Consider the following 144,179-nt stretch of genomic DNA (forward strand, 5'->3'; position numbering starts at 1 on the left):
TTACGTTCCTCCTTCGGTGTTGAGGGGGGCCTCTTTCTCTTGCGATCTGAAGATCTCGTACTAACTTTTGGCTGAACGGAACTCGGTCCGGGGACCGCGTAATCGTGCTGGTTCGCATTGATATCCTGTATGGAAGGTTCTGGAGTTAACAGAGAATTCATATTCGGAGTGTCCATAAAACAATGATCTGAAATACAAGTAATCTAATGCACTGAATTAGTAGGGAGGCTCCTGCTATACTTGCTATTACAGCAAAATCTAAACTGTAGACATAACTAAAGCTCCCCCAGTAAAAGGAACTGATCCATTTGCAAGGAGATCTAAAATAGCCCTGAATTTCATTCTCTAACGTCAAGAAATGGCCGAACAGCCCGATTACAAAAAAAAAATTATTTTTACGGTATGAACCCGTTCTCACTAAAACTCCAAACGACTTGATGTTCCCGTTATTTTGACGGCAAACCCGACAAGGGTTGTACTCCTGAGATACTGACGTTTATCGTGGTACTTTTACCTTATTTACGATTCCGCAGTAGTGTTAAGTTATTTTGAATTTGAAATAAACTATCTGAGGGCTCTGTATCTTAACAAGAGGACTATGATAAGGCTCCCTAGTAGTAATCCTAGCTTAGGTATCTTGTGTCTAAGTAGTAGTAGTAGTAGTAGTAGTAGTAGTAGTAGTAGTAGTAGTAGTAGTAGTAGTAGTAGTAGTAGTAGTAGTAGTAGTAGTAGTAGTAGTAGTAGTAGTAGTAGTAGTAGTAGTAGTAGTAGTAGTAGTAGTAGTAGTAGTAGTAGTAGTAGTAGAAGTAGTAGTAGTAGTAGTAGTAGTAGTAGTAGTAGTAGTAGTAGTAGTAGTAGTAGCAGTAGTAGTAGTAGTAGTAGTAGTAGTAGTAGTAGTAGTAGTAGTAGTAGTAGTAGTAGTAGTAGTAGTAGTAGTAGTAGTAGTAGTAGTAGTAGTAGTAGTAGTAGTAGTAGTAGTAGTAGCAGTAGTAGTAGTAGTAGTAGTAGTAGTAGTAGTAGTAGTAGTAGTAGTAGTAGTAGTAGTAGTAGTAGTAATAGTAGTAGTAGTAGTGGTAGTAGTACGGGCAGCTGCTGCACCACTTACCCGCGGTGTTCCCTGGGGTATGTGGTGCAGCAGCTGCCAATGCAATGAGTGGCTTATGTGAAGTTTGCAGCTCGGAGACGAGCTAACCTTGTTGTGATCAGTTGAGCAGCTTGGTATCCAGTTTCAAACAAAGGAAGAGAGTCTGCCTCGTTGGAGACTTCAATGTGGAACCTGGTCAACAATCTGATGTCAACGTGCCTTGCCGAGGCCCCTTTGGAATGGGCGAAGAGAATGATAACTCAGAAAAATTGTTGTCCTTTTGTGTCTTTCATGACCTGTTGATTGGTGGAACCTGGTTTCGACACCGGTTAGTGCACCGGTATACGTTTAACCACCTGACCAACAGATGCGAAAGAACATGTTAGATCATATCTTATTCGGTTCGAGGCACAGGAGTTGTTTGCACAACGTTAGGACAAGGAGGGGAAAGATCACTCTCACCGATCACGAAATGGTCATTGCTGAAGTGCGATTCAAATTAGTTGCACAGAAGCCACGCAGTCAACCGAAAGTCTGCTCTGCCAAGTAGCGCAATGAAGTCACGCGTGAAGCTTTCTGCGCAGAAATGAAACGCTATCTTGATGAGAGCGATATTGTTGAAGGCGTAGAACAATCTTGCGCAAAATTTTCGAACGGCTCTTAATGCAGCGGCAACAAAACTACTCATCCCAGCAAAGCGTGTGCACAAACCCTGGATTACAGTTGAAACGCTGCCTTTGATTATGAAACGGGCCGAGTTACAGTTGAGGAAGCATAGTAGCGTGGAGGCGCTGCTAGTGTTCTCTAATTGCTGCAAAGAATCACGAAAAGCGTTAAGATCTGACAAAAGACAGTGGCTGAAAGACAAAGGTGAAACAATACAAGATCATTCAGACAAAGGTGACCTGAAAGAAGTGTTTGGGGAGTCAAAACAGTTATGCAGGAAGTGGAGTCCTCATATAAGTAAATTAGTTTCAACCACAGGCGAGCCTCTGAAAACAAAAGAAGAAATTTTGGAACGTTGGATCGAGCACTTTAAGCATCTGTTGAATCCAGCCACGACAAGCGGCAATTCTGTATTGGGCATAGTGGAAGCATCCAAGAGTCTTGAAATAGACCTAGGTCCATTTCGGTTTGATGAAGTTCTATATGCCGTTCGTAAACTGAAAAACGGTAAAGCAAGTGGACCAGACGATATTTCTGCCGAAATGCTAAAGTCGCGTAACGGAATCGCTGAATGACTTTGGGACATTGTCAACAAGTGCTGGACTGAAGAAAATTTTCCACAAGACTGGAAGTTAGCAGAAGTTGTCCCGCTATACAAAAACAAAGGAAAAAAATCTGAGTGTGGGAACTATCGCGGAATTTCACTGCTCTCGGTACCTGGAAAAGTTTTTGCATCAATCGTCCTGAATAGATGCAAAGATGCACTTGATCAAGTGCTAAGAGAAGAACAATTCGGATTCCGAAAGAGCAGGGGCTGCACTGACCAATTGTTTGCGTTGAGGCAAATACTAGAGAAATGCATGGCCTTCCAATTGGATGGCATTCCAATTGGATGTCAGTTTTTGTTTCATTGATTTCCGCGCTGCTTTCGTTTCTGTGGACCGCGAGATGATCTACAAGATAATGAAACATTACGGGCTCCCACAAAAAGTTGTAAATGTCATCCGCAACAGTTACGAAGGCTTCAAGTGCTACGTCAAGGCAGAGGGCGAGAAGGGCCAGATGTTCGACGTAAAAACTGGCGTTCGCCAGGGCGATGTATGGTCGCCTATTCTCTTTGGCCTTGTGATAAACTATGTTTTGGTTAATTCAGTTAAAGGAGGAATGGACATTGAACGCTGTGTTGCTGATCTTGATTTCGCCGATGATGTTGCCCTATTGGGTGTCTTTGATTCCGAAGTTCAAGCAAATCTCCACAGAATTGAATTTTCAGCCGAGGCTGTTGGCCTAACGATCAATGTTGGGAGGACAAAGAATATGGGTGTTAAATGCGAAAAACCCGGAGCCAGTGTACCCATTGCTCAAAAAACGTGGAAGTTCTTACAGGAAACCACAGAGGCCGTTATAGGACTCTCATTGAGACCGAAAACCAATCCCGACTACTCATTGGCAGGGAGGTGCTGGTGGGCAAGAAGAAGAATGCGGGCTGGTTCGAGACACTAGCTGGCGAGAAACTGAGATTGAAAAGTTCAGCGGAGGCTGAGCTTGTGACAATTAGCAGCGACGAGAGGTTAGTGGTTGCTGATCTAGTGTCTACGGCGAGTAACATATCATCTGTGGTCTCTGATGACGAGAGTTGTGTATGTTCAGGTTGTAAACGTCGCTTCGACACTGCAAGAGGCTGCGAAGTGCATGAAGCCAGATTCTGCAAGTCTAAGAATTCGAAGAGTGTCGAAGACAGCGCGTCAAATCTTGTTGGGCTAGAGAAAAGCCTCACTTGTCAGAAGTGCACTAGAAAATTCGCGACTGTGAAAAGCCGACGAATTCACGAGTCACGATACGGCGGCAGAGAAAAAGCTGGAAGATCTCGCTTTTTCTCCTGCAATGTCCACGATCGAGATGGAGTGGAGTTCGAAAATGTAGAAGCTTTCAAGTATCTAGGTTCTTTCGTGAGCTTGCAACATGGTGACCTAAAGGAAATCAGAGTCAAGCTGGCGAAAGGGAGACAGCAATTTGCGAGCTTTCAGAAGCTTTGGAAGAGCAAACAACTTAGTATTCCCCTCAAATGCAAGTTATACAGAGCTCTTGTGTTATCAGTGGTCTTATATATCTCTGAAACGTGGACTATGAATAAATCAACGCAACGGAAACTTGAGCGCTTTCACACCAGTTGTCTGCGAAGGATAATATGTTTATCATATATGGAGAGGGTGACAAATGAAGAAGTACTGGCTAGATCACGTATGTCGACACTTTCTTCAATGATCATGGTTAAACGGCTGAAATGGTTTGGCCATGTCCTGAGGATGAATGACGATCGTCTAGCGTTTCGAGCCTTCACCTGGGAGCCGACAGAAAAATATCGTTATGCTAAACGAGCTCCAGGGGGTCAACGCAAGACGTGGCTGGACCAACTTGAAGGAAATTGCTCAAGGAACAACACGAGCTACATCACTTTACGACAGAAAGCGAAAAGAGAGTCTAAATCCCGCTTCAGCAGTTTTGTCGAACAGCATTTCCTGGAATAAATAAACGCAAATAAGCTCAAACTTATATGCATTCTATCAACTTGTTTGTACTTATTGTCATTGTTCCTTTATTTCTTTATGGAATTTAAGTATTCAAAGAGTAGTAGTAGTATTAATCGTAGTTGTATTAATAGTAGTGTCAGTAGTTTGGGCTTCTGCATACAAATCCATGTGCTATTTTGCCTAAAATTTAAATTTTGCAAAAATTTTTATGATAAGAATTTGAGTTCGGACACTTGGCTGCAGTTTCCACAGAGGCACTAAACGCCAAGGGAAGGAATCATTTTCATTGTACTGTAGAAAAATGTGCCAATATATTTCGGTGAGAGCTTTATGTTTGAAATTGTCCGCGTTGGATAACAGAGTACGCCGCAAGATGTTCAACAAATGTAATATGCTTTTAAAGAAATTGCGATCTGCTTTCTTTAGTCTTCGTTTTTTCACTGCGATTTCGTTTTTTCACTGCGAACAAGTTTTTGGTGCATTATCTCGTCTTTGGTACAGTCACCCGTATTTGTTTAGAAGCGTCGCACTCGTATCTTTCGCGGGTATGTTGAGGAGGACAAAAGTCATGTAACACGACGTAGAAGGCAAACGATAGTAGGTTGCTTGACGAGTTCAAGTCTCCCTATGCATGTTTTGACTGATTGGCAGTTTATAATCGACAAGGGAGTTCTTTTTTTATAGATTTTATGGCGTTTCCACATTTCCCTTATTGGCATACCAAACTTAGGATGCATAGGCAACAAGAGGTACAACTTATCCAGTATAGGCGTTCAGTCTGGTTTTCCAGCTTGCTATCAATGAGATATTACGCCTCAAGAAACAGAACATTCGCTGTGCCTTGTTGGATCAAGTGTTGCAATTCAAATTCCGTGTTAGATTTTCAGAACATTAACGTCGCGTCAGTTTTCAGCTGAGGCTAATGTTGTTCCAGCAAGGCTCTTCCGGGGCTCAAGCTGGACTTTTTTTGGCACATATCTTCATTTCAATTTTAATACTCCATTTGCTGATTTGATTAATGTCATGTTATAGGTGTGCAGCTGATTTTGAATATAATTGAAATCTTCAGCATATGCATACGGAGTGGTGAGGGTTACTACATTAGGCAGGATTTTAACATAAACAAAAAAGAACAGGGGACCCTGTATAGACCCTTGTAAAATACTTGAGACAAGAATGTATGAAGATCAAGCGTCACTTATTTTTACGCGCTGAAACTAAATACCTACCAAGTTGAATAGTCTTCTTCCTATTTGGTGCTTGGACAGTATATCGGTAAGTTTTTAATGATGAATTGAGTCGAAGCCCTTTCGTATATAGAGATACAGGACATGTAATGTCCTGAACGTCCTCATTTGCCCTCCTGATATTCTTTTCTGGTTTTTCGAACTTTTCTAACCGACAGAATATTTGATTCCGATCCACTCTTCGACTCTAGGTTTTAGTGTTCTTGATCAGGTGTGGAGTGTTGTTGCTTGCCTATGGTGGAAGACTGCCTTAATGCCTTGTGACGCGTGAAGCGTTTTTCTGTTATGATCAGTGATACTGTTGTGCTAATGATCAGCTAGCTTGTCGACATTGATGAAGCAGAAGGAGGAGAGAGTTTCATTCACGTTACAACCGGAGAAGCTTGTCGAATTTTGTTCCTTGTAGGCATACTGGAAAACCGTACGTGGATTTTCGCCAGCTGAGTTCACTTCAGGCATGAATCGCATTGCTACGTGGTTGGAACAATTCTTGTTATCTAATGAGTGTTGATTTCTAGGACCTTGGTCTAGTGTAGAGGATAGGAAAAGTTCGGTTTCGTTGATTAGGAAAACGTCGAGAATTTTCTGTTTGGCCGATTCTAATTTTTTTATGAAGCCGTGATGAGCAAATTTTTCCACGCTTGGATATTCGTAATCTTCTTTGGAGCTCATTACCATCAAACTGGAGTAATTAACATTGTCACTGGTTATCATTTAAAAGGTTGTCACTTTCAATTGGTTATCTTACAGGGCTCTACTGTGGGGGAACCCAAGGAGTGCGAGCACGCTTTGTTGTGGGATTCTTTATGGATTCATCTTCGTTGGGTTGTAGATGCAGCAGAAAAGGAACGCGGTCAGGCCGTAGGTGATTCCCACAGCAATATTGTCAGCCAAAATTTTGTTTTGGTTTCTGGTACTTAGTGATTCTGGTTTCTCAGAGTAAGCAGTACTCCACCTTAATTCATTGCGTTCGTGTCAGATTCGCAATTGATCCAACTAATGACGAAAATGGGTAGAGTCAAAGCTTCGCTGAGAGCATCCTGTCAGCCGTGCGTTGTTAAGACATATGATGTCGTAGGTTCTTAATATGGTGCTTGAGTTGTCTCGAGCAAATTGCTTTTGCAAGTTTTGAAGAACTCTTGTGTTAAAAAAGAGTAAGTTTATGGGGCCTAATTAACTGGGTTGTCGACCGGGCGGTTTTCTTGTGATTCGGCTGTGAGTTCAATCCATCTGTAATCAACTAGTTTTTCCAGCCATCGATTTCTAAGTGTCGCGGTCTTGTTTTCGATGCTTTAGTCGACCAAGATTTTTGCTGCAGAAGCAGTTGATTTTCCTTGGCTTGATCTTCCGCGCTGAGTTCACGACTTATGTGACTGATTTCTCTTTGGTCTAGAGTTTGCCAACCGACAACATGATAAATTTCCGATACTAATGTATGGCAAGCTTAACGAAATTTCCGCAGGTTTTGTCCTCTTGAGTTTTCCCAAGTCGAGCAGCAGCATCTATTGGATCGTTAACGCTGAGATGCTGAAAAGTTTTCTTCCGTTACGTACTTTTTTCAATTTTGTTGGGCCTTAAATATCAGAACTCAAGTATGCGGGTTCCGTCATTCTTTCTCGTGCTGTAGAAGATTGTTTTCGTGCTGTTTTTGCGCAGTGCTCTGGAAAATTTGGTAGGAGTGTTTTCATCAATTTTAGCTATCTTTTTTTTGGAATCTGCTGGAGTTCATCAATGACATTGGTGTCTTCAGTGAGACCCTGGATGTGTTCTTCATACTTTGTATGATTTCGATTTAGTTTATGATTTATTGGCGTCTGTCCATCATTTCGCTGCTCTCTCGGTAGACAACCTTGTTGTTCAGCAGGAACATTCATTGCAAATTAATATAGAAATTTTGTTCAGTACATCAGACTGTAGATGGCGTTTTCGGTAAAACCAGTAGAGTTGGTTGTAAAATGCCTAGAGTCACGACAAGCAATGCATTGGAAAATTGCGTCTCGATTACTGATTGCTTGTGCAAGTATTGCTTGTACAACAAACAAGAGTAGTAAAGACATGGGGACCTGATGTCGTTCCTACTCTTGTTTGTTGTGTTTTCTATTTTCCCGTTCAACCTGACCGACAATTACAAGTGAGAAAATCCCCGGAGATCAGAATCAATGGAATAGAAAACATTTGAAACGATAGAGGAAACTTACAAAATGTGGTCTGGACTAGTCTCTGTTTCTTTTGCGCAACTTTTTATTTGGTTTTGTAGTTTTGCGGTTATTTCTGTTTTGCCTTCTGGTAAAACAGATGGTTCTGCTGTTTCAGGTTCTTGGTGCTTCTTCTTTATGAATTTCTTTTCCTTTGATTTTCTGTTGGCTTTAGAGCGATGTGTCAAGGTTAGCCGCAGTAAGTTGTTGGCGTGGCAAAGAACTGTCGTTAGGAGCCAATGTTCAATATTTGCTGGTGGTTGCATAGGGGAGACTTGCAACTGATAGACTAAATCGGGTTATTTTCGCTTGGAGAGGTGGTCTCCTCTGTCTGCCAGTAAAATGAACAAATCTGACTTGACTGAGTGTTCAGATATTACAAGTGTTCCTTTTCCTCTGATGTAAACAATTGCTGCATAATTTTGATTGTATAAGGTGAAAAAATTAATAAATTCTTGATTTGTTACTGGGTTTTTGTTGAGATATTGCGTTGCTTATGACGTGGTGCCAATTTGTAGTATTTTGGGTTCGTTGCAGTCTTCTATATTTCAAAAGGATGTTTTGCAGAGATTTGCGTAGATTTCATTTGTTGGGATTCAAAGATTTGCTAGGGTTAGCGATGAAATTCGCCAAATTTATTCTCTTTAAAGTTTATTGCAATGAACTGATTGATCTGTGGAGCAGCTGAAAAAATTGGGTCAGAAAAGAAACTGCAATGAAAATTGGCGTCTCCATTACTGATCGCTTGTGGGCAGTCTTTGCAGGTCCCTATGTCGTTCCTGCTCATCTTTACTTTTCCTATTTTCCCATTCAATCTCACCGTCAATTCAAAAGTAGAAAACATCAGGAGTCCCCGGTTCGGTCAAATAGAAAAATTTGATGGGCTTGATGAAACTTAATATATCAGGACTAGCTTTTGTTTTTTACGCGATTCTTTTTGGTTTAATGGTTTTTGGCATTTTCTCTTTTGAATTCTGGCAAATCAGAAAGTTCTGCTGATTCACATTCTTCGGGCTCCTTGTATTTGGATTTTTTTCTTTCAGTTGTTTATTGGATTTGGAGCGAGGTTTCAATCTTAACCGCTTTAGGTTGTTGGTGTGGCGACCAACTGTCGTTACGAGCAAAAGTTCAATATCTGCCGGTGGGTGCACAAGGGAGACTTTAGACTTAGAGACTCTATTGAGTTGTTTTTATTAGGATAGGAGGTCTTTCTTAAACAATTTTGTCAGAAAATCTGACTTGGCTAGGTCTTCGGATATGTCAGGTGTAAATTTTCTTCTGATGTAGAAGAAACCATTTTCTCAAATTAAAAATTGATTCTGATATTCAAAACAAATGTTTATGAATTTTTTTTCGTTGTCAGGTTAAAACTGTTTCACAAATTGTTAAAAGATTAGAAGAATATGTATTAACATTTGTATGAAACCACAATTTAAATAGTTCTAGGAAAAAGCTTAAAAAATGAATCAAAAATTTTCCATATTTTCAATATTTAGCCTTTTTACTAATCCTATTTATATCTGTTGTCAATTTCTTTAATGAGGCTCCTATTCTTTTAGTTTCTAGTTGGATCATGTTTTGTATTTCTAAGGTAATTCCGAATTTGCCCTAACCCTCAGTATACCTGTTGCGGGGATTTGCTTTTTTCGTTTTGTAATGAGCAAAATACTCTGTGCACGATTGCTCTTTTCCCAAATCGAAATTATGAATTTAACTAATAGTTTACTCTGAACTCCCGCCCCCCATATTCACCGCGTGTGTTTAGTAACGGCATGGATTTGCTTATGTATATAGCTTCCATGGTCATGAGTTTCTCAACAGTGCAACAGCGATCCAAAATTTTCCATTCAATTTCGTTAGGGGAGCCGCAACGTTCAATAAGAAGTTGACCCATCTGAGAATCTTTTTTTGATTTTCTGATATCTTAGTGGTAGCATGCCGGCTTGTCTGCCCAACATAGATGGGTCCGCATCCTTTACATTTTATCTCATGTACCACGTGGGATTTCAGTTTTCTATCAAAAGGTGAGTTTAAGGTAGGGAGGCATAATCCTAATTTTCGTGGTATGAATACTACTTTCAAGTCACATATTTTCTTCAATTTGCTTGCACAGTTTTGTATAAGGTTGCCTCTGTATAGTAGAATAAATTTGGTTTATCTTGAGATACAGTCTTGTTCTTTGATGATCTTTTGGTGTTGTTTTCAATTGTTTTTTTTCTGTCAATTATTGTCTTTTTCCAAAGTTTGGCTCACTATTTTTGAAAACCTTTAATCAAGATTCTAATATTTGGTCCGGCATGTCTTGTTTTTTTCAAAGGCAACTATTCAGAGGATGTGTTAAAAACCCTTTGAACCGTCACTGATGTAAACAACTGCTGCAATTTTGTGTTTGTAAAGGGTCATATAATTGATTAGTTCTTGGGGTGTTCTCGTTGTTGCTTGATTTTTTCGACATCACCTTCTGGTTTCCTCTAGAGTTTCTGGTGTTAGGCTCAAACAATCTCGCTTGCATTGCTATCGTAAAACTGGTTTGTTAGCTTGTGCATTTCTGTCATATGTACAAGGGAGAAGGTTTGGTTCACTGTTTTTGAGAACCGTTCATGATACTGTGATATTTGGTCCAGCATGTCTTTTTTTCAAGCGCCTGATCGAAGCTTGTGCATTTCTGTCATATGTACAAGGGAGAAGGTTTGGTTCACTAGTTTTGAGGACCGTTCTTGATACTGTTATTTGGTCCAGCATGCCTTTTTAATTGCTCTCAAACGAAGTTTGTAGCAATTATATTAGTCCTGTCGGTCTTTTTTTATGCGATTTTTCGCTTGACCAATTTTTCGTCTGAAGCTTTTGACTTTTCGTCCTCAAAAACGGGATAAACAGGTAGCGCCCAGCGGGCATTATGTGCTCTTAGAGCCTTTCAGGTCTGTTTCAGCTCAAACTGTCTTGGAGACATACTTATGGTGTGAGGGGCGGTTCTTAGAGGTTGACACCCCCCCCCCCCCTTTGTTGACCCCCCACCCCCACTATTGGCTCCACCCCCCCCACCACCACGCTTTTGCCCCCCCCCCCCACCCAGTGCTGCCCCCATCAGCCCCCGGTGCACCCCCCCCCCCCCCCCCCGTGGCTAGCTACTGACCAAGCCAACCGCTCGCCGGTCGTTTGAGAGCAATTCGCCCGACGTTAGTCGGTTATGTTTTTTCAAGCGCCTGATCGAAGGCCAATCAATTAAATGTCCAGCATGTGTTTTTTTTCAAGCGCTTGATCGAAGGCCAACCAATTAAATGGTGCGCTAAAAACCCTGGGAACCGTCCCTGATGTAAACAACTGCTGCAATTTTGTGTTTGTATCGGGTCAGATAATTGATTAGTTCTTGGGGTGTTTCTGGGTTGTTGTTGTTACATCCGTGTGGGAATATTGTGTTGTTTTTGACGTGCCAAATTATAATATTTCGGGTTTGTTGCAGTCTTCTACAATACAAAAAGATGTTTGGCACAAGCTTGCGTGGGTTTCTTGCGTTGGGATTCAAAGATTAGCTAGGGATAGCAGTTGATTTTCCTTGAATTCTCTTTGAAGTGTTTTGCAGTGAATTGTTCTCTGCAAAGAGCTGTCGCCACTGATAGACATTCGTCTTGTTTGTAAGAGACCCCGTAAGGATGCTTCTTCAGTACAATGCTCGGCGATATATTTGCAAGACTACCATCTTCCCTCAAAGCTAGAAAAGAACTTTGGCTTTTGATACGTCATCTTCAGCAAAAAAAGAATTCCAGGAACATCTTGGGCGGTCCAACTTTTTCGAGCGGGCCCAAATTTTTAAAATTTCCCGGAAGGCATAGCGGATGCGTAGAAATGTGGATGTCCGCTGATTTTCTCTTCCACTGTGTCGGATATTAAGATTAGTGTGAATCGATGAGAAAAAGAGGATTCATATTCTGACTTGATAAAGTTTGCTTTGCCTCTTGCAGAGATCAGTGCTCTGCCTCCGCGGCACGTCAAAATGGCGGCATGCCACTGCTGTGTTTCTGTTGGAACCGTAGTAGCGAAAGGCGCAAATGAAAAATACGAATGGAAAAATGTAAAATTTTCATAATTGAGTTGCTTTGCCGCGCGATTTGACCGACTATACTTTTTGGTGAGGGGCGGGCTTTCTTTTACTTGACGTTCTTTCTTCACTTCAGATATAGTAATGCTCTCGGCGTTTTCCTGACAGATAACGAAACTTCAAAGTTGTCAACATGTGAGACTACGAACATAAATCTGCGGATTAGCAACACTCCTATGATATGTTGAAATGTTGGATGCTGAAAGGTGTTTGCGGCGGCGTGGGAGCTGTTGAAGTAATTGATAGGCAGCATGCAAATCTTGAGTATGTCCCAGAACAGATCTACCGCTATGCAAAAACGCTAGAAGAACTGCATCTCGACGCCAATCAGATCTCAGTGCTGCCAAAAGATCTGTTTAAGCTCAGTAAACTGCGTCAACTAACATTAAGTGACAATGAAATAAAGAAATTACCCGGTAATATTGGTGCTTTGACATCGTTACTTCAATTCGACATCAGTCGGAACGATTTAGAAGAAATACCAGAAGCAATAAAATTTTGCAAGAATTTACAGTCAGCCGATTTCAGCAATAACTCTATCGGAAAGTACGTACAACTAGTTGGTACCTTTATATGTTAAGATAAGCTAATTGATTACGGTATGTATTTTTCAGACTTCCGGAGGGTTTTACTCAGTTGGCCCATCTGACATATCTGTCCATAAACGATATTTCTCTGAGTGACCTGCCCCCTGAAATTAAAAAGTATGAATTTTTTTTCGGCTCTTTTCCGTTTGTGCCCCCTGCTAAATGGGCGCATATTGTTTGCACCCCCATACGCACGTGCCATATTTTTACATAATGATATTCTGTTTTTTGCAACAACTTAATTAAAATTATAAGCACGCGGTTTAATAATACTTGCTACAAAATAATTCAAATCATTCAAGCGCAAAATTAAAGACATCAATCAATTTCGTTTAAAAAATTAAATTTTAAAAATTTATTTGATTTATTCCTAAAAATCAAAATAACTTTAAAAGCTCTTACATTAATATTTAAAAAATTTATGCTGTGAGGCCAAATAATCATTCAGCGTTTTCGTAAATGTTTTTCTTTTCTTGCTAACCGAAGCCATTGTGCTAACTTATTTCATTTTTGTAGGCATTGACGAACAATCCAATTCATTCCAAAGTTGGGTTTGGCATTGTATAATTTTGGATTGTTTTGTTCGAGCGCGTTGTTGAAGACTCAGATACCCGTGAACGTTTTAAAATTTTCTGGTTTGACTGTCCTAATGAAATTTGATTTGTGACATTTTTTGTGATTATGAGCTCAGCTGGTAGGAATATTTTCTGTATTAGCAGATCTCTTGCTGTCATATTTTTCTCGTAGAAAGCACACATTTATACCCCAAATTAGCCTAATTGTTGTGATAAACTTATTAAATAGATACGCTATGATCATGATTTGCCTGTGTGTGGTGGAGCGCACTTAAGGGATTTTAGAAACAGGCTCGTCAAGTTTGCTCTCAGTGGTACGCTGTGCCCTGCTCTTTGTGCTCTGTCAGTGGTGCTGCTGGTGGTCTCGGTCTACGATCCCCAGGTTTTGTGTGTTCTTTGGGGTCTGTGGCCAAACCTGGAGGAAACGACATGTAACCACCAGGTTGTACTGTTCCTACACACGTACACATGCTTACTTCATATATAATTATACAGTGTATATATATGCTGTGTGTCTGTGAGTGTGCTCCTGTGTTTGCGCGTGATTTGAAGCTGATAGTATTTGCGTAAACCAGACGATACTGTTCCATATTTTTTGCAGGTGATGAGAAAATTTGCTGCACAGATCCTGCCCTGGAACGCACAGGATTTAGTAATTGGCACATCCAGGACAAAATATATTGAAGGCAGCCTAGTCGGAGCAACCATCCACTCATATCGCGGAGCTAACCTAATCGACCTCTTCAATGTAGTCAACCAGTATCCTCCCCTATAATTTGTGATCAGTATGCCTTGTCGCAGGATTCAATGATCACCACTACTCAGGCTCTCACTTCCTTGAATGCTATCGAGTTCTGTTGGATATCATATGTTATGAATTCCAACCGCTTATTGTCGTGTCACCTAATATAATTGTCAACTCAAATAATAAACTTGTTAACAGGAAAATATATTTCATGAACTTGGCTCTGCATCGATTTCTTCAATTTTATGCAGTTCCTTTGATCATTTCACCTTATTTTTTCTTCAGCAAGTCTGCTTTTTGTTGAGATGGAATTCAGTTCTCTTTCTACGGTAACCATTTGTTTACCCTTGTATCTACATAGTGTGATTTTCTTTTGCAATGAATTTTATGCATAGTTATATTCATCTTTATCATTAATCTACACACGGTGAACAGCCTCCCTCTGACAATGTCAGATACTCAAACCCATTGCTCTAAGTGTTCTTTTCACCTCCGAGGAGGTGGAGTTTGGTGCTACGGTTGCGGTACATATATGCATATCAAATGCAGCGGCCTGTCAACTAAAAACGATCACCAGTCAAACTTCATTTGCAAACACTGCAGTGAACCTGCGAAAATTGACCCTCAAGAAACAGCTAAACATGACCCAACACCCTCAATTGAGACACCCCCGGAACCATGCGACTTGAAAAAAATTTCAAGACAAACAAGTAGAAACACTACGGAAAATATACAATGAAATAGTTCACTGGAAACTAATCTTCTTTACCATTAGCAAAGATATAGTAGGCTTCAAAATTGCAGATGTTATGAACATCATTCTCACCAGGACGCTTAAAGATGGGCCTCAAACTGAATGCGCTATGATTTGCACAATGATAATGCTGCATTTACTTGCAGTATCCAAAAGTGAAAATGATGCTTCAATAACAAAAACTTTGTCTAGAAGGCTCGATCTGTGGATCAGGTGCAAATTCGACTACTTTTTTATTGAGGCCAAGGCACTTCAGGAACGCTTAAGGAAATTAAATAGAAAACGAAAAGTGGATGAATTTAAAGCCTTTGGCAAACAAATGGAGTCTGGTAAGATATCAGATGCTTCACGATGTCTTTCAGACGATGCAAAGGGTGGTGTGCTATCAACATCCGATAAAGTTACTATCAGAGTAAAAAACTGCACCGTACTCGATTTTCTACAAGAAAAGCATCCATGTAGGCAGAAAGTTGATCTTAAATACGTAATAACTGACCTGAAAAGTCGGGATTTGCCGTTCCATGCATCTATTTTTGAAAAAATTAATGGCTCTGAAATAAAACGCGCCGCACCATCCGGCTGACGACTTTTGACATCATACAAATCCTCCTCGATCGATCTTTGCAAAACAGTGTCCAAACTTGCAATCAGAATTGCCACCGAAGAATTAAATTTCTTGAATTCTTATAAAGCTTGTCGTCTGATTGCAATAGATAAATGCCCTGGGCTTCGACCAATTGGCATTGGCGAGGTCTTAAGACGATTTATAGCTGGGAGTATAGTGAAGTGCGTTAAACGAGATCTCCAATTACTTGGGGAAACGTACAGATGTGCCTTGGGTAAAAGAGTAGCATCGAACATGCTATCCATGCACTCCGGCGGCGCTTTCTTGAAGATCGTACTGAAGGGATCCTACTGATTGATGCAAGGAACGCGTTTAATAGCTTGAGTAAAGATCTGGCTCTAAAAAAACATCAGAAAGCTTTGTCCCTCAATTTATACAGCAATCAGAAACTCGTATAAGACCCCATACCTCTTCATTGGTAAAAGAGTAATCAAGTCTCAAGAAGGAACAACACAAGGTGATCCAACAGCCATGGCAATGTACGGAGTTGCTACACTTCCTCTCATTGACATGCTCGAAGATCAAAATTTGACCCATAAATAGTACGCAGATGACGGTAATGCGGACGGTAGCCTTGAATCACTGCGAATCGTGCTAGATAAGCTCTACGAACATGGCGGTGCATTCGGTTATGTGATCAAATGTCATCTTATAACAAAAACTGAGTTTGTTCAGAAAGCGAACAAAGTTTTCTCGGGATTAGATGTTGATGTTATTAAAGGTCATTGAGTTCTGGGTTCAGTTATTGGTTCTGATGAGTTGAAACGATTTTCTGAAAGAAAAGTCAGTGAACTACACTAACATACTTGAGACGCTCGCCAAACATAGTAAGGTGTCCCCTAAGAATGTGTACAAATCATTTACGAACGGATTGCAACACAAATTTATTTTTATTGCTAGGGCTACTCCAAACGCGGACAGTCTGCTGAGGAAGCCGAAAAAATAATTGATAAAATTCTTATACCTTCAATTTTGAATCATCCCTCTTACAATGACAGATACCGGAAGGTCTTCTCTCTTCCTCTTAACGAGGGTGGGCTAAGCTTTCTTCTTCCCGGAGACAGGGCAAACGAATATGAAAGATCTATTCGGGTTTGTGAGCCGTTACAGAATCATAACGCTATAGATGTAGAGTTTCATCAGGAAAAAATCCTTCAGAAAATCAGAAAAGAAAAACAGGACCAGCTCGAGTGAAAAAGTTGGCAATCAAAGATCTCATCAATGATAAAGAGGCATATTCTTTAAATTTGGCTATGGAAAAAGGAGCACCATGCTGGCTAAACGCACTTCCATTGAAAAGATATCATTTTGATTTAACCAAGGGAGAGTTTAGAGATGGAATGGCTCTTAGATATGGATGGGATCCCGTAAAATTGCCACCAAGATGCACATATGGAGAAAATTTTAATGTAGCCCATGCTCTTCATTGTCCAAAAGGTGGCTATACGCACATAAGACACAATGACATCCGTGACTCTTTTGCCAACCTGCTCAATGAGGTCTGCGATGATGTCGAAGTAGAGCCCTGTCTTCAGTCTTTGCAAGGGGAAACCTTCGGGAATAGAACTACCACTATTAATGACGACGCTCGACTAGATATCCAAGCTAATGGTTTCTTCGATTCACGCTTCAGCAGAACGTTCTTTGATGTGAAAGTGTTTAATCCGTATGCGAAGAGTTGCCCAAGAAGCATACCGGATGCCTATATATCACATCACGAGTCTATCAAGAAGCTGAAATACGAACAGTATAATCGATGTCGAGAAAGCCACATTCTGTCCGTTAATCTTCTCGTCTACAGGAGGAGCTGGTCCGTCAGATTGGCTTCCAGGATCAGCGATAAGAAAGAAGATTCATATTCGGACGTGATCACGTACGTAAGGACAAAATTTCGCTCTTTTGCGTAGCTCCATGCTCTGCCTCCGTGTCGCGCGCTCCATGCGCCGGGGCCCTGCAGTAGAAGCGTCAATAGGGACCATTGTAGAGGAAGGGACGCTGTTGTGCCAAATGCTTTTTTATTTTTCTAATCTTGATTCAAAATCACTACACATACTTTAATTGCTATTTACCATATCTATTTTGTTTATAATTCTGATGCTTTATTTTCTTTATCTTTTGCATCTGATGCTTCAATTTTTGACTGCTGTCAGAATTTATAAATACACATAGGAGTTAACTTGCTGCCCCCGAGTTGACCGACTACCCTTTTAGGGAAGGGGTTTTCTCTTAATTGACCCTTTTTTATATACCCCAGTCAATCTCGATTAATGTTTTGCAGGTTTTTTCAGATAAATTTTGAAGACAGAATGCTGAAAAGGATAAGTGTGAAAGCACTGGTGAGTTCGAAAGAATGCGCTTGTTCAGAGGAATTTAATGTTTTATTTGGTATATTGATCGTTTAGCATGATCCCTATTTTTTGACGTTTTTTTGTTTCAATTGCTCATCAAAAATAAGGTTTGTGGATTTGATTACCAAGGTATCTGTAACATTTTTGTGTTGTGAAAACTGTGTTGCAGTAAGACAAAGATCCCAAATGGGAGATGTTTCGTGAAAAAAATGTTGAAGCGGTTGTTCATAGCCGCACGGCGATGGCTGGGGCTATTATTGGCCTTCTATTCGTTTTTGATGGCCGCGAAGCGATAGCCGAGGCTATTATTGACCTTCTCTTGGTTTTTTTTATTTCGTCAAGATCTTTGTTACGATCATATGCGTCACAATCACTTCAAATTTGCTTTTTGTTCATTCGTTCATGCAATTTCAACTGAATTGCTCCACTTAGTGGAGCGAATTTTTTTGTTCATTGGCGGGATAAAGTTTTTGGTCACACGTGACTTACCTCACTCTCAAAAATGACTTCCTCATTCTAAAATTGACGTTTCTTTACTTTATATCAAAGAGATAAGGTCAAGTGAGTGTGAACCACTCTAATTCAAGTTTATTTGAAAGCAGCTATTAGAAGCAGCCATAAGTTTGACAGATTCCTAATCAAATTGTAACATCTGAAAAGAATTTTTTTGGTCTGCTTCTTATACTATCTTTTTGAGACTGCAGATCTACAAAGCTATTGCGGCTTTTTCTTGGTAATCTGCGAGCTATGTTTTGTATCCAAGATCAGTTCATCTCTACATGTTATTCGGTTCTCTGCAAAATGGCCTTGACTTTTCCATATAAACTACTTTCAACAGCAGACAATAGACAATACTTGTGTCGTCTGCGAACTGAATTATTTTCTCCGTTGTTTGTTAGTTGAAAATTTTTCGCATACAAAAGAAACGAGTGGTCCTAAATGAGTTCCCTGCGGCACACAGTGATTCACAACTTAGCAATCTGAAAATAAGCCATTAAGTTTTAGTTTGTCTTATGTTAGCAAGAAACAAAGATAGCTAGCTTTTCTGTTGCTTCCTGGGAAAAACCATACGATTCATTTTTAAGGCACGTGCTCCGTAACGGGATAGCGTACTGAGTGGGGGGAGGGCAAAACGGAAAAGATCCTCATTCTTTAATAAAAATGTCAAAATTTGTAAATGAAATGTTGTGAAATTTTAGTTTGCTGAGTCTCAAACGGCTCGAGATGAGAGACAATTTTCTTCGTGTTCTGCCAGAGTAAGAAATCTCTTCAAATGTTTTAATTTACAAGGCAATTTTTGACTAGATTATTTCAATTTTTCAGCACTATTGGCGACCTCAAATGTCTCGAATCCCTTGATGTCGGTGGAAACGAACTCGAGTTTCTTCCTTTAGAGATCGGTTGTGTGCAATGCCTCAAAGAGCTTTATTTAGACAACAATGAAATACAAATGATACCTTCGGTGAGCTTGAAATGGAGCGATTGTTTAACATGATTTTTTGCTTGAATTCAACAATTATCAGTGGTTGCGTTCTCCACTGACCTCCAATAAGCTTATATTTGGTCTGAGGATGTATTTTGAACTTGGGTAATTACGAGGAAAATATCAAAGTATAGTAGCAGAATCGGGTTAAGAGAATTGTTTTGTTTTCAGTCAATCGGACGCCTCAAACTGCTCGAGTGCCTGGACCTGTCTGTGAACAGGTTGAAAGATGTGCCCATTGATCTGTGTCAGCTCGGACAGCTGGAGGATCTCTGTCTCACAGACAACAAACTCAGATCTCTCCCGCCTAAAATTGGGCACCTCCACAGTTTACAGTCGCTAAAGGTTAGAACCTCTTAGAGAGAACAGGCACCGCCAATGAAGCGGTTCCGGATCTTTTCCGTTTGTGCAAAACTGACTGATAAAAAACTCACCTAACTGCTCAAAATTATTGATGAGGTTAGAGGGGCACGCAGAATACGCAGCTGTTTCGAATATCAATTTACTGTTGTTTGATTATGGGTGGCAAATATACGTAGTAAATCAGCTTATATAAATAGCGTAAATTACCCGCCAAAGCTTGATCTGGATGTGTGAAATTAGCTCAAAGTTAGCGCATGTGCTTTCTCACTTTTAACTTTCGGAGTCATGCTGAAACCCCTCCTTTCGAGCTAGGTTTCACCAAGAAGATATGTACGAAAATGTGAGTGTTTTCTTATTCCAAGCGATTTGGTCAGAATATCTGCAGGCATGTTTTCTGTAGTCAAATATGACAGTTCAGTTTCTGGTTTTCTACCAGTTCTCGCACGAAGTGCAGTTTTATGGCAAAATGTTTAGTTTTTCCATGATGCATTGAATGCTTACTTAATGCAATAAAAGCCTGATTATCGACAAAAATTTTCAGAGGTAGTTTACAGGAAATTCCTAAGTCCTCTAGGATTCCACTTAGGTGGATGGCTTCTTTACTCGCCTCAACAACAGAATTAAACTCTGCTTCAGCAGTTGATGTTACCACAGTCTTTTGGGACTTACAACCCCAACTTATTGCTCCAGACAACTCACTTAACTTGAAACAAAAACCTGAAGTGCTCCTCCTATTATCTATGTTCCCTGCCCAATCCGCATCAGAAAAATTCAACAAATCCAGAACCTGAGTCTTACGGAAAGTTAAAGTCTGATTCATTGTTCCTCTTAAGTATCTAAGAACACGCTTGGCTGCTTTCCAATGAACTTCTCCGGGATTTTCAACAAATGAACTTAGTGCATTAGCAGCAAAACAAATATCAGGTCTACTCGACAAAGCTAAATAGTTAAGACAACCTAGCAAACTTCGGAAATTAGTTTTGCTCATTCTAAGTTGCTCCTCACTCCCCCCCTGAGGGCAATCATTTTTTGAAAGTTTACAATTTTCTTCTAATGGTGTGCCAATTGGCCTACAATCGTTCATTTTGAAAGTTTCTAATATTTTTTCTATGTATTTTTCTTGCCTAATTTTTATTTCCGATGAAGTCCTCTCAATTTTCATTCCTAAAAACCACGTCAATTCTGAATAGTCACTAATTTTAAATTTCTTGGAAAATTCAGCGTAAAACCAATCACAAAAATTTTCCGAAAGGCCACAAATTATTAAGTCATCTACCCACAAACAAAGAATTCCAACTATTTTCATCCTGCTTTTTTATAAACAAACATTCGTCATGAAATGAGTTAACAAATCTTAGTGTAATCAAGAAGGCCTTCAAAGTCAAAAACCAGTTTCTCCCAGATTGTTTCAAACCATACAAGCTCTTTTTCAATTTACATACAAATGGTTTTCCATTTTCATCCATAAGTTCAAAACCTTCAGGTTGTTTAATGACTACATCTTCTTCAATCGGAGCGTTTAGATAATCGTTAGAAATAGCCAGAGACATCAAAATTCTAATGATTGAAAGTCTAGTTGTAGGTGAGTATGTTTCATAAAAATCTTTTCCGAAAACTTGGCTAAAACCTTTTGCAACAAAACGAGCTTTATAGCGACATATCACCATCAGGGCCGAATTTCAAAGCAAAATGCCATCTGCTTCCTACTGGTTTTTCATCACTTTTCACTAAGGACCAAACATTGTTTTCAACCAAAGAGTCGTACTCATTTTTCATTGCTTCAAACCAATTCGGATTTTGCAAAGCATCATCAACATTTTTTGGAAGCAAAGGATCGATAGCCAGCTGACTCAAAAAAGAAACTTCATTTGAATGGTTATCAATGTCTGCGACTAACTTTTGTGTTTTCTTCTGTTTAAAGTAAAATTCATTTTCATTAAATTTTAGGTTTCGTGACTTTCGGATTTTCAGTTCTCCTTTTTCGTCTTCAAACCCAATCAAATAACATTTACTATTATCAGAATTCCCAAGAAAAATTCCCTTTTTTGAGGTTTGGTCTTATTTTTTGCGAAATTGCTTTTCAATATGCATAAATGCCACACAACCAAAAAGTTTGACGAAAGATAAATTAGGTTTTTTATTGTACATCAATTCAGAAGGTGTTTTCTCAAGAGCTGAATGCAAAAGCATGTTTTTGATGTAAAAAGCCATGTTCAAAGCATACGTCCAATATTTTTTGTCCAAGCAAGCGTTGTCTAAGAAACAGCGAGCCATAGCAACAGAAGTTCCCCAAATTCTTTCATTTTTTCCATTTTCTTGAGGAGTATATGAAGCAGAGTTTTCAAAACGAATTCCTTGGTTCCTACAATAACGCTTAAACTCATTTGAAATGTATTCTCCACCTCCATCCGAAACTAAAGTTCCTGGTTTTCCAACATCAGCACAAAACTGTTTAAACTTATCCAAGACCTCTTCTCTTGTTTTCATAAAATAAACTTTTGAGAAACTACTGAAACTATCTACAAATCCAATGGCAGAACAATGGCCATCAACGGCTCCAGGAGAAATTTTTCCTAAGACATCTGTATGCACAATGTCCAAAGTTTCTTTCGCTCTTGTCATGCAATCTTTGGGAACAGGCTGTTTTTTCGACTTATTTAACTCACAAACTTCACAATACTTAATATTTGAATTACTTATTTTCATACCCTCAAGAAATTCTGGCAGACGTTTCAAATCAGAAAAATTGTTATGTCCCATCTTTGCATGCCACATTTGTAAACTGTCAACGTTAAAGCAATTTTCATTAGAACAAGGAAAATTTTCCACATAAACAATCCATTTTCAACTTCAAAAGGAAACGAGACTTTATTAAAAACAAGTTCAAGTTTTTCACCGAAAGAAACATCGACACCCGCTTCTCTAAGTTTTGAAACAGAAATTTTGTTTTTTGAGTTATCAGGTACAAATAAAGCATCTTTTAAAACAATTTTTTTCAATTCTTCATTGCTATTCTTAGCGAAAAACTCAACATCCCCTTTTCCTAATATTGCAGAGTGCGTTTTGTTGGCATTGTGAATTATGCCCGAAAAATTTTCATCCAGGTTAGCAAAATTACTTCTATCTTTAATCATGTAGTTTGTTGCACCAGAGTCAATGATAAAATCTTGGTGTTCAACACAATTCTCACTCGAGAAAAAGCTAAAACTTTCCTCTTCTTGTTCCTCCGATACTAAATTTTGACTTTCTTTCGAATTATTTTTTCGTTCATTTTTCATTGCATAGGATTCAAATTTTTTGTAAGTAAAACAGTTCTTGGCAATATGTCCAAATTTTTTGCACTTAAAACAAGTTATTTTTGAATTAGGTTTCTCTTTGTTAGGTTCCGACGGTTGTGCACGACAACATTTTGCAATATGCCCCCTCTTGTGACAACTAAAACAAGTTCGATCATTGGTAAAGAAAACGGATTCTGATTTCTCTGTATTTCTGTCGTTGCGTTTCTCACTTTCAAAATTTATCAAATCACGTTTAATTTCATCCAAGGTTTTATCTTGACCATATTATACCAGAGTATAAAAACTTTCAAATTCACGAGGAAGTCCCTTCAAAAGTATCGAGACAAACATTTTTTCACTTATTGACTCATCCACTTCGGAAAGGTTCAATTGCATGTCCTCGGCTCTAGTATTATAGTCTACTATGCTTTCGTTATTGTATTTTCTCAAATTTGTTAAATCAGATATTAGTTTTTGTAAACGCGGCCTCTCAAAACTTTTAAACCTCTTACACAACACGCTCCAAGGTTCAGATCCTTTTCCCCTATATGGTCGCAAAAATAAAACTGACTTCTTGTCGAGGCACTGAACAAGTTCATACCAAATCGCCATCTGTTTTTCGTCAAAAATCTCTTTTCACTTTCTATCGGCTGCATCAATTTGTTCCTGTGAAGGTCGTCCCCTCAGCGTAGGTATAATCCCCCTATATCCTACGGTGCCGTCAAGAGTTTTATTCAACTTCAAAACATGCATTCGTGCCTCAAACTGTTCAGAAAAATAGACAAAGTCTTCTTCTTTACCGCTAAAAAAAAGTTTATCAATTGTTTTGCTATTCATGCTTAAGAAGTTGAGCTATTATTGTGTGTTAAAACTTTTGAAAATGAAACTTAAACGTTCAACAAGGTAAAATTAAAGTTAAGAACCTGACTGTACGCTAATCTAACAAACAACTTAGACAACTAAATTAAAGAACATCAAACAGTTCTTTTTTTTCAGACCTTCAGCACATATGAGCTATGTTTATAAAACGAAGTTTTTTCTTTCAACAAAACATCTTAATTTTAAAAGCAAAAGTAACTTAGATTTTGGAAAACACACATAAACGTCTTTTAAAAGTAAAACTATTGGCCACCAGACACCTTTTATTTATGAAACCTTTCGACCTCTACTTTAAAATTTTTAATAGCAAAGCAGAGTCTGCAAAAAAAATCGTCACTATACAAAATAGAAAATTTGTAGAAAGCAGTGCTCTTCAAAAGCTATATGAGAAAATCTTTCTACTTAGTATAAAAGATGACCCATTTTGTTTGAGAATGTAGTATCCTTGACAAAGTTGGTGTGGACATTGACCAATATAGCCACTGATTCCCCCACTGCGACTAAGCACGATGAGGACGGATCCTCCAGATAATTTCTCAAACACTAGCTTAAACTTTTCTCTTACGCATGGGCCAACTTTCGCAAAATTCTTCAAGCAAGCTTTCTATGCATCACCTTTTACTATGCTGTTACTATATTCAACCATATTGCAGGTTTTCATATGTTTCGAATGGTTTACACAATGTTACATGCCCTGCCGGGGGTTCTGACCAAAATCGCTTTTACAAGTTCAATCTGTTTTACAGATAGATTGTACACCTTTCAATAAACGGACTCTTTTAATCGACCCTCTTTTGTTTCAATCGACCGTTTTTTGTTAAATCACGAGTGTTTTTCACACACCCGTAATCAAGCTTTGACGCGCGCTGGAATCTTTAACTTTATAAATATCAAGCATAAAATTAATTCACTAAATCAACAGTTTCAGAGTTTGACTCTCTCTCTCTCTCACTGTCTTCTCTCTCTCTCTCTCTCTCTCTCTCTCTCTCTCTCTCTTCTCTCTCTCTCTCTCTCTCTCTCTCTCTCTTTCTGTGTCTTTATTGTTCTCTCTCTCTCTCTTTCTCTCTCCTTCCGTTCCTGTCTTTGGCACTCTCTTTTGATCAAGACACCCTCTCTTTCTCTGTCCTTCGTTGTCACTCAAGCAGGCCACCCTTCTCTTGTCTTGTCTCACTTGTCAGTTTTCTGGGCCCATAACCTATTGATGAGGTTAGAGGGGCACGCAGAGTACGCAGCTGTTTCGAATATCAATTTACTGTTGTTTGATTATGGGTGGCAAATATACGTAGTAAATCAGCTTATATAAATAGCGTAAATTACCCGCCAAAGCTTGATCTGGATGTGTGAAATTAGCTCGAAGTTAGCGCATGTGCTTTCTCACTTTTAACTTTCGGAGTCATGCTGACAAAAATAAGTCATCGAGTACGCACGAATAGGACGTGGAGGCAACCAAAACAGAAAAATGATAGAACGACTAGAAATGTTGCTCCAAACGGGCGTAGAACTTAAAAGTTTGAGGCACAGATGGGTGTATTCTTTTTCTCGGTTCATTTCACTCAAATAATGTAGAAGTACGCTGTCTTTTGAAAATCAAACAGGGTTTGACTAAGAAAATGTTTATTTGGCGATGAAAATTGTGAGAAACTTTCGAGGGGTTGATTTACAGTGCTAAATGAAACTAAAACATTAATAGGCCCTAGTTTTCGCTTTTCGCATTATTTCTGCTTTTCGCTAATTTTGCTTAAGGCGTGGCCCGTGCCTTCAAGATATCCAAAATTGATACCGCCGAACTATTCATCATTGCTCGTCTTCTGGGGAACCTAGTTTAATCTTACATGAGTATTTTATTCAAAATTTTATTTTTACATAACGCTATGTTCACCCGACGGACAGACTATCAGCCTACCTGCCTAGGAATACAAGGGTGACAAGACGGCAATGTGTATATGCTTCCAAAGTTTCTATCAAGTTTTGGAAAAAGATCATGTTACGTAAGATCTGGCTCATGATTGGAACAAATTTTCTTTTAATATAAAACGGAAACTGTCCGAAATTATTGTTATTTGGAAACTGCTAAAATGTTATCTGTTTAATTGCTTTTACACGAAGTTTGTAGCAATTATTTTTAGTCCTGTGGTCTTATGCGATTTTTTGCTTGACCGATTTTTCGTCTGACCCATTTGACTCTTCGTCCTCAAAAATGGAATAAACAGGTAACGCTCGGAGGGCATTAAGTTCTCTTAGTGTCTCGGAGAATGGGATTCACCAAAACCGTTTTGAGGCGACAAATTCATGATGTGAAGGGCGCTCCTTGATGTTGATAGTTTGGCCCCCTTCCCACTCACCCCTTCACGTCCAGCCCTCCCAACCCTCCCCCAATCAGTTGACCTCCATCCCAATGCTTGCAGCTCTGAGCCACAGCTGGGTACTAACGAAGCCAACCGCTAGACGGTCGTTTGAGATGAATTTGCCCGACGCTAGTCGGCTTTCTAGAATATTTGCTCTGATTTCAAGCTAATGTAATGATAAAAATTTGGTGAAAAAGCATATCCGTATTATACGAATTCGATACATTGAAATGTTTTTGCATTGGAAGTATTAACGTATTAGTTGAATCATTTCTGCTAGCATAAATACTTTTTGCAACATTGAAGATTTAGTAGTTTCGTAATTTAGCTTAAATAACCTTAAGTAAACGATTTGGACGGAAAAATGCAAATTTTGTTGACCTTAAGACAAAGCATTTGAAAAGCTTGGCTGTACGCTAGAAATTGTTCATTGCATTAGAACTAATTGGAAGCTATTCTTGTAAACGTATGTCTTTTTTAGGCAAAATTTTGTGCACCGATTTCAAAAAAATTCTTTCGATTTCACTTTTTGAGTGATTTTTTGAAAGATTGGAATTGCGCGCACCCAGAAATTAAGTCTGTTGCTAAAGTAAAACAGGTTGTGAGTGATGACTGTATATAGCCAGTATGGCGTAGATGTTAAGGTCATCATTTCTTATCCGAGAGTTCCGCGGCTCAAACGGCTCCCCAGTTTGAAGTTTTTGCACGATAAAAGTTTCTCTGGCCTATGGCCTCTTCTATTTTTTTTTTACCTCGCCAGTCGTTCGAGAGCAATCGGTCCGACGTTAGTTGGCTTATGCTGTATTTCACGTTACCCGCGTCGCTAGCTACTCAACAAGGCTAATTTCAGACTTATTCTATACGCAATATAGTTAAGGGCAAAATCAAATTAAAAGGATAAACCGGTTAAGTAATCCCGGTCTAAGTAATTGTAAATAAGGTTATCTGAACTGTTTAATTGCCATCACTTTGGAACCGAATTTCTGTTTTATGTACGGTGAAAGTAAAACTGCTTAAGTTTACAACACTTTCTCAAACTTTTGTCAAAAAAAGTTTTAAATTTTCAAATAATCAAAATGTGAATGTTTTAGGCGGATGTCAACTTCCTCGTGGATATTCCTGACAGTATAGGAAGTTGTTCCAAGCTGCAGCAACTGTACCTGTCAGTCAACTTACTATCAAACATTCCAAGCTCAATCGGCCTCCTCTTAGATCTAAGGTCTCTTCATGTGGACAAAAACCGACTCTTCGAATTACCGCGTGAATTGTGCAATTGTTCAAGCCTCACTATATTGTCATGCAGACGCAATTCAATTAGAGCAATTCCAGATAATATTGGTGACCTGAACAACTTGAAAGTTCTGGACTTGACTGGCAATCAAATTAGCTACCTGCCCAAGAGCCTTGACTCCATTCAGGGCTTAAGAGCTGTGTGGCTTTCAACAAATCAGGTTCGGGGCTAAAATACCCGCTGAGTTGGGCAAAACTTAATCTCTAAGCTTAATTCCTAAATATACAAACAGTTATCCAATTTAGCCCGGCTGAAAGTACCCCGTCAATATGAATGTGCGCTGCTATATTACATAACATTTCTTCAATATACCTGAAAGCTTGGATAAGTTAGAGCTTATCAAGTTTCGCATGTGTATGTGTGTGTTTTTTGAAGCTGAACTAGGTGCTTGTTTATTAAATACAAACATTTACTCCGAGGTAGAGTATTGAGGAAAGGAATTGGAACCTGCAATTGTTTCCTGTTGTGGATTTGTATGTTGTCGGTTTTATTTTCAAAAGGCAAGCGAACAAATAATGCGAGACAAGGCGGCTTGAATTTTGTAGGCTTCACTTGTACTCCTACTGCCACAAATCAACAGAACCTCTGCTGCCGTCGCGTAGTTAGATTGCTAGTTTAATAGGAGGTCGAGGAAGCGTAGGAATAAACTTCAAATAAGGCAATTGTTGTTTCGATGTTCAAATTAAACTGCCACTTTTAGGCTTAATAGCGACACTTCTTTAAAAGATTTTCAGTTGCAAAATACATGCTAACCAGTACGCTATGAATTGCTAATTTAATAACTAGTTAATGAACACCATTTTTTGTAAGTGTAACCTAGATTTTGTTACCAATTAATTTCAATTCCCGGTAAAGCATGATCTTGGTTATATGCAAAAAGCATGGATAAAATTAGGGTAATTGCAGTCAATGGTCTCCTGAAGTTTTGCATTTCCTTTCGTTGAGCGTAAGTTGCCTGTAAATGTTGGTCATCTTGGCAAATTTTAATGACCGCTATTGAATACGTTCTTGGTTATTGAACCGCAATTCCTGCTTTGATTAAAAATGCGAAACTTGTTTTATTTGGTCAAAGAATTGACCGTTTAACCACTTGCTTTCTTCTGGGCAAAACTTCTTAGCAACCTTTGATGAAAAATCTTCTGTAAATTTCAAATTGAACTAGATCAGTAAGTTGGAAAAGATTGCTCCCGATTCTAATTAACGGCTAAGTAAAGCCTGAAAATACCTTCGGGATTTTGTACTGGTATCGCGCTTTCAAAGTAAACGTTTTTACGGATAAATAGTCAATCGGTCAAACCTTTCTCAATCTTTTCAACTATAAATTTCAAAAGTTCACCTGCTTCTTATTAAGAGTTTTCTATACAGTAAACTTGATAATGGTTATGGAACATGCTTAAAAGTGTACTGGAGGGGTTTAAAAATGAATTGGTCGAAGTTATTGTGAAGCTCTGATGGCGTTTGGCGTTCTCAAAAAGAAAATTATTAGCAATTAATGTGGCTCTATTGTTCTTGTGAGATATATTGTTTGCTCTCACACGAAGTGTGTCACAAGTATTTGCAGCAAAAACAAAGTTTTTAGCAATTATTTTAGTCCTGCGGTCTTTTCATGCAATTTTTCGCTTGACCGATTTTTCGTCTGGCCCGTTTGACTTTTCGTGCTCAAACATGGGATAAACCCGTAGCGCACAGAGGGCATTAAGTTCTCTTAGAGCCTTTCAGCTCACTAGTCTCAAAGAATGCGATTCACAGAAACTATTGTTGAAACTTATACGCCCATTTTGTTTACGTTTTCCGCTTTGAATGAATATTTTTTTTGTATGAATTGCATCACACAGGTGGATTCTGTATTCTGATCGTTCAATATATTTTGAGTCAGCTGGAAAAAGTACGTTTTAAAATCAACAGGAGATGGGCTGAGTGGACGGTTGCAATGCTGGCAGAGATCTTTGTTTCTTCTCATACGACTGTTTTTTTTGTTCTTGTCAAAAATTCGTCTATGGTCAATTCGGCTAGTCATAGTTGTATAGAACCCTTAATTAAACTGTGGACTTGGTTTTAGCCTGTAAGTACCAACTTTGTTCCTCGACAAAATAAAAAAAGGCATCCTGTACAAAGTCCATTAATATTTTTCGCTCTTTCCACTAGTAGTTGCGTCTCGTTTTTTAATGCCCCTAAAGAATCAATTCGGTTATTTTTAATAGCCGCCCTCATCTTCTCAGCTGGCTATTATAGCGCTCCTATTTTTTTTACAATTCAAAGAATTTGAATTGTATTGGGGCGCTGTGTTTTTTTTTTAAGATGTGTTCACACATTTTTCAATGACTTTGATCTTTCAAAACGGGATAAACAGGTAAAGCCCAACGGGCATTAAGTTTCATTAGAGGCGCAAAGAGGGCTTTAGTAGTCATTCAAGTGCTTAGAGTGGTACAGCTGCTGGGATGGCCTTTATTGAAGGTTAAAAGGTCGTTTCTAGGAGTTTTTGGGCTCAAAATGCTGCAATTTTTCATGTTTTTTTTTGTGATTTTTTCAGTTTTTGGTTTGATTAGTCTTAGGTGGAAGTTTTTAAAAGTTGACGAAGGCCTTTTTCGAGACAAAGTTCTTTTTTTTACTATTTTTATGAGCTATATGTTTTGGTACTACAAACACAAACACGCAAAATAATACTAATTTTTGCAATTTTTTTCAAGTTTTTTGAAAATTTTTGTCATTTTATGAGTTTTTCCAGCTTTAGGGGTCAAAGAATATCCTTTAAGGTTTGATATTAGGGCACTGCATAGTTTCTAGCAACAACGAAATGGTTTTCAACATTTTAATGTCTCAAGTTTTAGCACATTTTTGATAAAATTTGCAATTTTTTTCAAGGTTTTCTGAAGTTTTTTTTTCAGTTTTTAATATTTGTCCATTCTCAAGTACCAAAAAACCTATTCCACGGTCTGATGAAAGTTACTGCATGGTTGTTAGTTTCAATGGAATTGTTTTCAACAATTTGACCTTTCGAATGTTACAAAACATTTGTCTTTTAGTCAGTTTTTCTCCCCTCAGTAGCCAGCTAACCTCATCCAATGTTTGATAGTATGTTATTAAATAGTTGTTAGGGGGCAAGTGAATGGTTTTCTACATTTTATTTGAAAGAATTTCTATTTTTTGAATTTTGAAATATTTTCAAAAAATTATTGCCTATCGGTCTTTGAGCCCATGAATTTTTGAAGGCTTGGAATTTGGTTACGGGATGGCGTCTAATAGCCTTAGATACAGAAACGATTCTAAAGATTTTAATATCACGATTTTTTGTAACATTTCATTAAAATTTGCAATTGATTTCTTTTTTGAATTTTTCGGTCATTTTCGAGTTAATCGATCTTCAAGGGCCAATGAATTTCTTTCAGTTATTGCAGATGTAATACTGGACCGATTTCAGAAACAAAAATTGGTTTTGAACATATTTTTGAAATAGGTATAATTAAAGAGATCAATTTTTGCCTTAGGGGTAAAAGCTTCTAGAGTTTTTGAAACGAGTATATTTTTGTTCAGTTTTTTTGATTGTTTTAATTTCTCAGTTTTTTGGAGATGATTTTGTTTCTGTTTTCGCTGGCATTGTTCACGTGATCTGCTGGTCAGATAGAGTACTTGTAAGTTTTTTATTCAATTCTTTGAATTGTATTTCAGGACTTGTCCTGCTATGTTTTTTACTTCGTCGAATAAAAAAATGTTTCGCTTTACCTCATTTTGCCGCCTTTTCGTGAAATCTTTTTGACTTCTCTAGGCTAGTTTCTCTCTTCTCTCATTCTGCTAAAAGTGATTTTGAACATCAGTTGCTCAGCAAAGCAATTCAAAATGAACAGAGTTAGTACAAAAATGGATGTCAGAAATAGAAACGGGATAAACCCATAAAGCCCAATTTTAGATGCCCGCTATTTGAATGTCGTTCCTATAAGTCTTATTTACCATCTCTAATGCTTATTGTTATTAATTGTAGCCCCTGTAGCCTCTCTCTAAGAAACAGAAGTATGTTCAACTACGAAATGCCATCAAAATAAATCGGACTTAAAAAATGTTTTTGTACAAAAATCTTTTTTTTCAATATCTTCTGTTATTTCAATCCCAATCATGCTTATTGGAATCAACGGCGGCTATTTTCCGGCAATCTGCCGGGTATGTTTTATATTAACACCTTAATTCATTGAGCTTTTAGAATGCGGAGGGATTACAATGCATAGTGTCAATTCTCGCAAAAAGTTTACGAGAAAGATGAATTTCTATCTCCGGAAATTTTCCCGGACTTACGTTTTTTTATCAGATTTTCTTTTGACTAAAATGGGTGGTTAGCTTGTGGCCAATGGAGTGCTGAAATTCTAAAGTCAGCTGAAGCATCAGGATCAATCGGCAGAATATAAAATTGAGCAAAACTTTCGATCTTTCCCCTTCTTCTCAAAAAGTATTTTTTTTGCCTAACGTTTTTCGTTGAGTCAAATTAAGTATGTGTATAGGCCCTAATTGTCACGTAAAATATCTTTTTTGAGAGGCCAGAGTAAAAAAATAAACAAAATTTCTCAAATTTTGTTTACTTTTTCTCAGAAGTTTTTTTTTCTGTAGTTTACTTGTACATAAGGGTGTATGACTGTTGTTCCTTTAAGTAAAGCTTCTGGCTCAGACAAACCTATCATAAGGCACAAATAGTTGTTTTAGAAGAAGGATCGTTTCAAAGAAAGAAAACTAAATATTTCATAAAAATTTACCGTCTCTTTAATTTTTCTACTTTCACGTCTTAAAGTTTTTCTCTGTTGGTTAAATCAAAAATCTATTGAAAGATGAAACAGTAGAAGCCTAAAATGGCACTGAGAGAAAGATAGCGAAAAGTAACAAAAAAGTTGTTTTTCTGGTTTTTTGAATGATTAATTTCGAAAGCAAAATCGTCTGTTTTCGTTTTCAAACAAATTTTAAAAATTGAATAGAATTATATTTTGCAATATAGTTTTATGACATTTTTCTGGTAATTATATTAATATAATTTAATATCCTCCTCAACCACTACCACCACTCGGTCTCCCCTTTTCCTCCAACCTGCGATAATATTTGTAGTTTTAAAATAAAAACTAGCCTCAAAGGGCTAAAAAATGATGTTTCTCTACGATCTGTAAACAAAAATCGAAGATTTGACTGAAGGAAAAAGCAGGCTTTGCTATATATTCCCGAATTCTGAAAAAAAGTTGGAGCAATTGTTCTCAGTCAATTCTCCTTGACAGTCACAGAAATCAAAAATTGTTTTATTTAAGGTATAAAAAGCTATACAATAGGATTTGTGAAAGCAAAATTTCATCTACTGGAAATTTCAAGCAACCGGACTTTGAGGCGTCTTAACTATTTTGAAAAATTCATCTATGAAGTTCTTTATAGTAAAATTTGAGGGAAACTGGAAAGGTCAAACGAGTGAAAAGGTAGCAAAACTAGCCACGATTTTCTCAAATTTTGCGTTTGGACAGTCGTGGGTTCAACTTTTTGCCTAAATACACCAAAGGCCAAAAGCTAATAATGAATGTGGTAATTCGAATTCAAATAATTTAAGTACATTCGTTAATTTTTTAGGTGATTACGATCATAACTCCTTAATAGTTGGCTATATTTTTAGATCAGTTGCTGTTGTAGAACGTAAATGAAAGTACAGATTGCCCCAAAACGCTTCTATGATCATTTCTCTAAATTGAAATCTGAACGCTTCCGAACAAAGTTTCGAAATTTTTACTTGCTTTGAATAATTGAAATTTCTGAACATGAATGAGGGTTCATCAGCTTATCCTGCGTGAATCATTTTTTCAAGTTGACACATTTTGTCCTGAAGTTTACGAAGACGTGCTTTTTGTTTTTATTCATATCGGCTTAATGCTTTGTAATGCCTCATTTGAATACTTGAAAGTAAGCTCGCCATATGTATGTATAAATTTTGAACGCTTTATCAATTGCGGAATCATGAGTTGGAAAATCAAATTTGGAAAAATCAACTATAAACTCCCGGATTTTTCACCATAGACTTATCAAGAAACCAAATTTAAGACATTTGTTTGCGTAGGTACTGAGATGTTGTGCCTAAGATCATACGCTTTTATAGACATAAGAATTGATCCATAGATGAACATTGTCCCTTAAGTCACGTGACTAAGAAGTTATTAAGCCTATGCTTCTATGCAACAGCAGCAATGATATTGGGTGACTTCATACGCTTTTAATTAACTTTTTTGCCGAATCAGTTGGTATCATTGTTATGGAACAGCAAAATTGATCCACAGACACTTCTGAAATTTATCTCGGAGTTATATGTTTGTAATTATTGTTGTTCAGATTCGGAAATTTTGGCAAGTATTGAGGGATGTTAGACAATTTCACGAAGAGAATTTAAGGATTTTTCGGCACCCCTTGTCAGTTCTAACCTTAAACTGCTAATATTGCCTTGTTATATAGATCGTGGGGAGTAAAGTTGCAATGCGCCCTACGTTGGTGGGGGTGGGGGGGTGCATCATAGCAGATTCAAATGCCAAATGTGAAACACGAATTCTGTTATGCTTAGAACTAGTAATGGTTATTTGGTTCTATTTATAATCGAATTTATTAACATGTTTAGGGATCTCAGTGTCTCCCAAAATTCCAAACTGAAACAATACAAGTAGACTGTGAAGAGGCAACAGGCACTGGCATCTGTCCAGACTGTGAGACAGAGCGAGAGGAACATTCTAGAAGGAATCGCGAGCACTTGACCGGGAACAGCGTAGGTGCTGGGGGTGATCCGAGTGCGGGAACTCACTGTAAGGAGGTCTTGACGTCCTTTCTTCTACCTCAGAAACCAGGAGACGCAGGTATGTAGTTTTAGACGACCCCCCCCCCCCCAATCCGTCTCACACACACACACTTGTCATTTTTCTGTTTTTCAGTTGCACGTTTCTGTGTTATGATTGTTAGCTAGATCTGCATGTAATTGTCTATGAATAGTAATTGCGATTTCTTGTCACTTTTCCAGAAACCTCGAGATCTGATTTAGTGATAGCTGGGGCTATTATTGGCCTTCTCTTGGGTTTTTTACAATTCAAAGATTTTTTTTTACAATTCAAAGAAATTGAATTGTATTGGGGCGCTGTATTTTTTTAAGATCTGTTCACACATTTTCATGATTTTTGAAGTCAAATTGGAGTAGTGATTTTGGTCACGCCGAAACAGCAAGAGGAACGAAAAAGCGAGTGGTTTTGCGGCGTAAAAATTTTTTGCTCTAAATTTAAAGTAGAGTGAGAAAACGGTGTTTGAAGAAAAATTGCTTTCTCGCTTGTGGTTTTTTGTTCACATGCGGCAATTTCACACTGATTTTTACTGTTTTTTCGATTTTTGGTTAAATTTTTGGTCACTCTTGACTTACCTCACTCACAAAAATGACTTCCTCACTTTGAAATTGACTTTTTATAGCTGCAAAGCTGTAAGCTGAGCGAAGCTATTTTGCGGTGCTCTTGGTTTTTTTGTTTCGTCGTCTGACGCTCTTTTTTCGTTTAACATTTGTTCACACAGCAAAGCTGAAAAAGTCAAATTTTCTGAATGCTTCTTCCTCTCAGTAACGACATTTGGGCGTGTGACGTCGTTTCTCTCTCGCTTTAGCAAAAGTTTTTAGGTTATTTGCGTGATTAGATTTTGATCATACGTGTCTTACCTCACTCAATAAAATGACTTTTGCACTTCAAAACTTAAGTTTGAATTTGTTTAAGGTCAAAGGAACTCATTTGTGCAGTAAAGGTCACTAATAAGAGGTTTCTGTGGAATTAATTTTAACAAGCTTTATTAATTTATCGCTGAATGTTTTTTACCTAGTTTTTTGAGCGGCGTCGATTTTTAATTTAGATGTGTATCTGTTTCTATCTCTATATTGCACGCAGGTGTATTCTTTCGCATCTAATCAGGCAATCTTATTTACTTTAATTCAAAGAGATAAGGTCAAGTGGGTGTGTGTCACTCTAAATGAAGATTATTAGAGCAGCTAATAGAGGCAGCAAAAACTTATGCAGATTTTTAATCAAAATATAACAGATCAGCCTTCAATGAAAAGACGAATTTTTTCGGTCTGTCTTTACTGTTTTTTTTGAGACTGCAGATCTACAAAGCTATTGCGGCTATTTTCTGGCAATCTGCCAGCTATGTTTAATTGGCCTTGACAAAATTTGTAGCATTTATTTGCATCATGTTTTTCTTTCTCATGCGATTTTTCGCTTGATCAAGTTTTTGTCTGACCGATTATAACTGGTAAAACACGAGGACAAAAGCAGTGCAATTTCTTAGAGCGTTTATTAGACTATGAAGCGCATGATACTCCCTAGATTTTTGTACATTCCATTAATCCATGCCTCCCTTGGCTTAAGCTAACTACAGTAGTCACCCTGAGTGTCGTTTGAGAGCAGTTCATACTACCGTAGTCGATTCTTTTTTTAATAGCCGCACAGTGATAGCTGGGGCTATTATTGGCCTTATCTTAGTTTTTTTATTTCGTCGTCATGATTTTTGTTACGACCATATGACGTCACAGCCACTTAGTTCATTCGTTCATGCAATTTCAACTGAATTGCATGTGTGACGTCATGTTTCGCACTTAGTGGAGCGAGTTTTTTTTTGTTCATGTGCGTGATTAAATTTTTGGTCACACTTGACTCACCTCACTCTCAAAAATGACTTCCTCACTTTGAAATTGACTTTTATTTACTTTAATTCAAAGAGATAAGGTCAAGATGGGTGTGTGTCACTCTAAATGAATGTTATTTGAGATCAGCTAATAGAGGCAGCAATAACTTATGCAAATTTTTAATCGAAATATAACAAATCAGCCTTCAATGAAAAGACGAATTTTTTCGGTCTGTCTTTACTGTTTTTTTTTTACTGCCGATCTACAAATCTATTGCGGCTATTTTCTGGCAATCTGCCAGCTATTTTTTTCAAATTGTAAATTTTTGATCCCGTGTAACTAGATATTAAACTAGTTTTAAATGAACCACAGTGCCTTTTTTTGCTTGAAACAGCTTGTTTCGGCTGCATGTCTTTTAATAGCCGGCAAGCAGAGCTAGGCTATAATTTGTCTCATCGAAATTTCAAAAAAAAATTCGAAAAATTTCAAAAATTTGTATGTAGGCGCGGTCTGTTCACAGGTTTCAGAAGTTCTGTGTGATGCCAATGAGAAGGCAAATTGGAGTAGTGATTTGAGTCAGGTTGGAGTAGTAAAGAGAGCCCCCCCCCCACAGAGAATAATTTAAGGCGTGAAATTTTTCGCGAATTACTAAAGGTTATTCATGTGTTCAATAGTCAACACAGTTGTTTTAAAGTCATGACATTTTCCAAAAATTTATTCAACTTTCCAATTATGCTTTCCTTTCTGACGTTCATTATAGCATGTTGTCTTGGTTTTAAATGATTTCGACAATGGTTTTCAAAAAAAAAACGTCTTTCATTGATTAGGTCAATTTCTTGATTAATTTTTGAATGAAGCCCCAAACGCTAGTGCTCTGATAATTGAGAATTTGAGTTGTTGGTTTTCTATCAAGAACATATATATTTAACAGTTCTATTTAAATATTTTTCCCATTCATGTGTTGTGTTAAAATTACTTTTCGTATCTAACCCTTAGAATTCTGACTTGCTACTGGAAGTCATTTTTTCCTTTATTTTTTGTCTTTCAATTCTAATCAAGAGTGGCGAGGGCGTCTTTCTTGCAATGGTCAGGCTCATTTTATAAAGAAATTTTTGACATTTTTGAAGCTCAGAATTCAAGACATGGTTGGTTGAGCAATGTGGCAATGCGTCCGGAAAAATACTTTTTTGAAGCTTTCCTCTATTTGCTGAGAATTTCGTAAGCTTTTTTAATAAGTATCTCAGATCACAATTGTCATTTTCCCGTTTGGCTCGGCTCAAATTTTAAATGCTCCAAAATGGAGTGTTGAACCAATGATGCAGTCGAGTGGATTTAATGCCATTTTTGCTTGATATTGACTTCTGGTTTGACTTTTTGTTTTTGCAAAAGTATAATTTTTGCACGCTATTTTTACGTAGAATTTTGGGATCTATTCTGTCCCCCCCCCCCAGCTTATATTTTTTACGCCCCCCAGGCGCACGTGCTATTTTATACATAGCAATGTGCTATATAACAACATATAATTTGTAACTGGGGGCGTAAAAAACACTGGGGGAGAGAAACAGAATAGATCCGAGTTTTGTTGTCATTACACTGTTCTGTTTTATTAAACATATTTTAAGTTTAGTCTATTTCTTATTGACGGAGGAATAAACTATGTTAGTTATAAACTACGTCATTTTTCGTAAATTATTTTGGTTTCCTTCGACGTTCATTTATTGTTCTTTTTTGACGCCGCAAACATTAGAAAGCATCCGTGTTGTTCTCCGTATCGTGCCGTTCTTTAACTGTGAATTAATGACATCTATTTACACTCATTTGCAGTTAGTTTTAAGTTGAATTGAGTCATTACTTTTTTTATATAGAACGATCTGCCGTGCTCTCTAAATGACTTTTAACACTAATATTGAGGCTACTTCGATTGCATTTTGAATTTGAAAAGTCCTTTTCTGTTTCATATTTATGTAAACGTCTACCATCTTTTTATCCAACTCTTTGACAGCATTTAGGTGCCTGATGGCATTTATTCAACTTCTTCAATGGGATTTCTATGTTGAAATGCGTGATTATTTTTTAAAATCAAAAATGAATTACCACTTCTCAGGAACTTCAAACAATTATTAAGGTCATTTTTTTTCAGTTTCCCTTATGCGAAGATCTCAAAAAGCTGTTTTGTTGACCTTTTCCAACAGTTATTAAACTGATTTTCTGAGGAGTAGTCATATGTTGCTCTCATTGCATGTGGAATTTTCAATCAATTGCTTCATTAGTTTTCACTCATAAATTTTAATTTTCTGTAAATTTTCACCACGCTTCACACCAAAATTTTTTCAATTTGTAAATGCCAAATTTTTAATGTTTGAGTGAGCATAAAAAAGCATGTAAACTTGCAATGTGATCGCCTAACATCAATACAATAGCGAGTTTGTGGCGGTCAAATTTTAGCCCAAAACAAAAGCTGAAATGATCAGTTTGTGATTTGGAATTATATGAATAGAACAGCCAAGAATATTGTCTAGAGGTGGGTCACTACTCAATAACTTCAAAGTTAAAAGGAAGATCAAAGTTATTAATAATAAACAAGATCAAAGCAGTTGCGATAATTTGCGGTTTAATTGTTGAAGACAGTGTAATGGACGGGTTCTCTGGGCTTGAGCCCCCCGATGAAAATGAAGACGGAGCCGGCAGTGAAGTGCAAACACCTTTGATGTCTGCTGTTTGTATCATTCCGCCGGCTTATTCTGCGATTGATTCCAGTGATAGTATTTCTGATCTCTCTAGTCAGTATAGAGCATTACTGGCCAGTACAGAGCATGAAAGCTGGCCCAATAATAGTGAGTAATAGTTGTTTGGTGACTGGACAAGTGATCGAAAGGACGACACTAGATCGAAGAGATAGAACTTTGAACCCTAAATCGGAAACTAATTGTTGCCTGTAGACGATTCAATGGAACTTTTATTTTCACCTCCCCCCGCGCGGCTGAATAGGACCTATAACTGAACGTTTTTACACTGTTATGGTTGATACTAAGTTTATATAAACCATTATGACTTCGGAACAACACGTATTAGTTTATGTAAATATGCTCAATTTTTTTGCTCACGTGGGTGGAAACCTAACCGAGGAATGCATCAGTTTTCAATTGATCTGCCGTCCTTTTGACCTTAGTCCAGTTGCTAATGAGTAAAAAAGGCTAATGTGTTGTGACATCGACGATTGTTTTGAAGGTGCTCATTCTTATATAGCTGGTTTTCTATTTTCAAATATGCTCCTTTAACTAACAGTTGTTGTAAATGTAACCGTTGTTGATTTTTGGTTATAAAGAAAGAATTAATTTCTCCAAATAAGCAGAATATAGCATTGTGAATAATATAAAAACTTTCAGATCGAGAAAACAGTCAACGAGAATATTCACACCTTTTTCAGACTGCCCTTCATCGCTATCTCAGTTCTGTAATCTTAAAATCTCTCGGTATTATTTCAAGTGACTTCAATTTATCATTTAGTTTAGTACAGCAAAACTCGGTTGAATAACGTTCTATATTTTTTTGCATAATAGTAATTTCAGTATATTAGCTGCTTTTTGCCTTGTTTCTTTTAATATGGTGGAAAGATCGAAGAGTTCATTGCTCTCACTCATCAAATTATCACTATGAAGATTGACTTTAAGACGAATTTTAAGAACTCGTAGATTTGCATTTCGTAAACAAATAAATTAGAGTTTTTTAATCAAAAATGTCTTCAAGTGTCAACTGTTTTCCTAAAATAAATGAATTTTGTCTATTTGAACAACACTATTTGGACGTAGAAAAAACAGTTTTCAAAAAAAACCGTAGCTAGCTACTGAAGAAGACAACTGCTCTCCAGCCTTTTAAGAGAGCACTCCGCCGACCGGTTATGTTCTATTTTTGTTTTTCAAAATTAAATGTAAAAAGTTGTTCGAACGTTAAGTTTGCTATATTTGAAATTAATACGCACACAACCCTTTTCAACTGCAGCATGCTCAATGTCCCAAACGCGAAAAAACGATGCCTTTTTATAACAGATTTTTTGTCGATTTGCTTAAATGAACTTATTGATTCATTGAGTTAGGTATTTTTCTGAAATTAGCTTTTTGTCCATCTTAGTAGCTTATCCTCATAAGTTGCGTTTCTCATGTTTTTTGCGTACTTTTACAGAACTTGAATTATCCTTGTTCTTTAATTTGCATTGCGCTGAATGCTTTAGTACACGAAGTCAAAAACAGCTGGTTTTATTATGATATAGGCGAGGTTGGTTTAAGTAAGAGCTTTTTAATCTTCGAAAGAAACTCCGAATTAAGACGTGCTTGATATTAATTCTATTATATTCCCAACAGCAACGAATCGAAGTTAACCAAAGTTGTTGATGGTGTTTTTCGGATTTTAATTACTCACAAACAAAATTGTAGCAATTTTATTAGTCATGTCATGTGGTCTGTTTATGCGATTTTTTGCCCCCGCCCGCCCCCCTCAGTTTGAGCCCTCCTCAGACACACATCCCCGCATTAAGCCTCGTCCCGCACTTTCCACCCTCCTCTGCTGGCTATTTGGAATCGCTCTCGTCAATTTCTCCCTACCTCACACCCCACCCGCTAATGTTAGTATCCCTAAGCCCCAGCTAGCTACTACCGATACCAACCAGTCGATTGAGAGCAATTCGCCCGACGTTGGATGGTTATGTTTGCTGCATGTGATGCGATGTGTAAGTTTAAATTGTTATTCTTGTCTACTCTGCTCAAAGTTGCAACACTTAGTTTTTGTGCCGAATGTTCATTGCCTTCATTTCCTGAAGGGCGAAAATTTGCTCTAAAACTAACCAATTTTTCCATCTAATTACTGCAAAACTTTTTAATCGGTTTGCTGCACCTTTTTCAAAATGCAGAATAATGGGGCAGCATTTACTCAGTTTTTCCTCATGTTTTTCGCTTCATACTTTTTCGCTTGGGTGCTTGTCTTCATTGAAAACCCTTAAAAACTCATTTTTTTCGTCTTTCATCGAAAAAATGGACAGAAAATGTTAAATAAAAATTTAGCTTTTATAGCAAGCAAAAACATATGGCTCCGTTTCTTCCATTTATGCTTCGAAAAGTTTAAATTAACAAAGAATTATTCGCATCATTTTTCTTAATGGCCAAAACCAATCGCGAAGGGTGAATAAAGCAGGCTAGACACAATTTAAACCCAGCGGTCGTTCGAGTGCAGACTTTATGTCTCTACTCAAACAAATTTTAGCATTCCCAATTTATTCAAAATTTCTGCTATTTGCTTATTTTCTGTTGCTTATTTTTCTCGAGGTGTTCAAAAATACTTCCAGCCGCACATTCTGGGTCCATCGAGCTATGTTGGAATCTGTCCAGATCTGTGAGTTGAATCTAAATGGTATGAACTTTACAAGGGACAATGGGAATTTTGACACCTGTCTGTCAAAGAGGATTACAGAAATGGCCGTTTAATTTGCCTATCCCATTTATTAGCACTCCCATGTTGGAAAATTGGGGGGTATTAATTTATAAATGTCGAGTGACATGCTTTGCGATCACTCAAGCCTGCCAAATAATCACTTGTTTTTGAAAATCTTTTAATTTTATCAGCCCCTCAGCTTCTGGAAATGAATATGTGAACAAATGAGAAAAGAATGATTTCATGTTTTTGCAAATTAGAACGATTGCAATTATTTGCTGTCAAAGTTTTAATTTAATGAAGATGAAGAAATAAAAAAAAACAAGATTAATTTGCTAAATTCAAGTTTCTGCGCTAAGCCTCCCGGCTTCGCTACAAATGTGAATTTGGGAATAACAAAAAAATGGAATTAATAATGTTCATGTTTTCGCAGTTTTCTAGGTTTAAACAATTTTAGACGTTAGAGTTGTTGTTTACCACAACAACTTTAATTATTTACAATCACGAATTAATTATTCAAAGTTCTGCATTGATTTCTGATATTCAATTTTTTAATGAAGAATTTGATGTGTTAGATATGAATTATAAATAATGTAATGAATTGTTTTCTGGTGTCAATATTATTTATTAATGTCTCCACCAAAACGTCTCAACAGGAAAATGAAGAGGCAAAAAGAACACTTTCTGATCAGCTGATCTGTTTTGAAGTGTCTCTTTTGACGGAATAAATTTCGAATTTTTCTTGCAATACTATCAAGTGATAAAAATGAAAAAAAACAACGCAAGAAACATTCATAACGCACTATTTTAAAGTGACCTGAAATTTCAACAGAAGCTTTAGATTATCTTTTGAAAGGGATTGGTTTCTCCGTTAATGTTTGTGTTGGACATTGTAGCCCCACAGGCCTATTGGTCAAAACGTAAAGTCCAACCCCCCCCCCCCCGCATCACAGTTGACATGAATATACCAAAATTGGGGGTATATTTTCGCTATTTCGTGTAATTATTTTAATTTCTGTAGTGTCACAACGGAAAGTATTAAAAGTGATACAGCAATGGCTTTTTAAGCTTTTCAAACTCAACATTTTTTTTACCTCAACAGCAGTTGTTTACATCGTTTTTACGTGCATTTTTAAATTTAAATTTGGTAATAGAACTTTCTATGTTTGTCCTTATGACGTTCTAGTCTGAGTAGAGGTAATGATATTTTAATGCGTCATCAGAAATGAATTCAGTGCTGTAATTGGCTCGTGGAACAATTACGTCATCAGATTGAACTCAGAGAAACTAATTTGACTCCATCTACTAGTCTTACTATATTTGTAGTTCACTGTCGCAAAGACGCCAAATAATCACAAAGTGTGGTTGTATTCTACAATTTTATCTGCTTGGCAAGGAATTTTGGATTTTGGTTTTTTGGGTGATTTATTGATACGGGACTTTCAATTTGACAAAAAGGTTACAATGCCTTCTTTTTTCATGGTTTAAAATCATGTCTAAAATGAAAATAGTATTTATTAATAGCCGCCCTCATCTTCTCAGTCGGCTACTATAGCGCTACTATTTTTTTTTACAATTCAAAGAATTTGAATTGTATTGGGGTGCTGTCTTTTTATTACCACTCGAAGAGGAGTATTGGAGAAGTCCTTTTTTAATCAATTTTATTGGAGTGATTTTTGAAGCGGGAAATGAAACGCGTGAAAAAATTTGGAGTGATTTTGGTGCTGAACAAAAGTGAAAAGCGGAGGGAAAAGAGTGGTTTTTGTTCACGTGCGGCATTTTAAAGCAGTTTTTTTTCTTTTTTTTGGTTAAGAGGTTTTGTTATGATTTAATTTTAGGGTGGATTTGGCAGTGGTTTGAAGGTTTCTGGAAATTCTTGAGTTTTCTGCTAATTCGGAGGTTTTTCATGTATTTTGCTGATTTTTAGGCTAATTTTTGCGATTTTTTGACGATTGTTTTGTTTTACTGCCTCCAATGGGTATGGAAAAGACACCTATGACTTGTGCATTTTTTTTTTAAATTTAAGATCTGTTCACACATTTTCATGATTTTTGAAGTCTAATTGGAGTAGTGATTTTGGTCACGCCGAAACAGGAAATAGAGCGAAAAACCGAGTGGTTTTGCGGTGTGAAATGTTTTTGCTCTAATTTTAAGGTAGAGTGATAAAACGGTGTTTGAACAAAAATTCGCTTTCAGGCTAGTGATTTTTTGTTCACATGCGGCAATTTCACTTTGATTTTAACTGTTTTTTCAATTTTTTGGATCGGATTTTTCTCTAAATGGTTTTCCCAATCCATTCATAGTTTATCCTAGATCTAGTTTTTATGTTTGAATCAAATGTCCATTTCTCGCTATTGGTTTTTTGTTCACATGCGGCATTTTGACATTGATTTTGTTTTTTTTTTGTTTTTTGATCTAATTTTTTTAGGAAATAGTTTTCCCAATTCACTCAACGTGCGTTCTAGGTCTAGTTTTCCTTTAGTCAATGAAATTTTTTGAATTGTACGTCAGGACTTGTCCTGCTATGTTTTTTTTTACTTCGTCGATCTTTTTTTTCGCTTTACCCATTTTGTCGCTTTTTCGACATTTTGCGTCAAGTCTTTTTGACTTCTCTAAGCTAGTTTCACTCTTCTGTCATTCTGCTTAAAGTCCTTTTAAGCAGCAGCTGCTCAGCAAAGCAATTCAAAATGAAGAGAGTATAATAAAATCAAAGTCAGAAATAGAAACGGGATAATCCCATAAAGCCCATTTTTAGATGCCCGGTTTTTGTATTTTGTTCTCATAAGTTTTAGTTGCTATATATAATTCTTATTGGTATTGATACTAGACCCTGTATACTCTCATTGAGAGACAGGAGTATGTTCAATTACGAAATTACATCAAATTAAATCGCTCTTAAAAATGTTTTTATACAAAAATCAATTTTTGTTGATATTTTCTTTTCTTTCAATCCCAATAGAGTTATGGGAATCAACGGCGGCTATTTTTGTTGATATTTTCTTTTCTTTCAATCCCAATAGAGTTATGGGAATCAACGGCGGCTATTTTCCGGCATTCTGCCTGGTATGTATAATTGCTCTCAAACGAAGTAGCAATTATATTACTCCTGTGGTTTTTTGTGCGATTTTTTTACCTTGGGCGAATTTTCGTCTGAACCATTTGAATTTTTGTCCTCAAAAACGGGATGAACAGGCTACGCCCGTAGGGCATTATGTTCTCTCGCCTCATTCGCCGAAACTTTTTTGGGGACATAAATTCACGGTACGAAGGGCGACTTTTTTCGGGTCACCCCGAACCCCTACCGTGCATACCCTCATGCCCCTTCAACTAAGATTAGGTAGACTTTCTAAACCGCTGCTGGCTACTGAAGAAGCCAACCTCTCGCCAGTTTCAGAGTAAATCGTTTTCTTCGAAAGTGCAGATTTATGTTAATTGTCTGAGAAGCAAATTAGTGATCAATTTCTATCAGACATGAAATTGAGTTGAGCAAGGCACTGATAATTAATATTATTGCGTGAACCTTTTTGAACTCCTTTTGAGCCGATGATAGCATGTGCTTTGCTCAAATGATTCAGTTTATTGGAGCAGAAATTATTATTTTTGAATCGCCAAAATGTCTACTGTTTTCTGTTTTCATTCCTCATTTCAATTAGCAGTTGTTTTGAATATAGTGAAACTCCACCTGAGAAAACAGGCTAATTAATTGCTCTTGACGGCAAAGTCGGCAGTGCACATGGTTAAGAAGAGGGAGGTCAATGCTTCGAATACCGGTGGGGTCAAATGCTTTTCCACCCGCCTGTCGTTTAGGAGCAATTCTTCCGACATTAGTCAGTTTGTTTTCTTCGAAATGTTTTCGCTCAAATTTTAAGGTAGAGTGAGAAAAAGGTGTTTGAACAAAAATTCGCTTTCAGGCTACTGATTTTTTGTTCACATGCGGCAATTTCACTTTGATTTTAACTGTTTCAATTTTTTGGATCAGATTTTTCTCTAAATGGTTTCCCCAATCCATTCATAGTTTATCCTAGATCTAGTTTTTATGTTTGAACCAAATGTCCATTTCTCGCTATTGGTTTTTTGTTCACATGCGGCATTTTGACATTGATTTTGTTTTTTTTTTGTTTTTTGATCTAATTTTTTTAGGAAATAGTTTTCCCGATTCACTCAACATGCGTTCTAGGTCTAGTTTTCCTTTAGTCAATGAAATTTTTTGAATTGTACGGCAGGACTTGTCCTGCTATGGTTTTTTTTACTTCGTCGAATTTTTTTTTCGCTTTACCCATTTTGTCGCTTCTTCGATATTTTGCGTGAAATCTTTTTGACTTCTCTAGGCTAGTTTCACTCTTATGTCATTCTGCTCAAAGTCCTTTTAAACAGCAGCTGCTCATCAAAGCAATTCAAAATGAAGAGAGTATAACAAAATCAAAGTCAGAAATAGAAACGGGATAAACCCATAAAGCCCATTTTTAGATGCCCGGTACTTGAACTTTGTTCTCATAAGTTTTAGTTACTATATATAATTCTTATTGGTATTGATACTAGACCCTGTATACTCTCATTGAGAGACAGGAGTATGTTCAATTACGAAATTACATCAAATTAAATCGCTCTTAAAAATGTTTTTATACAAAAATCAATTTTTGTTGATATTTTCTTTTCTTTCAATCCCAATAGAGTTATGGGAATCAACGGCGGCTATTTTTGTTGATATTTTCTTTTCTTTCAATCCCAATAGAGTTATGGGAATCAACGGCGGCTATTTTCCGGCATTCTGCCTGGTATGTATAATTGCTCTCAAACGAAGTAGCAATTATATTACTCCTGTGGTTTTTTGTGCGATTTTTTTACCTTGGGCGAATTTTCGTCTGAACCATTTGAATTTTTGTCCTCAAAAACGGGATGGCCAGGCTACGCCCGTAGGGCATTATGTTCTCTCGCCTCATTCGCCGAAACTTTTTTGGGGACATAAATTCATGTCTTTTTTCGGGCGACTTTTTTCAGGTCACCCGAACCCCTACCGTGCATACCCTCATGCCCCTTCAACTAAGATTAGGTAGACTTTCTAAACCGCTGCTGGCTACTGAAGAAGCCAACCTCTCGCCAGTTTCAGAGTAAATCGTTTTCTTCGAAAGTGCAGATTTATGTTAATTGTCTGAGAAGCAAATTAGTGATCAATTTCTATCAGACATGAAATTGAGTTGAGCAAGGCACTGATAAGTAATATTATTGCGTGAACCTTTTTGAACTCCTTTTGAGCCGATGATAGCATGTGCTTTGCTCAAATGATTCAGTTTATTGGAGCAGAAATTATTATTTTTGAATCACCAAAATGTCTACTGTTTTCTGTTTTCATTCCTCATTTCAATTAACAGTTGTTTTGAATATCGTGAAACTCCACCTGAGAAAACAGGCTAATTAATTGCTCTTGACGGCAAAGTCGGCAGTGCATATGGTTAAGAAGAGGGAGGTCAATGCTTCGAATACCGTTGGGGTCAAATGCTTTTTCACCCGCCTGTCGTTTAGGAGCAATTCTTCCGACATTAGTCGGTTTGTTTTCTTCGAAACGAGCTTAGTAATAATTGAAATACTAATGAACGTAACTACGTGTAGAAAGAAAGCGAGGCTCCTTTGAGCAATTTTTCCTTTAAAATTTTTTTTTGATTTTGATAAATTTTCCTTTATTGATTTGCTGCCAAAAATTAGTTCCCTCTAGCAGTTGTTCTCTTTGGCTAGTGTGAACTCTGTTTACCATCTGCATTAAGTTGGCTGGTGGTCTCTTAGGTGAATAGTTTTTGCCTCATTTCGTTTTTACGTCAAATTAGGCCATGAAGGTTAATTTTTTTTTTAAAATGAGGATATAATTTAAAATTTTCAATGATTTGCGACTTTGTCAAATAGAAACAAAGAAAAAATTTACGGGTAGTAAATCAAATGCTTCGAATAATTTTCTGGATAAGAGTTAAATCTGGTAAAACGTCTCGCTTTGGTTGTTGTCTCAAAACCCATTTCTGAAATTGAAAAATTTGTATTTTTTGACAAAAATTCAGATAAGTGATTATAAGAAAGGTTCTTGCCGAGAAAAAGAAATTTACTTCAAATTTCAATGACAGCACCCATGTTTTATTCAAAAATTGTTTTGATATAATTGCTGTCTGTTTTTCTGTGAGACTTCGTTACAATTAATTAGATCTGTAGGTTTTCCTCATTATTTCTGCATCGAACAAAGTAAATTTAAATAAGGAGCAAAGCCTTTGTAAATAATTATCATTTTTTTAGACTTCAAATGTGTTTTTTAATTCTTTAAAACTTCAACTATGAAAAGTAAAGTTAGTTTTTGTTGAAAAAAACTTTGCACAAGTTTAAGTTGTTTATCAGGAAAAGCAAACTCAAATAGCTGTGATTAAGGTCAGTCTGGAAAGATTACAAAATTTTGATTGTTATGTAGATCAAGCTAAAAAATGACTTAGTATTTTTGAGATGGACATTTCAGCAAAAACATTCTAGAAGTTTCTATCTTTATCATAGCAAATTAGTCTTTTTCACAGCTGTATTCGGCAGCACGACGGCTATATTCTTAATCAGGCAAACCTCAACTAAAATCTAATTTATTGTAAACTTTTATAATTTTTCCGCTTTATTTAGATTATCCTTCAGCTCTGAATCCTTTTTGATAATAGTTCTACTGTGCCTTCGTGCTGCAAAGTGAACTGCCGATATTAAAGTTTTAAGTCGCTAATATAATCGCGTTAATTGTATGCGTTATGGTTTGCAATAAGAGCGAATAATTACTTAGCTTTATGACAAACGGGTTCCCAAAAATGTCACTGATCCCGGAATCAGTAATTTTGATCCAAACTTTCGGTTACTGAAATCGTCTTTCAATCAACAAAATTAATGTTTATGCTTACAAAATATCGTTGTTGTTATAAATACTGCTTTTACTGCGTCAAGTTATTTTGAAGTGCTGTTGGCGTTTCAATTTTGCGTTGTTATCAAATGGGAGAGTATTGGATTGGGGCTATTGAAGATTAAGTTGTCACCGAGTATGTTTGACAGTTTCAAATTGCCTATACCACTTAACGATTTAAAGGTTTTCCCTTGGTTTTATATGCTACCGATAGTTGAGCTGTGCTGTAGTGCTTATCGCCTTTCAATTTTCTCTTGGGACTTTTATGTTGGTACATCAGAGCCCCAATTTAGTTAGATTGACCTGAATTGCAGCTACTAGGCAAGCAAATGCCCGCAAATTAGATTAAATTGCGGCTGTACACGTTCGTTTCCTGCCCCCAGCGTGTTGCCTGTTGTGATAGTTTGGCGTTGAAGGAAGAGAGAAAGATTGGTTCCGTTTCAACCGCCCGCATCCTAATGTAATTAACTACTTCTCTCTTTCTTCCTCTTACCCCCCCCCCCCCCGGTGTTTTCAATGGAACACTGAATGTCAACAGCTATGACTGATTGGAAATGTTATGTATCTTTGTATGTATGTATGGTATTGGGTACATGTAGCGCGTAGCACTATCCAAATATACTTCCAAACATGCCCGTTTGCCTGCCTGTGTCTTTTTGTAATTATAGACCCAATATCCCAGCAGCAAGTTGTATTATGCCAAGCCAACACCTTTCACAGTACCCTCACAAAACTGCAGTCCCTCTGTGACACCCAGAACCCCCACCTTCAACACACACACACACACACACGCTTGCTACCACCCTTCCGGGCCAGCCATTGTTTCACACTGTTTCTCCGCTCCTCCACGACCACCGACCCCCCCCCCCCCCCCAACTACCGACCCCTTTTAAATTGATCTTGGCCTCTTCAGACTTATTCTTGCTCGAGAAAAGAGCGTTGCCTCTTCTGTTTTTCTAAATGCTCTTTTAATGGATAAGAGGGGACTGGGTGAGGCGGTGCCCGCGTGGGAGAGGGTTGAGTTTCTCTCCGGGCACATTTACTCATTTCCTTTCCAAGGATTCTTATTCAATGAACGCCTGATTAGATCTGTGTGAGCAGGCACGCAATGATGCGAGAGAAAGCGAATCCATTTGGCAATATCCGTTCAATTGTTGTTACCTACCCCACCCCCCACCAACCCACAACCCAGCCCTACCCCCACCCAACCTGTATGTGTACCTACCCACCTTAGCTCTTTTTTCATGCGCCCTTTAATCCAATACCCACACCCTACGTGGACTGACTTTTATGCTGTCTATCGTTGACGGTTGTTGACATTTTGACGGATCGTGAGATGTTATTTGACTAATCATGCTGTCTGTTTGTTTGTTTTTCCAAATTTGTTTGTAACTGAGATTTCTCATTAGTGGTGATAAAACATTGATTGTGTTTATGGTGTGTTTATTTATTCCTGATTTTTGCTAAAAGATACACTCTTATATGTTTGACTCTACCTACGCCACCACAAAATTGATTGATTTCTTTCTCTTTCTTTTTGTACATTTTTTCTGCTTTTAATTTTTTCTTTTTCGCTCTTCCCCCTCCCAAGTAATCAATTTATACTGCAAGGCACATACGAACAGCATCTGAACTGAGCTCAGAGATGGAGCCTCATTGTTTAATAATTAAAAAGGTTGCCGCTCACTCTAAAATGCCATAACTTTCTAACCGCTACTTTCTCCTGTCTTATTTCTCTTATATTTCATACTTCTCCCGATGTATGCTTACATTATGATAAGAATAATGATAATAACTATTATTATGATGTTTTTATGACAGCTATTCATGTCTTAGTAGAGTCATTGAAAAGTAGAATTTGAGAATTTTTTCACACAATGTACCAATTGTGGCCTAGTTGAATGAATAATTACTGATTATAAAGTAATCAATGTGGATTTAGGCATATATGGCACAGGTAATCCCCTCCCCTCCGCCGCCACGCCCACTTTAACATAAATTTTTGGAATCCAAATTGATGATGGGGAGGGGGTACTAGCATGAAAAATTGTGGACACAAGATTTTTCAAAAGGTGGCTGTTATCACAAAAGGATTCCATAATTTCTCTCGAAGATGTAAAAACTGAAACTTGGTGAATTTGTTCAGTTCTATGCATTTGATGAGACGATATTGCTATTCGCCGTTGAATTAGTTTTAGCTGTTAAAAGGAAGAAATCATTTTAAACATAAAACTTACAATGCGCTGTTGTTTTGGGGGAAATTTGTGAAATATCAACTTAGAAGCTTTACTGGTTGAAATTTCTTCTCACTCTTTTGCAATAATATAAACGATCCTGAGTCAAAAATGTTCAGTGTTCGATTCACTGAAAAACGGAAAATGGAGCTGCCACATTTTTTGCCTTAATGGATTTTAATTTAACAGAACTATGATTATGTTAAAATACTACTTATGAAAAATTATTTCTTAATTTGAACGAAAGTTTGGCAGAATAATGGCGTGTACCAAAGTGAGAACTGTGTTGTGCTTTTTACTATGAGAACTAACTTAGTAGTTATTAATAGCCGCCCTCAGCTTCTCATCGCGCTATTATAGCGCTCCTATTTTTTTTTACAATTTTAAAGAATTTGAATTGCATTGGGGCGCTGTCTTTTTTAAGATCTGTTCACACATTTTCATAATTTTTGAAGTCAAATTGAGATGATGATTTTGGTCACGCCGAAACAGGAAGCGGTGCGAAAAAGCGAGTAGTTTTGCGGCGTTAAATTTTTTAAATTTAAAGCAGAGTGAGAAAACGGTGTTTGAACAAAAATTCGCCTTCTCGCTCGTGGTTTTTTGTTCACACGCGGCAATTTCATTTTTGCTGTTTTTTTTCGATTTTTTGGATTGGACTTTTCTAAATGGTTTTTTCAACCATTCATAATTCTTTCTAGGCCTAGTTATTTGTTTGAACCAAATTTCCCTTTCTCGCTAGAATTTTTTTCTTCACATGCGGCATTTTGACATTGATTTTCTGTTTTTTCTTGTTATTTTTATTATCTGATTTTATTGGAAATTGTTTTCCCATTTCAGTCATAGTACGTTCTAGGTCTTTTTTTTGTTTAAACCATGAAAATTCTTTGAATTGTACGTCAGGACTTGTCCTGCTATGGTTTTTTACTTCGTCGTACTGAAATTTTTTCGCTTTACCATAGTTCACAGATTGTTCAACGTTTTACGTGAAATCGTTTTGACTTCTCTAGGCTCTATTCTTTGTCTGCTAAGAGTTTTGTTGCTCAGCAAAGCAATTCAAAATGAACAGAGCCAGTATCAAAAAACGAAATCCGAAATAAACGGGATAAAACCATCAAGCACAATTTTAGATGCCCATTTTTCAAACTTTGTTCTTAGTAACCATCTCTAATGCTTATTGGTTTTTATACTAGCCCCTCTGTCGTCTCGTTACGATGCAGGTGTATGTTCAGCGCCAAAATGACATCAAAGTGGTTCGCACTTTAATTTGTTTGTGGATCATTTTTGTATTTCCTTCAGCCCCAATCTTTGTTATGGGGATCAATGGCGGCTATTATCCGGAAATCTGCCTGGTATGCTTATAAGTGTACTTTTTTTACTGAAAACTGTCTGATATTCAATGCCTCACTATTTACAGCATCTTGTTTGGATGAATTTCTGCGAAAGACATTTTTTGACTTAGATAGCCAGCAATAGTTTTTTATACTTTCTGGTGCCTCCAAAGATTACAATGTTTTCCGAAGTCAGAATTTCATTCACAAAATACGGTCTAACATAGCTTTTCATCGGCTTGTATGGGAGTTCTTTTTAGCAGCAATTCTGTTTTCTACGCATCTTATTCTACATTATAAACAGGTGCACCTATTCTGTACTTTGCGCCTATTCGAAATTTGTTGCAGTCGAATAACGACTGAGAGTGGATTTTGGTGGTGCTGAAAACCACGCTCCCGAGTAACAGAGACAATAATTCACGCTTTTCCCTCGCAAAGGTCTGCTTTTCAATTAATATTTCAAATTTTATTGTTTAGAACTTCTTAACTTTTTTCTGATAGAAGGCAGGGAAGTCTTGAGGCTAAAGTTACTGTGGAAAATTTTGCCATCTTTTGGGCTTCCATCAGTGTTGCATGAAACCATCTCGTAAAGCGACATTACAGAGCTAACAAAAAACTAACAAGAACTTAAAGCTAACCAAGCTAACAAAAAGTTTGAACTGGCCCAGACCCTGCCGAACGCCTAAAACTAATAATCTTACTGGCTGGGTTGCCTGGAGCAATGTATCGTCCCTCAGAACGTTACCCAGAATGTTTTCGAGAATTGCCCGTTGCCTATCAATTTTCTTTAGGATTTTCTAAACACTCGGTCAGAGTTGTTCACAGAAGCGAGGGCAACATCTTCGGTGCACCTAGACAGTGGCGTAGGATTACTAAGGAGCTTTGTATGTCGTCGAGGTTGTCAAGTTTATATCTACGAAAGTTTTGCCTATCCTTTTTATGAGATTTCTTGCAACATATTCTGAACTGCCAATGGCTGCTCATGGCATCTCCAATCCTGCTACTGATTTTTTGATTCTCTTGTCAACGCTCATTAACTCTACTGATGACCAGAGTTCGTTTTTGTTGGATAGGAGAAACAGTCAACGTTTGGTGTGTAGTGGCATAATGTTTTGCAAGTTTCAACAAATTCTGTTCTTCAGAATCTGCGATGAGCTCATCAAGATTCCATGTATGCGGATACAGTTTGGGCAGCGACTGATGAATCTTTTTCACTATTGGTCTTAGCGTACGCGAGCCTGGACACAATAAATTTGTCTTAGAATTTACAATTATTCTCGTCATTCATTTGATTCACGCTGGCATCTTTGAAAATCAGGGCTGAATTTTTTCTTGGTTAACCCGTGTAGGTTCTATTCTGGTCGTAATATTAATTTATTTTCTTTTATTTATAGCACTTTTCATTTGAAAATGAAAACTTAAGTTTGTGGCTTTTAAACAGTGAAGTTGCTTGCTGTGAAATAGGATTTTTCTTTTCATGGTTGAGTTTTTTTTTGTTGAACAATGTTCCTGGCTGAAGTTTTATTGATTGTGGATTGAATCACTGAGGATATGTTTTCATTAGCCATTCAGAAATTGAGTAAAACAAAATGATCGAACTGTGGTTTTCAATGTGCTTAGACGCCAAAAGGTCAAAAAAATTTGATTTGAAAGAAAAAATAAGACTCAAAATTTCTCTTGAACAAAAATATTGCTCGTTATTGAAGCTATGTAACATATTTGTCATTTCTGTTTCAGTTTTCTTAATTCTTATATTGAAAGTTGAGGAGGGGCTCTGCCGATTATCCTAATACAGAGGTTTTTGTTGCAATTTAAATCCGAAAGCTAGAAAATCTTGTTTCCGTTTTCATTTTAGTAGCTTCTGCGAAATAATGTTCGAGTAATCAAATTTTGGCTATGGAATTTATATAAATCATTGAAACCTGATTTTCAAATTTGGCTCTCCTTCTAGAGTTTATCTTCGGCAGAAAGACGTCCTATCTCTAAGCCATATGTTTGAGAGTATTTTATCATCAAAAGAGCTGGCCTATTTTTCATTGGTTTTAAATTATTGCCAGGATAATGCCTTTTCCTGTACTAAGGATTAATTGCTGATGTTAAATACAATGTTACAGAAAGTTGATTTTTTTTGTTTTTAAGTAAAACTAGTTTCCTTTGCAAGATGACGTAGCTAGTATAATTTTGAAACTTTGACTGTTTTCATTCATAAAAGTCAACGCCGATGTCTTAAATCTGGTAAATTTACATAAGCTTTCCGTCAACTCTTTTGATGTTAAAGAAGCCTCTTTTTATAGCTGTAAGCTGAATGGAGCTATATTGCGGTGCTCTTGGTTTTTACAATTCAAAGAATTTGAATTGTATTGGGGCGCTGTCTTTTAAGATCTGTTCACACATTTTCATGATTTTTGACGTCAAATTGGAGTAGTGATTTTGGTCACGCCGAAACAAGAAGTGGAGCGAAAAAGCCAGAGGTTTTGCGGCGTGAAGTTTTTTAACTCTAATTTTAAAGTAGAGTGACAAAACGGTGTTTGAACAAAAACTCGCTTTCTCGCTAGTGATTTTTTGTTCACATGCGGCAATTTCCTTTCATTTTTACTGTTTATTCTATTTTTGGATCGGATTTTTTCTTAATGGTTTTCCAAATCCATTCATTGTCCATTCTAGGCCTAGTTTATTTGTTTAAACTAAATTTCACTGTTTCACTAGTGGTTTATTAATCACATGCTGCATTTTAACTTTGATTTTCTGGGTTTTTTAAAGTTTTTTTAACTGATTTTTCTAGAAATGGTTTTCCCAGTTCACTCATAGTCCTAGTAGTTCTGGTCTTTTGTTTAGTCAAAGAAATTTCTTTGAATTGTCCGTCCTGCTATGTTTTTTGTTTCGTCGTCTGACGCTCTTTTTCGTTTTACATTTGTTCACACAGCAAAGCTGAATAAGTCAAATTTTCTGAATGACTTCTTCCTCTCACTAACGGCGTTTGCGCGCGTGACGTCATTTCTCACGCTCTTTAGCAAAAGTTTTTTGCGTGATTAGATTTTGATCACAAGTGACACCTCACTCAATAACATGACTTTTGCACTTTAATACTTAAGTTTAATTTGAATTTGTTTAAGGTCAAAGGAACTCACATGTGCAGTAAAAGTCCCTAATAAGAGGCTTCTGCGGGATGAAATTTAACAAGCATTTTTAACTTATCGCTGAATGTTTTTTACCTAGCTTTTTGAACGGCGTCAATTTTTTTTTTCAATTTAGATCTGTCTCTGTTTCTATCTCTATTATACGGCACGCGGGTCTATTCTTTCGCAGCTATTCCGGCAATCTGCTGGCTATGTTAGTAAAATGGCCTCTATTGTCAATTTCTCCATCGCTTGTACCTTTATAGCTTCATTGGCTTTCCTTTTCCATTTTGAACAAGTTATTTTTATAATTTAATGTAAATGTTAATGAGCGTTTTTTTTTTCGTAGTTTGATGTCATAATTCAGAAATAGCTTAGCTACGCCAGAATTTAATTATATTAAAATTAATTTTTGTTCGTGCGAATCTAGCATAATCTTAAAAATATGAGTTTTCCCGCGGATTTACTATTTTATAGATTGTTATAATGAAGTTTCAAAAATTAAAGAAAAACTAAATTCTGAGCCAATTTTTGACAAATATTTTCAGCTAAAATCTATAATTTAACTTCCATTAAGTGATAAGATCCGATCGGTGATAATGGTGTTTTTTGCAGAGACTCCGCCTGAGTTAGCAGCCCTTGGTGACAGCACACGACTGATCAGACTAGAAGAGGAAAAAGATGTAGAGGCCGAATACAACATGAACAGTCTCAAAGAACAGCAGCAAAGATTCCTCAATACGAATAACAACAGTGGCAGCGCCAGAAGAGGCGTTGCCTTCTCAGCCGAAGTGACGGATTTGGTCAGATCTACCGTCAGTTCGACTGGTGCTGCAAATGCAGCTTCGGCGATGAGTGAGGACATTAGTCAGGTTTGTTTATGTTGATATAGAAAACGCATCAACTTGAGACTCCCAGAAGTCGAGAAGTTAGGATGTGTAGGTGACGCGAATCTGTTTAAGTCACTTTGACATTCATGGAGAACCTGACAGTTTTAACCGTTATTTGAGAACGGCGCAGTGTTTGAGATGGTAGCTAGAACTTCGGAGAAGCGATTTCTGAAGATTCGCGATTTCTTTGAAATGTCAAAGATTCTTGTCGGGTTAACATGACTATTCTAGATACGTTATGAATAGCCTTCTTGTATGCATTTCATGTCTTCTTTATAGCTTAATATGTTTAATAGCCGCGTCCTCAATTCCAGGCGGCTATTATAGCGCTCCTAATTTTTTTTACAATTCAATGAATTTGAATTGTATTGGTGCGCTGTCTTTTTTACGACTCGAAGAGGAGTATTGGAGAAGTCCTTTTTTTTAATCAATTTTATTGGAGTGAATTTTGAATCGGGAAATGAATCGCGTGAAAAAATTTGGAGTGATTTTGTTGCTGAACAAAATGAAGAGTGGAGCGAAAAGAGAGAGGTTTTTGCTCATACCGCTGTTTTTGAGAGAGCGAGAAATTGATGTGAAAAAATTTTCTCCAAGCGAGCGAATTTTTTTGTTCACGTGCGGCTTTTAAAAGCAGTTTTTGCAGCTTTTGTTGGTTATGAGGTTTGATTATGATAATGCATTAGTTTCAGGCTTATTTTGATAGGAATTGAAGGTTTCAAGTAGTTAATTTGATTTTTAATGCTAATTTCGAGGTTTTTGATCAGTTTTGCTGATTTTTATACGAAATTTAATGATTTTTACCTGTTTTTTTGTTTTACTGCTTGAAGTGGGATTTGAATTGAAGACTGCTACTAAAAGAATTTTCAGATACTAATTGATTAAAGTTTTGTTGGTATAAATCGTTCTTTTCTTAGGAAAAATGACAGAAAAATTGAGAAATTTTAAACCAATTTTCTTATTTTTTTGCAGTTTTTCTTTTTTTTAATCTTAGACAAGTTTTTTCCACTATTATGACTTGCCAATTGTTGTGCGAGCTTTTCATTGTCTAATTGCATAGGAACCCTATTCGGTTTTTATGTTTCCTTGTACTATTAAAAAAAACTCAAAATTAAGTTTTTATAATTTTTTTGTTCAATTTGTTTTTGAATGCCGTTTTCTATTCTTCCTTTAATTTTTATGGTATTTGTGGAGGTTTGCGGTTCACAATAGTTGTTCTAGTTGTTTAGTATAGGCAATTTTTGATTCGAGTCGTTTCCGTTCACACATTTTCATGATTTTTTAAGTCAAATTGGAGTAGTGATTTTGGTCACGCCGAAGCAGGAAGTGGAGCGAAAAAGCGCGTGGTTTTGCGGTGTGAAATTTTTTCGCTCAAAATTTAAAGTAGAGTGAGAAAACGTTGTTTGAACAAAAATTCGCTTTCTCGCTAGTGGTTTTTTGTTCACATGCGGCAATTTCACTTTGATTTTTTCGGATCGGATTTTTTTCTAAATGGTTTTCCCAATCCATTCATAGTCCGTTCTAGGTCTAGTTTTCTGTTGAGTCAATAAAAGTTCTTTGAATTGTACGTCAGGACTTGTCCTGCTATGTTTTTTTTGCTTCTAACAGATTTTTGTTTTGTCTTACACTGACTTCCTGGAATTGACTTCTTCGATGACTTACCTCACTCAAAAAAATGACTTCTGAATTACTTATTTACTTAATGAAGGTCAATAGTGTGCATCTAAGTAGTGCCAAACATATATGCCCTAATTCTTAATTATTAGAGTCTTGCGTTTTTGATTTCGAATATTAATTTTGATATCTTCTCCGTTTGTACCCCCAGTACGTTATGCGCCCCCCAGTTACAGAGCACGTGCCATTACATAGTAAGTCATTATGAAAAAAATATTGCACGTGCATCTGCGGGGTGCAAATAATATGCGCGAACTAAGCTAAGGGGGCACAAACGGAAAAGATCCTAATTTTGAAAAGCCTGGTGGTCGATCTGTCTATCTAATCTCTTTAGTTGTTTCAATTCATGGAAGGCCCCAAGCGTCTATCGCGGCTATTTCCCGGCAATCTGCTGGCTATGTTCATTAAAGGAGAATTTATTCAGTTTTGGTTGTTGTGAATATGTTAAGAACACTGATTACTAATTAATCGAAATTCTATTCGTCCCGTGATCCTACTATTGCAATGATTTGAGTGACTGCCATTCTAAATTTAATTAAGTTTTAAGATAATTCAAAGTAGCATTGTCTTTTTAATAGCCGCACAGCGATAGCTGAGGCTATTATTGGCCTTCTCTTGGTTTTTTACAATTCAAAGAATTTGAATTGTATTGGGGCGCTGTCTTTTTTTTTTAAGATCTGTTCACACATTTTCATGATTTTTGAAGTCAAATTGGAGTGGTGATTTTGGTCACGCCGAAACAGGAAATGGAGCGAAAAAGCGAGTGGTTTTGCGGCGTGAATTTTTTTCGCTCTAATTTTAAAGTAGAGTGAGAAAACGGTGTTTGAACAAAAATTCGCTTTGTCGATAGTGGTTTTTTGTTCACATGCGGCAATTTCATTCTGATTTTTACTGTTTTTTCGATTCTTTGGATCGGATTTTTTTCTAATTGGTTTTCCCAATCCATTCACAGCTCATTCTAGGCCTAGTTTTTTGTTTGAATTAAAATTTCATTTCTCGCTAGTGGTTTTTTTTGTTCACATGCGGCATTTTGACATTGATTTTCTGTTTTTTTCTTATTTTTTTTATCTAATTTTTTTAATATGGTTTTCTCAATTCACTCATAGTCCATTCTAGGTCTAGTTTTTCTGTTTAGTCAATGAAAATTCTTTGAATTGTACGTCAGGACTTGTCCTGCTATGTTTTTTTATTTCGCGTCATGATTTTTGTTACGACCATATGACGTCACAGCCATTTTTTGTTCATTCGTTCATGCAATTTCAACTGAATTGCATGTGTGACGTCATTTTTCGCTCTTAGTGGAGCGAGTTTTTTTGTTCATGCGCGTGATTAAATTTTTGGTCACACTTGACTTACCTCACTCTCAAAAATGACTTCCTCACTTTGAAATTGACTTTTATTTACTTTAACTCAAAGAGATAAGGTCAAATGGGTGTGTATCACTCTAAATGAAGGTTATTTGAGATCAGCTAATAGAGGCAGCAATAACTTATACAGATTTTTAATCAAAATATAACAGATCAGCCTTCAATGAAAAGACGAATTTTTTTGGTCTGTCTTTTTTACTGTTTTTTTTAGACTGCCGATCTACGAATCTATTGCGGCTATTTTCTGGCAATCTGCCAGCTATGTTCATTGTTAAATTTCTCTTTGTCTGTCCTATTTTCTTCGGTTGTTTGTGTAAAACATTTCTTAAGCAGTTTTTATTCTCAAGCCTTTTTCAAACGCTTTATCTTTTATTCTAAAGAAATTAAGCGTTTAAGTACTTCTTAAAAATTTTGATTTTAGGGAGGTCTATTGAGGAGACACGGAACACCCCACCCTCGTGACCTGAAGACAAGACATCAGGAGTTTCTCAATCGACATTCGAGACTCGAGGAGTTGGAGTCTGTGGTGGTCAGTGGGTTGGGAGGGGATAGTGGAGGAGGTGGAAGTCTAGATCCAGACATCCAGGGTTCGCCCCTCATTCCGCCAGATCGGGTTAGAATGATAGTTGTGACTAATAAATGGGGAAAGATATAGGGGGACTTAAGCATTCCAATAGTCACTTGTAACATAGATTCACGTCTTTATGTATATTACTTCAATAACACCTTCAATCTTTCACTGGAACAGAATAAAAGGCATTAAAAGTGTCAAGTTGGTCTTTCTTCTGCCATTTTACGCTTGATCATTTTGTCCTAACCACTTGACATTTAAATCAACTTTTTCACGCTTGTCAAATGCAATCTTCAGCAATTATACTAGGCCTGCTTTTTCATGTGATTTTTCGTACGATGGAGTTTTTGTCTGATCATTTTTCCGTCTGATCAATTGACTTTTCGTCCTCAACAAGGGTGTAAAAAGGTGAAGACCGGATGACATGAAGTTCTCTCAGCCGTACGGCTCAATAGTATCCAAGTAATCGGTTCAGCCATAGTGTTTAGGAGACGTATATTCATTCTGTGAATTCTTAAAAGTTTTGTCGGGCTTATCTATTAATGGCGTACTCTTGGTTTTTTTTTAAAAAAAAAATCAAAGAATTTGAGTTTTATTGGTGTGCTGTCTTTTTTATAGCTGCGACGCTGTAAGCTGAGTGGAGCTATCCTGTGGTGCTCTTGGTTTCATTATTCCGTCATCTGACGCTCTTCGGCCTAGAACGAATGTTTAACAAAAAAAAGCGTCAGATGACGGAAGAATGAAACCAAGAGCACCACAATATAGCTCCGCTCAGCTTACAGCGTCGCAGCTGTCAAAAAGACAGAAAATCAAATAAAACTCAAAGTCTTTGAATGTTTAATAGCCGCCCTCATCTTCTCAGCCGGCTATTATAGCGCTCCTATTTTTTTTTTACTTCGTCGAATAAAAAAATGTTTCGCTTTACCTCATTTTGCCGCTTTTTCAGCATTTTGCGTGAAATCTTTTTGACTTCTCTAGGCTATTTTCTCTCTTCTCTCATTCTGCTAAAAGTGATTTTGAACATCAGTTGCTCAGCAAAAACAATTCAAAATGAACAGAGTCAGTATAAAAAATTGAAGTCAGAAGTAGAAACGGGATAAACCCATAAAGCCCAATTTTAGAGGCCCGCTATTTGAACGTCATTCCTATAAGTCTTAGATACCATCTCTAATGCTTATTGGTATTGATAGTAGCCCCTGTAGCCTCTCTCTAAGAAACAGAAGTACGTTATGTTCAACTACGAAATGCCATCAAAATAAATCGGACTTAAAAAATGTTTTTGTACAAATTTTTTTTTCAATATCTTCTATTCTTTCAATCCCAATCATGCTTATTGGAATCAACGCATTTTGACATTGATTTTCTGTTTTTTTCTTATTTTTTTTATCTGATTTTTTTAATATGGTTTTCTCAATTCACTCATAGTCCATTCTAGGTCTAGTTTTTCTGTTTAGTCAATGAAAATTCTTTGAATTGTACGTCAGGACTTGTCCTGCTATGTTTTTTTATTTCGCGTCATGATTTTTGTTACGACCATATGACGTCACAGCCATTTTTTGTTCATTCGTTCATGCAATTTCAACTGAATTGCATGTGTGACGTCATTTTTCGCTCTTAGTGGAGCGAGTTTTTTTGTTCATGCGCGTGATTAAATTTTTGGTCACACTTGACTTACCTCACTCTCAAAAATGACTTCCTCACTTTGAAATTGACTTTTATTTACTTTAACTCAAAGAGATAAGGTCAAATGGGTGTGTATCACTCTAAATGAAGGTTATTTGAGATCAGCTAATAGAGGCAGCAATAACTTATACAGATTTTTAATCAAAATATAACAGATCAGCCTTCAATGAAAAGACGAATTTTTTTGGTCTGTCTTTTTTACTGTTTTTTTAGACTGCCGATCTACGAATCTATTGCGGCTATTTTCTGGCAATCTGCCAGCTATGTTCATTGTTAAATTTCTCTTTGTCTGTCCTATTTTCTTCGGTTGTTTGTGTAAAACATTTCTTAAGCAGTTTTTATTCTCAAGCCTTTTTCAAACGCTTTATCTTTTATTCTAAAGAAATTAAGCGTTTAAGTACTTCTTAAAAATTTTGATTTTAGGGAGGTCTATTGAGGAGACACGGAACACCCCACCCTCGTGACCTGAAGACAAGACATCAGGAGTTTCTCAATCGACATTCGAGACTCGAGGAGTTGGAGTCTGTGGTGGTCAGTGGGTTGGGAGGGGATAGTGGAGGAGGTGGAAGTCTAGATCCAGACATCCAGGGTTCGCCCCTCATTCCGCCAGATCGGGTTAGAATGATAGTTGTGACTAATAAATGGGGAAAGATATAGGGGGACTTAAGCATTCCAATAGTCACTTGTAACATAGATTCACGTCTTTATGTATATTACTTCAATAACACCTTCAATCTTTCACTGGAACAGAATAAAAGGCATTAAAAGTGTCAAGTTGGTCTTTCTTCTGCCATTTTACGCTTGATCATTTTGTCCTAACCACTTGACATTTAAATCAACTTTTTCACGCTTGTCAAATGCAATCTTCAGCAATTATACTAGGCCTGCTTTTTCATGTGATTTTTCGTACGATGGAGTTTTTGTCTGATCATTTTTCCGTCTGATCAATTGACTTTTCGTCCTCAACAAGGGTGTAAAAAGGTGAAGACCGGATGACATGAAGTTCTCTCAGCCGTACGGCTCAATAGTATCCAAGTAATCGGTTCAGCCATAGTGTTTAGGAGACGTATATTCATTCTGTGAATTCTTAAAAGTTTTGTCGGGCTTATCTATTAATGGCGTACTCTTGGTTTTTTTTAAAAAAAAATCAAAGAATTTGAGTTTTATTGGTGTGCTGTCTTTTTTATAGCTGCGACGCTGTAAGCTGAGTGGAGCTATCCTGTGGTGCTCTTGGTTTCATTATTCCGTCATCTGACGCTCTTCGGCCTAGAACGAATGTTTAACAAAAAAAAGCGTCAGATGACGGAAGAATGAAACCAAGAGCACCACAATATAGCTCCGCTCAGCTTACAGCGTCGCAGCTGTCAAAAAGACAGAAAATCAAATAAAACTCAAAGTCTTTGAATGTTTAATAGCCGCCCTCATCTTCTCAGCCGGCTATTATAGCGCTCCTATTTTTTTTTACTTCGTCGAATAAAAAAATGTTTCGCTTTACCTCATTTTGCCGCTTTTTCAGCATTTTGCGTGAAATCTTTTTGACTTCTCTAGGCTATTTTCTCTCTTCTCTCATTCTGCTAAAAGTGATTTTGAACATCAGTTGCTCAGCAAAAACAATTCAAAATGAACAGAGTCAGTATAAAAAATTGAAGTCAGAAGTAGAAACGGGATAAACCCATAAAGCCCAATTTTAGAGGCCCGCTATTTGAACGTCATTCCTATAAGTCTTAGATACCATCTCTAATGCTTATTGGTATTGATAGTAGCCCCTGTAGCCTCTCTCTAAGAAACAGAAGTACGTTATGTTCAACTACGAAATGCCATCAAAATAAATCGGACTTAAAAAATGTTTTTGTACAAATTTTTTTTTCAATATCTTCTATTCTTTCAATCCCAATCATGCTTATTGGAATCAACGGCGGCTATTTTCCGGCAATCTGCCGGGTATGTTTGAAAAAGCAAGAGAACACCATTAATAGATAAGCTCGAAAAAACTTGTTTTGAAAATCTGTTCACACTTTTTCGACCTGCTCTTTTCAGTGAGAAGTCAAATTGGAATAGTGATTTTAATCACGCTGGAGTTTTAAGAGGAGCCAAAATTGTGTAGACATAGGGCATGACTTTTTGAAACTGCTTATTTAAGTGTAATCAGAGAAGTGTTTCAACAGATTTTCAGTCTTTCAGAGCAATTTTTTTTCACTTGAGGCAATTGGACTTCTGTTTCTGCCGTTTTATTTTTATTTTCTTTACGAACATTTTTAAAAGGCAGCACGTATGTTCTAATAATGCGTAGCTGCACTTGTTCAAAATTCTCAAAAGGCAGCTAATGGTTTTAAAAGACTTTGAAGCTATTTGTCTTCATGAAATGAGTTTTTTTTTGGATAATGCCCGTTTTTGTTCTTTGTTGTTTTGTCTGTTGGTGTCGTTAATGATGTACCTCACTGTGGGGTGTTTAATTTAATATATTTATTTTAAATTGACTTCAGTGATTGAAGGACATGGAGACGAGTTTTCGAAAAGTGTTTGTGATTTTTCAATCTTTCGTAGTATTTTTTGTTCGCTCTTTTAATCAACTTTAACTGTGAGTGGCTGTCCTCTAGATCCCATTTTGGCCAATTTAAATGTTTTTCATATCAAACAGTTTTCACTGCTTTGACACCTCTTGGTTTTAAAGATTTTACATCTTGGTTTTAAAGATTTTACATTTTTTGTGGTGTTTTTGTTGTTCTGTCACTTACTGTCATTAATTATAGTTCTAATTGGCTTTTGAGGCTTATTTGAGTGTATCTAGTTTTTTACATTTCAACGCTGCAGGTTTTAACAACTTTGACACGACTTGTTTTTAGATTTTGAGTTTTTTTGGGTTATGACCGTTTTTGTTATTGTTATTTGTCGTTTCTGTTTCTGCATTAATGATGGGTCTTATTTGCTCTCGAATTAGGCGAATTAGATCTATGTAACGGTTTAGGTTCATAGATAATAATTTAGTTGGCTCTGACTTCATTTGTTTTCGACTATTTTTTGAACTTTTGATTGTTGACTGCTTTTGTTGCGTGTTCCTCCAATTTTTATCTATTAAGTTGATATATTCTTTTTTTGATAAATAGCGTGATAGATTTTGAAGAATCCAAGTTTTAGTTGCCATTGACTTTAATGCCACTTATTTTAATGAAATTACTAGAATTCGTTTTTTGTCTGCAGTGTTTTTCTACACAGTTGGTGTATGCCAACTCCCATTGTGTAAAAGTCCTTCTAGGTTGATGTTGTTGGGGATAAAATTTTCGTGAATAATATTTTTCTAAGAGTTTCTTTCAGACTGCAGATCTACGAAGCTATTGTGGCTTTTTTCTGGCTATATGCCAGCTATGTTTGTTTCAGTTTAAAAGTTTTCATGGTCTATAAATTGCACTTAACTTATTTAAATCACCTAGTGAAGTTATCCCCCCCCCCCCCGCTAAAGCAAGCTACCTGAGTGGTCTATAGTAGGCCGTAATAACATCATTTAAACCCTCATAGTTAATTGAACCTCTTAACTTCATGGATTATGCGTGCCCCAATTGACACCGGCTGTCGTTTGAAAAGAATTTGTCCGACGTTATCGGTTATGTTCTCTGAGGGTTCCGTTAAAAGTTGTGTAAGATTTGGGTAACACCAAACTTCAGAAGCTCGAGTTCCTTAAATACGACAGCTCTATGACACTAATTGCGCTCGAACGAAGTTTGAGTTAACTACTGTTTCTTAGTACTGATATTGTGTCTGCCTGATTAATAGCCGCCCTCATCTTCTCAGCCGGCTATTATAGCGCTCCTATTTTTTTTTACGACTCGAAGAGGAGTATTGGTTTTCTCTCGGTTTTTTTTTTTACAGGAAGTAGATTTGTTCACGCGCATTTTGACCTAAAAGCAAAAGTGAGAAAAGCTGTCTTGGTGAAAAGAGTTTCGCTAAGCGAGAGAAGTTTTTTGATCATGCGCTGCGTTTAGTGAATGACTTTTTGACTTTGAAAAGTAGTTTTTGACTGAATTGCACATATAGATGACCGTTTTTAGCCGTTTTTTCGTCTAAGTGGCCCAATTTTTTTGCTTTTATTTTGGTTTCCTGTAGAAATAAAATTTATTCGAAACTATATTGAAATGTCAACCTCGGAAACTGATACCACAGTGTTTTGCAGAGCCTGAAAATGCGTTTCAAGTTGAAAATTGGCACCTAATTCTTGATTTTTTAGTTAATTTTTGGCCTTTTTAATATTAATTTCTTCATTTCTGAATCTTTTAACCGTCTTTTTCTCAAAAATCAGTTAATAGGCAACTTCTCTTTGATATTTCCTATACTCAACGCCTTTTGCTACCTCGATGTAATTTTGTTTCATAAAATTGTACATATGCTAATCCGATTCTGGTAGTTTTTTTTCCGATTTTCGTCAGTTTTTCGTTTGTATTTTGGTTGTAATTGCTAGAAATAGTTTTTTTGTGCAAAATGAGGGAGTTTAATTTCGTTTCAATAAAAATTAAATCATTTTTGTCGTTAAGTTTTGAGAAAACTGTTAAAACTTTTTCATAAATGCAGTCTTAACCTAAAAGTTCTTTGAACATTTTTTTTTGCAAAATGTTTCAATGTTTCGTATTTATGAATTCTGCTTTTTCCTATTTTTTGTTCTCTTCGGCAGGATAGATCTTTGTATCGGATGACTAGTTATCTTTTCTATGTCTTGAATGCTGAACAATGAAAGGTATTCATTTTTCTTGAATTTTTTAAATTGATTTTCAACTTTCAAAAATCAAGAATGTCTTTTTGTTACGGTGCTCCTTACATTGTTCCCATACTTACGTTCTAGTTTGTATCATTCTAGTTTTGTCCTGGTACCTACATTTATTTTCGGTATATTGATTTTTCAGTTGTAAAAAATGAATGATTTGAGCTTTTTCTTAGATTTTCGTCATTTCTTTGGATTGCAATTGATTTCATTCAACATAAGGCAGTACTGAGAGTTTGATAGCAAGCGTTTTCCAAAATTTCTACTTATGACTAATTACTACAGCTTTCTTCCGGTCTTGGTATTAATTAAAACGATTTTTTGCCTTTGAATATTCTGCTGCTTATGTTTTTTCTAGGATCAATTTTATTTTTGATTTAGTATGAAATCATGTTGTCTAACTTATGTACAAGAAGGAACAGGTGTGTGTTGTTTTGTGTCTTCATCGCAGTGATTAAAAGTGTAATTATAGGTGTTTTCTTATTCTTAAATTTCAGCTTTATTTTTCGGAAAGATTTAACTTTATTTCTAAGATTATTATCTGCCGTTTGCTTCGCGATCTTTTTCAGATTAGACTCATGAATTATTTGAGGGCTCTTGATAACCTTGTCAGCTTTTTCAGACTATCAGGTTTTGACCACTTTAAATATTTTGGATTTTTTAACGTTACTGAACGTTTTCAATAATATAAAAATTTGCTGCATTTTGTTTCTCTTGTTGACAGTTGTTTAAGTTTCACCAATTTTTAGAGCAGACCTGGGGTGGTAGTGAGTTAATGATTTAATACAAAAAGTAGTGGCTTCCGTTGCAATTACGGTTTTGTTAGTGAAGTTCTGACAATTCGAGTCGCTTCCGGAATTCTTCCGGCTATGTTTTTTACTTCGTCGAATAAAAAAATGTTTCGCTTTACCTCATTTTGCCGCTTTTTCAACATTTTGCGTGATATCTTTTTGACTTCTCTAGGCTAGTTTCTCTCTTCTCTCATTCTGCTAAAAGTGATTTTGAACAGCAGTTGCTCAGCAAAGCAATTCAAAATGAACAGAGTCAGTAAAAAAATGAAGTCAGTAGTAGAAACGGGATAAACCCATAAAGCCCAATTTTAGATGCCCGCTATTTGAACGTCGTTCCTATAAGTCTTAGTCACCATCTCTAATGCTTATTGGTATTGATAGTAGCCCCTGTAGCCGCTCTCTAAGAAACAGAAGTACGTTATGTTCAACTACGAAATGCCATCAAAATAAATCGGACTTAAAAAATGTTTTTGTACAAAAATCTTTTTTTTCAATATCTTCTATTCTTTCAATCCCAATCATGCTTATTGGAATCAACGGCGGCTATTTTCCGGCAATCTGCCGGGTATGTTTTTTTTTGTTCCAGAATGTTCTGTCACTTGCTTCAGCAATTTGACTTTTAATCCAAATAAACAATATATCCCCGGGTCGTTAATTGTTAAATGTGATTCTCTCTGAGATAATTTTGTTAGTTTTGTAAGTTCTTATAAGTTATGCCTTTTTCAAATTTAAATTTCCGTATAGCAAAGTTCTCCACAGTTGGATCTGAAATGTGGAGTGCTGTTGTTTGACTCAATACATTATCATCTGTTTAATTGCTCTCGAACGAAGTTTGAATCATTCATTGTAAACATGTTGGTCTTTTTATGCAAAATATTCGCCTGACCGGATGCGAATTTTAGAGTAAGTTTTGCGCCTTTAACTTTTTCGTTTTGTGTGATCTAAATTTCTCTCCTATTCGCAATTTTAGTCAGCTGAACTCCAGTGGTAGCAGTTCACTACTAAAAGGCAAATGCGCCAAAATTGGTGTCATTTTTTCACCTTGTTTTTTAGTGGTTATAATGGTATATAATCCCCTCTAATGACGTCATTTGAAGCCCCCTTAGCGATTCTCTTTAGCCCACACCCCAAGCGACAGAAGCAGGTTGCAATTGATTACTAGTCTTTCTAGAGCAATTCTTCCGACGGTAGTCTGCTACGTTTTTAAATTGCTCTCGCACGAAATTTGAAATAGTTAGTGTAAACGTTTTGGTCTTTATGCAAAATTTTCTCTTCTCCACTTTTTTCTAAAATATTTTGTGACTTCTCAAGTGACTTTATCACGCTTCACCTTTTTTAGTGATATCAATTGCTCTCATTCCAAAAAAGTCTGTTGCTAATATAAAAGCGATGTTTAGCTGTTGAGTAGCAAAGCCGTTGTCGATAAGTGGTTAAGATGTGTGAGGGCTATCATTGAGGTCTTGGGTTCGAACCCCTGTGAGGTCCGAGGTATGCACCTATAAACATTGCTAACACTGCTACATTTCTAAATTAGATCACCTGCCTTCTGTTCGAGAACAATTCATCCTACGTTATTCGGTTTGTTTCGTCAAGTGTTTTCTCCGTATTTTGATTACGAGCGCTGTTTTTAAAGCTGTGAGCTAAGTAAAGCTACATTGATGTCTTTTAAAGCTTTGTTTACGAATTATGATGATTTTTGAGGTGAAATTCGGGTCGTGGTTTTGTTCGCGCCGAAAAATGACAATGACTAAAAAAGCGAGTAATCTTGCCGTGTAATTTTTTTGCTTCGATTTTGAAATAGAGTGAGAAAACTCAGTTCGAACAGATATGTTGCTGTTCATGCGTTGGCATTCAACTTTATTTCCGTTTTCGTTTTTTTTTGCTTTTTCGCAAACGCTTTGGAAGAGCTCATTGCTGCATAATTCAACATTTTGGTAAACGACCTTTCATGACCTGTCCTGCTATTGTTTCTTTCGTTATTTGGATAATAATTATTAGACCTTTCTGTCGCAAAATAACAATTTGGCTCATCTTTTTAGGCCGCGCATTAAATATAGCAACGACCGCATGTTTTCTGAGAGCAGTTGGTTCGGAGTTCGTTGGTTGGTTCGTTCAATAGTTGCTGTTCTTGTTCAGTTTTTGGAGTAATTTGAAAGACATTTTAGGAGAGGTTTATTGCTACCAAAATGCATGTCAAGTTAGTTAACTGATCTGACATATTGAATATATCAAAAAAAGATATTTTCTCAAGCGAGAGTCTATTATTTTATAGTTGAAGTCAAAGAATTGAATTGAAAAAAAGACCAATATAGGTCACCCTATCGGTATGAAAAATTTGTTGTCTTGTTTTAGAAGATGGGAGGAATTGATTCGAAAATCTTTCGGCCTTCTTTTGCGCCTTCCTCCAACCAAGTACCCCCTTCCAACATCAATATCACCTACAAATCTACCACTGTACAGAGTACGACAACAACACCCACTATCTCAACACCATTCAATAGCAATAATATCGCCAATCAGAACAGCAATAATGGCAATACCACCAATTCCTCTCGCACCCCAGGGAACCTGAAATCATCACTGGTCTCTTCAACTGCATCTAGTGGTGGGATTAGGTCAGGAGATAACACAAAAGACAACGTCTTCGCCGTTTCTAGATTTAACAATAGCAGCAGCAGATTTCTGTCATCGTCTTCAACCAATTCCCCAAACAACCCTGCGTTGATATCGCATAGTAACTCCTCAGAGCATTGCACAGGCGTTGCTGCAACCGCTGTGATTGATAGTAGCTGTGATTCCTCTAATGGGGTTGTGATAACTAGCAGTAATAACAGAGTTAACAATGTGGCCGATAACAGTGCAGCTTCGACCCTGCCGTGGACTGAAGTTGTGAGCAGTAGTGGCGATAGTGGGGTTGGAAATAGCGCAGTTGCGGGAAGCACTTCTTTCGTTATCGACAGATCTATCAATCGGGACGCCCTCGCTGCAGTTCCCCTGGCCAAAGACGACATTGACCTGATTCTGAACGACGATGAAGATGTGGATGATGATTACAGCGAATGTGGCGAAGATTTAGAAAACGCAGAAGACGATGAATTGGTTTACGAGTCCTCGTCTCATTACGAAAGTATAGCTACATCTACGGTGGGTGACAGTGGCAGTCTTGTGAATTCCCAGCAAGGATTGGGAGCTGTCGGAGTGCAGTCTGTGAATCGTGGAGCAAATTTTCCATCTCATAGTATTAAGGTGAGAAGCTAAATTTTGATGTTTTTCGGTAATCCCCCCACCCAACCCGGCCAAGAATACGACCCGTTGGATGGTAAATCATGTTAATATAGCTGCGTGGGGAAATGGCAAACAAAAATATTTATTTTGAATTTTGTAAAGAGTAGACAGCACTGCATTAGCTAATTGTTTGTAAAACAGCATCCATTAATTAATGACCCTGGATTTGTCATTTCTTACGATGCAAATTTTTGTCTGGAACGATTTTAAATTAAGCAAATGAGCTAGCTTGGTTGCATTGGAAAGAACTGATTGACAGCTTAGTGGGCTATTCATTCGGTTATAAATCGCTCCTGTTTTTGCAACTCGAAACGAATCATGGAGGTTGCGTCTTTTAAGCTCAAGTTGTTTGTGGTGACTTTGATACGGCAACGAGCTATTGACTAAAGTGAGGTGTGCAGAGTATAGAATGCGGGTTCTGGGCGTTTTTTAAGAGCGTTTCATATAATTTTTGGTTCGAAGTGCTCTCTTCAAAAGAAGCAGTTGGGCTGTGAATCAGTTTACAACAAGCCCAATGTAAGTTCTGAAAGCGAAATCGAAGTCAGGATAATTCAAAAGAGCCCTTAATAATTTTCTTTGCTCAAGTTGTCATTAGTTTGTCAATGCTTCTCGGGTCTATTAAGCTTAATACTGATTGATATCACTACTAATACTCTTTATCTCATGTTTTTCAAAGTGATTTGGTGAAGCTACCAAATACATGAAATTTCTTGTACATTTTTGTTGCAATTATTGCGATCATGTTGGGTCTTTTTATGGAATTTTTTTGGCCCGATCGATTTGAATTATATACTCAAGCGGTTTTCAGTCAATTTTTGCCTTTCGATATATTCGTCGTAGAGAGTTGTGAGTGGTATCATTAAAAAGACCATTCAGCGTAGAATATAGAATTAAATAAGACTTTTTTGAAATTCGTTCGAGGATTTATCGAGGTTTAAAGATTCGTGAATAAGAAACCAATCTCCGTTGTTTCTATTCACATTTTTGGAATTTGTTCATCAAATTTTTGTCAATTTTGTAAAACTGTTATAATTGTCCACTAAAGGGTTATTGGTCCAAAAGGATAGAGGAGTGATGATGAATGGTTTCTTCCGAATATTTTAGGTAACACATGCGGTAAATTTTTTGAATTTCTGTCTTTTTCATCAAAAATGGCGTTAAATTTGCCTTTTCTGTCCACTTCGTTTAAGTTTGCCTTCATCAAAAACAGCGTTAAATTTGCTTTTTCTGCCCACTTTGTTTAAATTTGCCTAAAATAGAGACATGAAAACAGCTGACACTATATGTCTGAACTACAAAAGGGGCTTAGTTCAATTTTTTACTTCCTATAACAGAACTCTCGTATCAAAATATTGTCCGTTTTTCGCTAATGTAACTGAGATGTATCCAAAATGCATCGTTTATTTCTGATATATTGAATTTTCTCATTTGCCAAATTATCTATTTTGCGAACATTCGGGACATTTAGGTGTTTTAGTTGGACGCGCAGCTATAACAGGGCGAGTTTTGTTCGCATCGCTGACTCCTAAAATTAAAAAAATTTTCGGATTGTATTGAGGCGTGATCTTTTTTTCTATTAATTTTGTGTGATTTTTGTTCCTAATTGCTCTTAAACGAAGTTCTTAGCAATTTTTGTAATCGTTGTGGTCTTTTTATGCATTTTTTTGGCGTGACCATTTTCGGTTTTTTCTAAAACATTCTCAAGTGACTTTTTCACGATATCGTTCTTCATTTTTGAGTGATCTCTATTGTTCTCACTCCAAAGTAAAACTTGTTGCTAAATAAAGCCGATTGCAGCAGAGCAACAAGAAGAGCTTAATAGACGAATGGGCAATGCTTCTGGTTAGGGATCGAAATATCCATAGTTTGAATCCCGGCGTGGTCAGCTGTTTTTTACACCCATAAAGAAAACTTGATCCAGGCTACAGTCTGTATTAAATTGCCTCGCCCGTGTTCAAGAGCAATTATTCCGAGATTAATCGGTTTTTATTATTTAAAATGCTGGTGCGAATACTTTCAAACCAAGGATCAATTGAACGCAAATCCCCTTGACATGAAAATGAGCTCAATTCAACATAATATATATTTGGTTTCCAGGATGAGATCGTTTTTAATTGCTTTGCAAATTGTTTTTTTTTGTAATTCTAAATTGATTTCTTTTGTTTTGCCTGGAGTGTTTTTTTTCAAACTAATCTCCTGACTTAGTCTCAAGAAGCAATTAAATCCAATCGGCTTCTTCAATTGGTAAAAGTAAAACTAAACCCTGTTTTCATTTCATATCTAATGGCTCTTATCAATTTGTACATTCCTGTTTTTAGAAAATATGTAAAGAATTTTTGCACTTTGCGTTTTTTTTTACCTTACTTCTGTCAATTTGTAACTGTGTCTCAGGAAAGATAGCTCTATCTTCTTTTTCAAGTGAAATGTACTTTAGTTTCCTTGTTAGTTTTCTTGGCTTTGGTACTACAAGTTTTCAAGAAAAAACGTGATTTTTACATATCTGCGCATTTTTGAGGTTCATTTTTGTTTGACAAGTTAGCGCGTTAATGAGAAGTCCAATTGGCGTTTAAGGAACATGGAAAGGAGCGTATTTAATTTTTTGGTGAATTTTTGGCGTTGACGGCCGCGACATCGTTCTCTGGCAAGTTTTATTGGATTTTGTACTTTTACTTGTATTTGTCGGCCTTTTTGTAGTTTTTCAACGGCGAATGCAAAGTAAGCCGATAGGCAAGCAAGCCGACAGAAAAGCAAGCCGAAAGTTATGAAATAGTTATGTAATCTATCAGAAATAATACATTGTCAGCCGTTACAATCAATACTGCGCGTTGTATTATAGTGCATAATGTATTCCAATGCACCAAAACAAAAATGCATCAATTTTTAGACATCTAGTGGGTACGGGCCTCAGCAGACCGCTGTCCATGGCCATGCCTCTCATCCGCTGTGGGATATAATCCGGAAATAGCGGGCCGGTTATCGCGGCGAAGCGCGCCCACCGGCCCGCCAGGGGCAACTTAAAATACGGGTATCCGAAAATTTTTCGGCTTACTTGACCTCATTTTCAAAATTCGGCTTGCTTGCCTCTCGGCTTGCTTGACCGCCACCTTGTTCAACATATTGCGGATCGCAATGCCTTCCTCCAAATTTTTAAATGAACCAATATAATGGTTTCAGTTTATAGCTAATTGTTTAATTTTTCAAACTACCTTTTTGTTCTTGATTTTATCATCATGTCAGCTAGTCCCATTTTTGACAGGTCTTATCAATTTTTGCTGAACCATACAACAATTGTCTTATGGTTATGTGTTTTGGATATGTGATTTATAATGTCTCATACTTTTAATGGTTTCAATCCTGTAGTTTCGTAAAATTGTTTGTTTAGGCTTTATCTGATGCCATTTTGTTATTGTTTGTTATTTGAAATTTAAATTTGTCTTGTCTCGTATTTTCGTTGATTTCAGGTCTCATTGGACATCTAACGCGGCATTAATTTATTCATTTAGTGGTCTGCTGAACAATGTGAATTTTTGTGAAAGTTTTCTATCTCTTCTTTATTGGGTAGACAGTTAAGTCAAAATTGTGGATGAGCGGGGTTGGAACGTTATGTACGTACGCACATTACCGAGCCTCCTTGTTTGTATGAAACATAAGACCGCAGAAAGGGGTATTCGTCCAAGTTTCAAACGGGTGGATTTTGTATTTTTTACACTTTGGTGCTCTAAATGAGTTACAACACATTTCTTAGCACTCGGGGACTTGTATCCAGCACTCGTGCACAAGGGCCTGCGTGTTAGGGACTTAAATCCCTCGGGCTGCTATGATTTATATTATAACATTTAATTTAAACTGCTAAAAATATTGCTCTCAATTTTTACCTGTTTCAGACAGCACAGGGCATTGCCAATGTGGTAAATGACGTATCAGAGAACCTTTTGATAACAACCACAACTAGCAGTGGAGTGACGGGCTCAAATATGCCAGTCTCTTCATCCAGAGGTCGCATGCCGTCCCAGACTCACTCTATTGGGTCTGACCATGGACCTACGATGTCGACGGGGTCCGCAACATCGAGCAAGCCTCTAAAGGGAGGAGTTAGTTTTGCGGCGGATCTACCTGAAATTGAGGTTGCTGTTGAAACTTTACAGGTAAATCATGAATGATATATAATGGGAGGCAGACTTTCGGAATTTCAATGCTAAATCCGATGATTAAACATAATGATGCAATTGAACAAATAGTCAGCGAGATAGTTTTTAAATTTTTTGGCAATTTCGTTTAGTGTATTTTTGAGTTGTAAAATGTATTTTTGAGTTGAGTAACTCGCGTCTACCTTCTTGACAATTATATCAAAGGATTAAGAATCGAGTTTAAGTTTTAAACACTATTCAACTGAGAGGGTCCAAAAATAAGAGGGTCTGAAAGGAAGTATTTCAGGTATCATCTAAATCATCTTAAATTGAAAATAGAATGTTGGGTTATGTTGGCAGGTTTCTCTTCATCGTCTGCACCCTAGCGAAAGCTTCGGCTTTTCTCTGGCTCCCTTAGACCCTCCTGGTGGCATTTTTGTCACTAAACTGGCTATGGACAATCCGGAAGCTCCAGCTCTAAATCTTCTGGTTAAAAATGACCGAATTTTGAAAGTCAACGATCTGGTTATTTCGGATGGAGTACTGCAACATCAACAAGTTGTTGACATCCTGAAGGCATCAATGGATGTTACTTTAACAATTGAACGACACGTGACTAGGGTCACAAACCAACCCGAATCACCGACCTCAGGATTACCCCCTGGTCTCACTTCACCACAATCAACTGCATCTCATAACTCCTTCTCAAGTGACATCAAACCAATTCCAGTTCTTAAGAAGCCAACTTCTGTGGTATCAAATTCAACTAGAGGCAATGAAAAGGTCTCAAAAACTGATGTCACCGCTTTTGGCGATGTTCCACCGGTGGTTCGATCGGATGTTGACGATGATGATGAGTCGCCCAGTCACTATGAATCAATGGAACCAGATGTTAATCAACCAGTCATTCCTGAGTTCGAAGAGATCTCCGTTTCCAGGAATGTTATTGGAGGAAATTGGCCATTTACCCTCGCGGCCGGAATTCCATTTTGGGCTGCTTGGGAGATAAACACACATGTTGACCAGTTCCCAGCTATTTACATTTCATCAGTACCCAAAAATTCCCCCCAATCTGGGTTGTTTATCGGTGACAGGGTTCTGGCAATCGAGGGTCATGATCTGTCACGGCCAGGAATCACATTGCAGAATGCTTTGGATATTCTTGTAGCACATGCATCTGTGAATACGATCAAGTTGCTGGTCAAACATCCTCCACCTCCCCCGCTCGGACTCATGGTTAGTGTTTTCCTAGCGCCATTTGGAAGGAATGGTGATTTAGTATAGCTTAGCTTTCTAATGCCGCTTCAAGAGCTTTAACGATTGTAAAATGGATCATAAATGGTCCTTAAAATTGGTTTGAACTCAAAGAGAAACAATAATTGATGAAACCTTTTATGCCATAAAACGGAGCATTTTTGGTACCTTACATAGCAAGATTAAACGTTTCATGGTAGGTAAGAGTGGTCAACCCGAAAGCCAGTAAAAATTAATTATGCATTTTTTTCGAATGAGACAACCAACCATTGTGTCCATGTTTCGGCTCTTATAGTCTAAATGGATCTCTGGAAGACTCGGAGGGAAGATATTCGACTATGTTTAATATCCGCCCTCCTCTTCTCAGGCAGCTATTATTACTATTCAATGAATTTGATTTGTATTGGGGCATTGTCTTTATTTAAGATCTGTTCACACATTTTCATGATTTTTGAAGTCAAATTGTAGTGGTGATTTTGGTAACGCCGAAACAGGAAGTGGAGCGAAAAAGCAAGTGGTTTTGCGGCGTGAATTTTCGCTCTAAATTTGCAGTAGAGTTAGAAAACGGTGTTTGAACAAAAATTCGGTTTCTCGCTTGTGGTTTTTTTGTTCACTTGCGGCTATTTGACTTGATTTTTACTGTTTTTAATAGCCGCGTCAGCAATTCCAGGCGGTTATTATAGCGTTCCTAATTTTTTTTACAATTCAAAGAATTTGAATTGTATTGGGGCGCTGTCTTTTTTTTAAGATCTGTTCACATTTTCATGATTTTTGAAGTCAAATTGGAGTAGTGATTTTGGTCACGCCGAAGCAGGAAGTAGAGCGAAAAAGCTAGTTGTTTTGCTGTGAGAAATTTTTTCGCTCAAATTTTAAAGTAGAATGAGAAAACGGTGTTCGAACAGAATTCGCTTTCTGGCTAGTAGTTTTTGTTCACATGCGGCAATTTCACTTTGATTTTACTGTTTTTTCGATTTTTTGAATCGGATTATTTTCTAAATGGTTTTCCCAATCCATTCATCGTTCATTCTAGGCCTAGTTTTTGGTTTGAACCAAATTTCAATTTATCGCTAATGGTTTTTTTGTTCACATTTTGACATTGATTTTCTGTTTATTTTTTCAATTTTTTGATTATTTTTAGAAATGGTTTTCCCATTTCACTCGTAGTCCGTTCTAGGTCTAATTTTTTGTGTCGTCAATGAAAATTCTTTGAATTGTATGTCAGGAATTGTCCTGCTATGTTTTTTACTTCCTCAACAGATTTCTGTTTCGTCTTACCCTGACTTCTTGGAATTGACTTTTTCAGTGACTTCTACTGCTTTGCAGTTAAAAGTTGTGTTCGTGACGTCATTTCTGCTTTTAGGTCAATTGCATGACTTACCTCACTCAAAAAATGGCTTCTGAACTCACTTATGGAACTTTTTATTTTATGAACATTTACTAATTAAAGGTCAAAAAGATGCATCTAAGTAGTGCCAAACTTATATGCCCTAATTTCTGAGTAATAGAGTCTTAAATTTAATATCGAATATTAATTTTTAAAAAGCTCCATTAGGGATTTTTCCTTGTAGAGCAAATGTGTCTCTTAATAATGACACTCCGAATCTAGCCCAAAAAGTCTAGTGGTCTATTATAGAGCTGGTGGTCGATCTGTCAATCTTATTTCTTTAGTTGTTTCAATTCATGGTAGGCCACAAGCATCTATCGCGGCTGTTTTCGGCAAGCTGCCGGCTATCTTTTCCATTTTCATCGGATTTTTGAATTGGTTTTTCCAATCCATTCTTAGTCTCATTTTGTGTTTAGTCAACGAGATTCCTTTGAATTGTTTGTGGACTTGTTCTGCTATATTTTTTATTATAATCCAAAATTTGGGGCTCTGTATTTTACAGGTAAGGCCCAGTGGGCATTAAATTTCATTAGTAGCCCAAAGCTGGTTTTGGTATGTTTTCAAGTGCTTAGTATTGCAGCTGCTGGGAAGGCCTTCAAAGGTAGTTTCTGAGCCCAAAATTGTGCATTTGTCAAAGCTCATTAAGGTCATTTGCATGACAATTTTTTTATAACCCATATCTGTTTTTTTTTTCAAATTTTTAAAAGGTTTTGTCACTTATTGAGTTTTTCCGGCCTCAGGTGCCAGAAAATCTCTTGTAGGGTCTCGTAATAGATTGCTGCATAGTGTAGTGGCAACGGGATTGATTTCAACTTTTTAATATCAGGAATTTTTTCTTTGACTTTTTGTCCTTAAGAACGGGATAAACAGGTGGCGCCCAGCGGGCATTAAGTCTCACTAGAGGCACGTAGCCCCGTTTAGTAATCCTTCTAGTGCTTAGTGTGGTGAAGCTACAGGGAAAGCCGTAGTTTAAGGTTTTTCGAATTTTTTGTTTAATATGGGGGCTGGTTAAAGTTGCTAAAGGTCTCTTGCAAGGCATAAGTACTTTTTACGACCATTTTAGTATACGACCATATATTTTGGTACTCGAATTATGAACACAAAAATTTATACTAATTTGTACATTTTTCTTCAATTTTGAAAATTTTTTCTCATTTGAGTTTTATTCAGCCCTAGGTCTCAAGGAACCTCCCCCAGCTTTCATACTTAACTGCGTAGTTTCCTAGTAGTAATGGAATGGTTCTCAACACTTTAAGATCACGAACTCAGCATGTTACACATCTTTCAATGTTTTTCATTTTTTGACATTTACTGTCGTTGTTCGAGTTTTTCCAGACCCAGGGGCCAGGAAACCTTAAAAGAGTCTGATAAGAAAAAGTACAAATTTTTAATATCATTTGCAATCGTTTTCAAGTTTTTTTTGTCATTTTTTAGTTTGTCGAGCCTCAAGAGCCAAGGAACCTCCTCTAGGGTTTGATAGTAGGTTACTGTATAGTTTCTGGAGTTAATGGAATGGTTATCAATATTTTAATGACTCGAGTTTTAGCAATTTTTCAATAAAATTAAAAATTTTCAGTTTTTCGGAAGACTTTCGGATCTTTTTGAGTCAGCTAAACTATTTAAGGCTTGAAATAGGGATATTTGAAAATCACTTGAGACTATGAAAATGTTATTATCTTGAGTTTTAGCAAGATTTTGTTAAAATTTGCAATTGCTTTAAAAATTGATTTTTTGTCCTTTTTTGAATTTAACGATTGTTACTGGCCAACGAAACTTTATAGGTGTTGCCGATGGGTTACATGACAGAGCTCCAGAGACAAAAAATGGTTTCCCACATTTTCACTGTGAATCTGGAAACTTTTTTAATATTGAACTTTTCAGCTTTTTTTGATTTAACAAGGCTAAAAAACTAGAATTTGCAGAGTCGAATCTCATCATGAAAAAAGTAGCTCTCTCTCTCTCTCTCTCTGCTGTTATGTGGCGTAATATCATCTATTACCATCATTAACATGAATGTTTTATTATAAATGACTGAACTAGCACTTTTTGGAAACCACTGTTAATTGCTCTGAAACGAAGCTTGTAGCAATTATATTAATCCTGTTGGTCTTTTCTTGCAATTTTTCGCTTGACCGATTTTTTTACCCAATTGACTTTTCGTCCTCAGAAACGGGATAGAGGTATCGCCAGTGGGCATTAAGTTCACGGTTCATTAAGAATGCGATTCACAGAAACTCTTGTGGAGACTTATACTGATGGTGTGAAGGTCGGTTTTTAGAAATTGATCCCCCAACCCGCCCCCACATCAGCCCCCCTACCCCAATCCCCACCGCTGCACATCGTTGAGACCGTAAGGGCCCCGTGCAGCCAAACATCCCCACACTGTTGCACCCCCCCCCCCGCCGCTGCGCTCACCTCACGCCCCCTCAATTAAGCTAATAATGGCCTCACTAAACCGTTGCTAGCTACTGACGAAGCTAACCGCTCGCCGGTCGTTTGAGGGCAATTCGCTCGACGTTAGTCGGTTGTTTTAAAAGTTTTTTTGAATATATGTCTTGTTTTCAGTTTTATTTGCCTCGTCGGCCGGGTAATATCCTCTGGGGTTCAATAGTATGTTACTGCATAGTTTCTAGGAGCACTGGAACTGTTTTGTAACGTTTTATTATTACGAAATTTTGCTATTTCTTGATAAAATTTTCCAGTTTTTCTGACAGTTTTTGTCATTTTCGTGAGTTTATCGATCTTTATGAACAAAGGAAACTTTTCAAAGCTTGCAAATGGGTTACTGCATAGCCTCAGCAAACAATGAAATGATTCTAAAGTTATCAATATTTTGAATTTTAGCAACATTTCGTTAAAAGTAGCAATTGTTTTTGAATTTTTTGAATTTCCTTTGAAATGTGCTGAGTTTATCGATCTATACGGGCCATTTTAAACTTTTTTAGGACTTGTAGTTGGTTTTTTGAACAGATTCTGGAGACAAAAAAGTTGCTTTGAACATTTTAGTATTGCGAAATTCAGAAAACTTCTTTAGCGATTTTTGTTTTTCAGGTATTTGTCATTTCTCGATTTTTCTTTTGGCCGATCATTTTTGCCGAATAAATATCTTTGAAGGCTTGTGCGTGGGCTAATAGGTGTATTTTATTCGGTCAAATGTAAGTTTACTCTGTTTAGTTTGTTTGATTATATTAGTTTCAACTTTTGAGGTTGTTTTTTTAACGAATTGTTCAGTTGATCTGCTGATCAGGAACAGTAGTTATAAGATTTTTATTCAATTTTTGTATTGTATTTCAGGACTTTTCGTCTTAAGTTATTTTTACTGCTTCAAACAAAATTTTGGTAAGCTTCACCTCATTTTGCCGCCTTTTCGATATTTTGCATGAAATCTTTTTGAGTTCTCTAGGCTGGTTTTATTCTCCGCACAATTTTTTAAGTGATTTTAAAAAGCAGTATTGACAATGGTAAGTGAATAAACCCAGTCAGCTCAATTTTAGATGTCCGCTGCTTGAACTTCGTTCTTATAATTCTTTTTTAACATCTCTAATTATTTTGGCATTAATACTAGCTACTGTATCCTGTCATTAAGAAACAAGGTTATGTCTAACTACAAAATCCAATCAAGATAGTTCGCACTTAAAATTTTTTCTTATAACACTCTCTTATTTCATTGTTTTTCTGTTCCTTTCATCCCAATGGCAATCAATGGCGGCTATTTTTCGGTTATCAGCCGGGTATGTTTTGTTTAAAACTGAAGCATATTTGTTTGTGATTTGAACACTGACTTCCGTATTTAACATACTTCTGTAATAGCTGGATATTAACGTTTAGAGTACTCATTGTGTTTAATTGCTCTAGAACGACGTTTGAAGCAATTATTTGCAAATATCTGTCTTTTTTATGCAAATTTTTTGCTTAACGTTTTACTTTTGTTGTTGTTCTAGGCCCTCAGAGTTTGCGCCTTTTGTGAGGCTGTCTCAGGGTCCGTCCACAAGGTTTCGGGATCGATTTTGCATATGCATCGTATGGCATGTGCCGTAGTCTCTGGTTCTACTCCGCATTTCCGGCAACTGACGTTTTCTGTCTTTCCGATTCTGTGTTGGTAATCTCTCACCAGTGGGCAATAGCTTGATCTCAGTTGTGCAAGGAGCGTTCTGTCAGATCGACTGAGGTTCTTTTCAAGAGCGTCTACCGTCGCCGGGTTCACAGGGGGTTTCTTTCCGATCAGCTTGTTGTCCGGATAATTGGTGATTTGTTCGGCCACAAAATCGGTGTGCAGTGCTCTGCAAGTTTCTTCTGATGTGCAACTTTCAGGGATTCCGTACTTAGCTCTGTAGCCGATTAGATGCCTTTTAAGTCCCATCTTCATGTGTCTTTCGTCTCTCTGGTCAAGACTTTTTTGGCAACGGTGGTTTTGTTCTGTTGCCTTTGCTGCAAATTGGGCCGCTGTCATTTTACAATGGGCTTCAACCGCAATGCACCTTGTTTCATGTCTCAAATGGTGAATGTCGGTCATCTTGGTGCAGCCAGTGATGGATCTTAAGACATCGTTTTGTCTCCTTTCCAATTTGTCCCAGTTAGTCTTTGACAGCTGCAGGCTCCAAGCCGGTGAAGCATATAGCAGTGACGATCTGGTTAAGGCTTTATATACGCACGTTAAACCTTCCTTTTGCAGACCAGATTTCGAACTCGTGAGGGTCCTTAAAACAGAATTTCTTTGGCTGGCAACGTTGTTCACCTTTTCAGCGTGTTTGTTGAAAGTCAAACCGTGGTCGAACGTGACACCCAGTAGTTTCAGTTCGTTTACGGTGGGTATTTGATTATCTCCAAGTTTGACACTCAACTTTTTTTTTACTTTTCGACGACTTTTACACCCTTGACTTTCGTGTTGCTAGATCTGAGTTTTCTCATACACAAGTGTCAACTGTTGAACGCAAGTGGCGGCATTTCACTACTAAAAGTCAACTGAAAAGTGCTTCAAAATTGATGTAAATTTTTTCACTTTAGTTAAGAATTTGTTAGTGGTTACACTGGTATATAATGATCTCTAATGACGTCATTTTAAGCTTCCCTTAGTGAATTTAGTTACTCTCCCCTCAATGAAGTGGGCCACTAGTCACTCGAGAGCAACTTTTCCGACGTTTGTCGGTTATGTTTCAATGTTCAGTAGTTAGTAACCTTTGATAATATTCAAAATGAAATGATATATTTGAGACGTTTTTACCCCCGTGGCGGTACCTCCCCTCTACCCAAACTGCTTCACCTACCCCTTACCTACGTACCCCCTTCTGTTTTTTCGTCTTGTGTTTTGAACCACCCCGCCCCACTTAACCCGCTACCTTCACCCACTCGAATAATCCCCACCCCCAATCCATCCTCCAACCGAACTCATAAGTTTTTGGTGTCAAGGGTAATGTGAAGTGGTTGGGATACCCCTTTCCACTTAAATCCATCGCCCTCTTTTTCGCTGCTCCCGACTCACCGAAAATGGGCTCCTTAATCTTAAGGTAGCGAATTTGACGGCCAACCCCTCACCAGTCGCTTTAGAGCAGTTCGTTCGACGTTAGTCTGATAAGTTTGATAACACAGTAATCGGGAATAATAAATTTCGAGCTTGTTAAATGCTTGTTTTTAATTGCTCTCGAACGAAGTTTGAAGCAATTACTGTAAAAGTGTTGGTCTTTCTTATGCAAAGTTTTCACTTGACCGTGTTTGTGCTTTTGCTCGAGAACATTTTTCGACTTCTTGAGCGACTTTTCCACACTTCAGTTCTTCAATTTTGGGTGATCTAAGTTCCTCTCGTTCTGAAATCAAGTTCATTGCTAAGAGTGATTGTGAGCAAACGGAAACCAAAGCCATTGTAGCTGGGTGGTTAAGATGCCAGACTACCAACGTGCATGTGCAGGGTTTGAACCCCTCTGCGGGCGTCTTTTTTAACCCATTAAACATTTATAAGCTACACCCCTCTAAATAAATTGCCCCGGCCTGTCGTTCGAGAGCAATTTATGTTTTGTTATAGCTGCGAAGCTGTAAGCTGAGCGTAGCTATATTGCGGTGCTCTTGGTTTTTTACAATTCAAAGAATTTGAATTGTATTGGGCGCTGTCTTTTTTTATTTTTTTAAGATCTGTTCACACATTTTCATGATTTTTGAAGTCAAATTGGAGTAGTGATTTTGGTCACGCCGAAACAGGACGTGGAGCGAAAAAGCGAGTGCATTTGCGGCGTGAAATTTTTTCGCTCTAAGTTTAAGTAGAGTGAGAAAACGGTGTTTGAACAAAAATTCGCTTTCTCGCTAGTGGTTTTTGGTTCACATGCGGCAATTTCACTTTGATTTTGACTGTTTTTTCGATTTTTTGGATCGGATTTTTTTCTAAATGGTTTTCCCAATCCATTCATAGTCCGTTCAAGGTTTAGTTTTCTGTTTAGTCAATGAATATTCTTTGAATTGTACGTCAAGACTTGTCCGGCTATGTTTTTTGTTTCGTCGTCTGACGCTCTTTTTTCGTTTTACATTTGTTCACACAGCAAAGCTGAAAAAGTCAAATTTTCTGAATTACTTCTTCCTCTCACTAACGGCATTTGCGCGCGCGACGTCATTTCTCACTCGCTTTAGCGAAAGTTTTTAGGTTATTTGCGTGATTAAATTTTGATCATACGTGACTTTTCTCACTCAATAAAATGACTTTTGCACTTTAAAACTTGGGTTTAATTTGAATTTGTTTAAGGTCAAAGGAACTCATATGTACAGTAAAGGTCCCTAATAAGAGGGATGAATTTTAACAAGTTTTATTAATTTATCGCTGAATGTTTTTTAGCCTAGTTTTTTGAGCGGCGTCGATTTTTTTTTTCAATTTAGATCTGTATCTGTTTCTATCTCTATTATATGGCACGCAGGTCTATTCTTTGGCAGCTATTCCGGCAATCTGCCGGCTATGTTTGTCTATGATTGAGAAGCAACCTTAATTTACCATATCTGAATTGTAGTGAGTTGATAATTCACGATCTGCTGCATGTTTAGGAAGTTGTTTTGGACCCTGGGAATGACAAGATTGGAATAAACATCCGGGGAGGCCTCGACTCCAGATCGACCCCTCCAACCTCGTCAGGGGGGAGTTCTTTCTACTCGGCGGATACTGCAGTATACATATCGGGGGTCTTGCCAATGCACAAAGCAGCTTTAGACGGCCGCTTGAAACCCGGGCAGCGAATTCTGGCTGTCAATGGTGTTCACATGATAAACAAAACTCACGAAGAGGCTGTTCAGAACCTCAAATCTCGAGACCCTTACGGGTTCCTCAAGATCACAGTTTGCGAGGATTACAGTGCTAGCGATATCCCAAACGTGGCTGGATTTGCATCCCTGGGCTTTTCGCAGACGCAGCCCAACGAGGGTGAAGACGACAGTAATATGAGCAGTAGTTCCGACGACGAAAATGGCGACAATGAGTCGTTAGAGGATTCAGATGTTGACGTGAATGACACGGTGGGGGCATCCGAATTACGACAACGAGCTAAAAGGGGTCACAGGAATAGCAGAGGCCGGCAGGCTAATGTCGTTTTCAATTTATCATGACCCTGTAAGTTTGTCTCATCAGCGTGAAGGGTGAAGATGGGGTATTCATTTTTGTCTGCCATTGTGGTGGCTTTTTTGCGCCGTCTATGAATTATCTTTACAGTTCGAGATTTCAGTTAGAATTTTGATGTAACAGCGCAGTCACGTAACCTTACCTAAAACGCAAGCATCGTAAATTTTAAAATTTGGCACTATATGTAAAATTCGGAGCGTGAGAATCCGGCGCTGCAAAGATGTGGCATTGAAACCTAAACGTGAGAATCGCAATTGTAATCACAGCCTTTTGCCAAGTTTGTACAATCAATCATTCAACACATTCCCTTTCCGTCACAATACCGTAGAAGTCCCGATAACTCATTTTATTAAAGGTTCCAAAAATTAGAATTTGAAATTATATACAGGATGGATTTTATGAACGCGTTTACTTTTTTCTTCAGTCCAATTTTCACTTTTTATTTCCTCGTCGTAGAGAAAAAAAGGGGAAAATCATTTTGCAACCCTTAGAGGCTAGTTTTGATTGTTATAACTAAATTGCAAAATTTATTGCCAGTTGAAAAAGAGCTGTTTGAAAAATTGAAAGGAAAACAGCAAAAGGAAAAATGAGTATTTTTCCACACACTCCAAAGTTTTTTTGTGAGGTGTGCTTGCTGAAGATTTTAAATTTTAATTAAACAGTTATTTTTTATGCTATTATTCAAATGTGTTTGAAAACAAAACAAAGAAAATATTTCCTTATGAGTATATATATAAAGACATAAACATGTTTTTTTTTAATTTTTAGCGAGCTTTCTCCAAAACAGATAAATTTTATGCAACGGGAACTGAAAAGTTAAACAGACGATGAATTTTAAAAAAAAAAACATTTGTCACCAAAACTGGTTCTTTAATGGTTATTCAAAAACACAACAGGAAAGGCAACCACGAAAGAACGAATAAAGCTTTCCGATTTAATGGATTCTGATTTAATATCATTCTGATGGAATTTATATAGGATGTCTTAAGTGCTTTCATATTAAATACTAAGAACATTTTTTTGGTAGTGAAAGTATTTCCCAAAATGCTGCAAAGTACAAGCAAAAAGCATGTACATCCTTTGTTAAGGATTCTATACAACTATGATTTTTACAAATTGATCACATGTGGGCGATTTGTAACAAAATGAACAGAAAAGAAAATTGTCACTTGGGAAAGAACGGAGAATATATTTGTAAACACTGCAACCGTCTCAACTTATGATCATCAAACCTGCTTTCTCCGTTAACTCAAAATTAATTGATTCATCAAAAAACAGAATCCACCTGTGGTCCAAAAAGCTCTAATAACGTCTTTTGAAAAACTGCAGTGTATTTATCCGGGTTAAAATTAAATTGCAGTACCGCTTTTCGTTCAAGGCTAATTCGTTCGCTTTTTGTTGCTTCGATAAATGACCCTGTTGGTACATAATTTTGGCTGGTCGTCGTTGTTTTCGTTTTGTTTTTAGGCTCCGGACTTTGATTGATCAGTTCCTCTTTTCGTGGCTTTTCTGATGTTTTTATGCCCTAAGTATTTACAACGAACTTTGCGTTTTTTGTCAGTATTTTTGATGATAACTTTTGAGTCTCAATTGTTGTAAAAGTTTTTGACCTCTTCGTTGTTAAGGTAGCCTGAAGACACTCAAAACAATTGGCAGTTCAGTGTAAAAGGCGGTACGGCATGGGGCTACGGAATTGAACTGTCGATGTCGATGTCGATGAAATGTCGGATGTCGATGAAATGTCGGAGTCGATGAAATGTATATTTGCTAATAGATTATTTTTATAGCCGCGAAGCTGTAAGCTGAGCGAAGCTGTAAGCTGAGCGAAGCTATATTGCGGTGCTCTTGGTTTTTTACAATTCAAAGAATTTGAATTGTATTGGGGCGCTGTATTTTTTTTGAAAATCTGTTCACACATTTTCATGATTTTTGAAGTCAAATTGGAGTAGTGATTTTGGTCACGCCGAAACAGGAAATGGAGCGAAAAAGCGAGTGGTTTTGCGGTGTGAATTTTTTTCGCTCTAATAAAGTAGAGTGAGAAATTTGTGTTTGAACAAAAATTCGCTTTCTCGCTAGTGGTTTTTTGTTCACATGCGGCAATTTCACTCTGATTTTTACTGTTTTTTCAATTTTTTGGATCGGAGTTTTTTCTAAATGGTTTTTCGCAATCCATTCACAGCTCATTCTAGGTCTAGTTTTTTGTTTGAATTAAATTTTCATTTCTCCCTAGTGGTTTTTTTCCCATGCGGCATTTTGACATTGATTTTTTATATTATTATTATTTTTTGATCTGATTTTTTTAAAAATGGTTTTCTCAATTCACTCATAGTCCATTCTAGGTCTAGGTTTTCTGTTTAGTCAACAAAAATTCTTTGAATTGTACGTCAGGACTTCTATGTTTTTTTTTGTTTCGTCGTCTGACTTTTTTTTCCTTTTACATTTGTTCACGCAGCAAAGCTGAAAGTCAAATTTTCTGAATGATTTCTTCCTCTCACTAACGGCATTTGCGCGCGTGACGTCATTTCTCACTCGCTTTAACAAAAGTTTTTAGGTTAATTGCGTGATTAGATTTTGATCATACGTGACTTACCTCACTCAATAAAATGACTTTTGCACTTTAAAACTTAAGTTTAGTTTGAATTGGTTTAAGGTCACATGAACTCATTTGTGCAGTAAAGGTCCCTAATAAGAGGCTTCTGCGGAATGAATTTTAACAAACTTTATTTATCGCTGCATGTTTTTTACCTAGTTTTTGAGCGGCGGCGATTTTTTTTTCAAGTTAGATCTGTTTCTATCTCTATTATATGGCACGCAGGTCTATTCTTTCGCAGCTATTCCGACAATCTGCCTGCTATATTTTGAAAGCTCTATCTCTTCAAAAAAAGTCTAAAATTTGTTGCAACCAAAGCTGGCCATATTCGCAACTTAGGTAATATGCTACGTGTAGTGTGACTGGGCGCTAAATTTTTTTTAGCCTTAACGAAAACCCTTTCAATTTTGTTGCAATTAATAAATTTGAGCAACATTTGACAAATTAAAAAAATATACCGGACTTGAAAAATCATGTCCTAGAAATATTAATTTTCCCGGTAAAGGGTTTAAATTGTTTTAGTACGTGGAGAAAGAAAGGATTCAACGGAAGACGTCTGAGAATGAAGTTGAAATTTTGCCTGAGGTTTTTTTGAACTTATTTATCAGCCTCCCGTTCAACCCTGTTTGCTGTTTACTGCAGCGACCTCACGACAATTTTTTGGTGATAATTTCAATTTAGACTTATTTTATTTGAATGTGATGATCAGTGTCAATATATAATATGGTCTCTCTCTTTGTTTTGCAGTGGTGCTAAGTAGTTTACTATTACTTTATGATGGTCAGAAGGCCCGACCCCTTATGAAACTAGTGTCTCATCCAGTTTTTTGTATCAAAATCTTGGATCTATTCAAACCCCCTCCCTCCCAACCCCCCCCCCCCGCGGTTCTCACCTGGTCCGGAGATGAGCCCACAATTACAACTTATGTTACTATAGAGCACGTTGATTTGTTTAAAATTAGCAATTGTGTGTGAAGGATTAAAAGTCTGGTTGGGGAAGGGTTGGTTGTGGAGTGAAACAGAATGGATCCAACAACATTTCACATCTTTCGACCTCTTGGATCTGTTCAACAACTACCAACCTTTTTGAAACAAGCAGAAAAAGGTCATCGATAGTTGTGGCAGTAAGATTTATTGATTAATTGATTCATCAAAAAACAGAATCCACCTGTGGTCCAAAAAGCTCTAATAACGTCTTTTGAAAAACTGCAGTGTATTTATCCGGGTTAAAATTAAATTGCAGTACCGCTTTTCGTTCAAGGCTAATTCGTTCGCTTTTTGTTGCTTCGATAAATGACCCTGTTGGTACATAATTTTGGCTGGTCGTCGTTGTTTTCGTTTTGTTTTTAGGCTCCGGACTTTGATTGATCAGTTCCTCTTTTCGTGGTTTTTCTGATGTTTTTATGCCCTAAGTATTTACAACGAACTTTGCGTTTTTTGTCAGTATTTTTGATGATAACTTTTGAGTCTCAATTGTTGTAAAAGTTTTTGACCTCTTCGTTGTTAAGGTAGCCTGAAGACACTCAAAACAATTGGCAGTTCAGTGTAAAAGGCGGTACGGCATGGGGCTACGGAATTGAACTGTCGATGTCGATGTCGATGAAATGTCGGATGTCGATGAAATGTATATTTGCTAATAGATTATTTTTATAGCCGCGAAGCTGTAAGCTGAGGGAAGCTATATTGCGGTGCTCTTGGTTTTTTACAATTCAAAGAATTTGAATTGTATTGGGGCGCTGTATTTTTTTTGAAAATCTGTTCACACATTTTCATGATTTTTGAAGTCAAATTGGAGTAGTGATTTTGGTCACGCCGAAACAGGAAATGGAGCGAAAAAGCGAGTGGTTTTGCGGTGTGAATTTTTTTCGCTCTAATAAAGTAGAGTGAGAAATTTGTGTTTGAACAAAAATTCGCTTTCTCGCTAGTGGTTTTTTGTTCACATGCGGCAATTTCACTCTGATTTTTACTGTTTTTTCAATTTTTTGGATCGGAGTTTTTTCTAAATGGTTTTTCGCAATCCATTCACAGCTCATTCTAGGTCTAGTTTTTTGTTTGAATTAAATTTTCATTTCTCCCTAGTGGTTTTTTTCCCATGCGGCATTTTGACATTGATTTTTTATTTTTATTATTATTTTTTGATCTGATTTTTTTAAAAATGGTTTTCTCAATTCACTCATAGTCCATTCTAGGTCTAGGTTTTCTGTTTAGTCAACAAAAATTCTTTGAATTGTACGTCAGGACTTCTCCTATGTTTTTTTTGTTTCGTCGTCTGACTTTTTTTTCCTTTTACATTTGTTCACGCAGCAAAGCTGAAAGTCAAATTTTCTGAATGACTTCTTCCTCTCACTAACGGCATTTGCGCGCGTGACGTCATTTCTCACTCGCTTTAACAAAAGTTTTTAGGTTAATTGCGTGATTAGATTTTGATCATACGTGACTTACCTCACTCAATAAAATGACTTTTGCACTTTAAAACTTAAGTTTAGTTTGAATTGGTTTAAGGTCACATGAACTCATTTGTGCAGTAAAGGTCCCTAATAAGAGGCTTCTGCGGAATGAATTTTAACAAACTTTATTTATCGCTGCATGTTTTTTACCTAGTTTTTGAGCGGCGGCGATTTTTTTTTTAAAGTTAGATCTGTTTCTATCTCTATTATATGGCACGCAGGTCTATTCTTTCGCAGCTATTCCGACAATCTGCCTGCTATATTTTGAAAGCTCTATCTCTTCAAAAAAAGTCTAAAATTTGTTGCAACCAAAGCTGGCCATATTTGCAACTTAGGTAATATGCTACGTGTAGTGTGACTGGGCGCTAAATTTTTTTTAGCCTTAACGAAAACCCTTTCAATTTTGTTGCAATTAATAAATTTGAGCAACATTTGACAAATTAAAAAAATATACCGGACTTGAAAAATCATGTCCTAGAAATATTAATTTTCCCGGTAAAGAGTTTAAATTGTTTTAGTACGTGGAGAAAGAAAGGATTCAACGGAAGACGTCTGAGAATGAAGTTGAAATTTTGCCTGAGGTTTTTTTGAACTTATTTATCAGCCTCCCGTTCAACCCTGTTTGCTGTTTACTGCAGCGACCTCACGACAATTTTTTGGTGATAATTTCAATTTAGACTTATTTTATTTGAATGTGATGATCAGTGTCAATATATAATATGGTCTCTCTCTTTGTTTTGCAGTGGTGCTAAGTAGTTTACTATTACTTTATGATGGTCAGAAGGCCCGACCCCTTATGAAACTAGTGTCTCATCCAGTTTTTTGTATCAAAATCTTGGATCTATTCAAACCCCCTCCCTCCCTACCCCCCCCCCCCCCCCCCGCGGTTCTCACCTGGTCCGGAGATGAGCCCACAATTACAACTTATGTTACTATAGAGCACGTTGATTTGTTTAAAATTAGCAATTGTGTGTGAAGGATTAAAAGTCTGGTTGGGGAAGGGTTGGTTGTGGAGTGAAACAGAATGGATCCAACAACATTTCACATCTTTCGACCTCTTGGATCTGTTCAACAACTACCAACCTTTTTGAAACAAGCAGAAAAAGGTCATCGATAGTTGTGGCAGTAAGATTTATTGATTAATTGATTCATCAAAAAACAGAATCCACCTGTGGTCCAAAAAGCTCTAATAACGTCTTTTGAAAAACTGCAGTGTATTTATCCGGGTTAAAATTAAATTGCAGTACCGCTTTTCGTTCAAGGCTAATTCGTTCGCTTTTTGTTGCTTCGATAAATGACCCTGTTGGTACATAATTTTGGCTGGTCGTCGTTGTTTTCGTTTTGTTTTTAGGCTCCGGACTTTGATTGATCAGTTCCTCTTTTCGTGGCTTTTCTGATGTTTTTATGCCCTAAGTATTTACAACGAACTTTGCGTTTTTTGTCAGTATTTTTGATGATAACTTTTGAGTCTCAATTGTTGTAAAAGTTTTTGACCTCTTCGTTGTTAAGGTAGCCTGAAGACACTCAAAACAATTGGCAGTTCAGTGTAAAAGGCGGTACGGCATGGGGCTACGGAATTGAACTGTCGATGTCGATGTCGATGAAATGTCGGATGTCGATGAAATGTCGGAGTCGATGAAATGTATATTTGCTAATAGATTATTTTTATAGCCGCGAAGCTGTAAGCTGAGCGAAGCTGTTAAGCTGAGCGAAGCTATATTGCGGTGCTCTTGGTTTTTTACAATTCAAAGAATTTGAATTGTATTGGGGCGCTGTATTTTTTTTGAAAATCTGTTCACACATTTTCATGATTTTTGAAGTCAAATTGGAGTAGTGATTTTGGTCACGCCGAAACAGGAAATGGAGCGAAAAAGCGAGTGGTTTTGCGCTGTGAATTTTTTTCGCTCTAATAAAGTAGAATGAGAAATTTGTGTTTGAACAAAAATTCGCTTTCTCGCTAGTGGTTTTTTGTTCACATGCGGCAATTTCACTCTGATTTTTACTGTTTTTTCAATTTTTTGGATCGGAGTTTTTTCTAAATGGTTTTTCGCAATCCATTCACAGCTCATTCTAGGTCTAGTTTTTTGTTTGAATTAAATTTTCATTTCTCCCTAGTGGTTTTTTTCCCATGCGGCATTTTGACATTGATTTTTTATTTTTATTATTATTTTTTGATCTGATTTTTTTAAAAATGGTTTTCTCAATTCACTCATAGTCCATTCTAGGTCTAGGTTTTCTGTTTAGTCAACAAAAATTCTTTGAATTGTACGTCAGGACTTCTCCTATGTTTTTTTTGTTTCGTCGTCTGACTTTTTTTTCCTTTTACATTTGTTCACGCAGCAAAGCTGAAAGTCAAATTTTCTGAATGACTTCTTCCTCTCACTAACGGCATTTGCGCGCGTGACGTCATTTCTCACTCGCTTTAACAAAAGTTTTTAGGTTAATTGCGTGCTTAGATTTTGATCATACGTGACTTACCTCACTCAATAAAATGACTTTTGCACTTTAAAACTTAAGTTTAGTTTGAATTGGTTTAAGGTCACATGAACTCATTTGTGCAGTAAAGGTCCCTAATAAGAGGCTTCTGCGGAATGAATTTTAACAAACTTTATTTATCGCTGCATGTTTTTTACCTAGTTTTTGAGCGGCGGCGATTTTTTTTTCAAGTTAGATCTGTTTCTATCTCTATTATATGGCACGCAGGTCTATTCTTTCGCAGCTATTCCGACAATCTGCCTGCTATATTTTGAAAGCTCTATCTCTTCAAAAAAAGTCTAAAATTTGTTGCAACCAAAGCTGGCCATATTCGCAACTTAGGTAATATGCTACGTGTAGTGTGACTGGGCGCTAAATTTTTTTTAGCCTTAACGAAAACCCTTTCAATTTTGTTGCAATTAATAAATTTGAGCAACATTTGACAAATTAAAAAAATATACCGGACTTGAAAAATCATGTCCTAGAAATATTAATTTTCCCGGTAAAGGGTTTAAATTGTTTTAGTACGTGGAGAAAGAAAGGATTCAACGGAAGACGTCTGAGAATGAAGTTGAAATTTTGCCTGAGGTTTTTTTGAACTTATTTATCAGCCTCCCGTTCAACCCTGTTTGCTGTTTACTGCAGCGACCTCACGACAATTTTTTGGTGATAATTTCAATTTAGACTTATTTTATTTGAATGTGATGATCAGTGTCAATATATAATATGGTCTCTCTCTTTGTTTTGCAGTGGTGCTAAGTAGTTTACTATTACTTTATGATGGTCAGAAGGCCCGACCCCTTATGAAACTAGTGTCTCATCCAGTTTTTTGTATCAAAATCTTGGATCTATTCAAACCCCCTCCCTCCCAACCCCCCCCCCCCCCCCCGCGGTTCTCACCTGGTCCGGAGATGAGCCCACAATTACAACTTATGTTACTATAGAGCACGTTGATTTGTTTAAAATTAGCAATTGTGTGTGAAGGATTAAAAGTCTGGTTGGGGAAGGGTTGGTTGTGGAGTGAAACAGAATGGATCCAACAACATTTCACATCTTTCGACCTCTTGGATCTGTTCAACAACTACCAACCTTTTTGAAACAAGCAGAAAAAGGTCATCGATAGTTGTGGCAGTAAGATTTAGTTAGCTTTCTTGCGTTTTTTTGTTTGCAAATACGAATTTTCAAAAGTTAGAATTAGCCGACTAAAATATACCCATTGTTCAGCTGAAATTTGGCAATCTCTTCGACCCCCGATTGCTGTCAACAAATTCTTCTAATAATTTAAACAATTTTAGGCGGGTGACCGTATCACTCGTTGTTAAGGTATTGATATTGAGACATTCGATGAGTTGCCGAAATCGGGAGCAAAAAAGTTGGTTTCACGGAAAATTGGTCATTATTTTTATTATTATCTAAAGTTGGTCTCTGGTCCTGACTTGAAAAGTTTGATTGTCCAGATTTAAGCTTAACAGATGGTAGATTTTGAGAGCTGTTGTTTGGAGGTTGCTCAGCACCTCAATCAAGTGATAGTTGCCTTTATTAGTGTCCCGCTTTATCAACCCTATGTATTTAACCCCGTATCATTTAACCCAAATTTATTCGTCCCTCTATCATTTACCCCTCTATCTTTTCACTCCGATTTTACTAGAGGGGTGAAATGATTTGGTGTTAAGATATGCTGGGTTAAATGAATCGGGGTGAAAAAAGTAGAACCGTTAAATTTAGTTCTTAAATATTCCAAAATAAGGTTGTTGAACAGAATTTTTCCTACTAGTTGTTAAATAGCATTTTTGATTATCTGATTTTTGATTTCTTTTGTTATTTAATGAATTGGTATTTCTTTCAAACCATTAAAAAAAACCCTGTCAGTGGATTGCTATTTTGTGTTATACTATCCCCCATTCTGTGCAAAGCATTTTTACTATTATCTTTCTTTGATTCCTGTCCCAGCTGCAAACTATTATTATTTGATTCTGATTAGTAGCAGTTATATTTTTTACAATAGTAGAAGACTTCTCTGGCCTTTTTCAGTTCAAATTTTAATCGTTGTTAGTTATGACAAAGGTTAGTAATGCGTAAATCGTAATTTGTTTTGAAAGTTTGATAATGGAAAACAAAGCCGACGTAATGTGCTTTTACATCAAATATTTTGTAAACAAACAATTCCGGCATGAAATTTTTTTTGGTCACGTTTATTAAAATGGAGACAAAATTGAGGACCATGAGTCTCATCCTTTTTTTCATTAATATTGAACCCTGTTGGCTGTTAAAGTCCCCCCCCCCCCCAGAGCACTGCCGATTCAAAGCACCTGAAACCTGAATGTTTGCGCCTGTTTAACCACTTTTTTGGTTATTGACATAATAAAAACGTAAAAATCAAGAGCTTGGATTACGTCGGCTAAGTTTGAAGTCAGTTAATTCCAACTTTTACAGGGAATATTGCACTCGAGCTTAGAAAAGTCTTCTCAACCCATTGAAGTTTTTGAATAGCTTTCTTTTGTTCACTACGAGTTGTATCTTTGAGCAGTGGGCACTATTATAATAACTAAATTTGGTTCAAGTTATAAATTCAGTGAATTTGAAAACCAATGACTTGCTCTCCAAAACGATGTGTATAGCGAAGTAACAAATTTGCGGTAATGTTTTTTTCTGTCGTCTTGATGCAATCCTAGTTGACAAAAAGCTTCGATCATAAAACTTCCATTTATGGAACATTTAAAGAATTTAATTTGTAAATGTTGTATATGACCCCCCCCCCCCCCCCCCCCACTTACCAATCGTGTGTTGTTAGCACTTCAGTAAGAAAATAGTAGCTCGCGTTGTTGAGGCTTAAAAATTTTCTGCCCGCTAAGTGGGGGGGGGGGGATGTACAGACAAGATAACTGAAAACTTTCAGTTATGTTCGAACTGGGTTTTATCATGAATGAAACTTCGCAAACTATTCAAACAGTCAACAAAGTAAATTTTAATTTTAAAACTTATTTTTGGGTGACCATGGTTCAATTTTTCATAATTGGGTACATTTACAGTGGTTAAAATTAACAACCATTTTTTGTGTTGGGCGAGATAACTTTCTGATCAAGATCTCTGGTTATCAAATCTTTTTCCCCAGTCGACCTTGAAGAATTAGAAATGGTTTTGGAGAAGCAATTTCACAATTTTCAGTTTCAATTTTTGATTCTTTTTTGCTGTACCTTTATCTCTACAATCCCCCCCTACCCCCAGAACCCTCTTTGTTGCTTTTTATAGCCCAATTTTGTCATCCTCAGTTATTTTGTGTTTGAGTGGCCAGGGTGCAAATAGGATGAAATTTTGAGCCCGTTCTCTCAAATAAACTGACTAAATGTGACTATTTCTCTTCTCGGCATCAGTTAAAAATATGAGTAATTAATACGTGTTTTGTAGGTGTATGAGGTGTAAATTGCTTCTTAAATGCAACAATATTGTATTATTTATATTTTCATTTTAGTTATTTTAATTTGATCTCTTTTGTAGAAAGAATTCCTTATTTGCTAGAATCAGAGAATAAATTATCATTCCCTCAACTTTTTTCTAGCCTCGTCGCTATTAAACCATACAGGCGAGCTGTTTGGAGTTTTAATGTAATTTAGATGTTCAATAGTGTTGACTTGTTTAATATATTATAGTTGAAGCATTATGCGGAACCATAGTATTAACACACGTTGTGCAAAATTTTAAGAATTTGTTTCCAGTCAAATTCTCGGTAAACTGGTCAAAAAATTTCAAGGTTTGTCGAGAAACGATACAACGGTATGTGGTGATATTACTTTGATGCAAAATTTCAGAAGAAAGATATTATTACGCTTTACGAAAAATCACAAATTTTAAATTGCTCTCAAAGTTTGTATTAATTATATCAGTCCTGTGGTCTTTTCAATGCGATTTGTTGCTCGACCGATTTTTTGTATTTCCCTTTAGTTTTTTTTCTCAAAAACGGGATGAACAGCTGACACCAACAGGGCATTACGTTCTCTTAGAGCCTTTCGGCTCACGACTCCCAAGTATGCGATTCAATAAAACGTTTGGAGACCCCGCCTCAGTTCACCCCCTCCCCACAGCATCCCACCCCTGCACATATTTCCACTCGTAACTGCGCGCGTTAAAACCCTACCATCCCATCTGCGCTACCCCACTCGTTGAGCTCACACCACGCCCCTTCAATTAACATAAAGTTGGCCTCGCTAAACCGTAGATAGATATTGACGAAGCCCTCTGATCGCCAGTCATTTTAGAGCAGCTCGGGCAACGATAGTCGGTTATGTTTTTAATTGCTATCAAACGGAGTTTGAAGCATTTGTTGTCAAGTGTTTGTCTTTCTCATGCTAAATTTTCGCTTGACAGTTTGTTAGAATATTCGTTCGATTTGACCTCTTGAGTGACTTATTCACGCTTGACTTCTGAATTTTTTTATGTGAACTTAAGCTCTTATTGAGAAGTTAAGTCTGCGTTGCAAAAAAGCGACTAAGCAAGTAGAGCATGGCCTGATTGACCAGTGTCTGAGAACCAAAAAAAAACAAAGTATAGAATAACAAAACTGACAGTAAAATTGAGTAGTCCTTTATAATGTGTGTCGGTGCTTCCAATCGTCGAATCACTGAACATTCTAGAAATTAATATAAAAAATTTTTGTTTAAGATACCTTTTGTTGCACCTGCCATCTCGCTTTATAACAGAAAAAAATTAAGCAGATGGAAATTGCTTGCTAGGAAAAGCAAAAACTAGGGATGCCTGGTTATCAAAGAACATTTTTTAACATGTAAAACCACCAGTGAATCAAATTTCAAGTTATCTTTGAATAGTTTTGCTAAAAATGAATGCAGCGTGTCCTGGTATCAAGCTTTAGGATCAGCAAATAATTCAGAAGCAAGATTTTAAGGAGAAATCGTCTACGTTTGGTTTTCTTGATTAAATTTTTCTGCTCTGCATTTTTCAATTTCTCTACTTGTTGATGCAAAATCATGCAAAGCGACCTAGTCGTTGATTTGATTTTCGGCATGGTGACCAATAGGTACAACTAATTTAGTGTGATTGGGGGAAATGTAGAAAGACAACGTCTGCTAGTACTTGAATTTTATTAATGCAACCAGGTAAACTTAAAATCAGAACACCTAACGTCAGTATTAAACTGATTTTTTAGCGAGTTTCATTTAAAATTAGTTTGTCTGGAAAGAACGGAAAATTATAACTTACAAAGAAAATTGCGTGCACTAGCATGAAGTAAAATTACTCATTTTGAGCCTGTTTTTTTTTCAAGACAAAAAACTCTATGAATTAATCAGATTTTTCCAGAAAACGAATAGTGGTTTTCACAACATCTTTTTTTTTAACAAACTCAAAAGTTAAACCAGCATTGCTAGGGGATCAAGGTTAACATAATTCACTTATTTAGGATGAAATTTCAATGATAATGGTGAGCGAAAAAGCAAGTGAAGTTACTTAAAATCAGATGATGTTAGCAGATTTAGAACTCATTTACTCCTCATAAAAATTCATAAATTGTGATATACTAAGAAGTTTTAACTTTGATAATTAAAACTTCAATAATATTGATTAAGTTGTTGTACCTGATGTTGTTGAATTGATATTGAATTATGGCTCCTATTTTGAAGCCAATCGTTGTTTCTGTGATCTTACCACAATTTTATCATTAAATACAAAATATCGATTCGTGCGAAAAATTCCACCTACAAAGCATGTACGCGCTAGGTTCAAAAAACTGCACTGCTAATTGTCAAATAAGGCAAACTGAGAAACTTGTCCAAAATTAAAGTGTAAAATGACCTATATTAATTAACCTATCAAGAGGGAGCTTTAAAATTTCATACTCATACGGACTGTAAACACATTGTGTACAATTAGGCAATTTTAAATTTAATTATAATATTACAATTCTTGTAACTCCAGACATCGAATGACATTCAAGAAGTTTGTCAACTGAAGCAATCTGCTTTCGATTATCTTTCTGACAATAGCACTCATTTTTTGCTACGTCAATTATATCGATCGGCTAAAATTGATAGAACAGAAAAGGCAGTTGAGCATCTAGTTCTTCCCCAATAAAAAAATTTCAGAACAAGAATTAGCAAAAAGATAAGATGACAAAGTTTATCAAAGCTCGGGCTCTAAAATGCAAGATACGATATAGGCCATGATTCAGTAGGTTAATTTCTATAAGCTTGCGTTAAGAGGTTAGGCAACTAAACGGCGAATCTACTCTGAATTGGGCACCAAGCGTTTTCGCCACCAATTACAAATTGTGTTGCCATAAAGAAGGCTAAAATGTACAAAATAGCAGGTGTGCCTGGGGGCGTAAAAGGTATATGCCCATTAGGTCGGGTGCGCGTTTTTAAGATAACAAATCTTCAGACATCTGAGGCGATGAGAAAAACCCAATCAGAAACGCCAATTTTCGGAAAATTTGTAAAAATATGTTCCAGAGTGAAAATTTATCTCTTATTGGAGATCGGCTATGTTAACCTAAAAGTTTTATCTGTTTTCTTAAGGTCATTTGAATTAATAATATTAATTGTACAAAAAATACAAAAAATGCAATTATCAGCTCGAATGGGAAAACGGGGAAGAAAAACTGGGAAATTTTTGAAATTTTAGGACATTTCATATACATAACATCTAGAAGGAAACATCAAAACGACTTTCTTGCCTGCAATTTTTAGAGCCTATATGGACAAAAAAACTGTTTAAATGTATTAGTAAACCTTTTGATAAAGGCTGTACGTGAAGTAAAATACTTGAGCTAAATTACCGCTTTATAAAATCAAACTGGAGTGAACACACACTTGTGAACAGCAAGACATTGTTGTGAAAACGTTTGCGGTCAAAAACAGTTTTTACTCAACTTTCAAAAGGACGGAAACATTGACTACACCAAAACCAATGTGTTCCCCAGGCTCCTGGCTCGAGATATTAAAATTAACAATCCAAGAGAGCATTCCAAAATGAAAGCCTAGAAATCGATTAAAAGGTGTATTACTCCAATATGCTCTTCAAATCGTTAAAAATTGGAGAGACACTAAACACTCTTTGGTTTGCGGGACCATTATGTTAGTGAGTCTCAGAGTAGTTTCTGATTTACGAAACAAAATTGGAGTTGCAAAAAAATTCAAGACACGTTTTAAAAATTCAGAATTTTGAGGTCTAAACAAAGGAATTTTTATACAGAAACTGCGGCAGACCAACGGCAAAAATGATAAACGTCATCCATTTTCAAATTTTTCGGATTTGTAATGTTGAAAAAAGTTCTGTAAGCAAAACTCCACAATCACGTGTTGTTTGTTACTCACTTTTGATACTGCTACTCGGTAGACTTGGCAGAATTCGCCCAATGACTATAGCGATGTTTGCCGTAACTGATCGTAAAACGTTTGTTCCAAGAACACAAGCATTTGAAAATTGGTCGTAAATATTGGTAGAAACTTTTGACATAACTTTTTGGCGAGTGCTATAATAGCCAAACACAAAAAACTGTAATTGAAGATCCACAATTGTACACCAACTAATCCTGCAGTTGCTGCTTTATAATAAAACATATAAATGTTCCAAAAATTGCCGAAATAGCAAAATAGACAAAAAAGAAAAAAAAGTTTGAAGGATAATTTTTGAATAGTTATTGAGTTGTGTTAGTGAAAAACCTTTACCTTTCCCCTGAAGGCATTAGGTAGGTTTTTAATGACCCTTTAGATTGCAATTAAGACATTTGTATATACAGGACAATCAATTAATACAAAAATTGTTTATTTTTTGGCCTCAACCTAACATAAATAGGACCTCTCGTAAACGTAGGCTCAATAACTGAAAACAGACTGGTCTGTAGGTGCACAGAGAAAAAAAATAGCAAAAAAAGTTACTGTTATAAAACGGTCAAAGTCAAAAAGTCATTCCAATTTCTTTTTCGTTGCAAACATCGACAATGAGAGCAAAACTGGCCTTGCTATCAATTCTGGGCTTTTAAAAAAAATCATTGTTCAAAATAATTGCGCAACAAACGTTTGTCAAAGAATTTATTAATATATCAAAAAATAATTGGTGCATTTATTGATAAAAACCGATACAAAATATTTAACGACCGCCAAATTGTTAGTTCAAGAGCACTTTCATAGGATACTGAGTTAGAAATAGTCCTCATCATTGTAACAAGGTCCTGTCAGTAATTTATATGTCTTCACGGCCGGTTAGTTGAGACAAAGAGAGCTGAAGAATCATATTTGGTGGCGTTTTTCTTAAAAAATTGAAAGTTTGCTTAACTTTCAAAAATTTGGGCAAAAATTTAGCCAAAAGAATTGATTCAAGCAATTCAGCATCTCTCCTTTATCTATAAACTCGATTAGAAGATATATTACTCCAATGTGCTCTTCAAATCGTTAAAAATTGGAGAGACACTAAACACTCTTTGGTTTGCGGGACCATTATGTTAGTGAGTGTCAGAGTAGTTTCTGATTTACGAAACAAAATTGGAGTCGCAAAAGGATTCAAGACACGTTTTAAAAATTCAGAATTTTGAGGTCTAAACAAAGGAATTTTTTATACAGAAACTGCGGCAGATCAACGGCAAAAATGATAAACGTCATCCATTTTCATTTGTTTTCGGATTTGTAATGTTGAAAAAAGTTCTGTAAGCAAAACTCCACAATCACATGTTGTTTGTTACTCACTTTTGATACTGCTCCTCGGCAGACTTGGCAGAATCCGCCCAAGCACTGTAGCGATGTTTGCCGTAACTGATCGTAAAAAGTTGTTGGTTCCAAGAACACAAGCATTTGAAAATTGGTCGTAAATATTGGTAGAAACTTTTGACATAACTTTTTTGCGAATGCTATAATAGCTAAACACAAAAAACTGTAATTGAAGATCCACAATTGTACACCAACTAATCCTGCAGTTGCTGTTTTATAATAAAACAAATAAATGTTCCAAAAGTTGCCGAAATAGCAAAATAGACAAAAAAGAAAACAAAGTATGAAGGATAATTTTTGAATAGTTATTGAGTTGTGTTAGCGAAAAACCTTTACCTTTCCCCTTAAGGCATTAGGTAGGTTTTTAATGACCCTTTATATTGCAATTAAGACTTTTGTATATTTAGGACAATCAATTAATACAAAAATTGTTTATTTTTTGGCCACAACCTAACATAAATAGGACCTCTCGTAAACGTAGGCTCAATAACTGAAAACAGACTGGTCTGTAGGTGCTCAAAGAAAAAAAATAGCAAAAAAAGTTACTGTTATAAAACGGTCAAATTCAAAAAGTCAATCCAATTTCTTTTTCGTTGCAAACATCGACAATGAGAGCAAAACTGGCCTTGCTATCAATTCTGGGCTTTTAAAAAAAATCATTATTCAAAATAATTGCGCAACAAACGTTTGTCAAAGAATTTATTAATATATCAAAAAAAATTGGTGCATTTATTGATAAAAACCGATACAAAATATTTAACGACCGCCAAATTGTTAGTTCCAGAACACTTTCATAGGATACTGAGTTAGAAATAGTCCTCATCATTGTAACAAGGTCCTGTCAGTAATTTATATGTCTTCACGGCAGGTTAGTTGAGACAAAGAGAGCTGAAGAATCATATTTGGTGGCGTTTTTCTTAAAAAATTGAAAGTTTGCTTAACTTTCAAAAATTTGGGCAAAAATTTAGCCAAAAGAATTGATTCAAGCAATTCAGCATCTCTCCTTTATCTATTAACTCGATTAGAAGATATATTACTCCAATGTGCTCTTCAAATCGTTAAAAATTGGAGAGACACTAAACACTCTTTGGTTTGCGGGACCATTATGTTAGTGAGTCTCAGAGTAGTTTCTGATTTACGAAACAAAATTGGAGTCGCAAAAAGATTCAAGACACGTTTTAAAAATTCAGAATTTTGAGGTCTAAACAAAGGAATTTTTTATACAGAAACCGCGGCAGATTAACGGCAAAAATGATAAACGTCATCCATTTTCATTTGTTTTCGGATTTGTAATGTTGAAAAAAGTTTAAGCAAAACTCCACAATCACGTGTTGTTTGTTACTCACTTTTGATACTGCTCCTCGGCAGACTTGGCAGAATCCGCCCAACCACTATAGCGATGTTTGCCGTAACTGATCGTAAAACGTTTGTTCCAAGAAGACAAGCATTTAAAAATTGGTCGTAAATATTGTTAGAAACTTTTGACATAACTTTTTTGGCGAGTGCTATAATAGCCAAACACAAAAAACTGTAATTGAAGATCCACAATTGTACACAAACTAATCCTGCAGTTGCTTCTTTATAATAAAACAAATAAATGTTCCAAAAATTACCGAAATAGCAAAATAGACAAAAAAGTATAACAAAGTATGAAAGATAATTTTTGAATAGTTATCGAGTTGTATTAGCGAAAAACCTTTACCTTTCCCCTGAAGGCATTAGGTAGGTTTTTAATGACCCCTTAGATTGCAATTAAGACATTTGTATTTTTAGGACAATCATTTACTACAAAAAGTGTTTATTTTTTGGCCTCAACCTAACATAAATAGGACCTCTCGTAAACGTAGGCCCAATAACTGAAAACAGACCGGTCTGTAGGTGAACAAAGAAAATAGCAAAAAAGTTACTGTTATAAAACGATCAAAGTCAAAAAGTCAAGGTAGTGCTTTTAAATACTTAGTCAGTAAATTCTATTAAATTAAATTAATCAGAATTAATCAAAATTACTCAATTTTATTTGTTTGAGAAAGAAGTCCAGAATAAGTCCAAGTTTGTTTTCATGACATAAGTTATCAATGTTTTTCGTTGGCGAAGATTATCTAGAAAATATCTTATTTTGGGGATACTTAATAATTGTACGTGGAAACATTTTGATGTCACGAAAAGCCTTTTTGAAAGCACTTTTTTGCTACATTCTTTCAACTTGTTCAACTTAATTGCACATGACAATAATATTCTTAAAAATAATTTTTTGTTTGTTTTTTCTAATGAAATTGTTAAATGAAGCTCACCACATTTCATGATCTAAACTGCATAAATTATCGGTGTGTTATGGACATTCAGAACTGTTTCAGTAAATCTTTCTTTCTTTTAGTTTCAGATTTGTCGAGATCTCATTAGATTGCACTGTTGTTTTTTATATGGATTCATTTTTTTGGATAAACCCGAAAAATTGATTTTTCCCCAACAAATACTCTAGCAGATTTATTGCTGTTATTCAGTTATTCATCGTAAAAGAGAACACTTCATTCTTTTTCCTGGAGATAAAATTTGTCTTTACTGCGAAACTCCATGTCGAGTATTGCTTCCTTTCCATTAAATAATTTATAATCCAAAGTAATGAATTTTTTGAGCCGCTATCTTTCTTTAAGATCTTTTCAGATTTTTGAGAAATTTTGTTGCCAATGGGAAGTCACATTTAAAGTAGTGATTTTAATCACACCGGATTAGTAAAAGGAGTTTTATAGGCGCAATTTATAGGAGAGAAATGTTTTTAAACAATTGCTTTTATAGGTAGAGTGAAAATGTTCCGACGAATTTCAGATTTTTGATCATAGAATTTTTTCAGTTCCGTTTGCGATAATTTTTCTCCACAAATGCTTCTAATATTTAATATCTAATTTGTACTAATGGTGCAACTGTATAACCCCAAAATGGTCCGCTATCAGTTTTCCTGATATTAATACTATACGACTTCATAACATTTTAAAGTGTTATTGAGTTTTCCCTAACTCTTTTCCATTTCTTGTTCTTTCACATGGCATCATGATTGCCAAATCTCATCGGCTTTGTCATGGTACAAACATGACATTCATTAATGTTTCAGTGTATAGCTTTGGGATTTTAAAACTTCGACGACACCTGTTGTCAACAAAAGCTAGTGTTTTTGATTTTTGCCCTCTGTCTGCCTTTTTTGCTCTGCTGGCACTTGGTTTCAGAACTGTTTCAGTAAATCTTTCTTTCTTTTAGTTTCAGATTTGTCGAGATCTCATTAGATTGCACTGTTGTCTTTTATATGGATTCATTTTTTTGGATAAACCCGAAAAATTGATTTTTCCCCAACAAATACTCTAGCAGATTTATTGCTGTTATTCAGTTATTTATCGTAAAAGAGAACATATCATTCTTTTTCCTGGAGATAAAATTTGTCTTTACTGCGAAACTCCATGTCGAGTATTGCTTCCTTTCCATTAAATAATTTATAATCCAAAGTAATGAATTTTTTGAGCCGCTATCTTTCTTTAAGATCTCTTCAGATTTTTGAGAAATTTTGTTGCCAATGGGAACTCACATTTAAAGTAGTGATTTTAATCACACCGGATTAGTAAAAGGAGTTTTATAGGCGCAATTTATAGGAGTGAAATGTTTTTAAACAATTGCTTTTATAGGTAGAGTGAAAATGTTCCGACGAATTTCAGATTTTTGATCATAGAATTTTTTTCAGTTCCGTTTGCAATAATTTTTCTCCACAAATGCTTCTAATATTTAATATCTAATTTGTTCTAATGGTGCAACTGTATAACCCCAAAATGGTCCGCTATCAGTTTTCATGATTTTAATACTATACGACTTCATAACATTTTAAAGTGTTATTGAGTTTTCCCTAACTCTTTTCCATTTCTTGTTCTTTCACATGGCATCATGATTGCCAAATCTCATCGGCTTTGTCATGGTACAAACATGACATTAATTAATGTTTCAGTGTATAGCTTTGGGATTTTAAAACTTCGACGACACCTGTTGTCAACAAAAGCTAGTGTTTTTGATTTTTGCCCTCTGTCTGCCTTTTTTGGCTCTGCTGGCACTTGGTTTCAGAACTGTTTCAGTAAATCTTTCTTTCTTTTAGTTTCAGATTTGTCGAGATCTCATTAGATTGCACTGTTGTTTTTTATATGGATTCATTTTTTTGGATAAACCCGAAAAATTAATTTTTCCCCAACAAATACTCTAGCAGATTTATTGCTGTTATTCAGTTATTCATCGTAAAAGAGAACATATCATTCTTTTTCCTGGAGATAAAATTTGTCTTTACTGCGAAACTCCATGTCGAGTATTGCTTCCTTTCCATTAAATAATTTATAATCCAAAGTAATGAATTTTTTGAGCCGCTATCTTTCTTTAAGATCTCTTCAGATTTTTGAGAAATTTTGTTGCCAATGGGAAGTCACTTTTAAAGTAGTGATTTTAATCACACCGGATTAGTAAAAGGAGTTTTATAGGCGCAATTTATAGGAGTGAAATGTTTTTAAACAATTGCTTTTATAGGTAGAGTGAAAATGTTCCGACGAATTTCAGATTTTTGATCAGAGAATTTTTTTCAGTTCCGTTTGCGATAATTTTTCTCCACAAATGCTTCTAATATTTAATATCTAATTTGTTCTAATGGTGCAACTGTATAACCCCAAAATGGTCCGCTATCAGTTTTCATGATATTAATACTATACGACTTCATAACATTTTAAAGTGTTATTGAGTTTTCCCTAACTCTTTTCCATTTCTTGTTCTTTCACATGGCATCATGATTGCCAAATCTCATCGGCTTTGTCATGGTACAAACATGACATTCATTAATGTTTCAGTGTATAGCTTTGGGATTTTAAAACTTCGACGACACCTGTTGTCAACAAAAGCTAATGTTTTTGATTTTTGCCCTCTGTCTGCCTTTTTTGCTCTGCTGGCACTTGGTTTCAGAACTGTTTCAGTAAATCTTTCTTTCTTTTAGTTTCAGATTTGTCGAGATCTCATTAGATTGCACTGTTGTTTTTTATATGGATTCATTTTTTTGGATAAACCCGAAAAATTGATTTTTCCCCAACAAAAACTCTAGCAGATTTATTGCTGTTATTCAGTTATTCATCGTAAAAGAGAACATATCATTCTGTTTCCTGGAGATAAAATTTGTCTTTACTGCGAAACTCCATGTCGAGTATTGCTTCCTTTCCATTAAATAATTTATAATCCAAAGTAATGAATTTTTTGAGCCGCTATCTTTCTTTAAGATCTCTTCAGATTTTTGAGAAATTTTGTTGCCAATGGGAAGTCACATTTAAAGTAGTGATTTTAATCACACCGGATTAGTAAAAGGAGTTTTATAGGCGCAATTTATAGGAGTGAAATGTTTTTAAACAATTGCTTTTATAGGTAGAGTGAAATTGTTCCGACGAACTTCAGATTTTTGATCATAGAATTTTTTTCAGTTCCGTTTGCGATAATTTATCTCCACAAATGCTTCTAATATTTAATATCTAATTTGTTCTAATCGTGCAACTGTATAACCCCAAAATGGTCCGCTATCAGTTTTCATGATATTAATACTATACGACTTCATAACATTTTAAAGTGTTATTGAGTTTTCCCTAACTCTTTTCCATTTCTTGTTCTTTCACATGGCATCATGATTGCCAAATCTCATCGGCTTTGTCATGGTACAAACATGACATTCATTAATGTTTCAGTGTATAGCTTTGGGATTTTAAAACTTCGACGACACCTGTTGTCAACAAAAGCTAGTGTTTTTGATTTTTGCCCTCTGTCTGCCTTTTTTGCTCTGCTGGCACTTGGTTTCAGAACTGTTTCAGTAAATCTTTCTTTCTTTTAGTTTCAGATTTGTCGAGATCTCATTAGATTGCACTGTTGTTTTTTATATGGATTCATTTTTTTGGATAAACCCGAAAAATTGATTTTTCCCCAACAAATACTCTAGCAGATTTATTGCTGTTATTCAGTTATTCATCGTAAAAGAGAACATATCATTCTGTTTCCTGGAGATAAAATTTGTCTTTACTGCGAAACTCCATGTCGAGTATTGCTTCCTTTCCATTAAATAATTTATAATCCAAAGTAATGAATTTTTTGAGCCGCTATCTTTCTTTAAGATCTCTTCAGATTTTTGAGAAATTTTGTTGCCAATGGGAAGTCACATTTAAAGTAGTGATTTTAATCACACCGGATTAGTAAAAGGAGTTTTATAGGCGCAATTTATAGGAGTGAAATGTTTTTAAACAATTGCTTTTATATTGTGAGTGGAGCTTTGATTTGTTGTTATCAATTTTGATATTTTTTATCACTAGTTTTCATAATGAATTATTTTACTTTTTGAAGACTTTTTCCGATTCCTTTCTTTACCTTCTTGTATTTGAAGAGTTGTTCTTGTATTGTTTAGGATTGTTAGCTGGTTATTTCATTGAGTTAAAATGTTAGCTGGTGCATTGAGTTAAAAAAATTGCAGTTGCTCTTTATCAATTTCGAAAATTCTTGACGCGCAAACATTTGGCTGTGAGAAAAACTAAATTGTACAGAATCTTTCTTTTGTGTTTATTGATTACTTTGAGAGAAATGAAGGTCGTAGAAACAATTTTGTAATTTTTGTACAAAAACTTCATCGGCAGCCATCGCCGCTCTCAAAGTGTTTATCACGCCCACAATTCAAGCTTTGTACAAAAGCATTTTTTTCCTAAATGTCAATAAATCGCAACCCAAAAACTTCCATGGTATATTAGAACTATAAAAAAGAATTAGGAAGACTAACTCTAAAATTGAAGAACAAAAAATTACTCTTTTCCGAGAAGAAATATATTCGAGTTCCTCTTGCTGTTAATAAAAACGTGAAGGACGTTCATTTGATAATATCTGAAATGTACTTGCTCTTTTTGAAATCGAACCAAAAACATGCATGAGAAGTGAAGAATGATGTTTAAGAGAAATTATATGCGTTTGTGTTGTGTTTTTTTTATACATAAAAATATAAAGATTAACCTGAAACCTGAAACTTAATTGGTGTTTTGTATTGTTATCGATTGTCGCAGGCGTAACATAGTAGAAAATATTTTATAAAAATAAGAGTGAGAAATGTCTTTTGGTGGCAGAAATCAGAAATTTACATTACAAGCGATATATGATAAAATGATAAATGTGATATTTTGGAGTTGTGGTATGAACCAGCATTTTGCAAACACCATTTTTCTCTGCATTAAGCGTGTTGTTTGCTTTTGTTTCAGAACCACAAGTTCGTTTTTGTTTTTTTTATTGGTTTTGTGTTTTCGTCACGTTCATAAGCCTATGTCAAGTCCACTGCATAATGAATGGTTGTCTGGTAGCATCATATATATCCGGCTCTTTAACATCATAACTGTTGGTCAAATATTGTTAAGAATTGATGAATGTTAATATATATATTGTTAAGTTTTGCAGCAAATTGAAAAAAGAAACACTAAACGTTTGGGTTTTTTCATTAATCCTCCATAATACCCGCATATAAAATTATCTAGCGAGGGTTCACGAATGGAACGAAAAAGTCTGATAAAAACTTTAAATTTCTGCTACTAAATCTGTTTCACACATCTGTCTAATTATTTCTCCAGATATTGAAATTTATTGTAATTTTTAAAGTCTTTAACCACTCTTTGATGCCGCTTATCAAACTTTTTTTTGGATAGAAAAATTTAATAAAGTAACTATGGAAACTAAAAACAAAGGGTAAAGGAATTGGTTTTTCGGGCTAATGAAGTTATAAAAATTATATTTTATGTGTTTCAAATTTTTTAGGAGCTCTAATTTATAGCTTTTCTATGATAGTTGGTCCTACTGATTCCGGATAATGAGATGCAGGCAAAAAAAACAAACTTTTAATCAAAAAAAAACATTTTTTTGTTTCTCTTCTAGGTAAAAATAAGAGATTAATCTAAAATCTTAAACGAATTTCTTTCAATTTTTGGTTCTCTGATTATATAGGTGGATTAAGGCAATTATGACAGAGTTAAGAATGAGATTTTTTTAACCTGAGAGAGCTAGCAATTGATTGTCACAATAAAAATTAAAGGGTTAGGCATGCGATCTCATGAATATATCAATATGTTGATATGATACGGCTTTGTGAGAACTCAAAAGAACTCAAGGAATTCTGTATAAACATCAGGTCACAAAAATTGGAAACCAAGTTATATAGTAGGATCAAATAAAGTTCATTTCAATAGTTTCTTTAATTTGAAACGAATGCTCCCTGCAAAAATTATGCGTTAATGAAGACTTAAATATGCCCTGGATGCTTTTCCTTCATTTATATATTTCCAAAACTTTCTAAAAGGTTCATCAATTCTTTTAAGAAAAAAGAAACTGTTTTCAAACTTTTCACATTCTGGTTGAATTTGAAAAATTTTGCTAGCAGTCTACAACTTTGAAAAAAATTCAATAAAAATTCCAGAATAAAAAAGGTTTGAATGCAAATTTTGACAGTTTGGTTCTTTTTTAGCTCTTTTTATCACTAAAAAACTTGAGATGAACAACAACGAAGAGTGACTGTTCAGTTTCTATTTATCGGGATTTTTCTCCAGCCACGTTTCAATGAAAAATTCGAAAATTTTTTGTCTTAGAAATGTTTTGTTTTAAAACTTTTGTTCCAAAATTTGTTTTTATTTTGCACTTTTAAGTCTAATGATTGTTTGAAGCTGATTTTTAACAAGAATTTTTCTTTACAAAATATACAGGGGAAGCTTTGAGAACTAGGAAATCGGTTTGCAAACATTTTCCCCCAAGAATATGTCACTTGTGTACATTTTAAATATGCACTGCATCCATTTCTTTCATGTATATATTTCCAAAACGTTCTAAAAAGTCATCAGTTTTGTAAGATAAAAAAAAGTCACCATACTTTTCATATTCTGGATGAATTTGAAAATTTTTGCTAGTAGTCTACAAAGTTGGAAAAAAATTAATTTAAGTTCTAGAAATAAAAACGTTTGAATGCAAGTTTTGAATTTTTTGGTTCTTTTTCAGCTCTTTATTTTACTCAAAAAACTTGAGATGATTTACAACGTAAGAGTGATTGTTCAGTTTTTTAACAGGAAATTTGTTTCAGCAAAATTTTAGTGAAAAATTCCAAAATTTTCTGAAATAAGATAAATAATCACTTCCTATGAAAGGTTTTTTATCATGAACTTTTTGTATCTAATCGTAAAATTTGTTTGATCCACAACAAAAATTTTTGTATACAGGTTAATTTGCATTTTTTTATATCAAGCCACTCGGGGAGATAAATTTAATAATATTTGGTCTAGATTTTTCTCGCTGTGAAAATTCTTGACACTCAGTCATTTGACTTTTAGAAAAAAATAGCTCGTGCTAAAGCTGAATAGTGCGTGTTTTGACATTTTTGATATAAGCAAATATTTTCATTTTTTTTCTGATACGTTTTTTGTCCTTTTTATTTCAAGACTTTTATGAGACTGTATACTGAATCGTTTTGTGATAACTTAAAAAAGTTGGAACACTGATATAGATACATTTGCAACACACAAAACAAGTTTATATCCAAACTTGGCACAATTATTTTTAGTCAGAGTTCTGAAAAAAACCAGAAAAAATTGGTAGTTCCAATTTCCTAGAAGCAATTCTGTTTTGGTAAGCACCCCAAACATCAGAGTACATAAACTGGGGCTTCAAATAGCACAAACCAGACAAATTACACGCTATGAACCTATAAAATAAGAACGCATGGAGAAAATAATGATTTTGCATTAAAAAAATCCAGCGTTCTCCACTTTTTTGGTAATTTTTCTGCGTTGAAACACATGCGCATGATACTGTTTATACTTAAGACTTCATATTTGTTTCAAAATATTGAATGTAAGTTATGTCAATTTCTTTATTTTAAACTTTCTAAACAAACAAGACCTTAAGTTTTGAACAAAGAAAAACATTGCAGACTGCTACATAAAATTTTCAAATGGTCTCACATATTAACACTTTTCAGACAGTTAACTAGATGAAATGTCTCTTAGAACGCATTTCCGACAAATTCACGAGCCATCGGGAGAAAAAAATCATCCGTGTTGTTGTTCACTGGATGAATATCCTCAAGTAGTCGAAAATGCACACATTTTAGCGCAATTTCCTTTGGCAAAAAATAATGCGCGCAAAATAGAGAAAATGAGCTGCAATGGCATTTTACTCGCAATAGAACGCTATATTTTTTCTGGTTGCCACCTTGCGAGAGTAATTGCTGTAGCTCAGCATAAAGCCTAATTTATTTTAAAAGTCCTGTTTCGTAGATCAAACGTTAGTTTCTGAATGTACGGGAATATAGCAAAATCAGCAAGGCAAGAATGAATTAGAAAACAAACTGAATCTCACTTGATTGAACAATTGATAAAGTTGTAAAATTTATGTTAGAAATTTGTGTTTTATCAATTTGTATTGATGTTCATTTCCTTATCTGCAGTAGCGTTTAACTTCATTTGTTCAAGTTTTAGTCACGATGCTTACATGAATCATTGTCTGTTCATTGTTGTATATGGTAAATTGAGATCTTTCAAAAAAATTCGCGGTTTTTCTAATTGTGTTCATTTTGTCGAGTGAAATAATTTATCGTCAAATTGATTATCATTTTTGTTATTCTTAAAATTTTCATTCTTTTGAACTACAATACGTTAATGTTGATCTCTGTTGACTCTCCTATAAAATACGAATATCGATAGGCAAATCAAGCTATTTCAAACCGAAACGTAATGGTGTTATTCGCCAAGCGGATGAAACACTAAATTTGAAAGCCATCATTCGCGGTGCGATTGCTGCCAAAAAATTTGCAACGAAAACAATTAACTCTCTACAATAAATTTATTAGTGAATTTGTTGAACGAAATCGGTCAAATTAATTTGTCCAATAATTCTGACTTTTGCCCCCCCCCCCCCAACGGATATTTTCATAAAGATTGCTAATATGCACGACATGGCGTTGTCACCACATTATAAATCGCAGGAAACAACCCTCTTCATTGAACTGTTCGGGGAACGACCAATTGCAGATCCGCCTATCAGATGAGATAAGGGGTGCACTCAGTTTAATATGGCTATATTAACTCAGGAAAATATCGCTTTGGACATATCCCTAACAATCAAGCCCACAAAAATGAATTTCCAGCCAGAACCAACATAGGAGGAACCAAAAGAAAACACAACTGAACAATTTGAACGAGAAAGACAAATTTGTAACAGATAAACTGAAGCTACGATTGGACCCTAAATGTCAGCAAACAACTGAAAAAAGGAATCCTCTGTGAAGATCGTCTTTGGACAGTTTGTGATCAGAAAAGTGTTTCACTACTACACCTTGGAGAGATTTCCACACAATGATATTTACAACACGACAACAGAGCGACTTTTGACTTTGGGGTGTGATCAAGATAGCCTTCATACGTTCAATTTTTTGACCGCTTCATCTCTTTTTCTCGAAAACAAAACAACGGCGAAACTGTGGAACAGTTCTAGAGCATCCTAGAAGATTTGACCGAAAAATGTATTTTTGACAATTTCGAAAAGATATCAATAGAGATATTTTCGTCACAAACATGCTACATAGATGATAGATGATGACACTCAAATGGAATTGCTGTGCGAAGCGGTATTATTGTGAATATGGAAGTGGGGCAACAAAATTAACAGCAAATTTGGTACAGCAAGTCCAACAGTATAAATGCAGTAGAATCCTACAATCGTTTTTGCGGTGCAAAATAAAACCAACCACAGAGATCACGCGATGATATCAATTGTGAGAAAATTGGCTCTTGCAGACATTGCGGTAGGAATTGGTCATCAAATTAAACAATCATACGTTGCTGTGGCTGAGAAAAGTACTCATTGTGGTCTTTTCAATCCCTTCGCCAAAATATGTTGGAAAAAAACTGAACCAAAACAAAAAACCTCAAAAAATAGTGGAAATAACAATCTTGAACATACAGAATTTTCTGTAGAATTGAATATTAATTGCAAAAATTACCACGAACAATTTGATTCGCACTACAAGTCATCTGGCGATAATTATGCAGCATTGATTGAAGACTTTGGTCTGAATGAAATTGCACCTCATTATATGAATATTGCAATCGTAAATATTTATTTTACTGTGCTCCTCGATTCTAGGAGTGGTTGCTCCATAATAAATCTATCACTTGCAAAACAAATGATGTACAACTGTGAAGACGCAAAATAGTCGGAGAAAAAACCTCTAGAACTAAAATTGATTCCGAAAGAGACAATCGTTACTTTAGGCACGCTTAAAACCCCTGTTCAGATACACTAATAGGAGAATACATCAAGCAAAATTTCTAAACGAACTTAAACCTGTAATCGGACAAGGTTTAATTGATCAATTAGGAATTAAAATAACACAACGACCTTGTCCAATAGCAGAGATTCTTTGCATTAACAACCTATTTCCAACAGAAAAGGAAGTTGCCTGTGAATTTCCAGCAAATATTAGTAGATTCAGCAAATCGGAAAATGGTACCGTGAAATCTAAATTTCACAAAACTATCAAGTTACTCATCAAAAAGGCCGCAAAATTCCCCTCCATTTGCAACCAAAAGTAAGAATAAATCTCGAAAAACTACTGAAGGAAACACTGTCAAGCTGTTCAGATCAACATTTCGTTTCAACAATTGTTACGACTGTCAAAAAGCAGCAATCGGTCGAAATAACACTGGATTCAAAGGAAATAACACTAGATTTCAATGCACAAGTACCAGACGCCAAACATATATTCACTCATTGATACAGTTTCCCAAAATCTAAGCTCAAGCAGGCCGAAACAGACAGCTGATGTCTCAACTATCGGTTTGCAGTACGCTTATAGCCAATTATTTTGTACCTAATTACGGCTCATTGAAATTTCAATCTCATAAGCGATGATATAGCACATAACACATACCGCTTTAAAACGGGGTTTTATTGTTTTATAGATATGCCTAACGAATTTCAAAAAGCAATTGATTGTATCTTTATTGGATTCAAAAAACTTACTCTTTTTAGACGATATAATATTAGTAAGCAGGGGAAAAATCGATGATCATCTTGAACAGGTATACAAGTGCGCGAAAAAACTAGATAGTTAAAAACTTTATCAAAATGTCACTTTATCAAAATTTATCAAAATGTCGCTTCGCAAAATATGAATTAAAATGGCTCGGCCACAAAATTAATCAAACTAGAACAAACCACTTTGCAGAAACAACCGATGCAATTCAACTCCTAAATTTCCAACAAATCCTAAAAAACTGAGATCTATTATGAGATCTGTTCTGCATTTAGGAAATCATTCTTTGTTTATCTCTACTATTTGCTATCTTTTGCGACCACTGCTGAAGAGAACCAAAGATTTCTTTCGGAACAAAGAACACAAAAGGCACTTCTACGATATAGAGGAGAAAATTGCGAAGACTGCCGAAAAAAAAAACATTTCAACCCTGAGTTAGAGACCCGAATAAAATTAAGAGATCCTACTGAACACTTCAAATATTATTTAAACAGCAGACTTTTCAATTTCATTGCAGATCGTAGAGCTTTATTACCAATTATGCGCGAAATAGAGCAAAAAATCTTCTAATGGTCGGCTCACAAGATGAGTTGGATCGATCCTTTACCAGGCTCAAAAACGGGCTTGGTAGACTACATTTTGTGTGACCCTCAACAAAATGCTTTTATTATATCTAAATATGAGGAGCAATTCATAGTTACCAAAGTAAGTATAAAGTAAAGTTCATTAGTAAAAATTTGAAAACATCAATTTTGCTTAAATAATATAAATAAAATTTTTTGAATTGTTGTAACACTAAAAATAAAAATAACTTTTAAAAACTCAAATGGTTTTATTCAAAGGTTTTTTCTCATGCTGTGAGATCAAAAACTCATTCAATGTTTTAAATTCTTTTTTACTATTAACTGAAGCCATGTTGCACAAGATCTGCTTTAAAAATGTAATAGATTTTTTTTCATTTATATGTTTTGGTTGGTAAATGGTAATGAGATTAAATTAATAAGGGTTTCATGTAAATTTATTTTTGTAGGCTAGTTCCATAAATCCTAAAGGTCTATATGTTGTTTGTATAAATCTCTCTGCTGATCCAATTGATCTATGGTCAAAAACTGGAGCTTTACTTAAATCTATATTAATTGCTTGGAAAAAATTAATGTTCTGGTGACTGACATGACAGCGCACTTGGTCTAAACGAACAGCGCGTGGAACGCCGTGCGTTAGAATAAAACTTAAATATAAAAAAAATTCGGATCTTTTCCGTTTGTGCCCCCCACCCCCAGCTTAGTGGGCGCATATTATTTGCACCCCCCAGACGCACGTGCAATATTTTTACATAGTGATTTACTGTAATGGCACGTGCTCTGTAACTGGGGGGCGCATAACGTACTGGGGGGGGGGCACAAACGGAAAAGATCCAAAAATTCTTATTAAGTATTTCTGCATTAGTAAAATTTGCTTGCTAGATCGATTAGCGCAAGCTAGGAACTAAGTTTTTTTTTTAGAAATTAAACGCCAACCAAATTGAAATTGAGTTTCTTCATTAGTTATTTTGGATATTCTAAGAGGTTGCCTACGTTTTGGAATAATTACAGTTGTTAGACGTGTACTTTTTTCTGTATCTGTACTTGACTTGATTTCTGCTGTTTTGGATCTCTCTATACATGATTAGAACCCTGAGTCTGTAATTCCAAATTTTTCGCAGTGGTTCCCGGGTTGAATTTTTCCGCCCAAAATGATGTAAGAGTGGGGCTGCAATGGGAGGATTTTTTAAGAAAATGCAGCTCAAAACTCTTACTTCTTTTTGGGCTGCATTGGGCTTCCAAGGGGGGTAAAATGGTGTAAGAGTGAGGGGGTAAAAAAATTAACCCCCGACTCTTACATCTTTTTTGGTCTGCCAAGTGGGCTAAAACAATGTAAGAGTTGGGGGGTAATTTGTCTTTTACTCCCTCACTCTTACACCATTTTACCCCCCTTGGCAGACCAAAAAAGCTGTAAGAGTGGGGGGTTAATTTGTCTTTTAACCCCTCACTCTTACACCATTTTACCCCCCTTGGACCCCTTGGAAGCCCAATACATCCCAAAAAGATGTAAGAGTTTTGAGCTGCATTTTCCTAAAAACTACTCCCATAGCAGCCCCACTCTTCCATCTTTTTACCCCCCCCCCCTTGGCAGCCCAACTCTTACATCATTTTACCCCCCCCCCCTGGCAGCCCAACTCTTACATCATTTTACCTCCTCAATCTTACATTGTTTTAGCCCCCACACCTGAAGACTGCCAGTCTTGAACCCACAACCTCTGTACCCTCAGATGCGTCGCCTTATCCTCCAGACCATCAAAGCTTGTCCAACTCTTGACGGTCTATATATGAATAATACCTGTTAGAATTGCCCCATCTCAACAAATTACCCCCTCACTCTTACATCGTTTTACCCCCTCAGAACAAATTACCCCCTCACTCTTACACCATTTTACCCCCCTTGACAGCCCAACTCTTACCTCATTTTAAACCCTCTGAACAAATTACCCCCTCAATCTTACACCATTTTATCCCCCTTGGCAGCCCAACTATTACATCATTTTACCCCCTCTGATTAAGTTACCCCCTCACTCTTACAACATTTTACCCCCATTGGCAGCCCAACTCATACATCATTATACCCCCTCTGAACAAATTACCCCTTCACCCTTACAACATTTTACACCACTTGGCAGCCCAACTCTAACATCATTTTACCCCCTCTGGACAAATTACCCCCTTACTCTTACACCATTTTACACCCCTTGGCAGCCCAACTCTTACATCATTTTACCCCCTCTGAACAATTTACCCCCTCACTCTTACACCATTTTACCCCCCTTGCCAGACCAACTCTTACATCATTAAAATCCCTCTGTACAAATTACCCCCTCACTCTTGGACCATTTTAACCCCCTTGGCAGCCCGACTCTTACATCATTTTACCCCCTCTGGACAAATTACCCCCTTACTCTTACACCATTTTATCCCCTTAGCAGCCCGACTCTTACACCATTCTATCCCCTCTGAACAAATTACCCCCTCACTCTTAAACCATTTTACCCCCCGTGGCAGCTCAAATCTTAGCTCATGTTACCCCCTCCGGACAAAATAACCCCTCAATCATACAACTTTTTACCCCCTTGGCAGCCCAACTCTTACCTCATTTTACCCCCTCTGGACAAATTACCCCCTCACTCTTACAACATTTTACCCCCCTTGGCAGCCCAACTCTTACATCATTAAACCCCCTCTGAACAAAACACCCCCTCACTCTTACAACATTTTACGTCTCTTGGCAGCCCAACTCTTACATCATTTTACGCCCCTCTGAACAAATTACCCCCTCACTCTTAAACCATTTTACCCCTCTTGGCAGCTCAAATCTTAGCTCATGTTACCCCCTCTGGACAAGTTAACCCCTCACTCCAACAACATTTTAACCCCCTTGGCAGCCCGACTCTTACATCATTTTACCCCCTCTGAACAAATTACCCCCTCACTCTTACACCATTTTACCCCCCTTGGTAGCCCAACTCTTACATCATTAAACCCCTTCTGAACAAATTACCCCCTCACTCCTACACCATTTTACCCCCTTGGAAGCCCAATACAGCCCAAAAAGATGTAAGAGTTTTGAGCTGCATTTTCCTAAAAACTACTCCCATAGCAGCCCCACTCTTCCATCTTTTTACCCCCCCCCCTTGGCAGCCCAACTCTTACATCATTTTACCCCCCCCCCCCTGGCAGCCCAACTCTTACATCATTTTACCTCCTCAATCTTACATTGTATTAGCCCCCACACCTGAAGACTGCCAGTCTTGAACCCACAACCTCTGTACCCTCAGATGCGTCGCCTTATCCTCCAGACCATCAAAGCTTGTCCAACTCTTGACGGTCTATATATGAATAATACCTGTTAGAATTGCCCCATCTCAACAAATTACCCCCTCACTCTTACATCGTTTTACCCCCTCAGAACAAATTACCCCCTCACTCTTACACCATTTTACCCCCCTTGGCAGCCCAACTCTTACATCATTAAACCCCTTCTGAACAAATTACCCCCTCACTCCTACACCATTTTACCCCCTTGGCAGCCCAAATCTTACATCATTTTACCCCCTCTGAACAAATTACCCCCTCAATCTTACACCATTTTATACCCCTTGGCAGCCCAACTATTACATCATTTTACCCCCTCTGATTAAATTACCCCCTCACTCTTACAACATTTTACCCCCCTTGGCAGCCCAACTCATACATCATTATACCCCCTCTGAACAAATTACCCCTTCACTCTTACAACATTTTACACCACTTGGCAGCCCAACTCTTACATCATTTTACCCCCTCTGGACAAATTACCCCCTTACTCTTACACCATTTTACACCCCTTGGCAGCCCAACTCTTACATCATTTTACCCCCTCTGAACAATTTACCCCCTCACTCTTACACCATTTTACCCCCTTGCCAGACCAACTCTTACATCATTAAAATCCCCCTGTACAAATTACCCCCTCACTCTTGGACCATTTTAACCCCCTTGGCAGCCCGACTCTTACATCATTTTACCCCCTCTGGACAAATTACCCCCTTACTCTTACACCATTTTATCCCCTTAGCAGCCCGACTCTTACACCATTTTATCCCCTCTGAACAAAATACCCCCTCACTATTACACCATTTTACCCCGTTGGCAGCCCAACTCTTACATCGTTTTACCCCCTCTGAACAAATTACCCCCTCACTCTTAAACCATTTTACCCCCCTTGGCAGCTCAAATCTTAGCTCATGTTACCCCCTCCGGACAAAATAACCCCTCAATCATACAACATTTTACCCCCTTGGCAGCCCAACTCTTACCTCATTTTACCACCTCTGGACAAATTACCCCCTCACTCTTACACCATTTTACCCCATTGGCAGCCCAACTCTTACATCGTTTTAGCCCCTCTGAACAAATTACCCCCTCACTCTTACAACATTTTACCCCCCTTGGCAGCCCAACTCTTACATCATTAAACCCCCTCTGAACAAAATACCCCCTCACTCTTACAACATTTTACGTCTCTTGGCAGCCCAACTCTTACATCATTTTACCCCCTCTGAACAAATTACCCCCTCACTCTTAAACCATTTTACCCCCCTTGGCAGCTCAAATCTTAGCTCATGTTACCCCCTCTGGACAAGTTAACCCCTCACTCCAACAACATTTTACCCCCCTTGGCAGCCCGACTCTTACATCATTTTACCCCCTCTGAACAAATTACCCCCTCAGACTTACACCATTTTACCCCCTTGGTAGCCCAACTCTTACATCATTAAACCCCTTCTGAACAAATTACCCCCTCACTCCTACACCATTTTACCCCCTTGGCAGCCCAAATCTTACATCATTTTACCCCCTCTGAACAAATTACCCCCTCAGTCTTACAACATTTTACCCCCCTTGGCAGCTCAAATCTTAGCTCATGTTACCCCCTCCGGACAAATTAACCCCTCACTCTTACAACATTTTACCACCTTGGCAGCCCAACTCTTACCACATTTTACCTCCTCTGGACAAATTACCCCCTCACTCTTACACCATTTTACCCCCTTGGCAGCCCAACTCTTACATCATTTTACCCCCTCTGAACAAATTTCCCCCCTCACTCTTTCAACATTTCACCCCCCTTGGCAGCCCAACTCTTACATCATTAAACCCCCACTGAACACAACACCCCCTCACTCTTACAACATTTTACCCCCCTTGGCAGCCCAACTCTTACATCAATTTAACCCCTCTGAACAAATTACCCCCTCACTCTTACACCATTTTACCCCCCTTGGCATCTCAAATCTTAGCTCATTTTACCCCCTCTGGACAAATTAACCCCTCACTCTTACACCATTTTGCCCCCCTTGGCAGCCCAACTCTTACATCAATTTACCCCCTCTGATCAAATTACCCCCTCACTCTTTCAACATTTCACCCCCCTTGGCAGCCCAACTCTTACATCATTAAACCCCCACTGAACAAAACACCCCCTCACTCTTACAACATTTTACCCCCCTTGGCAGCCCAACTCTTACATCAATTTAACCCCTCTGAACAAATTACCCCCTCACTCTTACACCATTTTACCCCCCTTGGCAGCTCAAGTCTTAGCTCATTTTACCCCCTCTGGATAAATTACCCCCTCACTATTACACCATTTTACCCCCCTTGGCAGCTCAAATCTTAGCTCAAGTTACCCCCTCTGGACAATTTACCCCCTCACTCTTACACCATTTTACCCCCTTGGCAGCCAAACTCTTACATCATTTTACCCCCTCTGAACAAATTACGCCCTCACTCTTACACCATTTTACCCCCCTTGGCAGCTCAAGTCTTAGCTCATTTTACCCCCTCTGGACAAATTACCCCCTTCACTATTACACCATTTTACCCCCCTTGGCAGCTCAAATCTTAGCTCATGTTACCCCCTCTGGACAATTTTCCCCCTCACTCTTACACCATTTTACCCCCTTGGCAGCTCAAATCTTAGCTCATGTTACCCCCTCTGGACAAATTACCCCCTTCACTATTACACCATTTTACCCCCCTTGGCAGCTCAAATCTTAGCTCATGTTACCCCCTCTGGAAAATTTGCCCCCTCACTCTTACACCATTTTACCCCCCTTGGCAGCTCAAATCTTAGCTCATGTTACCCCCTCTGGACAATTTACCCCCTCACTCTTACATCATTTTACCCCCTCTGAACAAATTACCCCCTCAGTCTTACAACATTTTACCCCCCTTGGCAGCTCAAATCTTAGCTCATGTTACCCCCTCCGGACAAATTAACCCCTCACTCTTACAACATTTTACCCCCTCGGCAGCCCAACTCTTACATCATTTTACCCCCTCTGAACAAATTACCCCCTCAGTCTTACAACATTTTACCCCCCTTGGCAGCTCAAATCTTAGCTCATGTTACCCCCTCCGGACAAATTAACCCCTCACTCTTACAACATTTTACCCCCTCGGCAGCCCAACTCTTACATCATTTTACCCCCTCTGAACAAATTACCCCCTTCACTATTACACCATTTTACCCCCCTTGGCAGCTCAAATCTTAGCTCATGTTACCCCCTCTGGACAATTTGCCCCCTCACTCTTACACCATTTTACCCCCCTTGGCAGCTCAAATCTTAGCTCATGTTACCCCCTCTGGACAATTTACCCCCTCACTCTTACATCATTTTACCCCCTCTGAACAAATTACCCCCTCAGTCTTACAACATTTTACCCCCCTTGGCAGCTCAAATCTTAGCTCATGTTACCCCCTCCGGACAAATTAACCCCTCACTCTTACAACATTTTACCCCCTCGGCAGCCCAACTCTTACATCATTTTACCCCCTCTGAACAAATTTCCCCCTCACTTTTACACCATTTTACCCCCCTTGGCATCTCAAATCTTAGCTCATGTTACCCCCTCTGGACAAAGTAACCCCTCACTCTTACAACATTTTACCCCCCTTGGCAGCCCGACTCTTACATCATTTTACCCCCTCTGAACAAATTACCCCCTCAGTCTTACACCATTTTACCCCCCTTGGCAGCCCAACTCTTACATCATTAAACCCCCTCTGGACAATTTACCCCCTCACTCTTACACCATTTTACCCCCTTGGCAGCCAAACTCTTACATCATTTTACCCCCTCTGAACAAATTACGCCCTCACTCTTACACCATTTTACCCCCCTTGGCAGCTCAAGTCTTAGCTCATTTTACCCCCTCTGGACAAATTACCCCCTTCACTATTACACCATTTTACCCCCCTTGGCAGCTCAAATCTTAGCTCATGTTACCCCCTCTGGACAATTTTCCCCCTCACTCTTACACCATTTTACCCCCTTGGCAGCTCAAATCTTAGCTCATGTTACCCCCTCTGGACAATTTACCCCCTCACTCTTACATCATTTTACCCCCTCTGAACAAATTACCCCCTCAGTCTTACAACATTTTACCCCCCTTGGCAGCTCAAATCTTAGCTCATGTTACCCCCTCCGGACAAATTAACCCCTCACTCTTACAACATTTTACCCCCTCGGCAGCCCAACTCTTACATCATTTTACCCCCTCTGAACAAATTACCCCCTTCACTATTACACCATTTTACCCCCCTTGGCAGCTCAAATCTTAGCTCATGTTACCCCCTCTGGACAATTTGCCCCCTCACTCTTACACCATTTTACCCCCCTTGGCAGCTCAAATCTTAGCTCATGTTACCCCCTCTGGACAATTTACCCCCTCACTCTTACATCATTTTACCCCCTCTGAACAAATTACCCCCTCAGTCTTACAACATTTTACCCCCCTTGGCAGCTCAAATCTTAGCTCATGTTACCCCCTCCGGACAAATTAACCCCTCACTCTTACAACATTTTACCCCCTCGGCAGCCCAACTCTTACATCATTTTACCCCCTCTGAACAAATTTCCCCCCTCACTCTTTCAACATTTCACCCCCTTGGCAGCCCAACTCTTACATCATTAAACCCCCACTGAACAAAACACCCCCTCACTCTTACAACATTTTACCCCCCTTGGCAGCCCAACTCTTACATCAATTTAACCCCTCTGAACAAATTACACCCTCACTTTTACACCATTTTACCCCCCTTGGCATCTCAAATCTTAGCTCATGTTACCCCCTCTGGACAAAGTAACCCCTCACTCTTACAACATTTTACCCCCCTTGGCAGCCCGACTCTTACATCATTTTACCCCCTCTGAACAAATTACCCCCTCAGTCTTACACCATTTTACCCCCCTTGGCAGCCCAACTCTTACATCATTAAACCCCATCTGAACAAATTACCCCCTCACTCTTACACCATTTTGCACCCCTTGGCAGCCCAACTCTTACATAAATTTACCCCCTCTGATCAAATTACCCCCTCACTCTTACACCATTTTACCCCCCTTGGCAGCTCAAATCTTAGCTCATGTTACCCCCTCTGGACAATTTACCCCCTCACTCTTACACCATTTTACCCCCCTTGGCAGCCAAACTCTTACATCATTTTACCCCCTCTGAACAAATTACCCCCTCACTCTTACACCATTCTACCCCCCTTGGCAGCTCAAGTCTTAGCTCATTTTACCCCCTCTGGACAAATTACCCCCTCACTATTACACCAGTTTACCCCCCTTGGCAGCTCAAATCTTAGCTCATATTACCCCCTCTGGACAATTTACCCCCTCACTCTTACACCATTTTACCCCCCTTGGCAGCCCAACTCTTACATCATTTTACCCCCTGTGAACAAAATACCCCTTACTCTTACACCATTTTACCCCCCTTGGCAGCGCGACTCTTACATCATTTTACCCCCTCTGAACAAATTACCCCCTCACTCTTACACCATTTTACCCCCCTTGGCAGCTCAAATCTTAGCTCATATTACCCCCCTGGACAATTTACCCCCTCATTCTTACACCATTTTAACCCCCTTGGCAGCCCAACTCTTACATCATTTTACCCCCTGTGAACAAATTACCCCCTTACTCTTACAACATTTTACCCCCCTTGGCAGCCCAACTCTTACCTCATTTTACCCCCTCTGGACAAATTACGCCCTCACTCTTACTTCATTTTACCCCCCTTGGCAGCCAGACTCTTATATCATTTTACCCCCTCTGAACAAATTACCCCCTCACTCTTACACCAATTTACCCCCCTTGGCAGCTCAACTCTTAGCTCATTTTACCCCTCTCTGGACAAACTACCCCCTCACTCTTGCACCATTTTACTCCCCTTGGCAGACCGATTCTTGTATCAATTTACCCCATCTGAACAAATTACCCCCTCACTCTTACACCATTTTACCCTCCTTTGCGGCCCACTCTTACATGGCAATTTCAGTCAGGGGGGTAATTCCTGAAAAGTCCTCCCATTGCAGCCCATTGCAGCCCACTCTTACATGGCAATTTCAGTCATGAGTGGGGTAATTCCTGAAAAGTCCTCCCATTGCAGCCCATTGCAGCCCACTCTTACATGGCAATTTCAGTCAGGGGGTAATTACCGCAAATCCTCCCATTGCAGCCCATTGCAGCCCACTCTTACATGGCAACTTCAGTCAGTGGGGTAATTCCTGAAAAGTCCTCCCATTGCAGCCCCTTGCAGCCCACTCTTACTCGGCAATTTCAGTCAGGGGGTTAATTCCTTAAAAGTCCTCCCATTGCAGCCCATTGCAGCCCACTCTTACATGGCAATTTCAGTCAGGGGGATAATTCCTGAAAAGTCCTCCCATTGCAGCCCATTTCAGCCCACCCTTATATGGCAATTTCAGTCAGGGGGGTAATTCCTCAAAATCCCTCCCATTGCAGCCCAACTCTTACATCATTTTACCCCCTCTGAACAGATTACCCCCACACTCTTACATCAATTTACCCCCCATAGACAAATTACCCCCCCCCCCCCTCACTCTTACATCAAAATGGGAGGATTTTAGGGAGGACATTCGACCCGGGTTGCAAGGGGCTTCAACAAATGTTTTCCTAATTTCTGCAGTGTTGCTTTCCATCAACACAAACATCCCGACTTTGATATGCAGTTCCCTGAAGAAACCAGGTAGGTTAGAAATTAGCTTGATTCTCTCTTTAATTTTTAATCAGCACGCAACAGTCCCCCCCACTTCTTTCATAATTGTAATAATTGTATCTTCGCTAGTTGGTGATGCTAGCAATGTCCTCGCGAATATTTTTTAAAAGCACGTAATTGACGTCGTCATCGTGGCAAGTTTTTGGGGGTAGACACTGAGATGGAATCGCTTTGCGTTTCTCATGACCTTTCTGCGCTGTCTCTTTGAGCTTTGTTGAGTTTTCCCATCTGAGTCAGGTTCCAAAGCAGAGATTCGGTCTTTGAGGGGCGTGTTTTGCTTCACTGTGGTTAGACAGGTTTCGTGCGATCAATTTGGCATTGAATCTGGTTCCAAAAAATTTTCTGGAAATCAAAACTTGGGATTCGATTGGCATTGTTGAGAGTTCTTGGCAAAGTTTTATTTTCATTTCATTAGTCGAATTTTTATACTTTTCTTTGGCGGTTTAATTTTCTCGCAGGAATGTTGTCTTACTTGTGAATTTTTAGTTTTAATTAGTCTGCTCAGTTTTAGGCGTTAAATTTTAAACCCGAACGTACATTTTACTTGTTTGTTTACTACTTATCTGCTCGGCATCATTTAAATAATTTGAATCAATGGACAAGATCTGTAACTTTACTTGTATTTTTTTCTGATTTACCAATTGCTGTGACAAACAGTTGTTGACCGTAACTCGAACTGCTTTTTGATTTGTATTTCGTGATAAGGTCTCAATAATTCCCGTTTTTTATCCGGGCAAACGTTCAATAACGCAGTCTAAAAAAATTACTTGTCGATTCATCTAGTACTATGACTGCTGTTTGGATTAGAATTGTATTCTTTTGTGATTGAAATTATTTGTAGGAATAGAAAGCTAAACTTAAGCGTTTTTCGGAAAAGAACCAAATTAATGCTGACCTTGAATTATTCCAAACACAAAAGCGAATTCTATATTTGAAACTGTACAAAAATAATAATGGTGAAGAAAATTAAACTGATGAGAACGGTTGAATAAGTAAATATGAACTCTGATAAAGATTATATCATAGATTGAACATCAAAATTCTCACCCACGTAATATTGAATTAGAAACCCAAATTAGGGGCCTGGGTTATCAAAGTCACGATTGACCTTCAGGACAGCATCGGATCCCGGACAACATCAAGACGGTTGATTTCTGAGAGTATTAATCGGCCAAGCTCCTTCTAAGCGAGCGCACATTGAAGCCACTCTGAAGGTAGGCTTGCCTGCTCGTAGAAGACTTGGCAAGTTAAGTTAACCCATGTAGTATGGATTGGTGAACCAAGTAGACAATTAAAAAGGTCTGCAGTAACCTGAAGTACATGATGGGCAATGTCTTAGCGTTCTATCAAGTTGGTTAATACTCGTCTGGTTGGGTTGTGGAGTGAACACCGACGAGTTCTTCACGTCATCTACTAATTGTTTTAAGTTTATTGGTTGATCCATTAATTAGAAAGTGAATTGAGGACCTGGTGTAATTCTCAGTCTTAGAGTCACCAATTTATTTCATTTGGTAAAACACTTTTTAGAAGCCAAAATATCATATAACATAGAGAGGCATTACAAACATATTCCAATATCATCATTACTTTTGGCAATTGACTATAATTCTTTAGCGCCTGAAAATATTTTCTTTAGGACTTGAACGGAGGGCCTGGTATAACCCTTTAGTCTTTTTAAAAGTAGAAGGTTTGTGAAATTACTATCCAGTCCAGTAGTTTTCTCTAAAGATAGATTCTAGGGAAAATTGTGGAACTGTGAATAGGGTAAAACCTCCAACCTAAATATTCAGATTCTATATTGGCGACCAGAGAGGGATTCCTCTGATTAGAAGGCGGTTTTACATTTTACAAAAAAACCGAAAAATTAGAATTTGAGAGAACCGATGAATTAGATCTTAGGAATACGTTCCAAACGTAAAACTCACTTATCTACTTTTTCCGTGTCATTTGGTTTTACATCGAAAATTACTTCAATTACCAAAAATGAACAACGCACCAAACAACCAGCAACAGCAACAACAGAACCAGGCGAACAATCAGCAGCAAATAGTCGTAGCACCACCCCTTCTCACCCCCCTCCGATACACTAGCCGCGACTTCGAGAGTTTCGAAAGATGGGTTCGACACTTCAAATGCCAATAATTGGGATGACCAGAGACAACGCGAGGTCCTAACCACGTGTTTGAACAGTTATGCGTTAGATGAGTATTACAATCTCCCCAATCATTACTTTCAACAAGTGCAAGGACAACCAGCCCCGACCATTGCGAGAGTTTTGAACGCTCTTAACAACAGAATCGGCGACTTTCCGAACGCAAGGAGTGCCCGCACCGAATTCAAAAATCTTCAGCATTTGGAATCAGAGTCAACCCAAGAGTTCTCAAGGCGAGTTCGTAAGTTAAGAGAGGCAGACAATGGTCATCTTGATGCTGCGGGACAACGGGAAGCTAACAAAGGTGCCTTTATGGACGGACTGTTGGACAGCGAAATCAGATATACACTCCTGAAGGAAGAACCGGGAAGCTTCAATGCAGCTACACAACGGGCCATTGCTCTAGACGCCATCAGTAAAGCGGAATCCAGTTGACTGCGGGGACGAAAAAACGGACATGTGAGATGGACAAAGGGTGAACAAGATCATGATGAGTCAGTAACAGCTGACTTTAGAGCACTTAACACCAGTCTGTCATCGGGTTTCAATCAAATGATCGAGTTTTAGACCAGAAGCTTCAATAAGATGCTAGAGCAGCAAAAGCGACATACACAGATCTTGGAGAAGTTTCTTGCGACCCAAACAAGATTTCTTTCTGAATCAAGTCAACCCAGATATCAGAGTAGAAGTCCGGGAAGACCGGAAGGCTTTCGACCCAGAACGTCTGCGATGCAGTGCTATAATTGCCGCGAATTTGGGCACTTGTCAAATCATTGTCACAGAAAGGAACAATACAACCGGGTATTTCCGCAAACTTGGACACCGATAGACAACTGATAAAAAGCATTTCACAGAGAGCGAACTCAGAGCAAGTGAGCAGTGTCAACAAAGTTCAAGCCGAAGCAGTCTTTGGACCTACAGTCTACGTGATGGTTGATCTTGACGGACGAAAACACAAAGCGTTAGTGGATACTGGGAGAAATGTGCACATTCTTTCAGAAAAAACTTACACACAGTACGAACAGCGTTCCACACTCAGACCATCCCGAGAACAAGTTCTTTCGGCCACCAATAATCCTTTCGAATTAATTGGCGTTTTCACTGGCGAAATAACGTTCGACACCGGGGTTAACGTGAAAGCCGATCTCTTGGTGACCCCAAACACAGACGTGCCTCTGATACTTTGTATATGTTGTAAATTTGCAATTTGCCTATAAACCTGAAGTCCCCAGGCACGTACATCTTTGTGAGACGGAGGCAGAATCCGGTCCTGATCAAATCGAAACAACGGAAGAAATACAGCACGGGATAACTGCAGAAACAAACCTAACCCTATCATGCGATGAAGAGATAGAACAGAGTTGTTTTTTAGCAATTCCAGACATTAACCAACAACAAACAGACGACAGAAGAACACTGCTACGAGAGTTCAGAGATGTGTTTGCAATGAACGACAACGATCTTGGACAGACACTCTTGGTTCAGCATGAAATTGACACAGGTGATACGCTGCCCATCAAGCTTGCACCCCATAGACTTGCACCTGGAAAGATCACTGTGATTAAGAAGGAGATTGAGGAAATGCTGGCACGAAACATTATCCGACTATCAAACAGCCCGTACAGTGCACCAATAGTTCTCGTTACCAAGAAGGATGGGAGCAATCAAATGTGCACAGACTTCAGACGACTAAATGAAATAACAAAGAAAGACGCTTTTCCCCTTCAGCGAATTGACCAGACACTGGATCATCTTCACGGAGCAACAATTTTCTCAAGCCTCGATCTAGCCTCTGGATATTGGCAAGTCCCATTAGCTGAGAGTGCTATACCAAAAACTGCTTTCGTCACTCCCGATGGTGGGCACTACGGGTACCTCAGACTTCCATTTGGACTTTGCAATGCACCGGGAACCTTCCAGCGACTTATGACAAACATCTTCAATGAAAATCTGTTCTCGTTTGTCCTCATCTTCTTGGACGACTTTCTGGTGTTTAGTAGGAATGTGGGGGAACACGAAAAACACATGCGCCTTGATTTTCACGCTCTTCACCAGGCCAATGTTAAACTCAAACCCAAGAAATGTCGCCTCTTTCAAAAATCCGTAACCTATCTAGGATACAAACTGAGCCCAGAGGGAATTGCACCAGATGAAAACAAACTCATTGCAGTACGGGACTGGAAACGACCAGAAAATGTTACCGAAGTGAGGTCTTTTATTGGATTTTGCAGTTACTACAGACGTTTCATCAAAGACTTTGCTGGGATAGCGAAACCTCTTCACCAGATAACAAAAAAGAACAGCCGTTTCACTTGGAACCCTGAATGCCATAATGCGTTCGAGAAACTGAAAAAGGCTTTGATTGATAGCTCAGTACTCAAACATCCGGACTACAACTCTCCTTTCATCGTGGACACGGATCCAAGTGACAATAGTCTAGGGGCAGTACTCTCGAATATTGTCGATGAAGTAGAATACCCAGTCGCTTTCGCTAGCAGAGTTTTGACGCCAGCAGAATGTCGTTACTCAACAACAAAAAGAGAAGCATTAGCAGTCATTCAGGCGTTGAAATGGTTTACGCCTTACATTTGGGGAACTCAATTTGTGCTCAGAACAGATCATGCATCGCTACAGTGGTTATTTAGACAAAACAATGACGGGATGATATTCAGGATGCTTTAAAGACTGCAAGAATTCGATTTTCAAGTAGTACATAGACCAGGAGACAAGCACGGGAAAGCAGATGGACTTTCAAGACAGTGTAGCATCAAACCTGAGCTAACTGAAGCTGAGAGACTGGTTATGTTTGGAAGTTACCCATCAGCTAACTCTTTGAAAGACGCCCTCGAAAGAATTAACTTAGTTACAACCGAGGACGCGAACGAACCAATGAGTATCCAATTTCAAAAATACATAAATTCCCTTAGCCTGGCTCAAAGAAACGATCCCTGCTTATGTCTCATCTTGCAATGGGCAAACGCTGAGAAACATCCAGACCAAAATCCGCTGAGAGACTTTGAAATCAAGAAGGCAAACGCAATAGCACAACGAGAAGATGCAGTAGCGATTTGGGGTCTCTGGGACCAGATGTAACTGACTGATGGCGTGCTGTACAGGAAGTGGCATGTGGAAGGAAGCAATACAACCCAAAAACAACTTGTAGTACCGCAGGGACTCAGAGAGACAGTTTTGGAATAACTTCACGATTCAAAACTCAGTGGAGGCCATTTTGCTTTTCAAAAGACCTTGGACAGGGCAAGACAGAGGTTTTGGTGGCCAAATATGAGAAAAGACATAAAACGAAAATGTGAGAACTGCACCCTGTGTCAAGCACGAAGTACCGCTGGAAAGAAAAGAATAGCCCATCTCCAGACAATCAACGTTGAGATCTGATTCAGCAAAGTGGCAGCGGATATCCTGGGACCTGTTAACCGAGCAAAGGCAAGCGGTGCAAAATACATACTCGTATTGACAGACTATTTCACAAAACACGTGGTTTGCGTTCCCTTAGAAAGAACTACGGCCGAAGATGTTGCTAGAGCAATTATGGAAAACTGGGTTTTGACGTTTGGAGCACCTCATTGCCTTCACACCGATCAAGGAGCAAACTTCTGCAGCCAACTACTACTAGAAGTGTGCAAAATTTTTGGAATAGAGAAGACAAGCACATCTCCATATCACCCGCAGGGAAATGGCATGGTAGAACGTCACAACAGAGTTGTTGAGGATGTTATTTCCAAATACTGCGCAAACAATCCAAGTAGCTGGGATCGAATGATTCCCTATCTCAACTTCGTCTATATTACGACCGTACACAAAACAACAGGACAGACTCCATTCTCACTTGTGTTTGGACAAGAATGCAAAAACCCGATTGACCTGCTACTCCCGAAAGCACCTGGTCACAAAATTGCCAACTACGAATTCACAAGATGGCTCAATGAACAGTTCAGGGAAGCACATATCAACGCCAGAGAGACACTTGGCTACAGACGAGGAAGACAAAAAGATTTGTACCAGGAAAACGTCTTTGGAGAGGAGCTAAAGCCATGAGAGAAAGTTTGGCTTTTCGCACCCCAATAAGCAAAATCAAGGAAGTTTTTTCTTGCCTGGATTGGACCATATAACATCATCGAAAGGACCTCAGAAGTCAACTATAAAATCTCAAAAGAGACAAACTCCAAGAAATGGCAGATAGTCCACTACAATCGATTGAAGCCTGTGAAGGAGGAAGACGAATTACCCAGAATGGAAACAAGATCATCCCATCAGGAGAAATGGCCCTGCCGCCAAAAAACCTATGACCACGAAGTTCACATTGAAGAAAACAAAAAAACATTCACCCCAGAAATTACTTCAAGACGACCCAAACAAGAGAGTCCCTTCAAATGGATGGACGAAGATGAAGAATTTTTCTACGATCTCTTTGCAGAGCGAGAACATTCAACTAAAAGGCCCACTAAGACTAACATACCAGCAGAACCGATCACTCCGGAACAAGACAAAACAAAAGAGAAGCAGACCCCTTTTGTAACCCCAGCCAAAGAGATTGACTCTACACCACTGCCCCAACGATCACCCAAGCCAAAAATTGTTTTGAGGGACCTCAGTGAAACACAGTCAACACCTGCAAGCGCCAAGAGGGAAATGTGGAAACCAAAAACCTTTGCGGAAATCTTGGGAACCAAAACTGACGAAACAGTAAACTCCATCGCTAAAACACGAGAAAGACGCGCAGTGAAGTACCCAAAACGATTCGGAATCGACGACGAACAAAAAGAAGAATATATATATATATATATATATATATATATAAATATATATATATATATATATATATATATATATGTTTAAAAAAAAAGAAACTTGATTAAGTTCCTCTATACAGCATTGCCTAAAAAATTGTAAAAATCAAAAGATGAGCCGAAATTTTTTTTAAAGATGGGGACGATCGTAAAACATATTTAAATAGCACCATAAAAAAACTATCTTGCAAGTTATTATATCACCGGTATTATGAAAAGAGCTAATTAGCTCAAATAATTTCAGCGAATTTGGGGGAATTATTAAAGAATGTAGCACTCTTTCTAATAAAGAAAAAATGCTATCTAGGTTTAGCGCAGTTATTAATCATAATAATGTTTAGATGTACAACTTTCTGATATTTATATTAATACTTGCGGTGCGACAGCAAACAGCGGAGAGTGCACAAACTACTGCGCATGTTCTCTTTCAACCTCAAACTCAAGTTTCATTGGCCGACTCATATCTGACTGTGGATATCGCAGTCCCACTTGCAAAGCTGTCGAACGTGGATCTTCGACCAATATATAAATACTCTTCAATACTTCAGCAATTGGAAAAGAAAACATGGAAGAGCTCCCAGTTTTGCAATCACCCAGAAACAAGCGCACTATTACAGCACCACTTTGACGGAATAATCTCATCTATTCAAATAGAATACGAAAGAGCAGAGAAAGAGAGGACAAAGCTTGTCAAAGAAGTAGCATCTTTTGTAAACCAGACTATAACTCTTCAGCGACAGAGACGATCACCACTGCTGTTTGCAATGGGAGCTGCGACGGCGATAACTTTAGAACCCTTACTGGAAAAAGCAGGCTGTAGACTACTCTCAATTTTTGGTCTGTGCGAAAGTTCTAAGCGAAAGATGGAACAATTGGATGGACAATTGCACTATCTGGAATCAAGAATGGTTCACCTGCACAACGAAGAAAGAGAGTCTATTCCGGACATGGCCAGCAGTAGTTTGAAGCTTCATGAAAACACACGAAAAGTGCTAAACAGCTCAGAGGATAACTTTGAGATTCTGCAAACAGACCTGGAGGTGCTTGAAAAAACAATGGAAGAAATAGAACAAGCTCAAGCCTGTGATCATCGAAGGACTGATGTTTTTATGTATGCCTTTCGCGCCCAAAGTGCAATTAACAACGTATCATGGACTCTCAATGCTATGCACAGCGAGTTACAAGTACAAACATTATATTTGACGGCACAGAGAAACATATATATTACAAGCATTGGAGTGCTATCCAAGGGAATACTTCGAGCCGCACTAGTACCCTACGAGGATTAACGGAAAATAATTACAACTCTGAAGCTGGGAGATAAAAAGTGTTCTATACCAAATGACCACTCAAGTTTACTTTACAGCCTGCCCTTAGTGAGAAATGTTTTTTCCATCCACACGGACTGTTAATCACAATGGAGGTGCCAGTATACAGTGGTGATCCAATTCGCGATGCCTACAAAGCAATCCCTCTGCCACAACCAATCAAGAACACAACGACGGCCGGAACTCTAAAATTAGAAAGGAACTATTTGATCGAATTAAGGCGAGAAGAAAGCTATGCCAAAATGAAGAGTGAGGAATATCTGTCTTGTTTGGTGACACAATTGCTGATACTTTGCACCAAGCCAGTAGCGTTGGTCACCGCTCAAGATCAACTCTGCTTGACTTCACTCCTTTACAATCACGAGGTAGCTGCTTTGAAGACTTGCACACGAGAAGTAACCGAATTGCCAATTTTACCGACAGCAATCTACCTTGGGAAATCTATGTACCTCCTCAACGCGGCAGACGATCAACAAATTTTTTATAACATAACGTACAGTGGGGGCAGAAAGTTTTCAAACCGTGTACCAGCCTGTAAAAGTTGCCTAGTACGCCCCCCCCCTGCGATGGAAAACTGGTTCACCCGAAGAATGGACTGGTCGTGTTGCCTGTTGTCTTCAACACCGTGGACTAATAACAACAATCACAACTCCCGAACTACTGGATACCTATTTCAACATCCCGAGCATTCCAGCGGTCACCCCTACAGAAGAGATTCGGAATTTGATGTTGCATAAGATCAGACCGGCACTCAAGGATGTCCCTACGCTAGATATCACGCCTGAATTAGTCAGTGAGATGGTATACAAAATCCATCAACAACTCTTTGAGGAAAACAACTTCAAATCCTTTCGCCATGGGTCAACACTGCATACATTTAAAGAGCTGGCTGGTCTGCTTGGTTTCATTTTATGGTGTCTTTCATTTGTCCTTATGGTTGTCTGGGCAGCGATGAAGATTTGCAAGTCCAAAAACACTACAAATCATATTTACAATTAGTCCAATGATGATCGACGAGATATCGGAACTGACATGCAGTTTGAAGAGAGACTGAACTTTGTTGAGAGAATGCGAACTGATGAGACAAACGCTGATTAAAAAGAGACTTTCGTACCAAAATATGGTGATGGTGCTTTTATCAACGTTTACTTGTTACTAATTTCACTGTATTGTACTATTCAGGAGAATAGTTTAGTCCGGATGGATGGAATGTAGGAATAGAAAGCTAAAATTAAACGTTTTTCGAAAAAGAACCAAATAAATACTGACCTTGAATTATTCCCAACACAAAAGCGAACTCTAAATTTGCAACTGTACAAAAATAATAATGGTGAAGAAATTTAAACTGATGAGAACTGTTGAATAAGTAAATATGGACTCTGATAAAGATTATATCATAGATTGAACATCAAAATTCTCACCCACGTAATATTTGATTAGACACCCAAATTAGGGGCCTAGGTTATCAAAGTCATGATTGACCTTCTGAAAACTTTTCCCAAGAATTCATTTTTCACACAAAGATTCGGAACATTTGGTAAAACTAGGACTAAACAATCATAGCCAAACATAGATAGGCAGTATATATACGGCTCAATTTTAGCCAATTTTTGTAACCAAAATCAGTCTGAAAATAAATATATTGTCGTGATAATCCGAATTGCCGGGTAAATTTTATTAGACGAGTGCGTTAACAGATCTCTGTCGTGATACTGAAAATTATAATAGTTGTTTGAACTAGTATACTGTGCTAACTTTACTTTTCGTTAAATTACCTTAGCAAGTTTTCAACTACTTTCTCTTTTTAGACATTTTCTTAGTAGAGCTTAAACTGTTATCTAGTAGGTATTTGCTAAAGGCTTTGACACTTGGCATTCATAGGCATTTGTAAGTAATTGTTCTGAAGGAACCATAGCCTGTAACAATTAGGAGTGGGTAAGACTTAATCGTTTCTTTCGTTTTTCTGTTTATCAAAAGCGTAATTGTACAACTTTAGTAACTTCACAATACATCTCTAAGGATCTGAGATCATACTCAATTTAGCTTCAATTTATTGGATTTAAATTAGTTTGGTGACTAGTAAAGTAGTGATCCACCAATCAATAATTAGGTTAAGTTTGGTTAACGAACTGGAGGACAGCATCGAATCCCGGACAACATCAAGACGATTGATTTCTGAGAGTATTAAAATTATATTCTGGAGCTCCTTCTAGGAGACCGCATAGTAAAGCCACTCTGAGGATAGGCCTGTCAGCTCGTAGAAGACTTGGCAAGTTAAGTTAACCCATGTAGTATGGAATGTGAAACAAGTAGACAATTAAAAAGGTCTGCAGTAAACTGAAGTACCTGATGGGCAATGTCTTAACGTTCTATCAAGTTGGTTAAAACTCGTCTGGTTGGGTTGTGGAGTGAACACCGACGAGCTCTTCACGTCACCTACGATTTTTTTAAGTTTATTGGTTGATCAATTAATTAGAAAACGAATTGAGGACCTGGTATAATTCTCAACCTTAGAGTCACCAAATTATTTCATTTGGTAGAACACTTTTTAGAAGCTAAAATATCATATAACATAGAGATGCATTACAAATACATTCTAATATCATCATTATTATTGGCAATTGACTATAGTTCTATAGCGCCTGAAAATACTTTCTTTAGGACTTGAACGAAGGGCCTGGTATAACCCTTTAGTCTAGTTAAGAGTAGAAGGTTTTTGAAGTTACTATCCAGTCCAGTAGTTTTCTCTAAAGATAGATTCTAGGGACAACTGTGGAATTGTGAATAGGGTAAAACCTCCACCCCAAATATTCAGATTCTATATTGGAGCGCTTTTTCGCATTTTTGCAAGGAATTGTTTTCCTAATTCTCTGCAGCGTTGCTATCTTCCCATCAACATTCAAACAACCCGACTTTGATATGCAGTTCCCTGAAGAAACTAGGTAGGTAAAAACTTAGCTCGAATCTCCTCCATACATTTCAATCAGCACTCCACAGTCCGCCCCCACTTTTTTCATAATTGTAATTTTGCTAGTGATGAGAGTAGTGTCCTCAAGAAAATTGTTTAAAAGCACCTAATTGATGCAGGCATCGTACATTTATTTCAAGTTGTTGGGGGTAGACACTGAGATGGAATCGCTTTGCGGGTCTCATGACTTTTCTGTGCTGTCTCTTTGTATTAGGTCTTGTTGCGTTTTTCTTCTCTGAGTCAGGTTCCAACGCCCAACGCAGAGAATCGGACTTTGAGGTGCGTATTTTCCTTCACTGTGATTAGACGGGTTTCATCCGATCAATTTGGCATTGAAGCTGGTTCCAAAAAATTTTCTGGAAATCAAAATTTGGGATTCGATTGGCACTGTTGAGAGTGCTTGGCATAGTTTTATTTTTAATTCATTAGTCGAATTTTTATACGTTTCTTTGGCGGTTCGATTTTCTCGCATGTTGGCGGAATGTTGTCTGACTTGTGAATTTTTAGTTTTAATTAGTCTGCTCAGTTTTAGGCGTTAAATTTGAAAACCGAACGTACATTTTACTTGTTTGTTTACTACTTATCTGCTCGGCATCATTTAAATAATTTGAATCAATGGACAAGATCTGTAACTTTACTTGTATTTTTTTCTGATTTACCAATTGCTGTGACAAACAGTTGTTGACCGTAACTCGAACTGCTTTTTGATTTGTATTTCGTGATAAGGTCTCAATAAATCCCATTTTTTATCCGGGCAAACGTTCAATAACGAAGTCTAAAAAAAATAACTTGTCGATTCATCTTGTATTATGACTGCTGTTTGGATTAGAATTGTATCCTTTTGTGTTTGAAAATAATGCTATTTTGGAAGGTATAAATTGGGCTTAATTAGGGAAGAATTTTCCCAGATTATGTACAGAACCCAATAAAAATTTTGTTTATTTTACTGTTCCTGGTGCGTTTAAAGCTTGTATTGCTGTTGTTTCTTTTAATCAGTTTGATTCTTCTTTGTAACAATTTGAAGCTAGGCCAATTTGTTCCAATTTTTGAGAGAAATGATGCTTAGATTAATATTTAAGTAAATTTACATTGTTCAGGTTTTCGAGACTTTGTTCCACAAAAATCAGATTGTCCTCCAATGTTCCTTTTCTTCAAAATATCGAAATCTTCAAGAAAACAATGAGCGTTACTTGAGTCAATAGTATTAATCCATTGCCTTCTGAAATTCGACGCGCATATTTGTCAATACAAAAAAAAACCTAAATTTGAATCAGTAAGTGTCCGTCAATTAGTTACACATAAATGTTGAAGTAACAATGTTGTGCCATGTTAGGATGAAGGTTTAATTGGTTATATGCGTAATTAAGACCCATTCATGAGAAATATAGTTTGTTCTGAGCAGCAGCTTCTCGCCTGACAAATTACAAAATTTTGAAATTACTAATTGTTTCGATTTTCAACACGTGATACTAACTTTTCTTGCCTTTTTCAAACTTTGGTGAACAAGTTTTCTCTGCGAAATACATTTCTGAACTGTAAAACTGAGATTCCAATTAAATAAATACCTGCCAGTGAATGCATTCTTATGTCCAGAAGAAAAAATGTGATTCCCTTATTACTTCTTTTGCCTGATGCAATTAGTTTTTCAATAATTTCAGCTGTTTTCTGGTTCCATGGAAAATATGCCAAGATTCTGCGTCGCATTATCGGTACCTCTTACCCCACTCCAACTTTCGACTAGCTTTTTACAGCCAATATTTCCTACTTTTCTGGCCAAGTTCTGCCTTTTTTTGGATTCTATTTGATTTGCGAACGGGTTTTTGTTCATAACTGCTATACTGTTATCTGTAATTTCAAAAATTGAGTCGAATATCTCATTTAAGTTTTTTAAGTAGTTTACAGTACTTTCTGATGTAATTTGTTTGTCAATAAAATATATTTCTGACGATTTTGATGTTGTAGAGAGGGTTATTTGAATGTCATGTTTGTCATATGATTATTTTCTTTCGCAAATGATTGACAAACTTAAATTAATAATTTTTTTTAATTCCAGGGCAGTTTGGTTGATGATTTGAACTCAACTGCTGTCCACTTTTGCTACAGTTTGTATTTGAGCCGCGATTATTGTTAGCATTAATCGCAAATCGTTGAAATGATCAAAGATTTTTTGATGAATTGTTAACAGCATTTTTTCTTAATGAGGAAATCATACTTTGGGAACTTGATTCAATTGCACGGCAAGATAGAATCGTGAAAGAACTGAATCTCAACCAATTAGACAAGAAAAGAAAGTTAAGAGAATGATTAGGATAAGATTTCACACATCCTATATAAACAGCTTATGAACTCTCTTACAAACTTCTGTGCGAATAATGGAAGTCATTATGTGACACCTCGAAATAGAATAAATGAACTACATCATCATGATTATGGATGTAGCCCTGTATCGCAAGATACAAATTAAATTAAATCTCCGTTTAAAATCGTATAGCAGACGGGTTTGTTTCGGCCATATTTTTATTTTGTTCATGATACAAAATTGGCCATGATGCAAAATTGATTCATTTCTACTAACTAATTCAGCAAATAATTATTTTTTAATTTTCACTTTTTCAAAGTTTTATGCAAAAAAGATCAGTAATGCATTTTAATTAAAAATTTAGCAACGAACATCAGTTTTTAACGCAGTTGTTGAGGAAAAACTTCCACTACAACGATTTGTTGATTCTCTGATTTTCCGTAACAACGGAATGACCTAAAAAATCCATTGACTTAATTTTCGGCTTTCCCTATTTTGTTTTGACTATATATATATATATATATATACCAAAATTTTGAGTTTAACTGCTATTTATGACAGTATAACACAGTTGTGATATCATTTTCAAGCAAAAAACACTTATTTGATTGGTTCTTAAAATGATTTCGAACGAACAATCAGAAAACAAAAGTTGATGTTCTGCTTTGTAAATATTTTCATCAACAAAATTTGTGTCTTCTGATTCTAAATCTAGGCAAATTTTTAAGCGGTACAAAGGGCTTTGAGTTCTTTTCCGAATGATCCAAAAAACACTGCCAATTAAGTGCACAAAATCATTTCTTTTTTACTCGAAAAGCTTATAAAGTTTGTGAACTTAATTAATATTTTATCTGGTACTTTTTTCCATTCGAAACATATTTGACCTCAATTTCATGGAAAAAACACTTGCTTGATTGGCTTTAAACAAATGATCAAAACAGCCAAAGTTTTTTTAATTTTTTGTTATCTTTAATAAAAGATGTCTTTTGAATCTGAATTCTTGGTAAACTGCTTATCTAAACGGTTCAACATGGTTTGAATTACTTAAATTCCATAGGTCATATTAAAAAGTTTCACAAAAACAATAGATCATACTGACACTGAGTTGTTGCTGTTATTTTACAAGAAAAGTTTGAAAGTAACCGGCGATCAAATTCTTAATATACAAAAACATACTATTTTTTAAATCTTTCAATTTACAGAAGCTTTTCTAAAGAAGCTCAATAAAACGTAAATGAAACTGGAAGAGGATTCTCTTAGAAGAAAGATATAAAGAATTAAGGTTGTCTTGAACTTTCTGATGTAAGTTAATACACACTGGAGCTGACTTAAACAAATTGATATGGATTGGCCGGCTAAAACGTAACAGATTTTAAATGGAAAAAATTCGATGAGTTTAGTGAAACAGATTTTTTTCTTTCAATTTTTTTTAACACTTGAAATCGTTATCAACTGAGCGGAAAACTTTTTGCAATTCCATGGTTCTGTAATTGCTTCCGAAATTTCAAAATTTTGCGATATATGTGAAACAGTTTCGGGGACATTGTCTGTTTTCATAAAATCGTCAGATAAAGATTTCTTTGGCTTTTCTACTTCTACCTCCTTTTCTTGGCTTTGCGTGTTTTTGAGGTCTTTTAGCTGGTTGTCTTCATCAATAAATCTCTCCAATCGACCCAATTCTCAATAGTTCCCTCAATCGTTTGTAACGTAACTTGAAATTAATTGATTTATTTTGGAAAAACAGAAACAGAAATGGAAAATTATAAACACGGTAATCACATTTTCATATGTGTTATTTAAACTATATGTGTTTCAATTAGTGTTGGTTGCCAAATGTAATGTTAATGGGTTCTTGTTAAAGCATTTTTATTCAAATTAGGATCCAGGAGGAAGCCTACAGACCAAATCGAAAAAGAATTCAAATTACACCTACCAGTCGTTTTCCAACAGATTTTTTTTGTCTTTTTTCTTTGCCTAGCTCAATCCCAGCCTGTACCAAGAAAATCAAAGAAAATTTTTGTTTTCAATCAACACGGATTGTTTCTCGGAAAATGAAGCAATGTTTCCTCAGTTTGGACTCGAAATTATTCTTGGAAGTCTTAGTTTCAGATAAAAATTAACAAACAAAAAGTGGATCTGGAGTGTAAAAAGTAAACAATAGCTTAGTTTAGTGTAGATTATTCTCTCTAAAATTGGGAGTGATTTATTGTGGCTTTGTGATTATACAAGAACAACATTTGGTTGATTAATGTTAAAAAAATTGATAAAAATTTTCATCTGTTGATTCTTTTTCTTTGATTTTTCTCGAAACGTTAATTACTCAAAACACAAATCCTCAATCGTTAATTACTCAAAAACACAAACGTTTTTGACATTGTTGTTGGTTGAAAAAACTGAGGAAAAAACGTTGGTTGTCATAAACGTAGTCTTGTATAAGTTGTCAAATCTACGCAGTTATTGATCAATTAACTACTAATTGCACATACCTGCTCTCGACTCATTTGTTACTTATCATGCCCTCATGACACAAATTTTAAATTGATTGGTTGAAAAATTTCTTGTGCAATGCACAGTGGTTGCCAATCTGCCTTGTAATGCTTGAAGTCAACGAAACAAACAAGTTGCCCATTTTTTATCTGATTAAATAATTGTTTTTTCTCATCTGAATTAAGTTCAACCTTTTTTGCTGACAAAAAACACAAAATTAAATATTCTTTGGGCTCTAAAATCACCGTGGGATTTTGCCAGACACTTAATCAGCGAACTGTGCAAAATAACGCAGTGATTGCAAACAACTTCCCTGTTTTCATCCACCTGATGCTTGGGAAATAGGGAAAAGTATTGCTCAGAATAGAATTATTACATTGCACCTGAGTTATGTCAAACTCAATTAATTCAAAAGTTGGAATTTCAATGTTGAACCGAAAAATCAAACAAACAAATTTTGATTTAATTGGAATAAAAATTATGTTGTAAATTGCTCCACAGTTTTAATTCTCCATGGAATGGTCCGAGATTGTTAGTCATGAACCTAAAACTTAACCAATAGAACTTTTCGTTAGTTGGAGTAAGGTTTTGCTGCAAATTGAAAAACACAAAATTTGTAATTTGCGTTTTGTTTCAAATCATATAGCAGATGGATTTCTTTCAGCCATAGTTTGATTTTGGTCATGATGCAAAATTGGTCATGATGCAAAAATGATTCAGCTCTACTAACTAATTCAGCAAAAAATTGTTTTCATTTTCACCTTTTCGAAGTTTTGTTCAAAAACGATCATTCAAGCGTTTTAATAAAGTTGATCCTCTGATTTTCCGCAGCAACGTATTGACGTAAAGAATACGGCGATTTAATTTTCGGCATTTTCTATTTTTTATATACCCAAATTTAGATTGTTACTGCTATTTTTGACAGTATAACACAATTTTTATGTCATTGTCATTCATAAAAACACTTAGTTTATTGGTTCCTAAAAAAGTGATATCAGAATAAACAATCAGAAATCAAGAGTTGAAATTCTTTTTTGTAGAGAATTTCATAAACAAAAATCTTGTGTCTTCTGATTCTAAATATAGACAAACATTTAAATAGTACCACGTGCTTTGCGTTATTTTCAGAATGGTCCAAATTGGACTGCTAATTATGTGCCCAAAAATCTTTCCGTTTTTGCTCGAAAAGCTCATAAAATTTGTGAACTTTATTATATTTTATCTGGTACTTTTTTCAGTTCGATACAAATATGAGGTCAATCTCTTAGAAAAAAACGCTTGCTTTATTGATTTTAAACAAATCCATCAACACAACCAAAATTTTTTTGTTATAATCTCTAAAAAAATTATCTTTTTGATTGTTAATTACAGCTAAACTAGTTAATTATTTGCCCCAACATTATTTAAGTTACATAAATTCTATAGGTATTATTAAATGGTTTTACAAAAGCAATAATTCATACTGACACTGAGTTCTCGCTGTTAGTTCACAGCAAAAATTTGAAATCAACCACTGACCAAATTCTTACTTTACAGAAACATAGAAATGTTTTTTTTCAATCATTCAATCTAGTCAATGCTCTGACCTAAAAAAACTTCCAAAAAGTCTTCTATATTTTCATCCTGAATCAACTTTTAAATTTTTTAAGTGGATGAGGAACTGATACTGTCCTTGGCGAACAAAGTTGAACTTGGCCAACCAACAGATACAAAAATGCCATTGTTCTACAGAAGCTCATGAAAGCTTAAATGATACTGGAAGAAATTCCTCTTAGAAAAAAAAGGATTTCTTGAACTTTCTGATGCAGTTTCTAATTACTTCCAACAAAATTTCAGATTCTTGCGATACATCTGAACCAGTTTCGGGGACTTCGTCTGTTTTCATGAAATAGTCAGGTAAATTATTTTTGGCTTTATCTACTTTTACCGCCTTTTCCTTTTTTTGCCTGGTCTTAGGTCTTTTAGTTAGTTGTCTGCATCAACAATCAATTCGCTTTCGCCGACCCATTCCCCATTAGTTAGTGACGTAACTTAAAATTAACTGAATTAATGTCGAATAACAGAAACAAAAATTCAAAGGTATAAAGACGGTAAACCCTTTTTCTTATGTGTTACATAAACTTTTTTATAGTTAGTCTTTGTTCCCTTAGAAAATGTGAATCTTGAGTGTCAATAATAATAGCTCAGTTTAGTGTAGATAATTATCTCGAAATTTAGTAGAGTGTTTCATTTCGGCTCTTTGATTTTGCAAAGACGACCTGCGGTTTACATATGTTAGAAAAATTATTTTAAAAAAATTATCTGTTGGGTTTTTTCTTTGTCCTTTCTCAAAACAATTATAACTGAATATACCAATCCATACGTTTTTGACTTTATTGTTGGATGAGGAAACTAAGAACACAAATTATGATCTGCGTTAAAGTAGGCTTGTATAAGCTGTTTTCAATTCTGCAGTTGTGGTATATAGAAGCTATCTGGCCACCCCATAAAGAAATTCTCCAAGGTACCGTTTTCAGGCCCCTTTTGAAAAATAAAAACAAGAAAGAAAAACTGACTGAAAAAGAAGCTTTCCCGTTCTTGTTTTTTCTTAAATTTGGCTAAAAGCAATACTTCTGAAACCTTTTGCGTGGAGGCAATCTCAAGCAACTATATACCACTCCTCTTCCATTAAAAAGAAAAAAATCACAAAAACATTGTTTTAACTTTAACTAAATCAAACACTTGTTGCGATAAATAAAACTGTTATACACTATGATAAAGCAAACCACTAACTAAGTCAAACACTTGTTGTCATAAAAAACCGTTATACAGAAAAAAGCCCCCTGATAAAACGAGCGGCTAAACAAATCAAAAAAAAATTGCTGGTATAATTGAAAAGAAGCAGCATATTTTTGACCTAGATAATGTCCACTTGAGTGTACCTTGTATAGATCAAAATACGTTACTTGTTTTAGATTCGTTTTAGAACATAGACATTTTATATCATCTCAATACTTATCTAATTAACCTTTTAAAATGAGCAAACTAGAAACACTAATAGAACTAAACAATCTAAAGGATAAACTAAAACAACAAGAATATTATGGAAGCATAAAAGAGCTACTTGATCCATTTAAAACTTTAAGTTATCAAACTAGTGCAAAAATAGAAAACAATAGAATATCGTATGAGGCTTTAACTGATGCGGGAAGCGGCTTTGCCGATGCAACAAATGCATGGCCCTTTGAGGAACCTTTACAAATAACAGATGATGGTAAGAATTTTATCTGTGGATTTTTTCTTTGACTTTTTCAAAACGTTTATAACTCAATATACCAATCCATACGTTTTTTGCATTATTGTTGGTTGAAGAAACTGAGAACAAAACTTTGAACCTTGTCAAAGTAGGCTTGTACAAGCTGTTTTCTATTCTGCAGTTGTGGTATATAGAAGCTATCTGGCCACCCCATGAAGAATTTCTCCGAGGTACGGTTTTCAGGCCCCTTTTGAAGAATAAAAACAAGAAAGAAAAACTGACTGAACAGCAGATTTCCCGTTCTTGTTTTTTCTTAAATTTGGCTAAAAGCAATACTTCTGAAACGTTTTGCGTGGCGGCCATCACATAGCAACTATATACCACTCCTCTTCTATTAAAAAGAAAAAAATCACGAAAACATAGTTATAACTTCAACTAAATCAAACACTGGTTGCGATAAATAAAACTGTTATAGCTGTTATACACTATGTTAAATAAAAACGACTAACTAAATCAAACACTTGTTGTCATAAAAAAACCGTTATACAGAACAAAAGCCCCCTGATAAAACGAGCGGCTAAACAAATCAAAAAAATTTGCTGGTATAATTGAAAAGAAGCAGCATATTTTTGACCTAGATAATGTCCACTTGAGTGTACCTTATATAGATCAAAATACGTTACTTGTTTTAGATTCGTTTTAGAACATAGACATTTGATATCATCTCAATACTTATCTAATTAACCTTTTAAAATGAGCAAACTAGAAACACTAATAGAACTAAACAATCTAAAGGATAAACTAAAACAACAAGAATATTATGGAAGCATAAAAAAGCTACTTGATCCAT

At 36.9% G+C, this 144,179-nt stretch overlaps 1 protein-coding gene across 2 annotated transcripts; it reads left to right on the forward strand.

Annotated features, from left to right (window-relative positions):
• Positions 1 to 11,868: 11,868 nt before the first annotated feature.
• Positions 11,869 to 87,440, forward strand: LOC142351852 (uncharacterized). Of its 2 annotated transcripts, XM_075404082.1 has the most exons (16): positions 11,869 to 12,365; positions 12,434 to 12,523; positions 18,653 to 18,709; positions 18,777 to 18,915; positions 19,108 to 19,281; positions 26,893 to 27,252; positions 33,706 to 33,937; positions 38,358 to 38,567; positions 55,352 to 55,608; positions 59,086 to 59,277; positions 61,342 to 61,533; positions 68,809 to 69,702; positions 73,626 to 73,886; positions 74,229 to 75,104; positions 83,524 to 84,082; positions 87,204 to 87,440. In XM_075404082.1, exons 1-15 carry the CDS (start codon positions 12,001 to 12,003, stop codon positions 84,076 to 84,078), a joined length of 4,854 nt encoding a protein of 1,617 aa, XP_075260197.1. In that variant the 5' UTR covers positions 11,869 to 12,000; the 3' UTR covers positions 84,079 to 84,082; positions 87,204 to 87,440. The 2 variants fall into 2 exon arrangements, with proteins under 2 accessions (XP_075260197.1, XP_075260198.1); XM_075404083.1 differs by lacking the exon at positions 38,358 to 38,567.
• The last annotated feature ends 56,739 nt before the right edge of the window (positions 87,441 to 144,179 follow it).

Source organism: Convolutriloba macropyga, chromosome 13 (assembly GCF_964194025.1).
Source record: "Convolutriloba macropyga chromosome 13, txConMacr16.3, whole genome shotgun sequence".
Taxonomy (NCBI): domain Eukaryota; kingdom Metazoa; phylum Xenacoelomorpha; order Acoela; family Convolutidae; genus Convolutriloba; species Convolutriloba macropyga.

Bases quoted from the DNA above. Each gene is read 5' to 3' on its own strand.
- LOC142351852 (XM_075404082.1), top strand. From the start codon at position 12,001: ATGTTGAAATGTTGGATGCTGAAAGGTGTTTGCGGCGGCGTGGGAGCT. The intron at 61,534-68,808 runs GTTAGAATGATA...GTCTTGTTTTAG, and splicing joins CCCTCATTCCGCCAGATCGG to AAGATGGGAGGAATTGATTC. The intron at 73,887-74,228 runs GTAAATCATGAA...TTATGTTGGCAG, and splicing joins TTGCTGTTGAAACTTTACAG to GTTTCTCTTCATCGTCTGCA.